General features: G+C 40.0%; 3 protein-coding genes, 1 long non-coding RNA gene and 1 other non-coding gene across 9 annotated transcripts; 2 read left to right on the forward strand and 3 right to left on the reverse strand.

The window, feature by feature from the left end:
- Positions 1-5847: 5847 nt before the first annotated feature.
- On the reverse strand, positions 5848-34682 carry MTMR12 (myotubularin related protein 12). Of its 2 annotated transcripts, none has more exons than XM_015848319.2 (16): positions 34530-34682; positions 28617-28671; positions 27534-27673; positions 25946-26018; positions 24613-24743; positions 23875-23968; positions 21900-22023; positions 20733-20808; positions 19257-19363; positions 17408-17532; positions 14666-14744; positions 12968-13038; positions 11607-11779; positions 10758-10925; positions 9938-10099; positions 5848-8911 (listed from the first exon to the last, which is right to left on the reverse strand). In XM_015848319.2, exons 1-16 carry the CDS (start codon positions 34587-34589, stop codon positions 8336-8338), a joined length of 2214 nt encoding a protein of 737 aa, XP_015703805.1. In that variant the 5' UTR covers positions 34590-34682; the 3' UTR covers positions 5848-8335. The 2 variants fall into 2 exon arrangements, with proteins under 2 accessions (XP_015703805.1, XP_015703806.1); XM_015848320.2 differs by lacking the exon at positions 34530-34682 and adding an exon at positions 34047-34161.
- Positions 34683-40282: 5600 nt separating this feature from the next.
- ZFR (zinc finger RNA binding protein) lies at positions 40283-75611 on the reverse strand. 4 transcript variants are annotated; one of them, XM_015848315.1, is made up of 20 exons: positions 75476-75611; positions 75141-75225; positions 65853-66135; positions 64678-64822; positions 63826-64044; positions 62055-62302; positions 60926-61117; positions 58485-58773; positions 57358-57551; positions 56757-56876; positions 55616-55761; positions 55111-55273; positions 53991-54196; positions 53592-53742; positions 52087-52228; positions 47150-47247; positions 46231-46326; positions 43219-43330; positions 43006-43103; positions 40283-42667 (listed from the first exon to the last, which is right to left on the reverse strand). In XM_015848315.1, the coding sequence occupies exons 1-20, from the start codon at positions 75510-75512 to the stop codon at positions 42488-42490; spliced, it is 3204 nt and encodes a 1067-aa protein (XP_015703801.1). In that variant the 5' UTR covers positions 75513-75611; the 3' UTR covers positions 40283-42487. The 4 variants fall into 4 exon arrangements, with proteins under 4 accessions (XP_015703801.1, XP_015703800.1, XP_015703802.1 ...); XM_015848314.1 differs by having other exon boundaries at positions 58473-58773; XM_015848316.2 differs by lacking the exon at positions 75141-75225 and having other exon boundaries at positions 58473-58773; positions 75476-75581.
- On the reverse strand, positions 68435-68572 carry LOC116652569. Its single transcript, XR_004305729.1, has one exon. It is a non-coding gene; the product is annotated as a small nucleolar RNA SNORA66 (small nucleolar RNA).
- A 2199-nt stretch (positions 75612-77810) lies between the features above and the next one.
- On the forward strand, positions 77811-82475 carry LOC107305762. The gene is made up of 2 exons (XR_001551887.2): positions 77811-78047; positions 78723-82475. It is a non-coding gene; the product is annotated as an uncharacterized LOC107305762 (long non-coding RNA).
- Positions 82476-83365: 890 nt separating this feature from the next.
- Positions 83366-96949, forward strand: SUB1 (SUB1 regulator of transcription). The gene is made up of 5 exons (XM_015848395.2): positions 83366-83462; positions 85228-85300; positions 86790-86909; positions 91818-91926; positions 93496-96949. Exons 2-5 carry the CDS (start codon positions 85229-85231, stop codon positions 93573-93575), a joined length of 381 nt encoding a protein of 126 aa, XP_015703881.1. The 5' UTR covers positions 83366-83462; position 85228; the 3' UTR covers positions 93576-96949.
- The last annotated feature ends 47230 nt before the right edge of the window (positions 96950-144179 follow it).

Genomic DNA, 144179 nt, shown 5'->3' on the forward strand with positions numbered 1-144179 from the left:
ACTGGGGGAGGAGCGCAGCAGCACAGCCCCCCGCCAGGCACTGACAGCTTTTACCATTTTGACCTGAATTTCAAGTGCCTCCATTGACAGCAAAGGAGAAGGCTGAGAAAATCACCCGCAAATGTTTTCCCACAGGGTTAACGTGAGCCAAGTGTGGATTGATTTTCTGTGGGTAAATCCTGCGCTGGACTACGTCTGTGCAACACCATCTATCTTCAGTGTCATAAAATAGCATCATCGCTGGATCATTGCAGTGGCTTTTAAAACGAGCTTCTCACCAGCTAACACTTTACCATCAATGCGAACACTTATTAATGTATTTGATGCTGAAGAGCTGCTGTCCGAACAAATCTCTTCGTAGGGGATTTGCAAGAAGTTTTTGAATGAAATCAAAATCTACAGACCACATCTTTAGCTTAAACTAAATCATTCAGACTGGTGGGACAGAGACAACTGTACTGTGCTGCTCCCTGCACAATAGTGATTGAAGAGCATTTGAGTGCAAAACACGACACAGTCTCTTATGCTAGCTTTATTTAAGCTAGGCCATGGGAGAGCATGCTGCTGTCCAGTCTAATAAATGGGTTTCTATAACTCCTGACTGCGTTGTTATGGGCTCATTAATGACCAGCAGATGCATCAGAACTTCTGCTGTGCACTTGTGCAGCACTGGGCACAAGGCAACCTGCACGAGGCTAAATAAGATGATGTATAATATTCAAGTATGAGTCATGAGAGAGTGTGATTACAATGTCTCCCTTTTTTTTTCAATACTAGTATTTCTAGCAGTCACCATGGATTCAAACAGAGCAGAAACTTGACTAAGTAATCAGGAGCCCAGATGGCAAAGCAATTATGTTACAGTCAGCCTTGTAATTCCTGCTCACGCTTCTGCCTTCTAGTGGATTTTTATATTTTCTTGTAATTGAGAACTAGATTGGGAAAGAAGAGGGAGGATTTGGGGCTTCATTCTTGAAGACAAACAGAGCTGGAACAGCACCAGAAATAACTGATATAGCTGGAAAGATGGGAGTGGCATTTGTTTTATTCCTAAGGATCCTATATCCAGTTTTTAGGGACACCTAGAAGACGTGTGTAAAACACGCTTCACTCACTTGTTTAGTGAATGCTCCCCCTTGAGTCTGTTGGCTGCTGAGCCTCAGACTGGCTCTAATGCTCCCAGGGGTCACCAAAGACAGGATGAGACAGACAGTCGAGACTCCAGTGACTTCCATGGGGAGGAGAGAGAAGAAGAAATTAGCATCTGAATTATTGCTCTTCACAATTTTTAGTTAGAAACATGGGTTCAGTGGAGAAACTCAGCCAATGACTGGAAAAACGAAATACATCCAGCAGTGTGAGGTAGTGGCCAGGGTCCTCTTGACAGCACCAGTGCATCTGCGTGGCTGTACAGGGAATGAGACACGCTGCACAGCACATCGGTGCTTTCACCTGCACGGAGATTTAGCTGAGATCACACCTGGTTTGTAAGTCATCTTCGAAAGATAAATTTCTTTTTGCTCTTGCTGAGAGATGACGTATGAGCTTTCCATATTTAACACAGAATATGTCGAACTGATGAGTCAGCCATCCTGATCAAGGTGTCCTACTTTGCCAAGTGAGATCTTTTCTTACTAAGTGTTTTCACTGATGTTTTCTTAGGCAGCTGCTTAATTCTCTGCGCCAAAGGATAAAGCAATGATTTAACAGCTATTTACTACACACTGAGCCCTTCAGAGAGAAATTAAAACAACCTTTAAAAATCCCCCAAGACCAAAATTACTCTCGCTGTTCATATTTTAACACACAGCAGCAAATGCAACCCTTGTGTTCCTGCAGAACAAACACACAAGAAGAAAACACTCAGGCCTTTGCTGAATGCACTTGTGGCTGCCATCCAGTGAGGAGATGGCTCATACCCCAAAGAGCAGAAAACATTCCCAGTCCTGGAAGCATGGTCCCACTCTGAAGACCGGCTCTAAAAGAGAACTTTAAGAGGTTCCCACTGTTTTGTCTCAAATGGACTCTGTTTTCCTAACTGCAAACTCAACGTGGATCTAGGGAACTGAGCTGGCATTTCATCACTGGCCATAAATGTCCTGAGGCCAAAATAAAAGCACAGCTTGAATCTGCACGACCCCAGAACATGATGTGCCTTCAGATATGGACATCATCTTTGAACATACAGCAGTGCATGAAAATCTAGGATTAATATGAAGTGCTAAAGCATTCCTAGCATCCTGTTCTCCGACAGGAGCTATATCTGAAGTGTGATATGAACACACTGCTCTTGGGTACGTGATTGCAGTTGAGCCACACACCTCAGCAAATGCCTTTTACGAAGGTGTTCTCAGAGCTCTTCTCCCTTCTCTGGAGTGCTGACAGTAGCAGGGACTTAGTTTTGACACTGACATCAATAAACAGGGCATGGAAATGAGGGAGGACCACGATTGTTGGAGTGAGAAGATTCTGTTGCACACAAATGGTGTGTTCAGATTTGAAAACACATAGATAAGAACTTCAAAGAGGGCTGTTCTTTACTGTGTCTCTTCAGCACATCTGACACAAAAATTGAAAAGCTATATCAAAATTCCTGATTATGCTCCCTCCAATGACTTTCCTTTTGCAGGAAGAGATCTTTCTTGGTCTGGGCAGCTGTCCAGCTCAGAGCCCTGCAGGTTACTCCAGTTAGGAATAAAGCACCTTTCATACCATGTGGTTTATTTGCAAAAACACACAGCCCTGCTTCTTCAAGCACGGCTTAAATCAAACATCTGGAGGCAGCTTCTTTAAACACTGCTCCTTCAGCCAAAAGCATGACCTCAAAGCCCTTCTGTGAGGCTTCTCCCTCCGGTTCTGCAGGCAGTGATGCATCTCGTGCTCTTCGTCGCTATCACACACACCTCAGAGTCTGACCTGACACACCAAAGCTGCCCATGTGCACTTAATTGCCCACCTCAACACAGATGTGATCTCATAGTTCAGCACCGAGGATTTGGTGATGACTGGGTGGAGATGACTTGCTTATAAATGCACAGCAAACCTCCCTACAGCTGACCCAAGCAGATATCCAGGAGAGACAAGAAATCAGCATCAGTGTGTGACTGAGAATGAGAGGTAACACACTCAACCTGCACCTGGGCAGCCTGAGCTGGTGGGGGCAACCAGCCCATGTCAGGAGGATGGAAATGAGTGATTTTTGAGGCCCCTTCCAACCAAAACCACACTTTGATTCTAGGAATATAAACCTTCAAAGTAAATTTCTTGGTGGCAAGAGCAGCTGTACACGTTATTCTGACAAATGTAAAGGCATCAATCAGCACACGTTTCAGCTGGAGAATCATTTGCTTTGTGAGGGAAGTCCTGGCTGTCTTCAAAAGGGGAAGGACGTCTGCCAGTCTGGACAGAATAATAATGTTAGCAGCCAGCACCAAGAGGGGCACTAATGCTTTAATGAGGTACAAAGACTATGAAGAATCATTTATATTCAATCATTTCCTGTTGCCCGAGTCCAGGCCCCTGGTAATTATATTTCAGCTCTTTCTAGCATCCTCCGTTACCTGCAGAGGCTTTGTGTATTCATGGAGCTTCCACTTAATACCAATACATTAAATAATGATTTTACTATTAATGCACTTCATTTCAGTAAGTAGCCCTTTTTATCATCATCTCTATCAGACAGCTATTCAGCTGCCATCTGAATCATAAGAATGGGCCACTACCTTTGGAACAGCACTGTGTGGACGAATAGCCTTGGAAAATTAGGGCCTTAGTCAGAAGGGAGAGACTTCCATGCTGCTCCTGGGATGGACAATGGGCTGCATGTGGACAAAGCACATCAAACACATTAAAACTAACAAGAGATGAGATGTGAGTGCATAAAACATGCTGGGGGGAATAAAGAGTAACCCCTTAGTTATGTGTAACAGACAGTGAGAAAAGCAGAAATGTATCAGGAATCCAAAGTCGCCTTTGGAGAGATGATTGTTTTCACATTACAAGTCAAAACATGAATTTTGCTTTTCAGCGGTCACAATCGCTGCTAAATCACAGCCCAGGCAGAATGAACGATGGTATTTAAATTGTGCCCCAGTCCAAACCAAAGCACAGCCTGAGGAACGTGCCCAGTGATGCCCAGTGACTGTGGATCAGGCTGGCTTATTCTGCCTATCGTAGCTTCTTCCTATAACAACCAGCTCACATCCAATGCTCTCAGTTATGCTCTGGTCATCCTGGAAGGCTTTTTTCAGGCAATCTCAAACCAAAGCTTCTTTTGTTTGGTTGGTGGTTTATTTTGCCTGTTTTTGGTAATGGTTTTGCATGTCGTGTGTTTTCTTCTCAGAAGTGTTAAACAGCTGGGATTAGCCCTGCACATCCTTTATATCCTTTCACATAAATGCACGTTAGGTCTGGCTCCCAAAATTTCTCTTTTTCAGCAACACAGCAGCTCCGGAGCCGTCTTTGCTGTGGTTGTGATTCCACCTTCCTCTCCTGCTCTAATTGGCAGTTGCCTATTGAGAAAGTCATCCTCAAGCAACCTGCTGCAGGTGTTTCCCTTGCACAACCACGGGGTGATTTGCATCAACAGGCTGATGTAATAGAAAACTAATCCACAACAGCAAAATCAGTATTTCCATACAATCACCTGGCAGTCAAACTAACAGCTGGGCAGCAGAAGCATACTGCTGGGTCAGTGCTCAGCAAGAGTCCTCCAGCAGCAGCCTGCAGATGCCCCACATCAGATGCAAACTAAACCTAATCAGGACTCCTGTAGGCAGGCAGCAGCCCAGCAAAGTACTGACTTCATCATCTTAACAGGAATAGATCTCAGAAGCTCCTAGATACTAAGAAGCAGGCTGCAGACCACCTGGCCTGGCCAAGGCACCACGAGCCCATTTGTTTTGTTCCCCAGGAACAGTTGCTAAACTTGGCTTTTCAGCAGGTTATTAGCAATGACAGACTTCAAATGGCCCCATCCAAGGATCTTACACCTCACACCCTTCCAGCCACTGAACTCACCCTGGAAGAGCCCAAGCAGCTTTCAATATGAAATGCTTTTTAAGATTCAAAATATTTCATTACTCCACCTCCACTGTGTCATAGAAAAAGAAACAGACCTCAGGTAATTTATAAACCAAGTTTCATGCAAAACACGAATACCAGGCAGTAAGCACCGTATACGGGGTTTCCAGCTCAAGAACTGATGAAAGGGAATCTCTGTGTGACAAATAACCCATTGGTAAGACACTCAGCACACAGGGTGTCATACCACCTCCTTAGAGTTTTGCTCATACGCTCTGAACGTGAACGGGAAAAGGTTTAATGGCAGGGAGAGATCAGGAGGACGAGCCGGCTGTAAGCAGCTTTATAAAGCACTCACATCCCAGCACAGCACACGGCAATAGCAGAGCACATTCACTGCAGTGTATGCTGTCTCAAGGCCAAGTGGCCAAAGTACACACAGGGGTGTGAGATGTGGGTGAGGCTCTGGCACACCTTGTGTTACAGCGCAACCCAGCACCCCACTGCAGTTCCTGTTCCAACAGCAAATCCTTCTTCAACCTCACAGCAATTTCATACGCTCCCTTCAGGAAATGACTTCTGAGCCATTTGTGCTCGTGTTAGATTTTGGGGCAGGAACGAGTAATTTGTCATCTCTGGAAAAAAACAAACTGCATGTTTTTCATTTGTAGCTTACCGTGACCAGCAGCCAACCTGGGCTCAGAACACGCTCAGTTTGAGGAATAGTCTGCCACTGTAATTTCAAGAGGATGCTGTGCTAACACGGTAAGAAGGCGGCTGCCTCTCCGGATGGGGAAAGCACTGAATGAAACACAAGCACACCACTGTGAATGAAAAGTTTTAATAGATCCCCAAAACAGTTAAGATTGCAATATTTTATAAGATCCCCAAAAAATGCCGTTTGGCAGACATGTTCCACATCAACTCAGCAGCTCCCCATAGCCATCCTATGGCACTGCACCCAGTTGTGATCTGTCCTGAACTGATACACTCATCCTATATCACAGACAGGTCAAAACTGTACAGCGTCCTCTCCGTCAGCCTTCAAACACCCTGTGTACAACTCAGAAACAACTCAGTCACTGCGGATTGTCGAGTCCACTACAATTTAAAGTGTCATTTCGCAAAACAGAGATTAAACATACGTTGTCATTTCAAGGTAAATATGACACAGTATATTTTACTGACACTCTCTACACTGCCCACCAAAGAGGAAAAAAGAGTTCATTTATTTTTTAAAGCCAACTATAGAATTTCTAGTTTGCTTTCAGTGTAAAAACTCAGAGGTATAAACAGAAGTCGAGTGAAAATATTAAGTACATTTCCAATCCTGCAGTGCAGAAAATCAATAACAATGGTATCAACTCAACATCAGAAGTGTCCATATATTCAATTCCACATATATGTTTCTCATCTATATAAACTTTTGATAACTTATGTACAAATCAGATGTCCAACATCTGCTCTTTAATATAAATACGTAACCTTCAGGACTGAAACATAGCAATAGTTTGATCAAAAGTACATAAAAATTCATGTAATGGTTTCTTTTTCCAATGACAGTGTTTAAAAAACCCCTGAACCCAAATGACCTTAGAATGATGGATATTTTTCCTCTACAAAAATGCATTGCTCAAACACGCAAAAAAATCATTGGATAAATGGACTACTTGAGCTACTATAAAGTCTGGATGACATGTGCTGGACAGCCCATTCCAGTAAATGCTAGCTGTATGAACAACGAGATATGTATCAAAGCAGAAAGGATATGTAAGTATTAGCATATTTTTAAACACACTGCTACAAAGTTGGGCTAAGATTAAGGCAATCAGGAGTTGAGAAGCTTCAGTTTGGCATAGAATTGCAGCAAGATCTCTCCCTTCCCCCACTTACACATTTCTTCTAACATCACTGTATTTAAAGAGCTGCAGATGATCTTTTGTCACACGTATGAAGTGCAATTCACTGCGAAGTGACTGATCTGTAACTTAGTTTAAAAACCCTGATTACACTGAGCTGATCAAATTTTAAAGTGTTAGTTTCTCTGTTTAGATTTTCCAGCGTGGATTTATAAATCACAGAAGAATACAGAGAACATTCAACTTCCACCATCTCAAATTAACCAATGCTATGATTTGCATCCATTCTTGGGGTACTCTACCATTTAAGGGTTCAAAATAGACTTGACAGTCAAATAACACTCAACTCTACAAAGGACAGTTATCTGCAGCAAAAATACTTTTTATATAAACATACACACAGTAGATCAAAAAGTCAACAGGCATTTCTTTATGGCTTTTCTCACTGAGGTACTGTTAGAACATCCAGAAACAGGATGCAAATGTTTGTAGGGTATGAAAGCCACATTCATAAGCTGTACCACTAACTCATGTCAAGTGGCAACAAGCTGCAAATTCAAGACTGTCTTCCCTTCCATGTGGAGGTCTCAGTGCAAGCTTCAGAAAGCCTCAAAGGCAAATGGCATATGCAGGGAAATTAGAGTAAAAATCTCCTCATCTACATGAGAGGAAAAGAATATCCATAACAAACTAGAATCTCTGTCAGGCCATTTCCTACAATCAACAGCAAACATTTGGGACTTAATTTTCCAAGGCAGCAAAGGGAGTATGACAGCAGACACAACAGGTCCTGAAATGTTTAGTTTAGCTTAAAGATCAGGTGCAAGAGCTATGTGCAAGCAGAGTCTCAGAAAAGCCAAGCTGCTATTATACCACTACACAAGGTCAAGTTCTGCAAGCCAATCATGTACACCGCTAGAAAGGATGAGGCTGACAAGCACATGACTTCATTTGATGCCACATCAGACAGAAATCCCCAGGTTTTGTCCTCAGTTGTAAAAACTTATGCTTGAAAGCACATTTAGTTTCACCTTCCCCTCTTCGTTTCACATGGTAAACAACTGCAGATGTATTAATAGGTCCTATTAGTTTTTAGCACAAAAGGAAGAAGGTTTGATGTTCAGCAAGTCTGCAGATTCCTCATAACTGTTGCTGCACACATTTAAGTATTCTACCTTTGAATCAGAAAATGTTTTCACATAAAGCAGCCTCATGGCTGCATTTCATGGCAGCCTAGATCTGTATTTTTAAAAAACCTATTCTATAGATGCGTTTCTGCAATAAATACTGTTAGAGTAAAATCAAAGTTCAAAATATACTCAGCCAAGTTTCCTATACCCTACAAACCCACTCAGCAGGCTGTAGGTACTCGAGTTCTTTAGATCAGGATACAGCAAAACATCTTAAACTCAGAGCTTAACCACATAGAATACGTACATAAATTTATACAGACTTTATAACATATCACTACTTAGATCAACAAATTCATCATCTCTCTTGACCAAGTCATCCTCATCTTCCAAGTCTTTCCAGGTGCTCGTGGGTAAAGCGGGTTTGACAGACTGTCTCTGAAGTAAAGCAAAAGGAAACAAAGATGACAAACGAGCAGAATTCCTCAGCACTGGAACAGCGTGTATGTCTCCAGAAACAGCCTGACTATGTTCTTCATCCATTTTCACTTGCAAGTTTTGCACTTCCTCCATCAAGTCCAAAATCTTGGCGGCTGTGGCGATTGTACCACCGCCATGAAGCTGCGCTTCAGGAATCCATCGTAAATAGCGCTGAGCCCAGACTTTGATTTCAGGTCCATCGATGCGAGGCAACAGAAGACCATGATAATCAACAGGTTTACTATGCCAGCTATCATAAAACTCCCTGAAGCTGTTCGGAGGTTCATCTGAAGAATTAATGAACTTGCCAATTCTTTTACCTAGAATGTTTTTAATTAGATGATCTGTTTCCTCCCTGAAAAATCCCCTCTTTGGCGAAGACTTTGTTTGTGTCAGTGGCAAAGAAAGCTGCCGTTGATGCTTTAAGGGGAAAAAGAAAATAAAAATATACTGAGATAAATATTGATGACACTTTAAGAATCTTCAGTAAGAAAAACATTGAAACCGTATTCAGAAATACAGTTATACCTCACTAAATACCTAAAAGCAATGAAGTGACTTAAACACAGCCTGGCCTTTGCTATAGTGTCTGCCACTCTTGATGGCTAACGTATCAAATAACTCACACAGTATTCTGTATTTGCATCTACTTCGCCTGCAACTACAGCAGCAAAGTAACACTGAACAAAGCATTCCTTGAAACACGAAAATGCCCTTCATACAAGTACACAGATTTCCAAGTTTAATTTAAGATGGCCATACAAATCAAAGCGCATTTGACTTAGAAGTTTTTAATTCTACATTTCCTCATTACTTGCCACTTTATAGAAGCAAATTACACTGTGTGTCATAACAGTGTCACACCTGAGAATGCTTTAGTACAAAACAGACTTTAGACAACAGGGAAAGTTCAGAACAGCTACCCCAAATAAGTTCCTTTTTTTGAATTTATGTTATTTGCCAGTAATGAGGTGATCCACTCAATACTCTGAACCCTTGATGTTGTTTGATTCTGGGTTTGTTTTGTTTCTTAACGCATGCACAGACTCCCATTACACTCAAGGCAAAAATCAGGGAGGCAATTACAAGCTTGCTATGCAATTCAATTAAGTACTTTTGGAACAAAACAATAAAATAACTTAAAATCATTACAACTCACCTGAACGTTAAGTTCCAGGAAGAAGTTAGTAGCTGTATGCAAGTGCAGTAGTAAGAAAAGCTGTGCTGTGCACAGAAACCATGGAAGACTGATTGAAAAGCTGAGAGAGATGCAAGCAGCACTCAAGACCTAGATGAGTCTGAGCTGTACACGTTTTGTCAATTGATAGTTGACGGTAATACCGCTACTGTAAGCATGTTAGAAGTATAACCAAGTTGTGCTACTTTTTCTTATTTTTGAGCTATAGAAATAACAGGTTAAGCAAAAAATACATATATATATCTTACTTTGAATCGTGCTGTTTTCCGTTGGCTTTTTTCTGGTTTTGGTTTCTCTGCATAAAGAGGGTTGTTCAGAAAAGCCTGGGCCTTGAGATCAAACTGCACAGACCAGTCCCACACAGTGAGGAATCTGAAAGGACTGCTTTGTGTCTTCTGGCTTTCACCGGTCTGCCAAAACAAACAGGTCACAACTAAGACAGTTAGAAAGGATTACTGACCAAGTCAAGGTGAACTTAAGAAACATTCTGAAAGCTGGGTGGGAAATGGATAATTGAACTCCAACACAGAGGGCATGTCAGGATTATGGAATAAACCTCTCTATTTCACTGCAGTCATGCAGTGATGCCAATTTAAATGTTATGCTCAGCACTTCGTATGCTAAACAGTGATCTTTAATTTCTTAGGCTCCTTACCGCCTACTTCCACCTGCTTAAGCTAAGGAAAAGCATTAATCAAATATAAATCAACAGCCAAAAACCACTGATTTTAGAACAAAGAGTATGTGACAGAAGAATTTTGTAGGTAACTTCTGCAGGACAGCCTGGGTTAAGCAGCTCAGTTTTCCACTGATAAGTAATGAATGTGGAACTACTGCCCCACACCAGAAGTAACAGATTTGAGTTATTTTCATCTTGTCATCATACACTCAGAGGTACTGGACATGACTCTCTAGATCCAAAGTTGCACTGATTCACCTCCAAAGCACCATTCTTCAATTAAATAGGAAAAAACACGCTACTAGTGATTTTATTCTTTTTCTGAGTATTCCTTGCCTATTGGTCAAACTTGTTATCCAACAGACTGCATTCACAAAACAAACCCTTACCATAGTAGTGTCTTTTTGATGTTGTGAGTTGAAGAAGAAAGTGCTGAATATAGGCACATAGAGGCTGTCAGACAAGACAGTTAAGTAAGTTTCTGTGAACTCAAATGCTGCAGGATACTGTTGTACCAGCTGCCAGACACAGTTCAGCAAGAGCAGAAACACAGGAGCCTGAAAGAAAACATCTCATCAATTTCACACACACAAAAAAGTACATTCTATCATGCAGACCATTTATTTTACAGTATTTAGCATCTACAAACTCAAATCAAAGAACACAACCTGGGGAATTATGGAATTGCTGTATACAGCTTGGGCTGAACTCTGCAGTATCATCTGAGTGACCCCAAGCCAGCTGTTAACAGAAGAGAGCAACACTTTCTAAGCTGAATTTTACACATTAGCTCACTATACAAGGCTGCAGAGGAGCCACTTTCTAAGTTGCAAAACTAGCTCATAACAACTGTTAATTAGAATTGAACAGTTTGCATCAATGATTGCAATTCCTTACAGCAATCTGATTCATGCCCAAAATACAAACATGGAGCTGTGACAAAAAACGCATAATTCACGTTAAGTTGTTTCTATGGATGTTAACTATTTCACAGTTTAAAAGGACACAAGATGCAAGTCTTTTTTGAAAGGCTCACAGACTGAATTGAAATTTCATGTCTATTCTTTAGTTGTAAAGGCATTGATGAACTCTATATAGCAGAAACACTAATACTATATCAAATATTCACCCATGAAGCAGAAAGAAAAACAAAGGAGCTTCTGGATGGACAGCTAAGCCCCTCTTTAAACTAGATAAAATTTTAGATAACAGGTAAGGAAAATTAAAGAAAAATATACCTCTTCTTTGTCACTTTTATGTAAATGGTTACAACGATCCAAGAAGCCATGTCCTCCAATTACCCACTCCTTCTGAATAAGGCTCTGAAATCCCAGCTTTGTTCTGCTGTATGAATCCATCATCACTTGAACCAGACTGGAGATTACACAGCACATATCAGTGGCACTCTCTTCTACAGAAGAGAAGAAAAAGCTGCATTGTCTAAACCATTCCTTAAAATTTGGGTAACAAAGCAAAGAATTACTAACTGCATGTTACAAATCAAAACTGTATTTTAAAACACAGAAGCACACAATTCCTCACAAGTTATATCAGAGAAACATTAAATCTGTATTTCTAATACTGTTTTTTAAAATTATTATTTTTTTTTTTTCTGAAAACAAAGGTTTTTGGACATATATGCTAGACAAAATACAAAGCAAACTTTCAATACTCTGATTTTGATCCCTATGCCTTTCAGTCTCCCACAGGGCACATACTGCCCCCTCCTGCCTTAAGTTATTATACCAGCTACTCAATCCTCTCCCTATTGTTCTGCATGCACCTTTGCACAAGGTGTGGCTGTGATTTTAAGTATTCCTAAATGCACACAAGAGACATAATGTAAGGAGTGTACAACAGTGCTGAAATTGCTCCCTTGTGCAATATCCATCTTCTGTCATTCACGTGCCTTTGAGAAATGTCTTCCAGAGCTAGGTTTCTCAAATGGTAACGTGGTCAAAAAATCCCTCAAGTGTTGATAGAAAAAAAGGGTGTTGGTTAACATTAAGTTTGGTTTTCTATGCGATTACTTTCATCAGTCTGGGCAGACACACTGCTTAAGATGTATACAGTAAGCATACACTTTTTAGTAAAGTGATTATATATGTTAGTGTGCATCTAGAGCAAAAATAACACTTTAAAAAGCTCTTATTCTCTATGCTCTGTGTGAAGCTCATCCTCTCTCTTCAGCCTCAAAACAGAGCAAAAGACCTTAAAAATAAGTTAGGAAATGAGAATGAATAAGAGACAGTACAATTTGCATAAAAGTTTATAAGCAGCTTTCTCCTTCATAATCTATTCCTCTTAGCTCTGAGCCATGCTTACTGAATGTTTCCTTATGTTTTTTTCCTGTTTGTTTGTCCTGTTGGTAGTCTTGTTTTTAAGCTACAGTAAGTATTTCCAAGAACATGTGATCTTAGCACACTTAAAGTAGCAGACACTTATCAATTGTACCAGTTTCTACCATATTTTTTATGAACCGAGAGCTTAAGCTACATTTTTAAAACTTCAAAAGAAAAATCAGAATTATTTCTACAAATAGGGTAATATATTGAAATTTGAAATAATATAAAATAGGATAATCTCATTAATTTCTTACCAATAAGGAGAACATTTGTATGCTGCCTTTCCAGACACTCAACAACTTCTATAGCTTTCTTCAAGACTCGCCTATTGTGGTACAGGAAGAGATTAGTTTAACCATTAAGATGTTAGCCAGTTAGCTATTAAAATGTTTTTTATTAAGAAAAAAAGATGCTCCCTAAAAAGGAGTTAAAATGCACTACTGAGACTTGCTGATTCTTTTAATATAAAACTTCACTCATCTTCTACAGATGAAGAAGCACTTCATTTCAACATCAAGCTTCCAGGAGGTATCCTTATTTAGCAATCAATCACACATTTCCAGTTGTTAGCTCTGTACATTCATCATACAGTACTTGATTCTGAATCAGTACAAATCATTACAAAGACGAAGCGTTACTATTGCTGAGATCCAGATCTTTTTCTTAGTACATAGCCTCACTTATTTTCCAACCTGCTACATGGTGTATTTCTCCCACAATCTGTTTTTGAGCAAGAGAGGGGAAGATCAGCAATCAGATGTTGTAAGCATGCAGACAATGCTTATTCAGAGATTATCATTACACAAGGATGACTGAGTGGAGTTAAAGACCATGTAAAAACAGACTTACACTGCTGGTTTCTAGCCCTAACCCTTGATGAAGTTGGCACTTAGTGAAAATGTTTGCATGCAAATGATGATTCTTACAGCTGATCAGGCCACTGACAGATGTGAACGGTTTAGTCTCCAATTGTAAAGCTGTTGGATTCTTTAGTGTGGTTGAGAGGGCATTCCTACTGACTCCAAGAGCCAAGAATATACTGATTCAGAAAGTAACTGCATACAAGTATGGAATGACCAGTCTCAAAGCAACCTAAGGATAGGAGTTTGGGCTGGTATGTACTTTAGTTAATCGTAATAAATGAGTTATGTCAATGGACTTCCCAACATATGACCTTCACAAGAACCTCTCATTCAATCAACGTCAGTATTTGTTGACTATTACTCCACACAGAATGAACTTAAGCTGACTGCAAAAAACTGAAGAAGTACTTCATAGTAACAAGCTGATCACAGAATAAGCCAACAGATAATTCAGACAGCACAAAGTAACACTGAAAACAAAGAAAAGAACCTCAACATTCCACTACAACAAGCCTTATGCCAGCCAACACCATTCCAAGACTTACTCACTGTGGATTGCTGAGAGAAGAAAAAGAACTTGAGGAACAATCAGGAGAGGAAGGGGACAAAACTGAGAACAACTGTCATTTTATTAATCTGTGGTGGGCTAACATCTTGAATACTGCAGTTCATCCCATCCTAAAGGATATTATAGAAGTAGAGAGTACAAAGAATGGCAAGGCTAGTCAGACATGGAACAGGTTTCATGCAAGAAAGAAAGAAAGAATACTTCAGTTTGGAAAGAAGCTGACTAAGTACAGGAAGGAAATTCACAGACCCATAGTTTTAAGAGATTTCCTAAAAGAACTGTCATTAGAATGATCTGTTGCTTCTCCCAATCTTTTAAAAGTGGGGTGCTTAACACAGTTCTGCACTGTAGAAATGGTGAACTATGTTGTAGAAGAAAGATAAATAGGACCATAATATTGTCTTAGTTTCTTGAAATACAAGGATGTCCTTCACCTTTCCAGTAGGAAAGAAAATTCTTGAAAACTCTCTAGAAATTCAACTAGCAACAATCTGAAAACAAGAGTTATAGGTATAGCAAACCTGATGATCTCTAGCCAGTTTGTGCTCTCCAACAACGAAAACCACTTCACATCAGTTGCCCAGAAGTCCGTACTGTTATCTGAACAAAACAAAAAAAGCAGTTTACTCACATGTACCACCAAGTGATGGCCATCCATTATATTAGCTCTCAATTACAAAGTGTGGCATGCATTCCAAGCTGCAGAGTTTTTGCCAGTGCATAAAAGATTCAGCGATAGATTTGGCAGTGCGTCCAGTTGTTGATAATCACTTTGTGGTTTTATGACTTTTGTAACTGATATTCTATATCGTAACATCATGTAGTACACTGGGAGTTTAATAGTTAGGCCACCAAGTCTGTGGATTGTCAGTAGTTCTGGGTATACCTTTCTTAGAAGAGAAAAAATAGAAATCCCATAAGACTTAACTATTCCATTTCCATTTTCCATTCAGAGGGAAAGATGAAACTGCTCTCAAGTCATGAGACTGCCCTTTCTTTTACTGCTCATCTCTGCACCGTGTGCTCCCTGACCACCTTGCCTTCAGCATTACAGTAGGGCCTTTGGTTTTGGACACTCTCTAATCTCACTTTATTTATTAGCTTCAATTCCAATTGTATTGTGTCACCTTGCATCCTGCTATCACATTTAGCAAATTAGTCTTCTCCCTTAGCTCACTGCCACTGTTTTATTTTTAGGCTCACCTCCCAATATTTTCTCTATCCCCTCTCCTAAGGCATGGGTTTGTGGGTCCCTCCACCCCATCAGTTATGGAACCAGGCCAGAGCTTTGACACTGCATAGCACTGGAGAACATCCAAAGAAAACAGCAAAGTTAATTGCTTTGTACCAGAACAAAGAAAAGCCGATGTTATTTGGCTTGCTCAAGAGTAGTAATGCCACAGAAATGAACAGTCTTGGGAACTGACAGACTGTACTAAAGCTTCAGAACATACATTATCAGATCAGAAGTTTGATGCCAAGTACATGAAAATTTGAGTACGAGTTTGCAAAGCTGTGGCAGGAGAATACTCATATCCTGTGACTCTGGAAACTAAGCGTTTATGTTCAATTTGCACAGCACTTCATCTCTTCTGAACTTGAGAGTTGAAGATTCTGATGTTGAATATTGAACCTACTGAAGGCAAATGCAAGAAGCAAAAAAGGACAGTGGTGCATCACCTCCAAAGAAGACATCTGTTAGTGCAAAGTCCTCAACAACGGGCAGGAGAGATTATTTTACTGGTGAACCACATGCACTACCAGGAGACAGTGCTATGAGGCAGTAGCTACCAGGCAGCATTACTTTGAGGTGAGAGCCCAGATGGAAGCAGAGCATATTTTATAAGGCAAACTTAAAGGCACCATTATATACTTCCAGAATCAGGTTCACTCAACCATTATCACCAACCATCACAGTCGGGTGTAGTGGTCTTACAGTTAAGTACTTGTATGCTAGTGCAGGACGCATGGAGAACACTCCAGAAGAGTAAAAATGGGATCAGAAGATCAACTAGCAGCCTAAACAGTGTTGCCCAATGATATTTATTAAATTGTGGAATGATTCTTTTTCTGTGCAGCTGTTACACATAGAAGCTTGTGGGCTCAATTGAAAAGTGATTAATTCAGATTTGAAAACTAGACAGATAGACCAGAAGCTGCAGCTAAATACTGCTTAAAATTGCACTTATGTATTGTTATAGAATTGAATATTAATTTTATGCATTTTTTTTTCTTTGAAGAATATAACAAACTAACACTTTTCTCTCAGCTCTCCCAGAAAGAACTGGCTACACTGTTTATTACTACTGAGCTTCCCATTCAAATCTGAGATAACAAACATATTTCAAAAGAACACTGTTTTATTTAAAAGATGATAGGCTAGCTATGAAGTTTGTAAGAGCAATCTGTGCTATTTTCTTGATTAAAAAAAAAAGAAACAACCTTCTAATTTCCATAAGTAATTAATTTAAGTATCACATATTTAGAGTATGAGTTCAGCTCTTGTTTATCGCAAATCACAAAAAACATAAGAATGCAGAGGCACTTAAAAGCATTGCTCTGGCCTCCATGCAGACTCAGTATGATATGTCAACTGTTTAGCTAGAACGTCTTTCAGGTAAGAGTTTGAGATAAAAAAAATCTAGTACTTTTAAAGCATACAGCACAGTACTGCTCTCAGAAGTAATTTACTTCGGGGTTGCTCTTGGTTTTCTAGTTTTGTGGCTTGATGCTGCTTGGATTCTGATAACTAGTAATTCACTCAATCAAAGTATTCATCAGACAAGAATGAGAGCTCATTCTGGTCTGCAGGTAACAAGGCTGCAGTGCCGTCAAGTCTGAGATCAAGAGTGCAAAAACTTTAAACACAGAGAAGGGGAGCTATTGCTTTGTTCAGCTTCTTTCGAGTCCACATTTTTCTGATTAAAAGATATACAGTATTTCCTGATACGTGTCTTAAACGTAAGCTGGTCTTTTTCTCGTAGGAGTATAAGGCAGGAGTAACTATACTGAAATTATAACCCATTCCTTTTAGCTCTTTAGTAGGAAGGATTTGCTGCAATTTTGACAGCATATTCCAGAAAAAAGAAATCTCCACTCTGAATTCTGGTGAGTTATCTCATATCCTGCCTTTCTCTTCAGTATCAAAAACAGCATCAGAAAATAAGGTACAAAGAGAATGAATACCTTTATTAGACAAAGAACAACACTATCATTCTTTTACAGATTTCAGAGACTGAGGATTACTCTTAAGTTCAACTTACCTATCAAAAACAGCTGCTTAAACCTTGTGTACGCAGTCTGGATTTCTTGCAGAGATGGAAGGCTGCTTGACAAGTCATCTGTCTTCAGGAGCTCATAGGGAGGTTTTCTAATTGTCCTATAGATTCTGTATCAAATCACCAAGAGATTAAAGTCTTCTGCTTCACCAGTCAAATAATGCACCAACTAAATACAAAGTTAATATGCATAAGCTTGGGAAATCACAGTAAGACTAAGAGACACAGATCCCCAAAAGCTAATGGACTCCATGAAATTCTACGTACTGGTTGAAAGCTTGCCTACAAGCTTACTAAAAGTTTTGCTGCTCTTACCTCTCACACTAAGCATCAACTTTGTAAATAGCTATTGTTACATTGACTTTTTGTTGTAAGGTTTTGGCAAAAGCTACTGCAGCTTGTAATTCAAAAGTTGCAGGCACTTTGTCAGCATGGGACAGTACTTTGTTTCCTAGTTGTTGTAAAACAGAAGTCTGCTTTAAGTAAGAATTACAGCACTACACTTGAGAAATGTAGGTCATCAGATCTACTAGAGAATGCATCAGACCAGAAGAGCATCAAGCAAAAGCAATTACTTATCAATTATGACACTTCTTCCAAACTGAAATAAACAATTTGCGGCAGGAAATTTGGCTCTAAAACCCTTTCAGATTTTTAACTGTTGCTCTTAATTGTATGCATCTTCTGTGTGACTTAGTTAAGATTCCCATGGCACTTTAATGCATCCCTGTGGACATCCTTTGTATGTATTTTGAAATATTAGTTGTAAACTATCAGTACTCCATTCCATAGCAAAAATACATTCACACCAATACTGCCCACAAATTCAGAAGTCCACAGATAAGGATCAGGATATCAGCTGATACTTTACTACTGCTTACTGTTAGTTTTACTTCTGCATTATGAAGCAGCATTAAGAAGAGCCACAAGACATGAACTTCCACATTCCAGAAGGAAATGGTTGAGAATCTGTAGGAAGGGTCAAAAGCTTCTCCCACAGAAATAGAATTAAGAACCTCTTGTTTTTGAAAATAAAGAGTCAAATTAAGTTATGATCTGTTCTCTGATTAACAGGCTTTCATCTACGGCAAACAAGTTGCTAGTGGTGCAGCAGTACAGACAGTATATACTGACTTGACTTCACCTCTTAGGTGCAAATTATTAGGTAGTTCTGTCCAGGATGCCAAACAGGTTAAAAAAAAAAAAAAGCTAGGTGTAGGGAAACAACAAGTCATCAACAGGCATCTGTGTTCTTCTCTTTATCTTAGTTTTCACATCTTTCAAACTGCTGAGCTGGATCAACTCACTAATTCAGCTTAAAAAAAAAAAAGCCTCACTGACACATCTGTAGTGAACTACCAAAAACCAGCTGAGAAGAAAGCTGATTTTACAAAGATTTACCTCAACTAAAAAGAATTCATGTTTAGAGATGAAGAGTTGAGACTCATTCACTTGCAAGCAGCTGAGCCCATCAATTAATGATAGTGATCATTGATGATGAATGACCACTGCAGTTACAAATTACAGAGTTGGCACTGCTTTATGACAGAATCACAGAAGGGAACACCAGAGATTATTGAGTCCAACCTTACTTAAGTTTGTACAGAGATTAGTCTGGTATACATATGTATTTCTGAAAGTAAGTCTTCAATGACGCTACAGTCCTGCACAACTGACCAGGGATACTATTACACCAAGGGCTTAAACTTCACTACAGTAAACTACTTTTAGCTCTAGCCTGATGCGTGCAAGCTTAAAGATATAGCATATATGGAAAAAGAGAAGCAAGGTCCATACCAAGCAAAGTGTTGTGGACAGAATAGCTATTACTGACCCATCCAAGAAGGCTTTTTGCGTTTGCGAAGTGCTGTCATCCTGTTCTTTGGGAAACGCAGACATTTTGAGAAGAGCAGCACCATTATGGCAAGACCAACACCAAATCTGCAGAAAGACATTTACCGTGATAAAAGCTGATAAACACTTTCATACGAAGTAGTTGACTGAGTCATTACAAGGAATTCCTTTATGCTGTGCTTTGTTGAATGTTTTATGTATACAGTGATTCAGTAATAGCAAACTTCACTATTTGCATCCCAACTACATGGCTGAGTATGCTATTTACATTGTAAGATTTGCTAAAGATGGCTCTTGTAAATAACTCAACAGTCATCATTTTCTCTACAGAAGTAGCAGTATTTTTCTAGTAGTTAAGCCACAAAATAACTCACAATAGATACACCCTCATATGTTTCAACATGAACTATATGTGAAGAGTCACTGAGTCTGTGAAACATTAAACATGAGCTCCACAGCTACATAGGTCGCTAGAAAAGTAATGCCTATTTATTTCCACAGAAGTTGCAACAGTTACAAAGAGCACAATAACACTAATAGAACAAATTTTCAGGTACAAACACTATTTTTCTATGTAGACACCACCATTTAATTTGCCTGTCTTCATTCAACCAGACAGTATAAAAAAGAAGCTTCTTTATATTGTCTGGTTGAACGAAGACAGGTAAATTAAATTCTTTTGAATTTCACTATTGGAAATTAAAGATTAGACATGACAGTATGGAACTATCTTCATGAACTGGTTAAGAGCATGAAGTATACATCTTTTTAACTGGCAAATTCGATAGACACTCAGCAACTCAGGTTAAATGCCCTAAGTGAGGTTGCTCTGCTTCTTGCTTGTATTCCATCTTACCAGTTCTTCAAGAGTGGTGCAAAGTCAGGAAACCAAATCCAGCTACAGGTAGTAGAATATATTTAATTTCATTTCCTGCTGAGACTGGTAGAATTACTTGATTCCTCTTTTCCCCTACTGGCTTTCTATAAATGCTGTACTGTTACAGACTATTTACAGTACTTAAGCTGGCTATCTGGTGCTGTTCTACAGCATCTGCACATGCAGGTCCTCACCTCAATATCAATGCAATACAGAATGCACTTCCAGACCCACATCCAGCTCCAGCTAGATAACAGCGCTCATTCTCATCAAACACAGGCTGATGGAAACTCAAAGGAATAGTATGTGCAGAGTATAGGATGTTAGATATTTAATATAAGTAAACAGGTCTGTGAATCAGTAGATTACATACTTCGCTTTACTCGATTCAAGGGAATAAAGAACGCTTTGTGCACCTCAATTTCCAAAACCTATTTCCTTTACTATAGGCTATGTAATCTAAATGTGAACCATTAGAAATGTGTTTTGAAGCGGAATGCAGTAACATCTAGGGCACTATTTTAATTTTATCATCTCAATACAATTATTGGGCTCAGTCACACACGCATATATACTTACAGGAATGCCTCTGCCTTCATACTTCAAAATACTCTCTTCAGAAACACATATGGGAACAACAAAATACAAAGGCAACCTAAGATAACAAAAAAAGTTTCATGCACTTGGGAACAGAAAAAAGAACAATCTCCAAGCTCCTTTAATGATGGCATGTGCTTTAGCCCACATGCTAATTATGTATTCACTCTTAGAGCTACAAAAATCTTTACAACTAGCTAATTTTGTCCTCAAGATTTTCAGGTTGTTAACATTTTCTTCCAATCCTAAGCTGTTCATTTTCATTGCAACACTACTTTGACTTTTTAAGGCTGCAATTAAGTCCCAAATCCAATTGTAATTAAGACAGTCTTTGTTCTCACACTACTAGCTGCTTCAACTATCCTTATAATATAACTATTCAATTTCTGCATCTTGTAAGCCACGCGAGTCACAATTCAAGGATGTCATTTAATATATCATGAGTTTCCCGTATCAGATACCACTTAGGTTTAAGGCCCACACAAACCATGATAAGTATTTAATGTTGAGTCTCAACACAGATCCAGAATGAGTAATAAGATTTAACTCTACTTTGAAAATTTGGATGATCTTTCCAAGGTCTGTGGAACCTTCCAGTACTTGACTGTTGAACAGCAGTACACAATGTACTCTACAGATCTCAAATAGATACTCAGATACTCTTTAGCTCAACTGGAAGGTGTATACATCTCTAACCTTCCACTACTGGAGAGATAATTTCCACCAGCACATTTGCTGACATACATTAAACCAGTTACTTCTTTTTTTCTCCCAAATTAAAAAAGAAAAAGTCTTAACTGCGTGCAATTTGAACTTTTAACAAGGTAAGTATCATCCAGGCTGGTTAAATGTGACAAAGCACAGATACTAGACGCACAAATTTCAGTTCCACTTTAATGTGGTATTCTTCCTCCTTGGAGATAATCAGAACTATTCTGATTAAGCTTGACCTAAATTTGAAGTTAATTTTGCTTGAGCAAGTATTGCATAAAACAACCTCCCAAATCAAAGCATACTATCACATTAAAAGTAAAACAGATGCTAAAAATCAGGCATAATGCCACCTAATGATGGCAACCATTATGGTTTTTTTGGCAGGAATTAATGAGATGTATATCTAAATTTCGTTATTACACACAGCAAGCTTACTTTTCAGAGACTTTGTATCCTTCATTGGTAGATACTGCTTTGTATTGCACATTCCCCTTTGTTCGCTCCAACTCATCGCGCCAGTCTTCAAGAGTATCAAACATTACAGTTTGGTTTCTTCCATCTATCAGACAAGTTATGTTAATTCAGATTTTGCATTTCATTTAATGCCCATTCTTTCATCACAAACAGGAGTTTTACACTGAATATAGAATCCAAGGAATTTAGTAAGAATGGAAAATTGACTACAGTAGTTGGCCACAATCATTTCAACTAAGATTTTCCCCAAACTTCCACTTAGACATCTCAGCAACAGTTACAAGAGCAGACTGATTTGTCCACAACTCCAATTCAACAGACACAGAATTTAGGGAGTATTGTCAGTTGTTCTGTATGCTGGTCATAATTAAACATCCTGCAAAACTGAAATGATAAGCAGTGCTAGAACTTCCATGGAAGATACAACTGCAATGCCTAATAAAGACTAGTTTCTAGTTTACTTAGTTTCTACCTGAAAAATGCCCTCCTTTTCTGATGTTTGTAGTTGAAACTGAATGGTAGTTACAGCTAAATTACCTAAGCTGGCAATGTGCCCTTGCAGCAAAGAAAGCCAATGTATTTTTTATCTGTATTAGGAAAACCACTTCCCTCAGATCTTATGAGCTGATCATTCCTCTCAGCTCAGAACTGGTGAGGCCATTGCTGGAACAATGTCACCAGCACTAGGGCCCCCAGTACAGGACAGGTGCAGCACAAATCCAGTGAAGATCCACTCAGGGCTTGTTGAAACGAGAGGTAAGAACCTAAATAATGGCATTATTCAGCTTGGAGAATAGAATAACCCACAGGCTTTCAACACACAAACTCCTGATGGGGTAGATGTGGGAAGAAGGGAATAAAGAATTTGTAGCTGGACTCTCATATATTATCTCAGTGAGATGATATATGGCAGCATGCACATGTTGAAATGCAGAAAATTCCATTTAAACATAAGAACAACAACGAGGGCAGTCAAATAATGAAATAGGTTGCCCCAGAATTGTGGATTCTGTCCTTAAACTCAAAACTCAACTGGATGCAACTCTGTGGAACTTGCTGTAGTTGAGACTACTCTGAGTGGGGCAGGGCAGAGTGGAGGAGATGGAAAGGCACATGACTGGTTGATGTCCAAAGGTTTCACCTGACCCAATGATTTTTTAATTGCATGAAATACTTTGATAAGTATTTAACAGCTCCGTTTATAACGGAGTGTCCGTTTAACAAGGAAAACTTTCTTCTGGAAAAGAAACACGTGTTTTTGGTGCATTAAGAACCACACTAGCTTAAAACAACACTACAGCTTCAATTGAAGACAAAGCCACTGAATACCAGAAAGTGCATTCTTTTTATCTTAAGTTTTGAATATTACTATATCATTCAGCCAAGTTAGATTAAATGGAAAGTTATGTAAAAAAATCAGCAAAAAGGAAGTCAAATAATTACTGGAACCGCACTATATTAACGTATGGGATTTCTCTGTAGTTGCCTGGGAAAAGTAGATTGCTTGCAAATAAGAGAGAAAAGGGAAATCCTCTGTCAGTGGCCATTGAAACTGTAATAATTTAGAAGTTAAGAGCAGGAAGTCTGGTTTGCTGCAATGCTACACAAAACAGTAATAAAATAAGCAAAATGTCTTCCAGATGAGAGCAGCCTGGGGAGATGCTTACAAAAAGTATTTACAAATACCGATAACAGTTTTCAGTACAAAAATTCTTGCAAAAATTCTGTACAACTTCACTGACATTCACAAGGATCAACTGTAGATGTAGAGATTTTTAGGACAAAATACAACAGTGCATGACAAACAAATCTTCAGAGGCAGACTGCTAATCAGCTAATCATAAACTAAGTACAGACTCAGCTACTAAGCATCCCGGATTGCTTTAGGAACTAACAGCATGCAACAGATACAATCTAAAAATGCAAGAACATTTACCTGTGTTGTTTGGGGCAGCTGATGCATAAGAAAACAAAAACAAGCGTTTAAGCAGCTTAGGAGTCTGGCTATGATGAATTATGCCACTGACAATCTAGGAAAGGACCAAAAATTAACACCCAGGCTAATTAAACAGTCAGTGTAAACAACATCACTTTTCAATCCCCCCTCCCAGCTTTAAAACAAAACTCCTCTATGGGTTTTATCTACAGCAACTGAAGAGTAACTTATGGAAGGCCTTTTCCCTTGTGCTCAAGGCAATGTACTTACTTGACTCCATAAGAAGCATTCTATGTGTTCAACTTATAGACTGACTCATTTAAATAAAGCTAGTAAGAGTTCCAGTTTTGCATCAAAAGAACTCAAATTACCAGGAAACTAACTGCTTTTCTATTAGCAAGACTGAGATGCACAATGTTGTAAAACAGCATCACATAAGCACAGAACAGCTTCACAAGTTCACTGGATCTGAAGCTAATTATACATATTACTCCCAAGCTCCACCTTTCCTCATGTGCAACCACATTTTGTCTTTCTAAATGCTGTATGTAAAAATGTTTAATGAATAAGGCTGGCTTAAAGAAATCTCTCTCTCTCAATTGGAAATACTTAAAAAACACTTCAATTTAAATGGATCTCTTAGAATTAAGTTCACCCTTCCCTCATCCCCAACAAAGAAATTAATACCCAAAACCAGGCTTAAAAACAACAAAACACAAATGAATTTCATATACTTACTCTTTTTACTTCCTCTTCTTTTGTATATCTGAGGCAGAAGTTAAATACTCTAAGGTCCTTGCAGTAGATAATTAGCTTCTCTGGGTATTTTCTCAGTTGTCCAGTTAGAAGTTTCTTTTTCTCGTCATAAACTGCAAAATCAACAGCATTAAAATATATATATATATCAAAAAGAACAGTACTATCAATTGATAAAATTAACCCCATTTGCCCATTCAAAATTTGAGAAACTAATACAATCCCATGTTTAAGCAACCTGAAACAAGAATGCTACAACAATACTGCAAGCTGTGGGTTGATGCACTTATCAACTTTAACATAAACCCACTCATGTTATTTGCTGCAAGGTAGGAACTGGTCTTACAGCCAAACCATCTGCTCAGTTTACTTTTGTTCATTATGACAGAATAATAAGTTCAGTTTTGAAACACATGAAGAACAATTTAGTAGCTTTGCCTGAGAGTCAGACAACCACTGACCTTTACAAATTATTTATTTTAAACCATTACAAATCCCTCGAGACAGGCCTTTGTTCACTTCCTTTTGAGAATATGTCTTTTTGCATCTTCAAGTATTATCAGCTAGGCCACTGGAAACAAAACCAAACTATCTCATAACAATGCTCCAATATTCTCCCTCACCTACTCCTTCACCAGTTCACACCACCATTCACAAATACTCTGAGCACTAATCCAAAGTCAGGCTGCTCAATAAAGTCTTTCTTACTGTTTACGAACTATTAATCCCATGCCTGCTTTTTTTTTTTTCTTTTTTTAAAGCAACATAGGCATACATATATGCTCTGCCGCAAAACACCATTTTGTTTGGCTTCTAAAGAAAAAGCTTGCTTCCTACCACCTTTGGTTTTTTGAAGAAATCAATAGTCTCATCAAACAAAGTTCCCTTAGACACAAACAGAAGGCATTCAGGAATTACTCACTTGCACTACTCTACAATGCAATTGCTTAAATGCAGTTTCTTACTTCATATTTATGGGAAATAGTTGACACATATTAGGATAAGATATCTGTACAATCTTAATCAGAGACTTTGTACAGTACATTTTTTTTTCCCACCATGAATAAATGCATTTTGAAGAAATTGATCAATCTACATTTTGTTTAGGGCAGACAAGCGTGAGGGATGAAACTGGATTCTTGCAGACCTTTTATCTGTCATTTCATCATTAAAATAACCACAGTTGCCCTCCCCAGGTTACCCAGCCTGGTCTTGAAAGCAGGAACTCTATTCATTTTCCAAAAAGGATATGTACAGAACAAGAATTAGAAGGCATTTAGAAGTATGACACGCATTAAACCAAGAGCTGACCTACCTCCATAGATCTGATCTACACATTGCAGGGTTATGTCATTTTCTCCTATGATCTTATTCTTAAATTGTGTTTCCTAGAACACAGGAAAAAAAAAAAAAAAACAGAAATCTTTCACTACAAGGAACTAGTACCTTCTCACAAGTCAAGTCTGTACTTGGTACATACTGCAATACCAGTTTTACTCTTGTTTTTGTAAGCTGTGTAAGATAAAACACGAAACAACTCTTAAATCATAGACATAGGTTACACAGGTATGATATATCAACGTAAGATTGAGTTCAGAGTTTCTACTGCATCCACAACCATTCTTACTTTTCAAGTAACTTTCAAGCATGCATTTCTACTGAAGGTCATATTTTAAACTACAGTCAGTTCAGTAAACAGGAAATACAGTAACTTCATGTCATCCAAGCCCTTTTATGAAAAGTTTCCTTGCTGTGGGAAACTGGCAGGAAACAGAAAGTGTCTTAAAAGAATGCATACCCCAAGTGTTCTCAAGACACTTATTCCAACATAAAAATTGCATTTATCATTAGGCAAAATAAGGTCACACAAGCCAATTCTATCAGGTTCCCTTTACCTTCAATGAATTCAGAGGATTAAAAAAGGAGTTGAGAGATGCCACAATTAAACACGTATTCTAAATACTAATGCCACTATATGAGCAAATAACATATAGTTGTGAACAAAGTCAGACTCTTTCAAACTATTTCTAGGCCTGCGCTACTCTGAAATAGGTGACTAACAGTGAACTTACACTGAGAAATGCTTGCTGACTCAGCTTGCTATAAGCCCCGTATTTAACAAGCTGAAGACAGAACAGAACAGAAATTAGCAAGGTCACTACCATGTTTAGAATACATCTCATGGGATCTGTGGGAAGGGCTGTGCAGCTTGGCTTCCTTTCAGAAGGTTTGAAAAACCCCGTATTTTGCTGTAGAAGCCTTAGTTTTCAATATTAAATTCCCTGAAACTTTGTCCCCCAAATATCTGACTGTAATCAACGCATCTCACTCGCTTTCAAGTTTATCTTGCACTCCTAAGTGCCATATACTAGTTCTTCCTATACTTGCAACACCTAAATGGACCAGGTTCACATGCTCCAGCACTCCTGGAAAAGTGTGGTATTAACACTACTCTTTGAGGATTGAATTTGAATACCAAACAAAAGAAAACTCAATAACTTATTTCTAAGAACTGGGAACATTTTAGCTTTTAAAACATTGGTCAGCTTGAAATCTTTGGAGTTAACACTTATCCCTAGAAGAACACAGAGCTTTTCTTTAACTTAAGAACTCAAGCTTAAACATAATTACTGATTCACAAGGTAAATAGAAACTTATAAGCTATATCTAGTTATAAATATCCATCTTCAGACTTCAAATATTTTCACTGAAATAATCTGAGGTTGTGGCAGGACATGTACGGATCAAACAGATGCAGACTGATTAACACAAGTCTAGTACCATTAAAAATTTCTATAAATATATGATCATTCTTATATAAAGGAAAGGTAAATTTATTTAGTCAAAGACACTGTACTTCTTTAGAGTCTGTTTGGTCATAATAATAAGATTTGTCTTCCTACATTTTCATCTGAAGTAGAATCATCATCGAGGAAAGCAATCTTGAAGTTTGTGCAGATGAGTTTTCCATAAGTGCCACGATTTGACCCATCTTCCTGTATGTACTTATATACTGTACTTGCCTCACAAAGCAGCTGTTCACCTGTATAAAACAAACATTAACTTGTAACACAACTGATGTGTACAATTATTTCAATACATCTTAAAAATTAGCATTTACTTCCTTTACTGCTTCTTGTAACTGTATGCCTGAAGATATTTAAGTACTTATAGAAAGAATAAGAGGCAGCTCTTGAAATCAGTACCCGAAGAGCCTCTCAGATTTCTAACACCACTAAAGATGAACTAAACACTGTTCAGCTGAACACAACAATGTTATTTTGTAATCAGAACCATGGCCCAGTAACTGGAGAATAACTGAATATTAAAGACCCACCACGCATACGTATATTTGAAAAACAAAACCCAAACCCCCATAGAGAGCAGTTAATACAGTCAATGAACAAACTGAAAACTTTTCCGGCTTTCCACACCACTAAACTGTTAATAATGCTGAAACATCTGAGTTAATTATTACAAGGTCCTCACAGTTAGTTTTCCATAGCCTTAACTGGAGATCTTTATTTTACACATCCCAAACCATTTTAAAGTTCTCAAACAAGTTACATAAATGTTTAGTGAAATTTTAATCTCCAGAGTAGCAAGATGCTCAACTAAAAGTTTATTATAAAAACAGGTTTTACCAAGTACAGACACTCAGACTACTAGTTCAGAGTCTTCAGTCTGAAGGCAAAACAAAGAAATCTAAACAACCTTAAAGAAGCAGAACAAACTGGAAACTTGGACCATTTTCCACATGCATCTTAGCTTAAGACACTGTTCTCTACAAAATACACATCAACTTTTTATAACTTCTCCATTATCCATGCAGACAGATACTTAAAATATTCAGCCTGCATGGAGGTGATCCACAAACAAGTATTTTCCATCCTTGACATGGGCGTAACTTGGGTGTTTATAGTACACAAATAAGACTATGCATAATATACATAATTCTCTTATTGTTTAATTCCAAGCACAGTTACCTGGTAGTAAATGAGGATTTACTTCCTTTTCAGTGGGTTCCTTTATATGTATTTCCTAGAGAGAAGAACAGTAATTACTTCTTTGCAGAAATCATATCCTTAATACATACTGTACATGACTGCACACACATTATAGCTAATGGGAAAATTAAAGTTAGGGAGAGTACTTCCTCTCCTAAGGTAAAGTTAGCAGTAAACTCCTTCTGCTTAAGGCCAGATAGATCAGTTAGTTTCACACTGCTGAAAACCTGAAATTCATTGCTTTCATAAGGAACAGACAAAAAATAAGCGCTACTAATAGCATTCACGGGTTTATTTCAGTAAAAATAAATGGGTAAGTGTAAACCTAGTGTTACAGTACCTCCCAGAGCTCACTGGAAGCTCTTCCCCGTAATTCATATTTGTTTATAATGCACACTTAGTAGTTTTTAGTTCCTCATCCTTTGTTGCCTGTTTCCACTTTTCTTACATGTACTTTTGCAATTAATTTACATAAATCACTTCAACAGCACTAAGATTATAGTGAAAGAGACTTCAGAATCTCAGAGCAAGGAGGGAACACAAATCAGAAGATGTCTGGACTCAACCCGCACAAAACAAACCTCATCAACCCCCAGTATCACTTATTCTAGCCTTGAGGTGCTGACGGTTGGGCTAAAAACCTCCAGCTGAAGGAGTATTAAACAGGAGATCACACTACACCCTTCTGCTTGGCCGGATCAGACTTCCTCCTGCAGTCAGAGTCACTTTGCATGCTCTCAAGTTTTTGTGGAAAACTATTAGTTAACTGGAAACCACCCCCAGGGCCACAGCAGTAAGTGAACTAATTTTAGCTTCTGACAGCATCCAAAGTCAGATTTTTCAAATCTAGACGAGCAATCAAAAGGAGACATAAGCAACAGGAAAAAAACAAAAGGCTCTGAGAGCATAAAAATAATCCCCATTTACCATTCATAAAAACACGAGCTCTCAAAGCTCAGAAGAGTTTTACAGCTGCATCGAAAAACTAAAAATACCAGGAAACTGTGAGGAGAGGAGCAGACTTTCAAGGCGGGCTGAGAGAGGTAAAGGTTCTAAAACAGCAGTGGTGTTATGAAGGAAAGTCTGTAACTACAGCTGGCGCAGAGAACAGAACACGGTTTGCTGCCTTGGAATTACAAGACTGGCTCTTTGCACGAGTAAATGTAATAAAAGTTGATGTTTGTTGGTTAAACAAGTTACCATACGAATACAGCCCAGGCCAAACACTGCTGCATTCAGAGAAGAAACGTGGGTTCCTAATGTTGGGTCCTTGCTATTGGCAGCTCTGCACTGAACACTGTTTTCCAGCACCTTTACAATCATGCCTCCTATATCACTGCGTGCCCCCAGGTGCAGCACTGTTCACTTACAAGCCATGCACCAACAATCACTGCTATAGAACAGTAAAGAAGCACATTGACTTGGCATTCTCCTATTAGCCTTGAGGAGATAACAAAGAATGTAATAACTACTGCGCATATACATAAATTGCTTAAGATTCACACTAAATCTACCTTCTTTTTTTTTTTTCAGTATTGCCAGAAAATGACAAAAAAACAAAACAAGACAACAAAGCAACAACCCAGGAATTCCTTTGAGTTAACATCTACCTGTTAAAGTGCAACAAAGCTTTTTATAACAGGTTCAAAATGAACTGTCCCCATGACACGAGTGGTTAAAGGGTAAACTAGTTGACTTCTGAAAGCAGCAGGAATTTTTACACAGACAGCACCACAGCAAATCAGAGACTTGAGTCAAACATATACTAGAGATCAGCTGTTAAAACTGCAACTCCACCACTGGTTAACAGGTATCAAAATGATGTACTAACTACAAGTAGAGTTTCTACATAACAGCTTACAACTGTGACCCCACAAACAAGGGATCTATTTGAGAGTCAACACTTACATTCCCTAACAAAAGCACAAGTCCTGCAAAGATGGTTTTCACTCATATGCACTTGAGATGGATAGAATGCAAGCAATGAACAGCACCACCAAAGAACCCATTCTGCTGCACTTATTTCCCAAGGAAGGACACTAATTGAATTCTATTAATGTCAGTTCATACCCGTTCTTTCTAAGAGATAAGGCAAAGATCTGAGTTAGCTGTTAACTAACCACAAGTCAATAACAGCTGTACTGAACTCAGTTTAGCTACTCCTTCTTTATCAGCTTGAAGCTTCTAGCGGGTTCTAGTTTGGGACAATAAGATCCCAGGACTTCAATGCCTATAGCCATTACAAGACACACACCTTAACACCTGTTTAATCACAGCTATGCAGTTTATGATCTTTTATACCCAGGTCTGCATGACTGCATAGCGAGGTAATTCACAGTTCATAAGACCAGATAAGAAGACTCTGCATGTGCTTGGTTTTATTGTGACCGCCTAGCGATAACAGAACCAGCTCATGAACAGGACAGATGAGCACAGAACCAAAAGGAAGGGAAGAAGAAGTAGGTTTATTCCTTTCAACAGGTTATAAAACCTGCTCAGACCACAGAAAGCTTCACCATTTCACCACCTGTTGAAGCTAAGCATGCAAGCACCTTATGCATATGACCACTGAAAGCTAACCACGTCTGTGCTGATGCTTCTTCACCTGCGGCGTCCTCATTGCCCTCATTCTGAGCACCTGAAGCAGCATCTCACTCAAGGTACAACACAGAAAATCCTACTAGCAATGATATATCAGAGACATCTAGAGGACACCATGCAGTCTGGATTGCCTTTGAAAGGAGGGAAACAAAGACCGACACTTTACTGAACATCATACAGACTTCCCCCACCTGTGTGTGCATCCCACACTCCGCATGCCTTCTTCCAGGTTATCTGAGTAAACAGTGAGAGGCAACACACCCACATTTTATGTTGTTTTAATTGGTAGCTTCAGAGTACATAAAATCACGCCAAAACTGCAGGCTGACATGGCACATCACATAACAATTTGTTATTCTGTATCATCCAAGCCAACCTCAGCTGACAGCACCGTGACCACCCTGAAGACACCACGCTCCTCGTGGATCCTTGGCTTCAATAGCAAGGTGTTGCCTAATGTTGTTCAGTGGCTTTCTCAAACAGCCTGCAGAAAATGCTCCATGTCATACTGAAGGGTGCTGTGAACTTCCTTTTTTTTTAAAATTAATTTAGCTGTACTTCACTCTTCTCTTAAAGACTATTTTCTGATCAAACAAGCCTAATCCCATCCTGTATTCCAAACAAAACAGAAAAGATACTCACCACATTTTAATTAAAACAACAGTACTGAAAATAATCTCTAAATGCCTGTTTTCCTTCCTTTCACAGCTCCATTATCCCAGAACCCATTAGATCACTGCACATGTTTTCCACATTTGTTTCATCCTTCATCCTTTCCTCTTTCCTCCCATTGTTCTGTCCATCTCCTCTGACTTCAGCGCCCGGTTTCCCCCACGTCAGCTTGCAGCCCAGCTGCCCACTTGGGGGACTTTGAATCCTTACACCACCCATCACTCCCACCACTCTAATCAGTACAGAACACACAGCGAGATATCAACATCTACCAGGAACAAGCGTTTGTAATAGTTACGGGCTGCTTGACTTCCACAGGGCATAACACTCTGCACCTAGTGAACGACCAGCAGTCACCCTCTCTTTCTGATCTTGTTTTGACTCTGTGCTCCCGCAGAGCTCTGATGGGGCAAAGGAACAACCAGGCACCAATACTGCTGCTCTGAAACTGCATGGAACAGAATGACATTATTTCCCATTGATATTTACGTATGTTAGAAAAAGAAGATAGCAGGGGTTAATACAAGAACTAACCTCTAAGAACTATCACGAAAATTTTAACTTCAAAGCACATACAGCAAAATAAAGAGTAAGATTCTGATCAGGTTTGTCACCACAATTTTTATTCAAACTGAGGCTTTATAGAAAACATTGTTTGGCATGTTAATATCGTGTTAAGTTTTAAAGTTAGGGAACATGAAGTAATTCACTGCTTCTGTTTTCTGTGTCCCTACAGACAAATATTCCTAGCCTCTGACCAGGCATGTCTAAACATTGACTTTTACACCCTGGTGTTCACCCCATTTCCTGCAGGGTAGCCAAGTCTGTCCTGAGGGGAAGTGTGTCATTAATATCAACATCCTATGGGCTCGCTCTTAACAGACCACTGATTGATCTGTGGCTCCATACAGCACAGCATAACGAGGTTATATTTAGCCACATGTCAGAAACTCCACTTTTCCAGACATTCTGTGTAATGCAACGGAAGCCACTTCCATTCCTTAACAAACAGCATCTTCTGTTCACACCTTACTCCTACCATGCCATAGAGCATTACCGTGCATAGAATGCTCACATGAGGTGGACACTATGATTGTCACCTACATGCTTTCCCAGGCAACTGCCAACAAAAGCAACAGCCCACCCTAGTATAGCAATCACGTTACCTTGATGAAATGCGTGTTTCCAGCTCACCAAATTACGTTCCACAGTTAAGGGACTGGAATATTTCCACTGTTTTACCAGCATAGCCCCATTCTCAAAACTCAGCTTACATGTAAGTTAACGTGTACAGAAAATCTGTGTCCTGAAGGCTGTCATTTCCACATACACAGAGTGCAGTTCCTTGACAGATACTCACTTCTGCTTATTTTCAGTCTATCTAACACAGTTTTCTAGATCCCCAGACAATCTCACAGGTTTCATTAGATACCTAGGGTTATACTTTTAATACTACTAAAAACCATGCGACTCTTTCAGCTTCCTGCGCAGTCACGTCATGGGGCAATTACAGGTTGTCAGTAAGACAGCAACACTTGACAAAGCAAAGAGTTAAACTTGCTTTACTTGCTTCCACCTTCTGACCTCTCTTTCACGGAGCTTTTGAAGCCGCAGAAAGCCGGCAGCTTTGTGGCAGAAATCAGCCTCTACGTATTTCAAAGCTTTGGCTGTAAGGGCCCCGTGAAATCTAAGTACATCAGGAAGAATGTTAAAAACAGCACGAACAAATGAAAAACAAATGGCTGAGCTCTGGTACGTTGGGATATTTAATTAAGAACTTCATCTTTCAATGCCAAGAGCTCTCGTTATCCTTCCTGCAGCCATCAAGAGCTGCGGTGTTACACAGCAGTAGTTCTAACCAGGTTAACTACACTTCATTGCTTGGTGGCTTGCTGCGCTGCATGTGTATGTGATTTATACCTTCTCCCCCTGCAAAGTGTAATCACCCAGCTTATATATATAAAAAGTATAATCACCCAGCATGCAGGTTTCAAGGGTGAACTACCTTTCTGAGAGCCCAACATGAGAAGCTCCTACCTCGATGCCAAGAGCTTTATTTGTAGAATGGAAACTCTTTCCTAAGGTGAAAGACTGACTTCATGTGGATGTATCTGCAGACCCTTAAAGTCTCGGTACCTGCTGTTTGTATCCTTTCATTGCGGAGCATAAGGAAGCTTTTGAAGCGCCAAAACTACACGTCACCAGGGCTGAAAAACCTACAAAAACAGAGCTGCTGCCACAAATAAGGAAATAGGCTTTGAACAGCACAGTTGACTTAAAGAGGCCACAGTAACTCCGCGCTGGTATTTCAGACACAGCGACAAGCCAAACAGCGCGTTCTCCAAGGTCCTATCAGCAATACGCTCAGTACTAATTAACAAGATAACATATTTTCCCACAGAAGCCATCACGAGGACAGAAGATAAAGCATTATTTTCACACAGATGACGGGGAATCACGAAGGAAACACAACAAACACAAAGGACTCGTTGAACCTTCCCGGAACTCAGTGGGTCGGTAACACGATCGATCTGAAGGGCACGGAACCAGCACCGTGCACCTCCGCCGCCCCACCAGCCCTTCCTTCCCCCCGGCCTCGCCCACCCCCCGGCCCCGCACCTCCGGGCTGATGTAGGAGACGAAGGATGGTTTGGCCGCCTTGGCCCCGCTGCCCAACATGGCCCCGGCCGCCTCCCTCGCCGTCCGCCCGTCACACAGCGGCACCAACGCCGCTCCTCACACAGGCCGCGGCATCCAGACCGCCCCGCCTCCCCTCCGTGCTCATTGGGCAGAGCGGCTGTCCGTCATGAGAGCGTCCCTTTCTATTGGCTGGCGGCCGCGGGGCGGGATGCTGAGGGAGCGCTGTGTCAGTGCCTCGCTGTGAGGGAGCAGTGAGCGCTGGTCGTTAATCCACACAGCAACAGCAGCGCTTATAGCACACACATGGGGTGTGTTTGTGAGGTTTTAATGTCCTTATAGTCCCAACCCCTGCCATGGGCTGGTTGTCCCCACCGGCTCTGGCTGCCCAGGGCCCATCCAGCCCGGCACTGAGCACCTCCAGGGATGGGGCAGCACCTCACTGCGCTGAGTGAGGAGTTTCCTCCTAACACTTGACCTAACTCGTTTAGTTTAAAGCGATTTTCCCCTTGTCCTGTCACCCAGGACACCCTATGGGATATGGGGGGTTTATATAGGGGATATGGGGTGTTAAGGGGGATATGGGGGGTTTATATAGGGGATATGGGGTGTTAATGGGATATGGGGGGTGTTATATGGGATATGGGGGGTCCTATATGGGATATGGGAGGTCTTATATGGGATATGGGGGGTGTTATATGGGATATGGGGGGATACAGTGCTGGATTTGGATCCCCGCGTCATCGATCAGGGTCTGCGTGTTTTTAGAATGGAAGAAACGAAGTATAAACGTCATATTCTAGCACTGTTATGGTGGATGAAGAACAATCAGCATTCACAGCCTCTACTTTATCATGGGCTTAAAATAAAAGCCTACTCCTGATATTCTGCATTCCTTCTACAAATGTAACCATGGCATTTACCCCTATAACTGCCTGCAGGAGGGCAATGCACAGACCAGCTCTGCCCTTCTTGTGAACAGAGACTGCTTTGTTTAATAAACTTACATGCCGTGAATTTGAGTAATTCCTTTGGCCAAATTCTCAGCTGTGCCCAGTGCTCAGTGGAGCAGCTGATGGAGGGAAGCCACAAATTTGCAGCCTTACTTTCTGTTCTCTTTCAGGGATCTTCTGAACTACAAGCAATGTTCCCTCCTGTTTCCCTTTGGGACAGTCATCCCTCCTCATCAGGGTTATGTGATTCTGTGAAGTAAGGGTCAGCAAATCGGTCTGCCCGTGAACAACCAGCTGTATCTCTGCTGTAAACAGGTTAAGACCATTTCTCATTAAAAGTCTTAGCTTTGTCTGCATTGAGACAATCCCATAAAAAACAAGCAGCAGATGAAATAGACTGTGCTTTTAGTGCTGTCACGAAGGCTCAGGCATCAATTGGCAGTTCCTTCAGCCCTAGTGATGTAAGCAGTGGCAGGTTTGTGCCCATACTCTAATTACTGAATGCCTTTGTTTTACAAAGACTTTCCAGAGCTAGTGAGGCTTTTAAGCCCTGGTGAAGCAGTAACCCAGATATTGAAAAGCAGTAGAGATGCCATGAGGGCATCCCACCAACCGCCTGCCAAAACATGACTGCAAGACTTTATTAGTGACAACACAAAGAAGAGCAAGATGGAGGCATTAGCTGCTGAGAACACACACAGGAGATGGGCATTTAGTTCAGCAACAGAGATGTACTTGGGAATTACGTATATTAAAGGTGAGAATGGAAAACAGAGTATTGCAAGGAAAGCTGTGAAAATTGAGGGAAGAAGGCACATAACAACTAATAGCAAAACCACCATACTTCCTTTCATTGCTTGAAGTGGAAGAAGAAGGAATAACTCATCTCTCTAGTCACCTGAGGAAGCACAGAAATAAAAAAGAACACAGCAGCTAGGGAAGTTCCCCATCTTTTTTTAGCCCTTTTGAAAGCAGACAATTATTTATGCATGGGTGCACAGTGTTCTTTGTTGTGTGTTATACCTCTTTGTGTTATTCTCCAAAGGTTCTGAATCCAAATTACCTCAGACTGAGGACTTCTCCTCACTCATACCCGAAGGATGAGCCAAAGCCTGCCCACATCAGCACTTAGGCCCGTGCCAGAGCTGAGTGTGAGGCAGAGTAACATCAGGGCTTGCCTCCCAGCCTCAGTTCTTCTCAACCTGCAGTCAAATGCTGAGCATCATGAGCTCTCAGAAAACTAAGAAGAATAAATGTACATATCGCTTGAACTGATTCTTCTGCCTTGGAAAGAATCTCAGGTAAAGACAGATTCAGCTTCCAGTTTGGATGCCTATCCCTGTGCTAGATGGCGGAGAAAGCTGCTAAGGAGTTCTTGCTAGAATTACCAGGCAGCCCAGATTCCTTCTCCAATGTGGACCAGAAGTCCCCAGGGAAGATTTCTAGCTCTCCATCACCAGCTGAGAATGCAGTCCATCTAGGTAATTGCTGTTTCTTGTTGGACTCTTCCTGCTGGCTGAGTGGTCCTGCTCTGGGAGAAGCCAGACAGAACCACCCAGCATCTGAGTCAGATTGGGCAGGGCAGGCAGTGTGCCATTGGGGCAACCTGCCTCAGCTCTCAGCAGCAGCCTCTTCTCTTTGTAACGCATGAACAGACTCAGCTTTTGCTAGCAATACCACACATCATCTGTTTTCTCCTTTAGCAGTGAAAATAGTATCTAGCACATGCCTTAAGTAAAATGTTTGTTTCAATTTGTGTACCAGGCCCTTGTCATACTCTCTGCTAATGAAAAATGCACCCGTGGCTCACAGTGATCACCTACCTTAGGTACTGACAGAAGCCACCCAGTTCAGCGCTTCTTTTGTCATCCTCCGTTCCCATTCAGTTGCTGTAACTGAAAATCCTGGCCTAGATAGCTTAACAGCCATTAATTTGGCTGTTATGAAAAGCTATGTGGTCTTCAGTAGAGGCTAATGGTGAAACACAAATGGGACTCTAGAGGCTGGCTCCAGCTCCCTATTTTTGTCCCTGAATCAAAAAAGACTTTAGTCTGAGCAAGGCAAACTATCATTTCAATAAGGCAAATGGATATTTGGAGGAGCAAGTCTTGTAAAAGCAGATCTTGAACAGATCTGCTGAAACCATGTATCCTGTATTAGCAATTGTCTGCCATTTGCTAAAACAATATTCACTAGAATTGCTGTGGTTTTCTAAGCACGTGGAAAAAGTTTTTTCAACCACACTTTCTAGACTTTAAACACATTCATGGTGATTTGTGCAATGGGTTTAGTTCACCTGAATGTCAGATGTGTGTTTGGGAATCAGCTTGTCTGTCCTTGGAACTCCAGCACTCACCTGTGCTGCCAGAAATACAGAACATTGTTTTCCAGGGAAATTAGTTATTTTAAATCTTATTTTCCTTCCTGAAGTGTGCGTGACATCTGTGGAGGAACCATCCCTCAAGGAGAATGTATAAGGAGAACAGCAGAGGATGGGATGTTGTTCCAAGCCCTTGGCATTCATGTTGCTTTTCTTTCACTTTGCTTCGTTGCTCCTTGGGAAACGATTTTGCTTTGGCATGTCCTGTAATGCAAGCTCTGAATTGGTCATGCATCTTGTACAGCGGCATGCCTTTGAGTACGCTGGAGAACATGCTGGGGACATTAGTCAAAGCATCCAGAATCCCTGCTTATGAATTACCACTGCCATGCGAGGAACGCTTATCCTGAATCCATTACCCTGAAATCACCCCTGACAGCATGAGATGCAGACAGAACAGCTGCAAGACATTTCTTAAGGAACGGAAGCAAGAATGCCAAAATAGGCTGTCCCTTCATACAGGAATTACATCTGAAATGTCTCTCCTCTCGTTCCCAATGATTTGCAAGACAGATTCCTCTGACACATATTTTCTCAAGTCCTCCTTTATAATCTCCTTCTTCAGCTGCATTCCTCAGTACAAATCTTCACCTGAGAAAACTTCAGCTCTTCTCTGCAGCCCACATCGCTTCTGAATGTACTGAATCTCTTCTACTTCTCTTCTAAGAGTTCCAGTACTTGAAGGCAGCGTACAAACAGGAGGAAGAATGGGTTGATAATAATAGGACAAGGGAGAATGGCTTTAAACTGAGACAGGGGAGGTTTAGGTGAGATATGAGGGGGAATTTTTTCACACAGAGGGTGGTGATGTACTGCAACAGGTTGCCTGAGGAGGCTGTGGTTGCCCTGCAGGCATTCAAGGCCAGGCTGGACGTGGCTCTGGGCAGCCTGGTCTGGTGGTTGGTGACCCTGCATGTAGCAGGGGGTTGAAACAAGATGATGTTACATGTCCTTGTTAATCCAGGCCATTCTATGATTCTCTGATTATCATGTTGGCTTCTAACCACTGCTTTCAAGTTATGCACCAGCACTGATTTTATACTGGGTTTTGCTGTAATGGCAACTCTTCTGCATCAGAAGATTTGTATTTATTTATTCCTCAGTGTGCCTTTGGCAATAAACAGCTGGAACACCACAGTTTTTGCTTTGTGCTCATCACTGTGATGTATTACCTCAGCCTTTCTGAGCAGCAGCAGCTGCTGCTGATGGAGCGCTCTCTGCTGCTCAGAGCACACGGACATCTTTCAAATACCATCCCAGCTAATATGGCTGATTTCCTGCATAAAACCACACCTTTTTCTTTTTGCCTGTGCAGCATTTTGATTTCCAATTATTTTGCATGTTGCACACAGAGTCACTATTCATTCAAACGTAACAGCAAGGCACAAATGCCAGATGCACAGCTTTACTTGGCAAGTAAGACAGACACACTAAAGGTCAGTTCCTTCTCTCTGTCTTCCCCATTCCCTCCAGCACACACAGTATCTCTTAACACTTCCTCATTAGCACCCCAGCTTGACTAGCCTAACCCCTGTCAGACTTGACCTCCTAAACCAGCTGGCGCTTCTGTTTTCTTCTATTTCAGTGGAGCACTGCAATTGCTCCTTGGATGGCAAATCACACACTGCACCAGCTCTTCTCTGCATAAAACAGCTCTTTTCTTATTGCTCCTGAGCTATTTGTTTTTCCCACATGGCTCTTTTACTATGGAACATATTCTAAGTAGTAGTAAACCACTTCCAAGTAGTGAAAAAAGTCTCAAGATAGAAGCAAGTGAACACATCATGTTAATAGTTCTATAGAATTAGCAGTTCATACAGAATTTCACAATACGGCAAGAAATTGACGGACAGTATCCAACAGATTTCATTTCTAGCAATGCCTCAACAAACCAACCATTTGAAACCATGCTGCTCAGTAGGATCCTACCATGGATGTGCTTATATGTGGATAGGACACTGCTGAAAACTAGGCAGACAAGTCAAAGTCTGAATGTTTCAAAACAGGAGCTTTCATTCTCACAAATTGTTCCTCAAAGGTAGACACTGATGGGGGGACATTTCCTGCTGTGTTCATTTCTGTTCACTGTATTATCATGGCATAGAGCATTTTGAGATTTCATGCAGCACTGATGAATAAAAAAAAGGCAAATTCTGCTTATTTGTAAGCAGCTAGGACTATCAAAACACTTAAAAGTAATTACTTGTTTATGAAATGATTACATGGTCTTCCCAAGCACACAGTTTAATATTTGAACTGTCTCTGTAGTTTTTAAACCTTGCTTTTCCATCCTTCATAGCTTTGCCAGAGTAAAAAGTTAACTAGGTTAAAACAAGCCTATTAAAATGGGCAGGAAAAAAGGCAACAAAGTGTAATTGACTCTTCACCACACAAGGTAAAAATCGTAGTCACAGCTTCATATTTAATGTGGAATCGCTTTAAGTATACAATATTTCAAAAGATTAAGAAACTAGTTAAAAAAGGAAAGCCAGCAGAACAAAAACACAGGAAATCCAAAATACATCTTTGACCTTACAAAGCCTGAAGTTTAGGGTCACATGTCTGAGGAGACAAGTTTTTAGCTTTATGTGGAAATAAACTTTGGTATTGAGTTGAACTTGCCACATGAATAGCACCTGTAGCTTTCAAAATTAACAGTAATGGCTACCTGGATGCCATAGCAGCAAGATATCCCCCTTCAAAAAACAAAAAAAGGACCAAGAACAAGCACATGCTTGGAAGCTACACCTCAAAGCTGGACTATAGAAACAAGCCTAATCTTTTCTTAAAGCAATCTTAAAGCACATGCTAATTATTGTTTTCCTGATACTGAGATTATTTAAAAGATGTTTCCTACCATGAGAAAGCTTTCCTTGTTTACTAACCACTCACACACAGTCCTCTTAAACTTATACTCTGATGTTTTAAGAACACTGCATTTCATTTTTTCTTCAAGAGTCTGTCTACTTCCTATGATCTCTTACTCCTATTCCTCAGATTCACCCTGTCAGCAGCAATTGCTGTGAAAAAGAAGTACTGTCCTACTCCAAGATTTATTTACTTAAAAAGGTCAAAGATTAATTCAACCACAAGCTGCAACAGAAGGCTTTCTTAATGAACATCATCAGAAATGACGAGTTATCTTTGTGACACCTGATACTCTCATCAGCCACTGATAAAGCAGTTACCAGCATGTTAGTCCGTGGTAATCTGTGTTTCATGGGTTTGCAAAACAACTGTAATAAACATTGAACAGAGTAAGTGAAACTTCAGTTTCCAGTGTGTAATTAATTTTAGTCATTTAATAAATCTTAGCTTTTATTTGCGTATTTCCACTGTAGTGCTGTGACAACAAATCACACCTGTGTATCAGAGCATACGTCAATGGTATGATGTGACTTACACCACTGCTATATTTTAGCCTTTTAAAAGAGACATAAGCATACACTATGGTCACACCAAATAATTTTCTGGGTATTTTCTTTGATAACGTCCACTTATCAATACTTCAGTTTTAAAGTTTGAATTATGGGGGGGAAAAAAAAAAGCCACAGAAGTTTTATACAGAAATAGCTTATAAGGAATAACCTCACAGGCACCAATATGACAAACATTTATTTTTTAAGGACTGAGAGGCATTAATACCATGTTGCCAAAAGTTGATGGAAAAGAATGATTAACTCTGTCCAAATGGAAAATGCCTGCTTCTGCTTATATGTTCGGAAAAGAAAGTCAGAAAGTTATTTTTTGGCCTTGCTATGTCACAAAGTCAATCATACAAAGAACTACGCATTTAACCTAAAATAATAGTCTTTAAAGCCCTTCTATTAAAAACAAACATCATGCAAAACTTTAATCAGTTATGCGGCTGCTTTAAAACTGTTGCAAGATCATACTGTATATATTAGCTTTTATACTGCTAATGCACAACTAACAGCAAATTTGCTTAGATTAACACAAATTTGTCTTAATTACAATGTTATATCACACTAAGACAAATGCCACAAGATTGGCAAAAAACAATTAACTCAAACGGCAGGCTAATTGCGTTGGAACCCCTTCACATTTAGAAAAAAAACCATAATCCTGCAGTCTCACTTTACAAAAAAAATTTGTAAAATATTAATTGGGAGGGGAACAGTTTATCCTATTGAACACAAAGTAACTTACACAACTAGTGTCAAGAGCAAACAAAAAACCTTCTAAATAAAATGTCAAAATACACATCGCAACAAAAGCACAAATGCTGTGTTAAATACAGTCAAGACAACGCACTTGTTCATTAAAAAAAAAAAGACAAAAAAAATAACGAGTTACTGAAGTTAGCAATACTTCTAAAGAAAACGCTATGAGGGAAAAAAGAACCCAGAACTATTCTTTTTCCTACGATAGTTTCCATTTGTAGTCTTTCCATTCATAATTTGTCTGATACAGCACATCCATCACAATGTTCAGAATCTCACAGCAGAGCTAGATGACCCTCATCCAAATCTAATTTCTGCATTGGTTTTGGATGTTTTAAACAGACATTATTATGCATGGAGTAAAAACAAGGCAACAAATGGATAGTTTATCACCTTCAATCTCATCAAAAAAGACGAAGCTTTTTAAAAGTTATCATAATCCTTTTTGTCTTTTTTTCCTTCTGCTTCAAATCCATCAACCCCATCACTGTCCCTTCTCCTTTTACGATTGTTATGGATGTTGAAGCGTTGATTCATCTGTGGTAACGGATCCATTCCTAAAACTTTGTGAATCTGACGGAATGCAAGGAGTCTCAGTGCAAACTACAAAAAGGGGAGAAAGAAGATATTTCAGTCAGAAACCAACATCGATTTTAAATACTTTGTCAAGCAATGGAGAAGCGCTGTAAGATACTTTCACTCTCAGCTTCTGCTATCCATGTTCTTCCTTCCCACAAAGGTAACATAATATGTGCATGTCACATTTGCTGCATCGTGCAGCAGCTAAAACACATTATGTTCAAGCTGGGAATGTGAACTTCGTACAGCAAATGTTACATGCACATATGACTGTGCTGACTTTATTTCTGGAAAGAAGGTGCACAGTGACAGCTATCAATGTCATCCAAATTTATTTACTTTCAAAATATACTTTGCCTTACCTGTGCACTTGAAGTAATATCCTCCCGTTGCTGATCTGTCATTACAGCAAGTGTATCAAAAGGATCTTTTTCACAAGGGTCCAGAAGGCCAGGACCACCTAGAATGGTTAGGCTAATTAGCAGCACATCTTTACTTTATTTTGACTGAGATTAGAAATTTTTATATTCTATACTTCATCTTAAGTATACACATGATGATCAAATTCAACTTGCCTTTAAGAATGATCCCTGAAGATATACACTCAAAAACTCTTCTAAGTGCATCCCCAGGGCTTTGTGGTCCAGTAGCACTGCTGATTGCTTTTTCCACAAGCAACTCCATAGCCTGTAATAATAATAAAACCCAGTCAATTTAGAAGACTGCCTGAAACAGAAGAATGATGCTACTGTTGTCCAGTTCAGAGCTTCTGATATAGGAATTTTGAAGAACTTTGTACAGCACAGAAACATTTCAGTTAAACAAACAAAAAAAACCACTTGATTTTATAAAGGCAAATAAAAAGGAAGCTGGATATCAGTCTTGATATCACTCTGACAGGCAGCCCAAAAGCTTTTTATAAGTTTATACAGTGCTATCCCACTCATTAAGTTAGCCAACCTGTCCAACATCTTCTTGAATATGCATGAAAAAACATGAGCTGAGTCTGGCAGATGTATGAACAAACAACGCACAGTATGTATACTTAACAAGATCAACAGAATATGTCCACATTTTTTGCTATAAGAGCGCAAACCCAAACAATCAAAAACATCATATTTTGAAATTTAATCTAAATGGTTACTCGGTCCTTAGTTCAACAAAACTGAAGTTTACTGCAGATGTTTTTCCTGGATTTAAGATCATAATAACTCAGATGTTCAACAAGTGTGACAAAAAAACAAAACAACACATTTAATGATTAACAGGCTTTCAAAAATTAACAAATCTGAAATGGTTTAAATGACAAGCAGCATCTTAAATTCTATTTTTTTCCATCTGAGACTATTTTTTAATTTTATTTTTATTTTCTTGCTTTTCTTTGATTCTATTTAAAAAGAAACAGAACAAAACAGTAAGGAACAGCTTTCCTGAGTTTTTTCAGCATTAAATGGATGTTTCAATACTATTTCCTCTTTTTTTTTTGCCCCCCCATCTTAGTTTACCGTTTTTCAAATGTTACCTTTTACTTTTCAGGAATAAATTCATGCAAGTTACTTTAGGCAACGTTAACTACAGTTCTTCATTAAGGATGCTCATTCCTTTCTATTTTTGGCTTGATCTAATGGTTGGACTAGATGATCTTCTAGGTCTTTTCCAACGTTGATAATTTTGATAAATTTGATTCTGTGATCACATTACCATGGTCCCACCATATTTCTCTGGACCAAGCCTCTCACTTCTATCAACAGTAAAAGTTGTTCTCAAGCATGAAGCAAAACACAGCAGTAAAGAAAGAAAAGAAATAACGTTTTTCCACTTATTCAAATCCAGTTCTTCCAGATTCAAAACAGGACAATGTAAATTACAATTACAATATACATTGTCTGTGCACATTAGAGGCTAGATTACACAACTAGAAAATTAACCATGAATAATCTGGAATGACTTGTAGGAAACTGACAAAAATCTTCAAGTTTAGTCTATATTTTTAGGTATGTAAGGAGGCTATTAATAATTTCCGTGTTTAACCTTCTGAAGATTTTCTATTATTAAAAATAGTTGGGCTGTTTTTGAAAAGCCCCATCACTTGTTTCAGGCTAGTAGCATACATGTCAGGTGAAGTTCTGTATCCAGATCCATAAAATTCCAGCTGTGACTTGCAGAAATTACATAAGTTTAAAAATCACCATTTGTTACTCTGTTGTTGCTTTTGTCAGTATGACTTTGAGAATAGTCCAGAAGAATAGCTGACTACACAGATCTCAGTGTTGGTCCATGTCACTCACCAACACAGCCTGTTCTGTCATTCTATGCCAGAAGCAAATCAGGGAGCCTTCTTGCAGAGAACACAGCTATGCCTGATACAAATTTCTCTTGCCTTCCGGATGTGCATCAGAACAATGGGGCAAAGAGGGAACAACATCCCTTGTTCTCCACACATATGCCTTCTGTGTGCTATGATACTTACAAGGATGCTTTTTTACAAGTATGCTGGGGTTATTTTTTGGCAGTTCAGTATTGTGCTGATAATAAAGAGGTCGGTTAAATACTTCTCTAGCTTCTTTTAAGCTATATTTGTATGGCCTAACTTTCAGAAATGTAGCACAGTAACCAGGAGGATATTTTCATACTACTATCAAAACTTAAACATAACCTTTTTTATATTCCTCCAGAAGCAACCAATATTATCAGAAGAATTTTAATAGAATTATCTCCAAGCATAACACAGCTTAAAACATTGTTCATTAAAATAGTAACAACCATTTAAACTGCCTTGGCAATGTTAGCTCTCTTTCTACCAAAAGTGAAGAGTTTACAGTGGGAAGCAACACACTGCAACAGAATCTGGTCTGTGACACAAACCAGTGGGTTTACCTGCATAACACACATATGTTTGAGAGTTTATATTTCAGGCTAATTTGTTCTGATCAACAAATTGTAAAACAGAATGCATTCCTGGAGAGCATCTCTTAAAATAGTCAATGCAAAAGGAATTCTCCAAGAATATCCAGCTGGAGAAGCTATGAGAAGTAAATGAGTTCAGCCTAGAAACCTGTTCTTGAGTGACACTGACCAAGATGCGAATTTTGATACATCCACTGATTAGTACTGACATATTTCACCTTGCAGAAGGGTTGTATTAACAACCGCGGGAATTACTGTGATTTCTTCATTTGTTCTTTTAAAGTAACCTTGCCGTTATCAGTGTTACCTAGGCACATATAACTGTTAGATCTCATTTAATTAAGTTCGGACAATTTCTAACAAACCACCAGTAGGTGGCCAGAAAAGACAGATTTCTTTATACACGGTTAAAACAAACAAGAAACACCTAATATCTAGAATACGGATTCTACCAATAAAAAACTCATATGAACAAGAAATTCCTTAGGAAAAAAGTATTCCATCTCCAAATGACTAAATCTCAGAAAATTAAGTTTCTAGAGGGACTACATACATTCCCTCTAAGTACACGAACAACTAAAAACACTACTGCTTGAAAAAGTCTACATTTAATGTCAGTAACCTCCTCCAGCATCTGTATGCACACTTCAAAAAGACTCATTCAAAAGAACATTACTCACCCAGCTTGGAAAATCAGACCAAGTTGGAACACGCTGACAGAGGTCACGAAGAATACGAATGATAATCACACAGGACTGCAGACCATTAGCTCTAGCCTTGAGAGCAATACAAAATCAAATTAATCAATCCCAGCACCAACAGCAAATATGACTTGTTGAAAGCCTAAAACACCACTGTTCAATGGAAGCTCAGATCCAAGACTGAAACAAATCATATTACAAGTTTACTCCATGAGCTGCCATTTACAGCAGTATTTTATACAGGGTTAGTAATTTAAAGTGGTAGAAGTCAAAGTGCCCAGGTTATACAAGAATAACATTTCTTGATCCCCTGTACACTTTGACCCGTGTTCACTTGTAACAATAAATACAGTATCTTTCTATATTAGAAATAAAAAGGATAAAGTAAAGGTCTAAGAAGTAGGTATAGAGACTGAAAGGTCAAGGGAATCTGTTTGGTTTCTTTATCGTGCCTTTGCCAGAACGCAAAGTCACTAAACCAAACAGTTGCTTCTCACCTTTCATTCCCTACACTCAATGCACTTAAAGAAATAGGAAAAAAAAGTCTTAAATCTAAACACAAAGCTTTAAACACATATTCCATTATTTAAAGCAAAGTTACTCTGCAGCCTTATGGAATATATAACAAATATACAATATATGATCACCCCAAGCGAGTCAAACTTTCAACATCGCCTTCTCAAAGACCAGAAAAAAAAAATCATGTCAAATGAGCCATAACTGCATAAAGCAGTTCCTCCATACTCAACCTTCTACATTTAAATTTAGTGACCAGAAAAATATCAAGTATTATTAGCATGAACAACGCTGAGTGTTTTCAGACAATTAAACACTTATAATGCAACTGAACTTAATCTCTCATAAGGCTACAAGAAGAAAGTAAAATGATGTTCCGAACCTGGAACCACTTAGCGTGGCGTAGAGCAGCCAGAGCGTCAAGGCATTTTTGCCTGTCCAAGACGTCCGGTGGGTCTTTCACCATACCCGAGGTTACATCTAAAATGGATTGAATTGGCAAAATGCAGTGAGGAATGGGTGTTTGACCAGGTGAGCAAGACACTTCCTTAAAGTAGCTTCAATGTCACACATGCCATTTGAAATTTAAACCCTTGAATGAGTGTAAATGTTCCATGAAAGGTATTCAATTAAGATTAGGGCATCAACCCAACATGAAGATCAAGAGTGAATATACTGTATGTTTTTGGTTACTTCCAAATGCATTGCACGTTATGCAATGCCTAGTGCTTCTTTGTTTAAGCTAACACTAGAAAAATACGTATCCCCTAAAATTAACTACTGAAGGAGGGATGGTTGGACACAGTGCACCAGCACAGAGAACACAAGACAGAAGGAACACAAAAATCCACTTTAACTAAGTAAAAACATTCAGACTTAAGTTTCTTGTATATTTTAACTGTAATCTGTTTTTTGGGACTTAGATCTCAAAAGTATTTTAAAAATCTCAGAAAAATCTAGATGTTTTATAATGATATTATTGTTATTATACCTCATGAGAACATAATGATTCTGCTTTAAAAGCTGACTAAAAGAACTGGAAATGCTCTTCAACATTTCCACTGCTTTCCTCTCTTATTCAGACAAATTAGTATCTCAATCCATGACATATATGCTCCAAAATGCCCTAGTATGCAAAGAAAGGGGACTCCTCAAGACTTAGCAAAAAAAAGCAAAGCAAGGAATAGTTTAAAAAACAAAGCAGAATGTCTGAAAGATAAAGACAATACAGAAGATCCCATCTGTTAAATACTAAGAAAATTAAGTGAGAAGCTGACTGAGCTGACTGCTTTTTTATCTAAACGGAAGAGACCACAATGCCATTTTGGAAGTGGTTTAATTAATGAAACGGGAACTACTGAATAAAGTGAAATTGTATCTTCAGATTACTTACAGTTGTCAGGCTACGCTGTAGTCATCAGCTCTAAAAATTAGTTTATTATTTATAAAATTGGCTACAGTGACTAGCAATATTGGTAGCATAATTAGTAATGTAACATAGGAAGAAACAAAACAACCTCTCTCAACAGCATGCATTTCACAGGAAGTGACTATATGAAACAATACAGTTTATGGCAGTGAGACATAAATTTACCCAAGTCACTTGTAGCGATGCTGCAGAAAGACAGCTCTAAAGCTGCCACTTATTTTACTAGAACAGCAGAATAAATAACTGGATACTTCCCTGATGACAAGAAGCTGTAAACAAGCACAGCACTACAGATTTCCAATATTATAGTTAAATTTAAGCTGAATTACTGCATTTAGATTTAGGCATTTTCATATGATAGCCTTATTTCTCGGAGCAGAATTAAACAGAAAAGTATTTCAAAGTAAGAACCGGGTTGAGAAGAATATTGTTATCTTCTCACAAAAATACTCAAACTTAGGGACCATGTGTTAAAGTGGAAAGAAGGAACTAAAAAAAGCATTTACAGAGTAAATGAACACATTTAAAGTGGTATTTAAAACAAAACAAAAAAAATAACCAAACACAAACAAAACAAAGAGAAACCGAACCCCAAACCTAAGCAACAGAGGTGCCAGGTAAGATAACTGATGAAACGAGCACAACTTGGATAATAGAGACAAGAGGTACACCAAGAGAAAACCTACAGAAGATAAGAGTGGCAAAGTAAAGCTAAGAAATTTAAAGCAGAAGCATGGTTTTGGTGGGCCTCGTTTTTTATTATTTCCGTTCTTCTAAAACTAATACGCAGTGAGGTGACACTGCAAATTTCCAGCACAACTCACTGCATTATTTTAAACTCTATTTACTTCTAGCTCTCAAAATCTCCCAAGTTGGAAAACAGTTTTAAAAAAAAGTATCACACTACCAAGTGTGCAGAAGAGAATCTTCTCAATGCTAGGAATGTAGATCTAAAATGTGCTACCAATATAAAAAGAACATACGGATACCCTTGAAACTTAAAGACTGTGAAAGTCAGAAGTTGCCAAGGCACCTCTCACACTGAGCAAATACTGACTGAAAAAAAAAGGAAACTCTTGTAATATTTAATCTGTGGATTTTTGCATCTGTTTCACATTATAGGATTAACCCCTTAATGACTATTTAACTAAATTCAGACCCCCAACCTACCACCCTATTACACTAAGGCGCAGAGTTGAGTTAATTTACAAAACTCAATCATGAATTCTCACCCTAGGTGACGTATTTGTAACTAGTCTAAGTATAAGGGGTTAATCTTCAGTTAGACATGCCGTGTCCACACTACTTCTTCATTAAAAGTTAACAGGTATATCAATTTCGTGGCATTATTATGCGAAATACATATTACCCAGTCAACTGTTTCAAAACTAGTGTGAACACTGCTTAATTCTAGGAGAGAGACAAGGACGAAAAGAAAAACAAAACAAACAAAAAATAAACACAAAGTAACAGTAGATGCTAGGACGATGCATCCAAACCCCCTTTCTTTGTAAAGCATGGCAGGTGTGACAGTGAGCTTTTGAAAACCTTGGTCAAAAATCCTTCCGATGTCTTGGCAGCAACCCCTGACAGGAATCAAGTCTCTCTGCTAGAAGGCTTTGGACCGGGGCTGTTAGCTAAGGATAAAGAAACCACGCGCACACACGTATGCTTCATAGGTATGGACACTTTGCTTGCTGAAGGAAAGATTCCACAGCAGGGGTTAGAACACTTCAATTATATCAGATTTGGGAAACTGTCAAACGCAGAACACTGTAAAGTACAGTAGCTATGCGGTTAACAATTTTCTTTCACACCGTATTGTTTTATTATGTAATAGGATTATTACACATCAAACATAATTCTTCTTCATGTGCAAGTCTCAGTCTCATCTTTACTCAAACTGGTTCTTCCGGTAAAGCCTTCCTTATCACCTGAACTAGCTCCCCAAGCGAGCTAAAAAAAAGAAAACTCGTAATCGTTGTTAAGACACAGAGCATGAGAAGCTGCAGTAAGAAAAAGAACACAAAACACGCACTGTTATAACTCTGCAGCAAGTAAGCAGCAGTCTTCATAATAAGGCCTTCTTTGCTGCAACAATTTGCAATTCAGTCTTCTGTTTTCTCTTGTTTCAAGAGTGAACTTTACTGAACATCTATTTCATACTGCTCAGTGTCTTGGAGAGAAATCTAGCTTGATTTTGCTTGCCCAGAGGCAGTACTGCATTCAGCAGTGAATAAACTCACAGTGATCATTTTAAGTCAAGAGTGGGTCAGACAAAAATACAAATTTGTTTCCTTTTGGAGGCATAAGTTGAGGAATTAATTGTAAGCATCTTACTTTTACTTTTAGTTTGTATATTGTTATTTTAGACCACAAGCAGTTTAATTGCAATTGAGTACTGTGGCAAAATCAATACTGCACTTTTTGCGTAGTACATTAACATGGAGTTTAAGGTTAAATTCTTTTAACTATTATCTGACTTAATAATCAAAGCCATTAAGTGAAAGTACTCTTTATAACCTTAAGCAATATGCAAAGTCAGATTGAACACAGACCAACCGAGAGTCATGTTGCACTTAAGATTGCCAAATCCCGAGTAGTATTGACTGGTTGTGACAGTCTACATATAAAGCATTTATAGGTAGGTATGACAGGTGCAGCTTAGAAATCATGTACAGAGCATTCTTAACTACTCTCCAGAAGTCATCCGAAATACAGGAGACATCTGGAATTTTCTCTTATTACACAGGATGACTTTGTTAACTCAGTTTGCTTATGACACACTAGTCACAGCTACAGAACTTAACTAATGCAGGATAAGAACCTCAAATATTTTAGAGGACATATAATAATGAGATAAAATAAAAGAACAACTGTAGCTTATATAAACACGTATATGCACAGGCACATTTATACATAAACATGGACAATTTTTTTCAACCTGCATGAGAAGCATTAAAATAACCTCAGACTTCCTATCTGAAGGTTCACTGTCCAGAACCCTGTTTGCCATGATGCCTTTCAACAACGAAAGTACAGGATTAAAAGGAAACAAACTTTAATTTTATCTGACCCATAGACAAAAAGAACCAATGTACTGCAGACATTAATCATGCTTGTTGGCTTAAAAGCTTTTGGAGCTTTGAAAGTGTTACAGAATAGACCCTAAAGCAACACTGCTGGCACCAGAGAAACTGTGGACTTCAGAAACGTAAATTGATTTAAGAACACCACCACCTTCTTCAGCTCAATGACAAGCTGTTTCTTACTGTACTAGTCTGGGTTTGCCAGTTGGATATAAGACTTATTATAATACCAGAAGCCTAAAATGTACTCAAAAAGCACTACAGACCAAAAAAACAACCTCAGAGAGCTGGAAAAAATTGCACTGTCTTTTAAAGTCAGAAGGGATATTACCATCAAAGTATTACACAAGTGCATTTTAAGTGCCAATGCTAATTGGAATGTGTAAGTGATGGTAATACTGTTCCAGTTTAAATCCAAACCCACATGATTTAGTTTTCTAAAATGATACAATCTTTCTCTTAAGGCAAGACTGCTCTAGAATGCAGTTCATAGCCACTTGCTATAGAACGCTTTGTTTTTCACTTAATCAAAATGAAGAAAGGAAAAAAATTGTCAAGTTTGTACCTTTTCCAGAAAGCTGAGGTTGGACATAAAGTTAGAATTTAAAAAAATTAAATAAATGCATCAGTAAGTATTTATTTTAACCAACTGTTGTCTACCAAGACTGGTTGTTGAAAAACAAGGTTTCAATCAGTGTTGTGCCAGCATGTTACCTTCCAGGACCTTAATGCCATCTTAAGCAGAATAGATAAACATATCAAAATACATAGGAGAGGTAATATCTTTAACAACTTCCCAACCTCCTTCCCTCATGTTCTCCTCCCGAATGACTGGAGATGTCAGTGTGATAGTAACTTGCATTTTGGGTTCCACACATGAATTTAAAATTATTGCTGCTTCTGGGACTGCACACTTGATATCGTATTTCTCAGGACTTATTACCTAAATATTGGGAAACAGAGATTTCTATTAGCAGATGACCAAGGCAAGTATGGAGGAGAAACTGGACTTCAATATATGTCTTTTTAACAGAAAGACAGAAACACAGTAATAATTATACAATGCAGATACACATATATTCAAAGGAGTCACAGTATATCCAATTAAAAAGAAATTTATAAACATAGATATCTATACAGATATGGACTTACACTGTTGCCAAATCACTAATGAAAATACACAGCAGTCAACAAACACACAAAAGAAAAGGCACTACTCATAAAGGGAATTCACAGGCAAAGTACACTACATAGCATGAATCTTAAAAGCATTTAGAAGGAATTCTCACAGCCACTTGAAATGTGAACTGGGTATGTCTCCCGTTTGAACACAGCAGCCACAAAGCTACAGCGGCTCCTCTCCTTCCAGCTCTCACTTTTACAGGCTGAGTACTGCTAGGGAGATTCTTTACTTAGCTGTCATTGCATCCTCAGATAGGAACAAAGGGCCAGACACCCAGGGTAAATGTTACAGGAACAAAATGGTTATTCTAAATTGCTTCTTGCTATTAGATTTAATAGTTCTACTTCAAGAAGCAACAGGCATATCAGTCACAGCATTCCACAACCTTGAGGTGACTTCTTCACATAGACAGACCAAGATGTACAAATTTTTATTCTTCTTGTTTTGCTACTTTGAATAGGACCCAATATTATTTCCTAATTAATCTGATCCTGATGACACTTTTACTACGCTACTGATTGTGCCATCCAATTCACTGCATTGTACTGACACACTGATGCTATGGCAGACTTGGTTTCAGTAGGGATCAGTGGAGCTAAAGAGTTCATTTCTTACAGAAATATTGCAAATATTTTATATGAATTCCACTGAACAGTCCAAAACTGAACGTTTGATTTGGAAATTTTTTTGTAACTAAAAAGTTACAAGACTTCTTTTCTTAACTTACTTGTGGAACCTCAAAGCACACACTCTGAAAAGAGACAGGCATTAATTCAGAACTTTGACCTTCACGTAGCAAGCTTCCTATAACATTGCAGTAACAGGAATTCTTTCCCTGCTTCTTTTTAACTGACAACTAAATACAATCTATTAAATGACAACTGATACTACATCACTAGCATTAACATCTAGAAACTTGTAAATTCACTATATGCAAAAAGTAAAACATACAGTTTGGTCATTGAATTCATATTGAAACACAGAAAATCAAAAGAAACTATGAGCTATGAAATGCAGCAAACAGCTTGAAGAATATGACTTATTCCATGAACAGATATATGGTTTGTTTCTTAGTTGTATTATCACATAAAAATCAAATTAAAAAAATCTCAGTTCTACTTACTGCGAGTTGTTTGGGAAGACTTTCAGCAATACGACAGAGTAATGTCTTTGAAGGCTTCTCAGCACATAACAAAACAAGATTGACGTTTCTGTCTCCACGGAGCAGCAAGCCTTTAGCCAAAACACCTACCCGCAAAACTCCTTTCAAAGCTCTGTGAAGTAAATTATAGTTAAAAGCTGCATTCAAAGTAGAATTAAGGCTTTAAAATTAATCCTGAAGATAGAAAAATGAAATAAAACAGGAATGTCCCTTATACATTTGAAGACATGGCCATTATCAAAATTTGCTACATCAAAACCTTACAAGAACAGGATCCCTGGAACCACTGAGAACAGTCTGTGGAAAAATATAAAATGACTTCTAGAAACAAAAGATGAATTTCTCAAAAAATAAAAATACCTGTCTTTACTGCCATCCTTTTTGTCCTCTCCCTCTTTGCTCTTATTTTTCTCATTGTCAGTCATGTTGTCAGAAACAAGTTTCAAAGCACGCTCAGTAATAGAAACGATTTTTTGGACTGCCTGAAGTTCCTCCTCCGTTGGATATATTGCTGCGTGCTTGGTCATCACATAGCGGTCATCTGAGGAGTCAGGGCGACGCAGAGGCTAAACAGATGGGAAAGTGTATTTCAGAAATATTTCAAAGTTCACAGAATATTCAAACCTCAAATCATTAAATGTAATAAAACACAAACTATGTCCTTAACAACTAACACTCCTCACAAACAAGCTGTGGTCTTGCTGAGCATGAACTCACTCCATAACTTTCAGATGACTGATAAAGCACTAACATGACAAATCTCAAGATAAACTAATATAGTGGGTTTACTAATCTCAAGGCAGAGAAGGACCCACCACTAAAGGAGCTCAAAAATAGGAGGAAGACCAACTTATTACATGGTCTGATAGTGATAGGACAAGAGGAAATGACTTTAAACTAAAGAGGGGATGTTTAGATTACATATTAGGAGGATTTTTTTCTACACAAGAGTGGTGAGGCACTGGCACAGGCATTCAAGGACAGGTTGGATGGAGATCTGGGCAGCTTGATCTGGTGGGCGGGAACCCTGCCCACAGAATTTGTGTTGGAACTGGATGGGCTTTAACATCCATTCCAATCCAAAACACTCTATAATTCTACGATGATTCTAACCATCCACTGGAACTGATGCTCCAGCCACTTCTTACACATCTATCCACATTCATAAAATGTTTTGGGTTGGAAATGATCTTTAGAGATGAAGAAAATTATGTTATGTTAATGCATTTAAATAGAAAGTAAAACTCAAATCCGTAACAACACGTGTTTCGTAAGAATCAATATTTGTCTTTGAGATAAACCTTCTTCTTATAAGGACTTATGTTGGAAGACAGATTCACATAGAAGGTTTTGTTCACTATTCAAATACTTTAGTAGGAAATACTGGAGACAATGCAGCACTGTGTAACTTACAGTTTTTAACTGTGCCTCTTGGTAAGTATGGTTTCATTTTTTTCCCCTCTTAACTTAAGAAACTCACAGCTGGCCCTTGGGGCTGAGGAGGCATTCCTGGTCTAACTCCCAGCAGGCCAAGAGGTCCTGGAGGACCATGAGGATATCCTCCATCTGGTATTCTACGACGGTCATCCCAATGATGCTGCTCTTCCTCCATTCTCCTCCAGTACATGTCCTCTTCATATCGCCTGAAGTGCATCAAACAAAGCATTCTCTTTACATAACCATAAGCACTTCCAAACACTGGATGTCCTCTCTAACTCATTTCTAGTAGTCATCTGCAAATAGCAGGAAGCTCCAGAAGGTAAATAAAAATGAATGGCTTTTTGTAAGTCAGACTCTTTATAGCAAAGTAATTCTAGTATGTCTACATTTCTCAGAAGGACTAAACACTAACAAACAAAAAACCCCAGAGGGTCAGCAACTATTTAATTCAAGACAGAACAGAGCTCCCATAACATCCAAAAGCACCAGCTCCAGAGGCACCAACTAGTTTTAGATTTATTTCACTGCAGCTTTGTCTCATTTACCTCATTTCCATCCTCCAGCGTTCTTCCTCTTCTCGCCTTCTCCAGTATTCTTCTTTCTGCATCTGTTTCCTCATCTTTTCTTCCTGAATTTTTCTTGCTCGAATGCTGGGCTTCACTTCTACTTGCAGATCTGGGTTTACTTTTTTCTAGTTTAAAAAAAAAAAAGAAAAAAGAAAAAAAGGAAACGTTGGTTTTCCTCTCATCATCTCATTGTTAAAACTTTTTGTGGAATGTTTAACACACATTACTTGTGTACAATAACATCAGGAGGAATAAAACAGTTTTATTACATCGAGTAGTTAAAAAAAAAAAAAAGATGTTTCCACTACTCTGAAGAACTAATGTATTATGAACAGCATGAATTCCTTATTTGCTTGCCTCACAAACCAAGCAACTGAAGATGAAAATGCTTCATGTAATACCTAATAATTTGCTGTTCATTCTGTAGCTGGATGACTACTCCATAGCCAGAAAAAAACACACTTCCTCCCTACTACTGTGTGCTTCATAATACCCTGTTCCTGAAAGAACATATACACCAATTACTGAAAACATTTTTCTAGTAATTCTTTTGTCCTTTCCAAGATTACTCAGGCCCATTAAATCTCCAATAGCCACAGCAGATTCTTCTTACGTAATTTTATAATGACCAAAATGCATACTGTACGTCAGTCTCTCCCAAATCGTGACTGAAAAAAAAGGCCTATGTTTGTTTCTCATGTCTCTGCAAAAGGCTTATGTTGTCTACCCTAACAAAACTATTTTACACTCTTTTACAGTGTTTGAAATTAATGGTAAGCAACATTGAAGAACCTTCATGTTGTTTGCATATGTTGTACCATATTTTGACATTGCAAAAGTTCCCAAATACAGTATTCAAAATGTTAAAAAATAAAAATGCATTTTCAGTCTGCTTTAACTTATTTAAAATCTATAAGGAAAAATCAATGCATTTTCAGTCTGCTTTAACTTATTTAAAATCTATAAGGAAAAATCAACTAGAAGGTGAGTGCATTTCTCTACCTTTTCATGTGCTGTTTACTCAGAACGCTTGATTTGGTAATCCTAAGTTTAAGACCATGCAATTAGTCAGCAGACATCTGGTACATTTTTAGATAGAAGCATAATCATTTCTACTAACCTTATACTGGAGTCTGTGCCTCCTTCCTTTTAAGTGCATCTCCTTGGCATTAGGGTCATTAAAACTGCATTCACAAAGTTTGCAGTGAAAGCGGATCACCTTTCCTTCATCGTTTCTTACCTGGGAAATAAAATTTTAACATGTCTTTTTGGGGATTTTGATTTTTAAACCCCAAACTGATGCAAAAATGAATTTCATTCAGTGATATTGGACACTGTCCGATTTCAACACACATTAAAATGTTTGTTTAAACACTAACTGAAAAAAGATGAACTAGATCTTTCAGTTCTGCCAGAGACAGTGCTGTGCTTGGTTATGAAAAGTGTTCTTCCATTCAAAAGAATAGGCAGATTCAAAGCTGAACATGGACATACTGAGTTGAAGTCAGTAATTGCAAATCTGCAAAATATAACATCAGATTCTGATCCTATACACTTCATCCCACCAACACTGAATAGTGTCACACTAAACTCAAAAACACAACATACAAAAATGTAAGCACATAAACAAGCCTTTTCAAGTTCAATGCTTGGTATCATTCTGAACAATTTTTTTTTTACCAAAATAGCTAAAAAGCCGTCACAAATTGTCATATTAATACCTCCTCCACATAGTCATGTCCCACTGGCTGGACATCACTTTGCAAGGCAGCAAGAGTTGTAGGAGTCACTGGTTCAGCTGCTGTGTCTGGTTTCACTTCCTGTGTTTGTACCGTGGCAGTAGGAGTTGTTTTAACACTTTCAGCTGATTTCATTTCTTCCAGTTTACTTCCTGTTGTCTGAAGCTTATTGCCACCTAGAAATCAAAACATTTCAATTTTTAGCTTTCATCAAACAAGAGTATGATTACATGTGATATGCAGACTGGAGACTTTATTTGCAAGAATCAATGTCCTGGGCAAAGCATCAGAAGTCTTAAAACTAATTAAAATATTAATATGCTTAAATTACAATTAAAGAGGGTTCTGTTATGAATAAATATATTTAAAAATATCTAAGTTACTTGAACACTTAATATTACGTTTTATTTTAGCATGAAAAACTTTTCTGTATAAGTGCAGCTTATGTAACAGAAGTTACATAAGAAACTGCAATTTTCATCATTTTCATGCTTTCTCAAAAGTGACAGGAATTAAAGAAGAGCTTAGCAAAGATACCGTAATGGTATCATTTCATCATCAGATATTTTTGGAAATGGATGAAAAAAGTAATTAAAACCATATGTTTGTGTAAGTAAAGGTATTATGCTCTCACTGTTGCAACTGCATAGAGTCTTTCTTTCAAGAGCAGGATAAGCTTATTTTGGAACAACTGCTTCTCATTTCTGAATGTCTGTCATGCTCATTACAAAAGTTTCCGAGCTACATTTCCACTACTACAAGGATGTTCCAGTTGCCCAGTTACCAACTACCAATGTGCTTTAATAGCCCAGGCTATAAAATGAAATTAGGTCCAGATGGACTATAAACTGTTGTACTCCAGAAGCTACTACACTCTTACGAAGTAGAAAGAAGCTTCCAGGAAAGACAGAGACAACAGGACAGAAAATATCATGAACTGTGAAGCAAAACTTTTCTATACATTTTTATTTTCACCTATCAGTAATTCTCTTGAATACAACAGAGTTATTCATGCATAGTTAACTAAATACATTTGTATTTGCTAAAGTAAGATCTTAAAATTATGGAATAGGTTAGGTTTCAAAATAAAGACTGACTTCTGTACTTGCCAACAAAGTTTATTTTCGGTGTTGATATTTTCTTTACTGCTATATTAGCAGCAGTTGAAGATGTTTTGTTGTTGGACGCTGTGTTAAGTGGTGTGTTTGCCGTGGGAGTAAGAATTTTCACCGCAGAGGATGCAACAGAGGAGTTCACAGTACTGCTGCTAGTTGCTATGCTTGAAGCAGAGGCAGCTGGTTTGGAAGCAGATGTGGATGTTGAGGAAGTAGCCTGCGTAACCACGTTTGGTTCAGTTGAAGGAATGGGTTTGCCAAGTTTTGTGTGCAATTTTACTACCTGTAAGAATAAAAATAAATTCATATCACCTACCTGGAAAAATTAGAAAAAACAAACATAAAGCTTATGGAAGCTGTAATAAAAACATAAACGTAACACCAAAGAAAAGAAATAAATCAGTAACTAGAAAGTTAGCTACTGCTTCTTAACAAAAAGTGATCTTGGTACAAAAAGAATGGAGATGTAAGAGCTTTTCTCATCTGAAACAAGGTAATACTTAACCATCATTTCAGATCGCTTATTTTCATCACAAATCTATATACTTACTTCAAAAGCTATGTGTATGAGAACAGAAAGCCAATAAACTGAGAAGACAGTAAAACAGCAGGAAGTATTTTGCTCAAACTGTTTCTATGTCACAGCTTTGCTGCCTGGTTGCTTTTTTTCCTCTTCAAAACATGTGGTAAATTAAGCTTTTTTTGGTTCCAAATATTATCTATAAATAAAAGTTATTTAATTCAAATTCAGGAGCATTGCCTCTTTTGCTCACTATCTTTTAAGAATATTGATAGAACTGCCAAACTACCTAACAAATTTGAAGAGATTCATTAGGGAAAGGTTGTTTCTTTTTAATTTCTGGTTTTTGTTGCTGTTGATTTTAATACAGATCTGCAGAGACAATTAAGGAGGACATGTGAGGAGTATTTCAGTGCTCCCTTAAAGTTCATGGAAAGCAAAGGGGCAGGTGATCACCACCTGAGAAACGAATGTAGGGGGTTCCTAAGAACCAAATTCACAGAATGAAAGCTAAAGACTAAGGAAGATTTGAAAACAGCAAGAAAAGTCTGCTTTTATCTACACCTGTATACGATGATAATATGTATACAATAGCATACACACACTTTTCCTCTTTGTTCTTATTTTTTTTTAAGTAAATCCTATTCCCCATCAGAACATATCAGAACATAGGTAATAGTGGAAGTTAAAGCAGCTCTTAAATGACTTTCTGTAGTAGAACAGACAAGATTCTTCACAGTGTACAAAATTAATAGATTTAATTTCAGATGAAATCCTAAATAAGTATTGGCTAGTGACTACCTGCAGGGAAGAGAAAGCTACATCCAAATGTATGGAGACAATAAGTACCGCATTTCACGTACTTCTGCGACTATTGAGCACAACCCAAAAACTTAGCATCTCAATGCATTTATAAAAAAAACACTAGACAAATCAATTTAAGTTGTACTAACAACTAGACTAACAAAAAATTATTTAGAAAACTTTTAAATCATAGAAACACAGAAGCATAAAATAGCTTAGGTTGCAATGGGCCTTAAAGCTTCAACCCCTCTGCTACAGCAGAGTTATCACCCACAAGATCAGGCAGCCCAGGGACCCACACAACCTTTCCATGGACATTTCCAGGGATGGGGCACTCACAGCTTCTCAGGGCAGGCTGACCCAGTGCCTCATCATTCTCTGAATACAAAGTTTCTTGCCAAGCTTTAATCTAAATCTCCTCTCATTCACTTTTAAACCATTCCTCCTCATCCCTCTATCATCAAATTGTGTAAAAAGTAGGTCTCCCTCCTGTTTATAAACTGACTCCCTTCTCTGGGAGGAACAAACCCAACTCAGTCAGCCTTTCCTTGTAGGAGAAATGCTTCAGCACTCTGCGAACCTCGGTGGCCTCCTCTGGACCCACTCCAACATTCCATCCACTACTGCATGGCCAAATTCAAACACAGGTCACAAGGGTTCACAGTGCAGTACTCCAGAATTCCTACCTTAGTGAACACTTACTAATTTTTTTTCCAAATGCTCATTATAAAGTCTATAACAGGGCACTGTTCTTGCTCTTATATTTTTCTTTACAAGAAATACCAAGGAACAATGAGCAAGACAGCTACATAAAAAAAAGTCTTGGAAAGTGTTAGGAAGGACATGCCCTTGCTCAGTCTCATCCCTACCTTAGTCAAAATCTTCATCCTATGATTTTCAAACATTCCAAAACATCCTTTTCCCACTGATGCAGGGGTAATATTTTTTCCCCACTTCTCCCAACAATGCCTTTCTGATAGTGAGGTGAAAGGCAGGTTTGAAACAAAATGCAAAACAAAATATTTTTAAACAGAATTATTCCTGCTAATTTCCTCCCCCCTGAGATGAGGGGTAAAATATAAAAATGACAAGAACAAGAGAAAGTTCTTACTTTCTGATGCTTGGCTCCACGGATATGGGCAGCATATGCATCTGCTCCTGTACAAGACACATCACAAAGCTCACAGCGCAACTGATTCTGAGTTCCTCGAGCAGAAGTGCTACTGCTATTGGTGTTCTGGGATGCTTTTAATGCCGCTTCTTTCTTCTTGTGTTTCTGACCTTCTAAGTGTTCTTTGTAAGTCTGTTTAAACAAATAATACAGACACAGTGAGCTGACTTTATATTGTTTGTCCCTCATTTGTGTAAACACATATGGTATGGAACATAGCATAAAATACATGCTTTATGTAAGAAACAGTTGGCATGCTGAGCATTTATTTCATACAACAAGCTCTTAGGCATAAGCAACCACTTGTAAGACTAAGACATTTTCTTCTCTTCCAATACAAGTCCACTTTTACATGTAATACTATTCAAGCATTCTTCTCCTCAATTCCTCAGTGTTCAAAATATACTGTGATTGAAAACTTGATACAATCACAGAAGTTTATCTCAGCTGCAGTTTCCTGCATTGCACAGAGTAATTCTAAGTTTCAAATTTTTCATCAACTTGTATGAAGACAGTGTATTCTAAGAACTAAAAAATCAGATTCAAATAAAGGTAGCACAGAAAGCTGAGCTGAAAATGAAATGCAGAAGTTGAGATGTGCTCCTGTACTGACACTGGCAACCTAGGCAATAATAGGAGATTCACTTAAATATCTGTATAGCCTATCACATGCAAACACAGCATTATTTGTTATCTACTTCTTACATACTTGCATTCGCTGTGAAACTAAACTAGGATGATGGAATACAACAAAGAATACATTTTCAGATTTACCATTCACAACATTTATATGATTCAGGAGTTCTGACGAAAGTATTTTCTAAGAAATTTACTATGCTAAAAAAGCAAATTAAATTCAAAGGTCAGAATACTTCTCAGTCTGACACATAGCTGCCACTTCTCTGTACAAGCTAACAGAATGCACCTTTCTGATTTCTCATGGTAATTCTGTAACATTTTGATTATTTATTACTTATTATATTTAACAAATATTCTTGAAGGAGTTATTCTTTTTAGCTGCAGAAATTTTGACAAAAACGTATAGCAGAGTATTACATAATACAGGTACCTGTGGTCCAGCACAGCTGATCTTACAAACATCACAGTAGTGGATCTGGGGTGGTTTGGGGGGTTGTTTTGGTTTCAGTTGCTTATTTTGGAATGGTGCCTTTTTAGTAAAGGTGGTCCCTGTCCAAGCGGCTGTTGCTGCAGCAGCAGCAGCTGCTGCCGCTGCCTGTTTCTGTTGCTGCTGCTGCTGCTGATAATAGGATGATGCAGCTGAATACACTGCAGCCTCATAGCCAGAGTAAGAGGTACCTCAAAGATCAAAATAAAATAAAAATTACATCACTGAACATAATGTATCTATTACACAACACACAAATTACAAGCATGCATTGTAATAAACACTGAGGAAGCAGGGTAGAATATAAACAATGTACTGAGATCTTGTTAAGCAGTCAAGGTTTTTCTTAATGTCTCTCAGTACACAAATACATAACATACAACCTTTTCAGAAACATAATTGACTTTTGGCACATCTATGCAACACACAGTTATGTTGCTGGGTATAACTAGCATCCCTAAAGACTATGTGAAAATTCCTGGTATATCCTGTAGGTCTCATTATGATGTAACAAGAATAAAATATTTCTCAAAGGACAATGAAGTAAACAGTCTTCCTGAACCAGATTTACAGTTCAAGATTCAAGATGAAAAGGAAGGCAGAGATCATGTAGAGGAAAAAGGAAAAAATTTGGATACAATAAATATAACACCTTCTGTTACCATGTTCTACTTCAGTGATTTAAATTGTTTTAGTACAAAGTTGCTGGCCTGCTAAGACTTCTGCAGCACACACCTTGACTGCTACCACTGAAGTTGAGTAATTCAAGGAAAGTGGGCTTTTATATATATCTTCGAGCCAGTTTTCCCATAAAGTTTCTACATGCACTGGTGCAGTGGAATTTCAAGGTCACAGCCTGAACCAATGGGTGTGCTACATGAGTGCACAGGTGCCTGGAGTGAGGCTGGGGTCTGAAGACACCCCTTCTGTCTCCACAACACTTCCTACACAATCTGAGTCTGTGCAGGTCCCCCTTTGCTCTGCTCTCCTCCCTGGTGGTGCAATGGTATGAATGGAGGAGGGCCATATTCCTCAGCTCATCCCTTTCTCCAGACTTTTACTGATGGGTGAGTTAATTTCTTTTTGATATCCTTTTTGATATTTTGACAATTTTCCTATAGTGCCTATTTCTCAAATAAAGGCTCTGTCATTGCCTTCATTAGTTCTACAACTGGTTCAAGTATTTTAATCCTCTGATCAGATTCTGCTTTGAGAAAATCCCTTTAAAATCCCGATTATAAATGGGAAAGAAACAAAATAAAAATGTTCAAACTAGCTATAATATGCCAGATTGCCAATTACTGAAAGAAAGATAATTGGTATTTTTCCCTGGTTTTGTTTGTTTGCTTTTCCTCCAAAGCACCAATCAGCCTTCTGCTTTGGTTCATAACAACCCAGACTGGTAAGATTTATAATGGATCATTCCTCCCTGCCACTACAACTGTCACTCCCTGCCACTAAATCTTATGGCAAGTCTCAACACACAGTCAGTATCCTGTATATTTTTACGTGAGACAAAGTAGGTATATTTAAGCATCCAATCTCTTTTAAAGATAGATCATTATATTAGCAAAATATTTTTATGTAAGTAGTTGATACTTCTCAACAGACTGATGTAACTAAACAAAAAAGGCTAAAATTCTGAGCATTTAAATCCTGTAGCCTTCTGTAATGACTGCAAAGATCTCAGTAGCATAATAAGTAAAATTCTTACCAGAGTAAGTAACCGCTGTTGTACTGTATGTTGCACTTTGAGTATAGGATGGAACAACAGTAGCTGCAGCTGCTACTGGCTGCACAGTAGAGGATACAGGATATATAGAAAACGTAGTTGTCGCTGGACTTGGGGTTGCAGGTTTTATAGCTGTTACTTGTCGTGTTTGCTGGGCTTGAGTGTATTGAGTTGCTCCTTGGCTATATCCTGCCTTCGGAGCTAATTAGGATAGAAAATAAGCGTACAAACATAGACAGGCTTTAGTTGAATGAAGTGTCAACCATATTATGTAATAATAAATGATATTTAATGATATTCTAGGGAAAAAAATCTAACAAGTGGAGGTAGCTTTTTTGGATCCTTTTGCTATTTTTTAAATTTATTTATTATTGAAGTCTAGTTATACACTGTATAATCGTATAACTCACCACTGCATGATGATACCTCAAGGTTCTATTAGCAAGAATCAGTTGCCATCTTTTTATTTGTTTGTTTTAAAACGCAGCTGCCAAACTAACCTTCTCATTCAAGAGTTTTACCGGAGTATGCAAAACTGAAGTACATCTAAATTTTCACATCACTTCTCACTAATGTAAAAAACTAATTATGTTTTGTATCAGTCACGATACTAAACTTTAAAGAACTACACATATTAAATAACTAAAGAATTACAAATACGTCAAACCAAATTATCACCTGAACCTACCCCTGACATGCTGACCTAGATCAGCAAACTTCCAAGACAAATAAGCAAAAAGTTTGCCTACAATTATGTTCTGGGTTTACATATTTTAAGGTATTATAGCAATACCTACATTGTATAATGACAGGAGTTTGGAGCATGCAACCCACCTGTCTGGTAATATGACTCTGCCACTGAAGGTTGAGGCTGGGCAGCTGCAGCCACAGCTGCAGCAGTTGCTGTTGGCTGTTGATAATATTGCTTGCTGTCATATGCTACAGCCGGGGCAGTAGATCGAACGTAAGAATAGGAATCCTAAACATTTAAAAAGGAAAAAACAGTGAATTTATGCTTAAAATATGCATCTGGAGAAATAAAGGTTATTGGCAGAGGAAAAAAATCCAGTAACATTTCCTTCTAATTTACACTGAGAACATTTTTTTGGAAAAAATATTCACGGGGCATTGTATATCGATAAACACATTAAATAAACAGTTTGTTTACAAGTACCTTATACTTGAAGAAAACCCAGACACACCTTGCCAGATTTAATAAAAGAATCAACCAAATACTTTTAAATTACTCTCCTTCACAAATTATTTTTGTAACTAAAAAAGCAACCACTATCAGTTGCTTTTCATAGTGACTGCAACATGATCCTCTAATACACATAGGAAAAAAAAAGCACATCTTGACAAAATATGAAGTCACAAGTAAACAAACATCAACAGATTTGCTGAGGCTGGAAAAGACCTTACAGATCAAGTCCAACCACAATCTAACCATACTGCCCTCACTCTAACAGCCCTCTGCTAGATCACTGTCCCTGAGAACCACATCCAAAGGGTTTTAAACACATCCAAGGATGGTGACTCAACCATCTTCCCAGGGAGCCTATTCCAGTGCTTAACAACCCTTTCTGTTAAGAAGTGTTTCCTGATATCCAACCTAAACTTACCCTGGTGAACTTGAGGGCATTTCCCCTCATCCTGTCACCTGTCACCAGTGAGAAGAGACACCAGCACCGCTCTCGCTGTGAGCACCTTTCAGGTATTGGAAGAGAGCGATAAGGTTTCCCCTCAGCCTTCTTTCACCCAAACTAAACAGCCCCAATTCCCTCAGCCTCTCCTCATAAAACATATTCTCCAAGCCCTTCACAAGCCTTGTTGCCCTTCTTTGGACCGACTCCAGCACCTCCATGTCCTCTCTATAACTGAGGTACCCAAAACTGAACACAGTGCTTGAGGTGGGGCCTAACCATCATCCTACAGTGGCCTTAAAAACTCCAACACAGATGGATCACAGTAATTCAGCAGTAATTTTTTTTTTTGTCTGTTTAACACACCTGGTAATTCTGCGTAGTGACAGGAGGTGGTGGTGGCGGAGCTTCTTGTTGCCTCTGTGTATAGCCATAATCTGTAGCTGTGTGCGCTGTAGGATAGCCTCCATATGCCGCAGCAGTTGCAGCAGCTGCAACTGCTACTGGAGCAGGCCTGGCTACTGCAACCGTAGCTGCTGCTGGAGCGTAGGCTGCAGTAACTGTGTGAGCAGCAACTGGTGCCTGGTGGACAGTGTAGCTAGCCACTGTAGTTGGATGGGAATATGCTACACCCGAAGCTGGCTGCTGGCTATATGGGAAAAAGACAGTAAGTAAATAATCAGATTAATTCAACATACTAAGCTAATGCTTAGACATTTCAAAAACCTGGATTTGATTAATACTTGTCTGTTCTAGAAGTCACCTAAGAACAGCTATCTATTTATAAATACATTTAAATGGCTTCTATTACCTCTCTTCCTCCTCTGTGAAAAAATTCTGTATCATTTTGAACTTTCCATGAATACAGAAAATTGAGTGGCTGATAACTTTATCTTAGAGAGGATTTGCAGGTTGGTTTTGTGGTTATTTTTACCTGTTGCAGTAGAACTCTTCATTCAAAGAAGTCTTTCATTCAAAACAATATGTAAGTCTTAAACAACTATCTTTCCACGTCTGACAAAATTTTAAGTGCTTCATTAGTTCTTCAATAAAACTACCTCCTGAATTAAGATAAATGCTACTTTTCTGTGACAGCTCATTATTGAACTGCGCTTCCATGATGTTTTCCATTAAATTGCATTGAAGTTACAAGCTTTATTGACTTCCATGAACTCTTGAAGTTAAGACAGGGACACTTAAAAACACACCTCTAGTACCATTTTGCCACAAAAATTTGGAATTATACAATACTGGCCCCGCCTGTATAGCAGTCCACAGCCTCATAACATGAATGGTATGAATCATCAACAAAGGACAGTCAGATCAAGCAAGAAGCCACCAGAGCTGTGGCAACCTTCCAAGCACATGCTGAGCCTAATCTGCCTCTCTAAAATTTGCAGGCAGGACATTAATATGTGCCTATTTACAAAGAATGAGTAAGTACAACCTGTCTGAACAGAAAGTCTTGCCCTCTGAAGTTCAATTATTTGAAGAAAAAGAATGATATTGCTGTCCTATTTCAATCTGTATCCATGCAATACAACTAAATCCTAGAATAGTTATTTTGATTTTTAAACAAATACAGCAAACTGGGCAAAAAAACACTGTCTGGAACAATTACATGAAATGGAGATTCGGTGATTACTCTGATTTTTACTCTCACATTTCCTGCACTGTTGTTCAACCATATTTTAGAATCACTGTAAGATTTCAGATCTCCACAGCACTATTAAAAGATAATGAAAACCCCATTTCATGTCTATCAAGAGACAGTACCTCCTACTTCAAAGAAAACAGAATTATGTTATCTCACTTAGAACGTGCTCAGAAAATGGGAACTGCAGTGCAGTTCCACTCAAAACCAAAAGGAACAAAATGCCACAGCATCTATTCCAGAAGCCCACAGTATTCTTCCTAACATAACTAACAGAAATAAAGCACCTTTTTGCTGTAAATATAGATTTTGCTATAGACATTTCCTTAACTCCCTTGAATTTAGTAATTAAAAAGAAGTAAAACTGTAATCTAATTACAGCAGAGCAAATTAACATATTAGGAAGCCATTCTTATGGCAGAAACACACAGAAAAAAATTTATTACTATTGGACTTCCCTATCTGGACTCTACCTTCTTTCCACTGCCGGCCCCTGATATTTCATTGCTTGACTCACTTGCCCACTTTGGTGTAGCTCCTAACACTGCTTTCAGCAATTCCTCCTGCTTGACATACACAGGTAGTGTCTTTGTTTCAGGTAGTGTCTTTGTTTCATCAGTTCAGGTTCAAAAATCAGACTCCACCAGAAACCTCAGGAAGACTATTTTATGATAGTAAAAGTGGATGATAATCTAACATACAGCATTGAGAGCGCAGACATTCTTTAACTAGTACAGCACCTGAACTCTTCATCAATCCAACGCTGCCAACAAGGAAACATCTTGCTTCATCCTATCCTCAATCCCTGCCCTGCCATTCTATTCCATCCCTTGTGTTAGTTCTGCCACTTGTCAAGCCACTGATTTATTGCATTCATCTTGCAGAATGCTACCAGATTATTTTTTTTTCTGGACTCATTTCTTAACACAGAAGAACTGTCAGAAACATTGGAGCTCAGAGAACAGTATGCCTGCCAGAACACATGAGGTATATACATGGATTCAAGGAAAAAAATGGGAAGAAGGGAAAGAAGAGAAGCCTCTCCCAAAAGTATTAACTACTTAAGATTCATGCACAGTTTACTATTACAAAATACATTAAGGTGTTTACAACACACTGTTATGTAACATTATCAGACAGCTTATAAAAAAATGCTTATTTTCCTCAGAAAGTATATTATTAAAGCTTCCCTGAGTTTCTAGTATCCAACATGGTGAAGGGATTGTGATTGCTCTAAATAGAAGCATTAACATTCTGCCCAGTTCCACCTCTTCGTTATTGTTGTAACAAGTTTCCTTATCATGGTATAGAATTAACAGCCCCAATAATTTGATTTCTAAGGCTAATAACAGTTCTATTACCATGTTTACTTTAGCAAACCTGTTCCCCTCGCTTCTGCAACATCATGCAGAGCTAGTGATCGAGTTTGCAAGACTGGAAGAAAAAAACACTCTTTCTTTAAAAGAACCACTCATTGCAGTACATGGCATCATCTTTTCCAAATTCATGAGGTTTCTTTTTCACTCGGAGTTCTCACTACGAATCTTTTAACATTAAGATGATCAGACACTTCTACATAATTAATTTCTGCCAAATGATTTTTGTGCTGTTTGACCTTCAGCTCAGCAGAGGCTTTTATCCCTGCTCAGTGACAAATGTGTCATTGCACTTGCTGAGAGCAACCCACTTCCTCACAGACTTTTCTGCCAGATCCCATACTCCAAGATTGGAGATTGCAAGGCTACTCTAAGCAATCTGTTACATAGTCTGAGCACCCTCGGTGTGAAGACCATTGTCCTTAGTTTATAAATTTTCAGTTTAAAAAGCAGAAGAGTTCAACACCTACTTAAAGTAAACCCACCTTGTGACCACTCAATCCAAAGTAACTTCATACTACAGCTCTTACAATTTTATAATTTACTATCAGAACAAAATCAGAATAAACACCACTCTGTGACTTAAGTTACAAGGGAAGGACTTGGTAGCTTCAAATTATACTTTTGCTGTATTACCCTAATAACTCCTCTACCAAAGATTTCAATTCGGAAGCTATACATTTGGATCTACTTTGATCTATTCCACCAAGCTCACTTCAGTTTCTCTTTTTCAGGAACACACATTCTCTAACTAGATTTTGATTTCACTGTATTTTCACTATCCCATTCATGTCCAGTTCATAGTTTAAATGTTGCACTGATATATTCTACCCAATGTTCTGTATACATTTCAGTCAATTAAAGTTCATTTTCAGCATCTTAACTAATTTACTCTTTCCCTACCTGCCCTAAACTGCCACCACACATATTTCTATTTCCTTATTGGGGAAGCTATTCCAGTTTTATTCAGAATATGGGTGTCCAGTATCTTCGCTTGCCTGGGCTACACTTAAGCGTGGAGGAATTATCTTGAGCCACATATAAAATAAATAACATAGTTCATCTGTATAAGAAACAATTTTTGTTAACATAAAAGAAAAAAAAAAAAAAGAGAGAGCAACAAAACCAGAATGGAATATTTGACCTTCTTTTTGCAAAAGTAATGCATCAGTGTCTGGTTTGATGGCAGTGCCTGCAAGTCTTAGTAAGCTCTCAAGGTGCTCTGAGATTTTTTGATGGAATATTACTCTTCTGATTCTTCATCCTTAAAAACAGTTGGTCGTAAACATATGTACTGCCAAAAACTGATTACATTTATTAGGGGGCAACTGTGAAGCAAAGGGTATTTTTCTGTGTTAAGAACGGCCTTAAAAGAGTTTGGTTAAAAGACATGATCGGATTTTTCTTAAATTTGAATGTCTGATTACAATTCCTTGCATTTTGACTGAAAATATGGAAGTAATGTATTCGCGCCAACTAAAAATGAGATTGCAAATATTAAAAAAAAAAAAATTTTTTTTCTTGAAATCTTGGAACCTATTCTCAAACTCATTTATCAAACAGAAAGTGTGTATACTTTTTAGTGCTGACAGAAGCGTGTTTAGCCAATGTACCAAAATGCATAAAACTAGCACCCACATGTGCATACCAGTTGGTTGGAACACGTGCTGTGGGCACGAGATGGAGTCAGCACTGCACTCTCCACTCCACAGTTCTGTTGCCACCTACTCAGTTCACATTGAAATTGTGTGCAATCAATTCATGAAAAATATTGCTAAAAAAATCACAGTAATGGTAGAAGTTTACTGAATACTCTTCTTACAGAAAGGACATCCCTCCATTTTCAGTTTTAGCCTTCTAAAGAGCAGCATGCCGATACAGATTTAAGGCCAGGGCTAAAACCAATTTTGTCTCTTCTCAAATTATAAGCTTTCTCAGAAATGTCAATTTCTAAACTATATTTCTAGGAAACTTATTTTTTCATATAAAGAATACATTTTTCAGGATAGCTTCATGTAACAGTTACACTACTCATAAATTTTAATCTAGAAATATATTGAAACAAAACAGCCTTCTTTCTTGAATTCTAGCTTCCATGAATGTTTGAGAATTAGGGAACTCACTTATTGAGATTCAACTGAAGACTTTCTCAAGGTTCGACTGACTACTGCATTACTAGCAGAATAGCAAAGCTCTGTCTAAAAATACAGTTCTGCTTTTTTTTTTTCAGAGACTGTTAAGATTGAAATAAATATGACCTAAATCTACAAAAACTGAAATATGCATTACAACCTACTGCTTCTTCACAGAAACAGATAAGGAGAGACTACTAAGTAACTGGTCAGATGAAGCTGCAGATCTGTGAATGAAATTTGGGCTGAAATAATAATAACACTTGTAATAGTAATAAGATTCTTTTCTCCTGAACGCACTTAATAATAAACATCATAATATGGTGAAATAAAATGTACCAGTATTTTGCATTTTGTGAGGTTCTACCACTGAATATAAGCATACAAGTTTGATGAAGTCTGAATAAAATTATTTAGAACATTAATAGAAAATATTACTTCCTATTATAATTCCGAGAACAGAATATTGATTGTAATGCAATTCACTATGAACCCAAAGGAAGGCCTTTAACTATGCACATACACAGTGCTCTTGAATCCCATTGAATTTTCGCAGCTCTTGGTAGTGCATTCTACAGTCTAATTACACCTTGTCTGAAAAGTACAGTTCCTTAAAGCAACTGTTATTTTCCCTCCCTCTTCCTTGTTTCTAAAATCATTCTTGTATTATTCCACCACATTCCAAAAGTAACGACTGCTACTAGTAGCTAAATAATAGACTATCAATAACTCATCTCAAAGACCCTCATTTTTTCATCACTCTTCCTGTTTAATTAATCGTCACATTTATTCTTGCTACTTGTTTTAAAACAAATCAAATCTGGCAGCTCTCCTCACATCACACCATAACTGCTGTGTCTAAACCAGTGATGCAATACATGCTCTGTGTCTACCACCCTGTTCTCCATTGCACACAATGTACTGCTCATTGCCGACAGAGTCTTCCATTATCGAAACATTGTGGCTATTCGACAGCCTTCTTAAAGCCATATTCACCATGATAGTACAAAACAGAAAGAACGAGATACAACATCTGCCTGAAAAACTAGTAATGACTAACATCTTCCCTGTCATTAAAAAAAAAAGGCTAAAACAGGCAAGTAGTGTTTTAGGGGAAAGAAACTTCAACAGCATGGAAAACTGTATTCCATTCTTCAGACATCCTTTATTTCCTGACTTCAGCCACTGCTTTGTTCTTTTTAAGTACCAACAATGTAACCACACTATTCTTGTATTTAACCAGCAGACAAAATTTCACTTATCATGTAACATTCCAGAGTTAAGCCTAAACCATCAAACCATTCTGAGGCTACAACTAAAAAGGACTTAACCATACCAATAACAGAAAGCTTTCCCCAAGAGTTTGGTTCTTACACACACGATCCTGATGCAAATTTAAACAAGTTGGCAGACTTCCCTTTCAGAAACAACAAAGGCTCCTCTGATTACAGAGGCACCTTGCCCACCCCCATCTACCAGCACCTCAGACTCCCTGTCACTACCATTATATGGCCTGCACTACCAAACCCAGAGCTTCTTTAGTGCCTTCCTGTTGTTGGCATATCTCATCTGAGAGCAGCATGTCACGGGTCTGCATAAGCACCAGTACCTTATTAGAGGTTTATCATGCATATTTCATAAGCTAAAACAACATCTTTAGAATGGCACTTAAGACTGGCATAGACTGAGCAAAGGAGTAACAGTAACCATGCAGGTTGATCATACCAAGAAGTCACTTTTACTTAAAATAAATAAATAAATAAATAAAAAACACATTCTTTTCAAGATGTGACACAACTCAAAGCAGAGTCACAGAAAGCAGAGTTGGGAGTTTTTACTCTGTGATGTACGTACATTCATCATGAGACAAAATTACATAAATTGTTCCAAATGGAATACTTCCTATTTATTTCCTCAGAAACTGTAGCAGATACAAGTAGCACAGCATTGCAATCTTAGCATTATGGCTAACTATACTGAATTGATAACACTTGCGGGCAACTTAATGTAAATAAATCACTCCTAATTACCCAAGGATTTCCTACCCTAGGACCTGTCTCTTTAGTGCAGGGACATCACTAAATGAAACTTGAAGAGTTACTTTTCTTAACAGAAACCAAAAATGTGAACACAAAACTCATTAGATAGGGCCACTGCAATTGCAAGGAAAGAAAAGCCCACTTCTCTACCTAAATTCTCAATGCCCTGATCTTCCCATCAATATCCCATCAATCAGCCGACTTCAAAATGAAAGCACAACAACACACTGAATATTTCTTACGTGTGGAATGCAAGTCAGTATTAAGACCTTCATCTCAAACTGAATAGACTCAGTGGCTCAAATGAACTACAGTGTGCACATATTCACACAAAAGAGGTCTGGTGTAGCCAAATTACACATTTATTTCAAACCTGTAAATAAATGGAATACTGCTGTTGAAATAAGTAGCAGATGAATTTTGCACTGCACACAGGTTTGTAACTTTAGAGCCTAATACAGCAGAAAGTATAAACTGTAATACTCAGATTAATTTCCGGGATCAGTATTTGCATACTTTAATTATTCTCTCATTAAGTCATGATATTATTACTGGCTAGTTCACACAATTCTGAATGAAGTGAGCAGCAGGAAATTTTATGCAGTTACAATATTGAAAGGAACAGGAATGCTTCTAATCCATTATTTATAGGTTTAAAGAGCAGTTAGCTCTTTTGCTGCCTTTGATTAAATATAAAGTGAGGTAAGATTTCAAGCATTCTTTATGAAAACCAGGGTTTGTGAACAACAAAAGACATCTTAGAGAGCTTGCTGCAGTATTAAGTCTTCCAATTACCTTTCCCTACCACCACCATCTTCCGCTGCAATACACTAGAAAGGAATCTACATTTTGTAGCACTCAGTAAACCAGCTATTAATGATCTGCTTTGTGATAATTAATTCCCCTTGCAGATCTTTTAAGCACCTCCTGTGTTTTCTGCTCAAAATATTAAATCCTTATGAAGGGACTGCCCTAACACTGACCGCTGTCTCCCTTAACTTTCAAGATGGTATGGATCTCAGAGTTCATTGTTCACTTACAGACCATTTGTTTTCTTATCCAAAAAGATCCTCTATGCTATTTAAAAACCCCTTCACATTTCATGTGGACTCAGTTTCAAGTTTCACTATAACTGTCAAGTAGCACATAAACACATTGCAAGCACCCCATCTTAGAAGAACAAGAAGATACGCTGAATTTAATCCCCTTCCTTTAAATATTCAATATTGTAAGTAAATAAAAATGAAAGTATGCTATGTCTGCTTCCAGGAAAGAATAGCTGTATGGCCTTAAGAGTCACTGCAAGACCTCCATAAAACTCTACTCTCCTGAAAGCTCATCAGCTTCTTACCAGCAACACGTACTTGCATTTGTTTCTAGTAACTTCTCATGCATTTGCTTAATTCTTATGTTTTTTGAGAGTTTTTTTTTTTTTTTTTTTAATTTTTATTTTTTATTTCCCTTCATTAACCAAGACTTAAGAGTCAAGGCAAGTCTTCATTTATGAAACAGCTAATAACTTACATTGCAGCATACCATTCTATTTTAAAAGCTTTTTTTTTTTTTTTAATTTTTATTTTTTATTTCCCTTCATTAACCAAGACTTAAGAGTCAAGGCAAGTCTTCATTTATGAAACAGCTAACATGGATTTAAACACAGGCTTTAGGTTGCTACTTCAATACAAGTCAAAAACATAAATGCTTCCGCTTATATCCGCTTTTCCTTCCCCCCTCAAATCAAATAAGCTGATATCAGAAATAGAGATGATAGATGCTACCGATTACTACTTTGTTTTTTACACTCTGATACGTAATCTCTGATGAACAAAAATACCAACGTTTATGGGAGTGCCTCTGAACAAGAGGTACAGTTTCAAGTCCCTGAGCTCCACTGTAAAACCTCTCCTGGTCTTAGATAAAGCCAAGAAAGGTAATCTTTTTGAAAGATGATAAGCCCTGAAGGTACCTTCTCCATTTTTTTAGACAGAACGTTCTTTATAACAGAATACTATAGGAAAATGAGACCCCACCCCCACCCCCTCCGTATTTTCTGTCGTTCCAGCTACTCCCTCATCCACCCACTCTCCCACAGGTTGGGCTGGCGTAATTTTAACCTACATTAACGAGGACTGCAGCCTCCCACGCTGACAGAGCTGGTGGGGAAAGACCTGGGGCTCGAGCCCTACCCTCCGTGGGGCTGAAGGAAGAGAAGGGCCCGGGCTGCAGGCGCAACACGCCGGTGCCGGCTTAAAGTGGCCATTTTAATTGAAGGCCCCGGGACGTGATGCTGCTCCCCCCGCCCTCGGGGCCCAGCCCGACCTCCCGTGTCCACACTCGGGTCCCGGGTGGGTGTGGGGGCAGGTGAGGAGCCGGGCACGCAGCCCCAGGGGGCGGGGAGGTCCAGAACTCGGGCTGCGGGCCCGGGCGGAGCGGGGCGGGGTCGCGGCGGTTACCTATATTGAGCAGCAGCACCGCTATGGGTGAATCCAAAGTAGTTGCCGGTGGCCATTTTGGCATCTTCTCCCAGCCGGCTGGGCACTGCGGCGGCGGTAACGAAGAGGAGGCGGCGGTCGGGGCCATGACAGGAGGCCCGGCAGGAGGAGGGAGGGAGGGAGGCGGGGGTTGGAAAGAAGGGGACGCGGACACACAGACAGGGGACACACAGACAGCGCCAGGTCAGACGGGCGCCTCCAGACCGCCATCCCCCACAGCTCCCAGCCCTCCTCCCCCCCACAACAACCCACCGCCCCACAGCCGCCCCCTGCCCGCCCGGAGCGCAGTTACTCACCATAGGTGAACGAAACTACCGGGCATATGGGAATCATGAGTCCGAGCTGGCGGCAGCGACGGCGGCGGCTGAACTCTCAACTCTCACCCCCCCCCTCCCACCACCTCCTCCTCCTCCTCCTCCTCAACCGCCGCGCTCTCTCCCTTCCCCCCCCTCCCACCCACCTACGGCGACAACGGCGGAGTTGCGGGCGCGAGCCGGCGCCGTGGCGCACGGCGCGAGATGTGCGCGGTGCCGCTGGGAGTTGTAGTCCCGCACCGCGCTCACGCCTCCTCCCTCTGCCAGCCGCAGAGTGCTAGAGCTGCCGCCATGATGCGGTGCGAGTGCGCACGCGCGGGATGTGCAATGCCTCCTGGGAGCCGTAGTCCTCCATCTTGAGGCCGAGGCCTCCACCGCCGCGTTCCTGCCTTCATTATTCGCCCTTTGTGCTTATAACACTGCGGGCCTCACACACGTAATTACAGTTAGAAAAATAAAACCTAATCCTGAACATAAGCACAAGTGTACTTCAGGAGAGGTCTCCATACAGCTGTTCATAGAAGACCTTACAGGACATGAATTCTAGAATTAGATTCTGAACAGGCTTAGGACTCAGAACTGAGATATATTTATTGTATTAAAAAAATGTTCATAATTGGGCCACCATTTTGTGTTACTTAGACAAAAAGAAAAACAATTGTCTTGTTCCACTGCTTTTCAAGTTTTGTCAGCTACAAACCTTTCAGAAAAAAACTCAGTATTCAAGACACAATTAATTAAAACTATAAATGTTTATATGCACACTTAGTACATTTGCACGTTGCCATTTAACAAATTGTATCCTTCCCTTCCCTCTCCTCTCCTGTCCTTCTAGTTCCTTCCTTGCCCTTGCCTGCCTTTCCGTCCTTCCTTCCTTCCTTCCTTCCTTCCTTTCCTTCCTTCCTTCCTTCCTTCCGGGGCCTGCCGTTCCCGTTCCTTTACCCTTCGCTTCCTTCCCTATCCTTCCTTCTTCCTTCCTTCCCTTCCTTCCTTCCCTATCGTTCCCTTCCTTCCCTTCCATTCCTGGTCCGTTCCTTCCTTCCTTCCTTCCTTTCCTTCCTTCCTTCCTTCCTTCCTATCCTGCCTTCGCTTACACTTCCTTGCCCCTTCCTCCTCCCATGCGTTGCGCTCATACCTTCTTCCTTCGCTTCTTCCTTCCTTCCTTCCTTCCTTCCTTCGCTTCCTTCCTTCCTTCCTTCCTTCCTTCCTTCCTTCCTTGCCTTCCTCCCATCCCATCCTCGCCTCCTCCCTCCCCTCGCCCTCCCTCCCTCCCTCCCTCGCCTCCCTCCCCTCCCTCACCTCCCTCCCTCCCTCATCTGATGAAATTAATTTGGAATATTTAATCTCTTACAAACATTCAGTTTCAAGAGCTGAGGAGCAGCACAGTGTATTTATCCATAATGCAGATTTCTATTTCAGGTTTCATAGCTTCTTTTGTCTAAGTTATTTGTAAGACTCTAATTCAAATATTCCATCTTTTTTTCTTAAGCCATCTGTATGTTGTGCATCAAATTTCATTTGGCAGCTGGATTCAGTTGCAATTTCACCAGAAGTGACAGATTTTCAGACCAATTTTACTCATTGAATCTTTAGTGCATATATCACTTTTAAAAGATTATAATATAATATAACACTTCATGAGAAGTGACACTTGGAGCAACAGAAAAAAAACATTCAAGATTTTCTGTATTCTTGAAAACACACACACACACACACAGAAAAAAACAGTGTTATTGCGGAAGTTTTTCTCTAAGCAGTTTCCTAATAAGAACCTGATGCTTCTTGGTGACTTTGTGAGCCATTACATAACATCTATTTATGTTACTACTGGCTCACAGGATCAGATTCATAGCCTGCACTTAAAAAACCTCAGTGAGTTATAAAACAAGATTGCATCTGTCTGTGATGTATATCACATTTGCAGCAAGATGAAACAGTAATACATTTAGAATGCCTCCTTTAGGGCATTCTGAACCCTACCTATTTCTGCATTCTCAGCTGGAAGAAAAATAAATGGAGTGATAAAACGCAAATCATGTGGCAGAAGAAGAAAGGGTAATAAGCTCTAGTAAAACATTATATATAATATATATAATATATATGTACATATATATGTATATATATTGAACAACCAGTGTCATGAATCCTGCTTTAAGATGCTTCCACCACCGGACTGAAAGAAAGAAAAAGCTCTATATCTTCTGTATCTTCTCTTAAACAAAATAAAAGAAAACAGAGGATATATGTTTGGTGGTGGTTGTGGTGGTAGTAGATTGAGGTAAGATTTCTCAGTGGCAGCCTTCCAGTTCATTCAAAACCGAGACCTTTAGCTGGTAGTGTGACCGCCAGAGGGCGGGGCAGATGTAACAGAGGATAAAAGCTTTTCTGTACAGCGTTTAAGGAACATGATAACAAAAGCTGCACTTTCATTTCTTGAAAAGATTATCTGGTATCTAGAGAACGCGCTGTAAATGCCCAAAATCTAAGGAGTTTTTGGTATTGGCATAAGGAGTCCCATTCTCACCTGGGAATTATTTAGGATAGCTACACAGAGGTAAGACATTTCATCATCTCAACTAGTTACTTTTAAAATGAAAATATGCTTTTTAAGCGGTGCAGACAAATAGCAAATGTTTCCACCAATTTTGTTAAACGATTAAAGTAAAATTTAAAAAAATCTATTAATGACAGGGTTTAGAAGCTGAACAGTGGCAAGATTAACATACATGGCAGTAAAATAGATTTCTTAAATAATGCATGAAAGTCAGTGGTGTTTATAATACCAATTTCCAGTAGAAAGTAAGTTTTAACAGTGAGTCATAATACAAAGTCGTTCAAATGTTAATGCACACTGAGCCTACATAGGAAATGAGCTATTTACAGTACAGGTGCAAAAATAACAAATTGCCTAATAAATCCCTTCACTTTCTCTTTCCTGACATTTAAAAAAACATGTCTGTGCTTTAAACTAACCATCCCCATCCATTTTTTTTTCCACCTATTTTTTATACTATTTAGTACTTAATACTAAATGAGCTGTATGTCATACTGCCTCCCCAAAACTTGTTTCTTACCAACTCTATTATTTGTAACTAGTGGAGTGAACAATCACAGTTAATTGACATGAGATCAGAAGTATAACCTTCTATTTTTCAGCATTCTTTTTTCAAATCTGCATTCTAAAAATCCTATCTGAAGAAAAAGCTAATGCTTACAACATTCTTTTCAGCCAAAGAAATGTGTGATATGAAATGAAGCAATCGGACAGTCACTAGAAGAATTTAAGCCCTTTTAAGGCAGCTACCAAAGAAAAGTGTCTGATGAAGGAACAAGGAGATTTAAAAAAAAAAAAAAAGATAAAAGCACTGAAAGGGAACTATACCCATTGGGTGGATAGATGACTCACTTTGAAGGTAATAGGAGGAATTTACCTTGGAAAACTTAGGATTTTTCACTGATGAAATATAGAAAGGGTAATTTACTAAAAAGTGCAAATGGCCACTGAACTTAACACCAGGGTAATTCTCAAACAAACTTGTAATTACAGAAGAGCATAACATGAAATCTCTAGTTACAGCAAACACTCCATCCTCATCACTAAGCTATTGTTTGAGAATTCAGCTATAGAAATAAATTTGGTCCTAACTTCAGAGGAAACGAAAGAGGTGGGAGATGTTAACTCATTCAGATCCAGGTGAAAAAAAATCTCTTCCTGTTAAGTCATTTTGATGTATGTCAGTGCTGAGGGAGTTGATTAAAAATGCATAAGAAATTGTTAATTTGAATGTGATGCTCCTAAAACCTCTGCATTCTTTGTGTTCCAGGTGCTGATTGTGTATAAGAACACAATGCAGATAGGAATTACAAAGACCTGAACTGCTATTTCTACTCTAATATGAAAGTTGGTACAGGCCTTGAGACTATGTCATAGTCAGAGAATACTTTTTTTACATAAATATTACAAATACAGAGTCCATCTCATGTTGAATTTCTTTACTGTTACTATTAACTATTAAATGATCATCTGTTCATCTTCCAAGATTAAATGGCTTGACAGTTTAGATATTTGCACTGTTTACATGCATATGAAATAAATGTGCTTCACTTGTGTTTGAACACACATTTTATATACCAAAGGCCTGTATGGAGAACTGCATATTTTTTCTTTTTATTTTCCAAGATATACAATAGCATTATGAAACAGAGAATTTACAAGAATTAGTTACAAGAGCATACCTCTAATTTTTGCTATTAACTTCCTGCTTTTCTGTTAATAAAGTCAAAAGCCTTATTGAGACCCTATTTATGCTAATTCAGAGTGAAAACTATGCATGCCCCATGAGCCTCTTTCAGCAGCCTCATCCCCCAACCTACTTTTTCTTGAGTATTTAGAAGGATTGTTTAGGACTTTGGACATTATCCTCAGTTGGAACATCCTATAGACCCTGTCTGATGAACAGAAGTCTTTGGAATTTATAGAACCCAACACTTTTGATTTAAGATTTTATTAAGAGGTAACTGCTCTTGAAACCACAGAGGATGCTCACCTACATACAACCTCTGAACCCACATTGGCTTTACCTGGGAAATACATTCATGCTCCAACAGCACACATCATGCGTATCTATAGCTCACAGGATGTGTGTGGCCCAGGACAGACAGTAATGCATCCCAGAGCTTTCAACATAAAACTTTTAACATTATTGTGAGATTTTTAGCAACATTTTCCTGGAATCAGTTGTGCTTAGCTTGAGCAGGGGCTGCATTGGTGACAACAGAGCATTGCAGAGTGAAGTGTGCAGTGCTCCACAACTCAGGCCTGCCATGAACACTCAGTGGAATCAAGATCCATGAGTTGCATGTGTCATGTGTGACACCCGGCGATGATCTACATGAGACTGATGAAACAGAGTGGATGTGCACCTCACGACTACATGCCTCCAGTAATATATCAAGTGGGCTACTGCAGGCCTACCAGTTACCAAAAACAAACCAGGCTGTCACGGGGTTATCTCTAGATATAAGTCCATGATAGGGGGGCACAGGCCCCTCTCTTCTTCTCTGCACCCCTCAGAATTTAGATCTGGGTACCCATAGGACAAAATGTAATTGGAAGGTGCAGGTAGGGCCTAAATGTTGTGGCCTACTTGCACCTTGGGCTTTCTAGTCCCTCTGGTAATAGGTACATGGCCTACTGATATTGTGGTCAACACTCCAGTCTTCATTGCTAAAGGGACCCCCATCATGTCCCTATGGCAGATCAGGACACCCCCTTTGGTGCCTGATATAGTTATGCAGCTGCAGACATCTGGCCAGAAGGTGTGGTACAGGCAGCTGGGGCATGCCCCAGTACAAGCTGAAGTGTTGACCCAAGATAGAAATACAGCGTGTATCTTGCCCTGGAGGGTAGGCCTTCCTGGTACCTTTGAATCATTTGCATTACTCCCCGTGAGTCATTGAGCCTCTGGGACCACCGGAAGAAACAAAATGTCCTCAAAGCATTCCAGTGCTGCTGTCAGATCATGTGCAGCATCTGGTGATGGTCTGCATGGGACTGATGGAGCATAGGATGGACCTGCACCTCACAACTACATGCCTCCAGTAACATCATCAAGCACTGGCCCATGGAAGAACATGAACTTCCACCATTCATCACTTGTCTTAAATTGTGTCAACACATATCAGGACAGGACATTGTGTAAGTGTCACAATGTGTCGGATTTCTGTATTAGGAAAGACTCACCCTTTAGTTAACTCAATCATTGGTTCACACCATGAAGGGGTGGAGTGTATGGGAACTGTTGAATCACAGCCTGAACCTCTGATTGATCACCTGAGGTGAGCACTGAGTCAGCTGCGGGAGCACAGGTGAAGGCAATTCATCTGTGTGTCCGGAAGAGGTGGAGCCTGGATACAGCCCTCCTAGACCTCATCTAAGTGCTGACTGCAACCAAGAAAGGATCTCTCCTCATGGAGTTTCTTGCAAGCCTACACACTGGTGAGCACTTCTCATTTATCTCTGATAATCTCTTCCAGTTTGATTGTCTTACCAGTCTAACTTCTCTATTATTGTCTACTTATTGACCATACATCTCTCTATATGTAATTGTGTGTAAAATATGGTGATTGCCAATATTTCAGCCTACCTATGCGTGTGTGTACCTGTGAAGATGCATGTTTTTTGTTATGAAAGAAATTTGCAAGTTTTATGATTTTAATTATTAATTAAATGTGTATTTCACCTACATTTATTCACTTTTCCTCAGAACTTGTAAATTTACCATAATACACATTTAGCAGCCGCTTTTTTTCTTCATGGAAGTAACGTAAGTTAGATATTTTGTGATAAAATCTAAAACACAGATGAAATAAAAATGCAAGAAAAAAAAAGTATATATTCCGAAATAAGACAGAATTTGAAAACTTTCTCAGCTCACCTCCAATTCATAGTTGGGAAAGGGGCAGCAAATGTAAAATTGCTATAAAATAACGAACCAATGTAACTTCTGAATGTGGTAACATCTACTACTGGCAAATGGAACACAGGGTGTGCAGTGTGGGGATTTTTAACTGTAATTCTTGTTAGGGTAACTGCAGTATCTGCTGTGTCCTCACCTTGGCACAAAGAAATACAGAGTGACAATCAGACATTCTACTCAAAACCATTTGTGTTACCTCAGCAGACTTCTATGGCCTCTCTTAACAGAGAAAAATAGACCTTGCTTCTGCATCGCCCCTTATTCACATCATCAGCTATTGGGAGCCTGTATATTTGTGAACAACTATCTCAAGGATAAAGCCCAGGAAGAGTAAAACTTCATGACAACCTCCTTGAGAGCTCACTGAGAATGGCAACCATGGCCATCAAAGCACGCTGTTGTATCAGTTGTGCATAAATGAGGTCACATATTCCTGAACGTGGTTTTGTTGCCCTTGTTATGTTTTAATTAGAAAAAAATATATAAAAGTTTTGTTACTTCTATATGTAAACTATATTTTATGTGTGGTTCAGGACAATCCCTCTTCACTCAATATTGTCTATGCAAGCCAAGAGGTTGGACATCTAGTAAAGGTGTATGTTTGGTGGCCCTGCCAGGCAGGGGGGTTGGAACTACATGATCCTTGAGGTCCCTTCCAACCCGGGTCATTCTGTGATTCTGTGACAGCTGTGGCACAGCTGCAAGGCCAGCAGGAGCCTTCTTTCCCTTGTCACCTTCTCCTCACTCCCTTCCTCCAAAACTAGTGCTGTTTTGGCTTTTCTAAGGAGCACTTTGGAGACACCGAGCCTCCTCGTATCCAAATCACCTCGCAGCTGCCATCAGCACCAAACTCCGGGTGCAGCATGCTCTGGGGTGAACCTGCAACAGCTCTGGGAGCTGGCTCTGTTAGCTGTGTTATCTGCAGATTATAGTACCAGAATAACTCCCTGTTAGGGAGCAACAGCTGCCCTGTCAGGGATGTTTAAAGTCACGTTTCATTTGCTTGATTTATTTCACCACGTGGAAGCCAGGCGGACTTCTCATCAGCCACATTTCCACTTCGCTCCCTGTCCCTGGAGAGGCAGCAAAGCGGGTAATGAGGAAGCGGGCAAGGAGAAAGGGGGGAAGGAAGGAGGAAGCGGCCTCAGGTGTCTCCGGGCCTGCGGTCTCGGCATGCAAAGCAGCGGCCGTGCCCCCGCTGCGCTTCCTCCTCCACCCCCGAGCTCGAGGAACTGAGAGCGGCTGTTCACGTAGCTGGGGGCCCGTTCTGGCGCTGGTTGCCATCCTGTGCTCTCTGTGTCCCGCAGCTCACTGTAAGTACCGCTTCCCATCCCGCACCTCCATTGCAGGGAAGCGGGACTGAGCAACAAAGGGCCGCGCGCCCTTTAAGCACTCCTCCCCGTCACGTGGCACGGCGCGGGGGCGGGGGCTCGGCGCTGCGTCACTTCCGCTGGTCTCGTGGTGCAGCGGGGCAGCGAGCGGAGCACGACGTGAGTCTCGGGGTCCCCCCCGTACCCCCGCCATTCCCCTCGGCCCCTCCGTCATCCCGAGGCCGCCCGCTGGGGTTCGGCATGTCCCGGCCGGTGTCGGGGATAAGCCGTGCTGTGCCGGCTTTCCTCCTTTCCTTGAGTGTCCGCTGTGCCCCGCGGGGGGGATGCCCCGCTGTGCGGTGGGCCTGGGGCGGGGAGCAGCCGCTGCCATGTTGGGGGGCGAAGAGGATTTGAGGGAGGGAAGGAGAAAATGGCGTCAGGGAACCGCCCGGCTCTGCTTCAGACCCTTAAAGCAGACGACCCCAGACCCTTTTTTTTCCCCCTCTTTCTCCCTCTTTGTTCGGCTTTTCCTGCCTCCCTGCAGCGCTGAGACACGGCCCTTCGCTGCGGCGCTACACGCGGGACCCGGTGCCACGTTCTGGGCCCTGCGCGGACCCCCGCCCCTGTTTCCCGGGGGGCAGCGGGAGCTGTGGAAAGGAGGGGAGGAAAATGGCGGCTTGGATCCGCCTACGGCTGTTCCCGGCCTGTCTTTCTCCTCTTCCTTGCCTCGTCTTCGCGTGGCCCGTCTCACTCCGCCCTCACTCCCCCCCGGTGCTTCGGCATCTCCTCACGCTGCCTGCCTGCCTCTCCCCAGCAGATCATTCCGCTCACACTTTCTCCCTTTGGCAGTTTCCTCCCCCGCCTTCCCCCCATGCCGCCATCCTGAGGCAGACTTAAGGGCTTGTGCCCCCCCGGTCCCCTCTTATCAACCTTATTCTGCACCCCATCTTCACGTCCTTGCTGTGCTTGTCCCCTTCTAGATCCATTCTGCCGCCGTCCTGCTGTGTGCTTCCCCATACCCTGTTTCATTTTCAGTGCTGCAGTTTCCAGCATTGTACTCTGAGCTGTGACGACAGAACTTGTCCCACTTTTCAACTACATCGCGCTTCTAGCATTATTCAAACTCATACTCTGTAAATTCACCACTCATGCTCTGTAAATTCACCACCGACTTAAAAAAGATACCGTTCCTTTTCCTCGGATGAGACATGCTTTTCTTAGTCTTATCATTGTTTTCTCTGTCATGCTTGTAATTAGGGAAGAACAAATGGGCTATTTATTTATCACAAAGAGTTTCTAGTAGCAGGCTAGATGTTCTGCTGCTATATCTAACCACATGTTTGCATAGTGGAGAGATGCAGAAGTACATCTGGCAGCATGCATTCAAGGAAAGTTGAATGTCCACTTGTCTGGCAAATGAATAGACTCTAGTGACTGATCTGTTAAGGCTGCAGTTGAAATAATTACAGTACTGTAATTCATTGTAACTAAGATGTTTTTTCAGATATTGTATTATTGATGGGGTAGCTTAGCTTCTTATTAGATTATTATATAGATTTTGCTTGCAAATTCAACTAGGCAAAATGCCTGTGTAAGAATATGGATAATGCTGTGGCCTTTGTAGATTAAATTAATGTAATATTGGGAATTCAAGCTGAGGATAGTCATGTACTTATTTCCTTAATGGAACTAGCAGAAAAATTGTCCCTTTCTGAACTGTTTGGAAACTGAAATGCCACACTTAAGGCAGTTGCAGCAAAAAAGGGAAAAGCTATGAAAAGAAATTGTATATAAGATTGCATCCTTAATGTGCCTTAAAGCTTGTGTGAAAAGCTTTCCCAAAGCAGGAAAGCCTTTGGGAGAATAAACAGTATCAAGATTGCCTTCTAGATGTAACGTGATTAATTTCTTGCACAGTGTTCTCATATTATCTTTCTCATCCTAGAATGCCTAAATCAAAGGAACTCGTGTCTTCAAGCTCATCTGCAAGCGATTCAGATAGTGAAGTTGACAAAAAGGTGAAAATTATGTGTGGTTAAATGTTGTTGTATTAACATTTGTGTATCAAATGCCTGCCATTGCATTTCATTTATCAGACACTTGGAAAAATTAGTATTAGGGTTTGTGTAAAAAAAATATACTTTTAGCTTTCCAGTGAACTTTTTTCTTAGGTTGTATTTTGCTTTATTTATTTTTTTTTCCCCATATATTATTTCTAGCCTCAATCTTCCTGGAATTCTTTCTTGCTTTGTGTCAAGATTTTGGTATCTGCTGCCCCTTGTGGCAAGAATTTGGATTAATTTTAAGACTACCCCAGGCTCCCCCTTTGTTTTGTCTGGACAACTTGCTAGTTCTAAGGGAAAACCTCCACCTGCCTGTTCATCCTTATGCCTCTTGCTTATTTTGTTTATATATTTTTTCTTCTGTTTCAGATTCTGACTTTTAGTGTGATCTGTTTACTCTGTCTGTTTCTCACTGAAATGCTCAGCTGAGTCGAATGTCTTTCAGCTGATTAATTTTAACATGTTAGCTATTTCTAAATGTGTAAATTGGGTGTTCCCAGCTATTTTTAGTAATTATTTAGTTTGTAAGTTTCTGCTAGTATACTAGTGTTAATGCAGACTTATATTTGGTACTTTCAAAAACGCAGTCTGCTCTACTGCGTTGATTCAACTGTGACTTAGTTGCCCTAAACAAATTGGACATTCTGTCAAATCTTAATAGAGAACATGGTCAGGTATGTATTTCTAAGAAGATCCACTTGAGCAGTCTGCTTTGGTGGGTTTTCTTGTCACAACTGCCTACATCTTTTGCAGTCATTCCTCTTTAAAATAAATTATCCACAATATGATTCCAACAGTTGAGAATAATTTTTGGTATCTCTGTGTCACTTTTTTGAAGTAGAGGATGAAGATGGGCTGTAAGGGCATATGATTACTGTATAAATATTGGTAAAAATAGGAACTTAATATCTGCAAGTAATGTGATATGAACGTTTTACAAACATGTTTAATTTATCTTGCTATGGACAAAGATTGGACTCTAATTAAGAAAAATAATGAAAAAGTGCTTCCCTGATAGAGGTGACTCCCAGATCCTTCCTTCATTATCTCATCTCTTATTTTGTCTTTTTTTCAGAAGTGTTGTTAGCTGTCTTGCATTTTTGTTGCTTTCACTGGAAAGGAATGTGAAACTTCCACCAGATTTTATTTTCTTAATTAAAACTAATGAACCAACAGCATTGTGCAAAAAGAGCAGGCTCTTAAAAATAATAAATGGAAATAATATGATTTTTTAAAGCTGAAGTATTCTGGTAAGCTTCACAATGAAGAGAATTAGGCTCATTTGGAGATATAATTTTGAAATTGTATGGTATTGCAGTCCTGCCTTCACAAAAGGGAAGTGATAGTGTGTGTTGCATGGTAGTAGTTTGTGCCCTCTAATAATTTTTCTATAACTTATAAGAATGAGTTGTGGTTCACGCATCTGTTTTATTCTTGCTCCAAGGCAAAGCGGAAAAAGCAAGCAGCTCCAGAAAAGCCTGTAAAGAAGCAAAAAACGGGTGAGAGTTCAAAAGGTGCCGCTTCTTCAAAGCAAAGCAGCAACAGAGACGAGAATATGTTTCAGGTAAAAATTAATGAGTGCTTTTGAGGCAGCCTGTTACGTCATGTTCAGTATAAATTTCAAGTTGACATGAACATCTTGGTTGTGTGGTGCCTAGTCTCCTGAAGTGTCCTTTGGGGATGTACAGTGAATGATACAATGCAGGTGAGGGACTCAAAAACAATCATCAGGCTTTAGTAAAATAGAAGAAACTGAGTTATGGCACTTGATCCAGCCCTCATGTATTTTGCACATCATATCTCTCTGGGTAGTCATTTTGTCTGTAAATACAGCACTTATCATAAGTGCACTGCAGATATTAAATAAGGACAGTCTGTGCATAAATGCTTTTAATCAGAGCTTTTGAAAGAAATGTTCCTGGAATGCAAAAGGGTCTCTGAATTCTTATTTAACTAGGCCAAGGACACCTTGACTTCTGTTTTATAAGGCAGTGCATTGGAGTAAGTTTTGCTTGTTTCTTTGTTTTTGATGCAGTTTTTTCTCAGTAAACATCCAGAAGGTTTGCAGTTTTGATATTCTTGTTTTAGATGGAGTGAATGTAGATTTTTTCCATAGCACAAAGTATTTGTGAACTTAGAGAGTGGTAGACTAACTTTTAGGGTTAGTTGGGGCAGTAGGAATGTGTACTGCAAGCTGTGCAAGAATGTATGTAGCCTGGAGTTAGTAAATGTCTGTGACTAGCTGTAGTGGTAAAGGCAGGGTATAGAGGAGAATCTTAGGGAGACTCTTAAGCTTGTGAAAGAGTCTGGGTGGGGGTGGTGTGTGTGTTTAATAGAATGATCCCATTTCTGGGTAAGGCAACAAAAATCACGTTGGGCTGTTGCTGTACAAAATAATATAGTAAAAAAAAGTGTGTTCCAGACAGAAGGCCTGCATAACTGATTGTGTAATACAGGTCTGATACTATTAGCAATCAGTTCTTACTTATGCATAATTGGAGGGAGGGCTTCAGCTAAATATGACTTAAGCTGTTTGAAATCAGGATGTGAATTATTGATAAGATACTCAGTTTTGTGATGTCTGTGTTTTGTGTGGGAGTGGCAACAAATGATGTGAAACACAGAGACTTAAGGTTCTAAATGCTCAGGCTGTGTTCTGAAAGAATTGCAGCTTCCTTTTAATGTAGAGCTCATCCCTTATGACATCATTTTTTGCAGGATCCACATTTTAATTTTTTCATTTAAAGTGAATGTTAGTACCTGAAACTCATAAATAATAGAATTATTGTTAGTAGGAAATTGTTTTAGTATGTACCCATGTGTATTTTATTTATTTATGTGTCTTGGGCTCTTTAGACTTAAAAGGTAGCTTTGTATACTTTGGAATTTGGCGAAGGGATTTGGGCACAACTGAGATGCAGAAAATTAACTCACTCCTAGTATGATGTGTTACTAGCAGTCCTAAGGTCAAGCATTATTTATGTGGAAGGTTTTATTGTTCTTGTATTAGATTCCGATCTATGGCTTCAGCTCATATGTGCTCTGGGTAGTTTGACAAGTCCTGTCTTCTGCCCATGTCTAATTTGGGTAACGTTTGTTAATGCTGTCAGGACACACTATTAGTGACTGTCCAGAATGGAGCCAGGACATTTCACAAAATGTGTTACTTCTTTTTGTTGGAAAAGATACCCGCCCCAATAACTCCCCACTCACCCCCCCCCCCTTTCTGAGAGTTAAGTTGTACATGCTTTTTTGACTCGTCAGAAATATGTTCATCAGTTTCACAGTGCAATGTCTTTACCTATCATAAGATCCTAAAAATAGATAAATACATGTTTGCAGTGATCTGCAAGGGAGTTTGATTGTGAGATAATGTTGCACGAGTATCAGTTTCAGAATTAGTGTTCTAAACCAATTTGTTGTGATGCAGACCGCAGCTGTTTACAGGACCCTGCATTCTTTTTATATCATATTATCTTATATCTGTGTTTATATTATCTTATTGCACTCCCCATACTGTAGAAAGAAGGCTGCTTTTTTGTAGTTTCTACTTTCAGTGTGTGTGCTTAAAGGAAACTGGCAATTGGAACGAAAATGTAGATATAAGCTGAAACTCATACAGGAAGTCAGTTGCATAGCTGTGAAAGGAACCTAGATGCAGTTCAACGCATTGTATTCTAAGAAATGAAAACCTGGAAATAGTATCTTCTGATGTACTTAATTTAGTAGAGTGGTATGCCTAAAAAGCTGTGGTATTTTATAAAAAGCACATGAACTTGTGTATGAAAGTTGAGCATCATTAACTACTCTGCTGTAAATCATACTCTTTTGGAACACCACTGTGATTGTAGTGACAACAAAGTGCTTCAGCCCAGGGGAGTTATTCTAGTACTATGATCTGCTACATGAAGAAATTGTTCAGAAATGACTTAATGCCAGAACAGTAGATATTTGAACTCAAAAGAAAAAGAGGAAAAAAAAAATCAATTTACTTGGCTAAATCTATATTTTGAGAATTTTAGTGATTTTAGTTGCTCATAAGATCTACTTCAGAAAATAGCATTAAAACTTCTTGCAATGACAACTGTTTTCATAACATTCAGCTTAACAGTTAAATTTAATGTGAACATTCAGATGATGTTTGGACAGAAGCTTAATTTCAGCATTTGCTGAAATGGTCTGGTGGTTGTCAACCCTGCAGGTGGCAAGGGGTTTGAAACTAGATGATCATCATGGTCCTTTTCAACCCAGGCCATTCTATGATTCAGTTATTTTCATATGGAACAATTTCCAGTTAATTTAGACTTACTGGCTAAGTGATGTCAGCTTTATGTTTTTCTTCTCCCCTCACCTTATTGTATTTGAATTAATATAGGTACTCTCATTTTCAATATTCAGACACTAAGTCTTTCTACTGTATTTGCATCTTTAATCTGATGTGTTTTATCAGATTTTATTTCTTAGGCAAATCTGGAATTATTTGGTAATGAATTAATAGTTAATTGATGTATATTCCAGAGTACTGCTGCTTTAAGTATTAAATTGAAATTGGTGAGGTTCAGTGAAAAACAATGAAATGTTTTTTATACAGGCTATTTATGATATTCTTTGCCAACAGTGCTGACAGATTTGGCCAATCCTACAGGCTATACCAAGTTAAGTCTGAAAGAACTCAGCTCATCTGACATCATACCTTATTTTTGTCTGCTGTGTTTGAAGTGCTGTGGAAGTATTTAATAAATCAATTACAAAATAAAATGAACTGAAATTTATCATTCACTTAAAAGGATACTCTAACGTAAGAAAAACATGTTTTAGGTTTAAAGTATCTAAGAATGCTTTAAAATTAATTTTGGAGTTAATTCAACATAGTCTGCATAAGAAGGAAAGTGGCTTTAACTGAACTTAAAGCATACTGTTTTATGTACGTGATCCTCTGTTTAGTTGTCAGTGGAGGATGCACATTAGTTTTATTGGAAAGGAATCAAGCAGAGAACCACTAAAGTTGGAAAAGATCGTCAAGGTCATCCAGTCCAACTGTCTACCGGTCACCAGTATTCTTCCACTAAACCACATTCCTCAGTACAGCATCTCAGTGTTTCTTGAACACCTGCGGGGATGGCGACTCCACCACCTCCCTGGACAGCCCATTCCAGTGCCTGACCTCTTCTAGAGAAGTTCTTCCTAACAAACAACTTGAACCTCACCTAGTGCAACCTGAGGCCATTCCCTCAAGTGCTATTGCTAGTTACACAGGAGAAGCAGCTGACCCCCCCCCACACCCCCACTGCATCCTCCTTTTAGGGAGTTCCAGAGAGCGATAAGATAACCCTAAGCCTCCTCTTCTGCACACTGAACAATCCCATTTCCCTCAGCTACTCCTTGTAAGCCCTGTGCTCCAAACCCCTCACAGCTTTGTTGCCTTTCTCTGAACACACTCCAGGGCCTTGATGTCTGTCTTGCAGTGAGAAGCTTAAAATTGAACACAAAGTTGTTTTCTTAGGACTGAGTTCTTTCTTTGTAAACTCTATCCAGGAAATGCATACAAAATGCTAACCATTTCTTAAACTAATTGTCTTTGTGTGTTTTGATTACTTCATTTCTGATTTTCAAATTCCCAATCTAGTTTGATTTGTTGTGAACAAATGCTTCATTAAATGTGAGAAAACCTTTAGAAAACCTAAATACAGAATGCAATCCAAAGTGTGATTCAAATTGCTGTTGTTCCTCCCGTTGTTCCCCATCTTCTCAAAAGTAAAAATTAAAGGCCTCATAATTCAATTAAGCTGCTGTGCAGAAATGATGGAATTCCAGAAGTGTCACATTAACAAAACCAGTTTCATGCCGTGGTACATGTTGGTGAACTTTCAAAGTTTTTTGTGTTTTTTACCCACTGTTCCAATTAAATATACCAGCAGGACATGGAGCAAGCATGGGACAGCTAGTGCCTTCCTTTCATTTTCATCTGTTTTGTTGTGTTTATTAAAAAAACAGCAACCAAATAACACTAAGACCTGTCTAGAAATTGTATGCAACTGGTGTGTGTATCTAATCTTGTTTTTTATTTGTCAAAAGAGATGGTACTAAAATTTACGTTTTAGAGTACTCTCTTTTCCTCTGTGTTTACAACAGCTGCTAACAAAGGTTATTATGATAGAGACAGCAAACAAATAGGAAAAGCCAAATACTTTGCTAAGAATGCCACTTGCTAGGAATATAGGGATTTTTACTTCAGTAGTGTGAGATTTGCAAAAAAAAAGTGTTGAATGCTCAACTGGTTTTAAGTCTTTCTTCCATTTTTGTTATCCTTATCTACTAGCCTACTCTGGATTAAGCTTTTGATCTGGTTGTTTCTCTGGTGTCTAAAATAAGCTGCAGTGGGTCATGTCATGTGTCTGAGACTAATACTGTTTGGAAAAGTGAACACGGTAATATATAAAATATGTAAAATGTCTTATGTGTGTTTTAACAGATTGGCAAAATGAGGTATGTCAGCGTTCGTGACTTCAAAGGGAAAGTTTTAATTGATATTAGAGAATATTGGATGGACCAAGAAGGTGAAATGAAGCCTGGCAGAAAAGGTACTGTTCTGCTTCACATTGTTTTGTATTAAAACACTGCTTACAATTTACTGGAAAATTTTATGTCAGGTTTATATAGTTTACTGCATGATATTCTTGGGATATTTTTTTTTATTTTAAAAAAGATTAGTTTTGCATGTTTCTTACCTTTATTCCAATAGGATTTTTATTTCTAAATCGACTGAAAAGGTTTAGTTTTGGTTGGAATGAGGTATCAAGTTCTTTAAAACAATTATGTTTTTCAATTTTTATTTAGTTTCAGATTAAAATAATAGGAACATTTCATACAGCATTCTTCTGTGTCTGTCTAATCTGCAGCATAGCGCATAAACCTTAAATCTTTAGTTGCCACTGCAATGCCTAATTTTTATCGCATCCTTTTAATTGACCATTTTCAGAACTTTCACCATCTGAGAGATAAAAGGATGGGCTAACAATTACAGTAGTGTAGTGCTTTATTTAATGGCTTGTTGCTTATTTAGAAGCATATTATTTTTCATGTTGTACCAGTGAAAGAGGTAAGTGTGAGTTGTTCTGTTCTGAAGATTAAAGGCATTTAATTTACAATTAGCATGAGGTTTACTGTATTTTCCTGATGTGTCCAGGAGCAATACAGTGAACAAACACTTAAAAAGCTTGAGAATTGTTTTCAATATATCTTAAATAACTGCAGTGGGTTTATGTGAACAGGTTGTACAAGGAGGTCTTTGTTGAACATGTTACTACAACATGGCAAATTTGATTACTCCAAGCTTGAAGGACTAAATTGTGTCTGGAGGTAGAAGTGAAAAGAAGATCAATCAGAAGCATGAGTGGGAAACCACAGTGATACTTGATGGGCAGCCAAATTCATAAAAATTATGCAATATAGGTGAAAATGTTTGTAGGTGTCCCGAACAACTCTGGATTTTATTAGGATAAAATTACTATTCAGATATAGCATCTGAGCCTAATATTCTGGTGATACTCTTAAGGGCTGCTCCATGTAGCTAACCTAAAAGGGATACAATTGTAATTTTGTAATTGAAGTCAAAAAAGAAATCTCAGTTAGAAATCGGGGCAACGTTATGTTTTTTTATCCTAATAGTGTCTGGCCAACTTATCAGAATCTTTCACAGTGCTTTAAGAAAAAAGGAGAAAAAAATAACCAACTGGAATCATGTCGTAAATACATGAAGTTCCATCCACAGAGGTTGACTTTGAGCAGCAGGCAAACTAGTTGGTTTCCTACCTCTCAAGCGGGTCTTTTGTGCTGCCTCCTATCAGAGCCAGAGCTCTGTTTCCCTTCCTTTGCCTTCCTGTGTGTATAAAACATACATGAATGAATGTATATTGTGACTGTTTTCTTTGTAAGGTAAACTTGTCTAGAGATAGGCAAGTTCTATACTGGAGTATTCCAAGTGAATAGTTTAACCGTGGATCTGAGTCTGTTACTGAATTTGATGTAGCTCGAGCATTAAGAGTTGTGATGTAGGCTTTGTGTATGAAATCACTCTTGATTGTAAGAATGCAACATACTGAATTGTGGTTTTCTTTTTTGTACTAAATATTGTTTTTAATGCATTTCAGGTATTTCTTTAAATCCAGAGCAGTGGAACCAGCTGAAGGAACAGATTTCTGATATTGATGATGCAGTAAGAAAACTGTAAAGACAGAGCCATACAGAAATCTTTATCACTTTAGTTGTTTCAAGCAGTCTTTTTACATTGGCTTTTGTTTTCTAAAATATTGTTTTCCAAGCTATTGTATATTTGGATTGCAAAACGATTTGTAAAATGAATAATTTTTTAATGTGCATTAAACATGTATTCTGAGTGAGGCTATTTGTGTATACTTTACTAAAGGAAGTGTGTTGCTTTCACCTCATGGTGTAAAATAAACAAGTCAAGTAATATGTAAAGCTGTTTGTGTTTGTGGCCTTTTGTTTAAAGATCTTTGCTGACAAGGCCACCAACTAGTTGTAGGCTTTTTAAATTTAGTTAATAGTTACTGATACTAAGGGGATTTAAAAAATGTCTGTTTAAATTCTTTGTTTTGTTTCATATCCTTTGCTGTTGCCCTCAGCTTTCAGCTTTAAAACTTGATACAAACAGTGGATACCTGGTAAAACACATTTTTTGTAGATAATTTTAAATACTGTATTTGCTAATTTACCCTATTTATTCAGTTGTAAACAGTCCTGAGTATGTAGACTTTCTTGCATATTTGCATGAAGTGTTATGCTGAACAGTAACACTGGAACACCATCCACACATCATCTGTTATAATTTTTGTAGAGCTTGCTTGACTTAGGAAATACGGTTAGGTTTTATTCAAGGACTCTAGATCTTAGAATGTGATGCATAAAACTTTTACAGTAATAGACATATACCTCAGAGTAAGACAGTATTTAAAAAGCTTCTGACTTGGTTATTACTTTAGGTACCCTTTTCAAACTTTGCATTAAATTTATTCTTGAACACATTCTGATCAGTTATTCTATAGAAAACGAGATTTAATATCTCTTTGTAGGGCTTCTGATTGTTTGAGAGCATTGTGTAAACAACGCTGCTTAAACTGGGCTGTAACACAGGTTAAACAGTCACACAGGGTTAAAGTATCTTCAGCCAAAACATCAGGCTATCATCATGCCTTTGCCCTGTCCTCACTGGCTGACCAAATCATTTAACTTGGCTTGCCTTGTGCAGCTAACACGTGCACAACTGTTATCTTTTTTAGAGAAGGTATTCAGTGCTTAAATTGGAGCACTGGTACATAGTGAATCCATGACTAGCGAACTTCAATCATTCACCAGTGTACTATTCTGATAGAGAAGCTTCTGTCCATTGGGGATTCTGCTAGACTAGGTGTTGTTTCAAATTAAGGAAATCTTTAAAGGTGTTGTGGCTATAGAATGAAAAAGGGAGAACATGATGTTTATGTCAAGCTTGGAGAGATAATGGGCACTCCAGCAGAGAAATTAACATTGAGGGATCAAAGTTAGCGGACTTAGAAAAAATACAGTGAAGAACCTTTCTGTTAGCAGAAGTAGAAGGGAGTTCATTTTTTGGCTGACTTCAGTTAACAGAAAGAAGATGATGAACCAACTTCATGAGAATTGACATTTCAAGAGTATGTAATGAATGTACAATTTTTTTGTTCCACCCATGATTTTCCCATTTGACGGCAAACTTAAAAGTGTTTTTAAACTTTATATAGATAAACAGGATTTGCTACTTAATTCTGGACTAACTTAATGCAATTGTTTATAATGAAGACATGCATGGACATCCTGTTCTGCTAAGTACCCTATGCAGACTGTTCTTGTGCTGCAGAGTTTGTAATTCAATACGCGTAGTAAATGAAGGGTGAGAGAAAGTGACTTACTGATATTAAATATGTATTATTTAATTTAAATATTATGTAAGGTACTTCATTCTGCTTTTTAAATTACTGAAATATGAATTTAAGAACTACAGTGAGGTTGGATAAAAGGTGAAAGGATTTCTTAGGGTAGCTGCATCATTTTTGGGCACAACTTTCTGCAACTGCTAATGATGAGCAGAGACATCTGGACCAAATGAAAATGAAATAGCTGTTAACATCAATGCACGAAATAAATTCCTTTAGGGCTCTGAGAAGTTCTAGGTCTTTTATTTTTATTTTTTTTAATTATTATCATTTTTTTTTTACAGTATGTATTTACAGTTTTTGTTCCTTTAAATACGAAGTTCTGTGACCAGATTTTGTCTTCTAACCTCAGAACCTTCATTTGGCTACCTTGATGTGCATGGTTATCAGAACGGATGGAACATTGTCTTCAGTTAGGTTACTGTGGTAATAAGTAATTGGATGACAGTTGTATATCAGAGTATGAGATAATTATGTTCAGGAAGGTGAAGAATTAAATTCATTCATTTGGAGAGAGTAAGTGAAAAAGTATTGGTATTGTGATTAGTTCTCTCGTGGAAACTAGTGATAGAGATGTTCAAATAAATACTCCTAGTTCTTACAGACAACACTGTTACTGTATTTGTGGGGATATTTACCAGAGCTGCTTAGCCTATTTTACTAGATAAAATTTGAGGCACTTTGATTTTGCTTAGCTTGTGTGTTGAAAAATAGCTTTCCAATCTGCCAGTTATATTTCTGCCTGTAACATGGATTAAAATATATATTTTTTACTTGAGCTGGTGTTAACATCTGCATGAATGTCCTACCAAACAGGGTAGCTAAATTAAACCCTCAGTTTCTCAGTTGACCTCAAAACTGAAAATGAATTGAGGGGGAATACTTTCCATCTCAGATGACTGATGGCTAATTAGTTGACGTGTATTTTAAACATTCAGTGTTACTTTGAAATTAATAGTTGGTTGTGATTTGTCGTGTGTTGTCTTCATCTGTACTACTTCTTACTTGAGAACTCCAGTTTTTGGGTACAGATTATTTTCTTGCAGATGAAATAGTACTTGGGGGTACACGTAGAAGAAAATTATGCATGTATGAAAAGGCTAATGTGGGGTAAAAATAAACAGTATTCACTTTCCCACTGGCATTGCAACAGATATGTCTGCTGCGTGATACTGATGTAGGGCATATTAGCAACATGTTATATAAATTTAATTACAATGGCTCAGAGGAGGAAAAATACATCAGTTAGGCCAGCCAAAGTACCACGTGTTTACTAAATCAGTGTCATGTATGATGTTGCTCTTATGTAGAAATGTTCATATTGAAATTAAAGAAATGCAGCACAAAGTTTGATATTTCTGTTAAAGGAAATGCCCCATTTGCGTACTTCTTATGTGGTCTGTTGGAAAACAAAAAATTGGTAATTGTAATTCTGGTAATTGAAATGTCATATTGTTAACCATGTAGAATGTTTTTCTGGTGGTCTCTACTGCAGAGAAATCTGCAAAATCAAATCTGGAAATCTGAGCCCTCCAATTGTAACTTTCATGTTCAAATAAAAAAAGTTAAATGGCAAACGTGTAATAAGAATTTGAACTCTTGGAAATAAATGAAGACTTCTGTTGAAATAGCATTATTTCGAATGGAAATGTAACTGCTCTGTTTTTTCCTTCTGTTGTGAAAACTGCTGTTTGTTTCTTGCAAGTGTTGTAATTTGAGAATAAGAATACTTAATCATTTTGTATTTGGTCTGTGTTTATGGAGGGGGGTTTGGTTCTGCAGCCCAGAAGGATATAAGTTTTTCCTTTTTGAACAGAGCAATTATCTTGTTAATATGGAAGCAGCAGATAGGAACACATTTTCATGCCCTGAGGTGAAGGGCTTTCCAGTGGAGTTTTATTTGACTATAAACGTCCCTGTAGGCTGGGTATAAGACAGCTATTCACCCACTGTTTTCAATCACTTATTAGGTTAGCATAGGCTTTAGGAATTATGTTTGTTTCTTCATGCACTGGCTGTGACTGATCTGTAGGGAATTATCTGATTCTGTGATTGAACCAAACAGATTTTTTAAAGTAATTTTGATTAGTTCAGCATTTCACAGCCACAGAAGGAGAAAAGAGTGGCTCAAAGGGATGAAACACCATCTGGGGTTGGTAGAGGGTCCTTGTTCTACTTGTTTCTCATTGCTGCCTTCTCCTTATTGACAGGATCCATCTTTGGCCATAGCTCTGGTGACTGTGTGCGCAAAACTGAGTCAGCTGACATACCAAAGGAAACTTTCCTCATTCTATCTTTTGCTTTTCCCTGCAGACAGGTATTAACAACTTGAAATAATGCAGTGAGGAGACAGTTCTGGGTAAAAATGAATCATCACCTGGCTATTGGTTTGTTGCCAAAAGGAGGACATTTGTAACTGTGGATGGGTAATGGGAGGCAAGCACAGTTGCTTTTGTAGCCTGAGAGACATTCCTAAGCTGTGTGTGAAGATTTACCCTCTTATCCCATGCATGCATACACCCTCATTCTTTTTTTCTTTTTTTCATTTAATCTGTGTTGGTTTTGTCTGGCTTTCATTTATTTATTTATTTAAAGAGATTTGTTGGTTTCTGTTGCATAGCCCTCCAAGGCGTACTTAGCTTTCCAATGCTGGTTTGTATCTAGCTAACATTTCTGCTGGAGTCAGATTGCTGGTGTACAACCGTAGGCATAATCTGTAGGGTATTTAGAATGGGAGTTGTTAGGGTAGTGCCAAACAGTCATTCTCTCTTGAGGTATTTCTGAATGTAAATACTTTCACTACTTTACTTGGAATTTAAGGGTTAAATCCTTCCCTGTCTTACAGAGGGCTCTGTTGTGAAAACCATGACGTCTGAAGCTGGCTTAGGGGTTGTGATGGCAGATGAATTTTGAATAGATCTTGTTTGAGTGTTCTGTACTGCTGGCTGCCAACTGTACAGGCAGCTGCAGCGTTTGGAAACTGAATGTTTGTAGGAGTCCTTTTTACTGCTTGACACGCAAAGCTGTGGTCAGTGCTTTGTCTTTGGTAGAACAAGGATTTGAGTCATCATCTAAGTAATGAGAGTTGAAGTTAGAAGCACTGTCTCAAATAACTTCCTGTTACTATGTTAATGACGGGATTGCAAGTACTAGGAGCAGTTGTCTTCAGCCCTCAGGAAAAACGTTCCTGTGTCAGTTCCATTTGATGACTTAATTGACCAAAGTTTTACAGGTACATTTTTGTCTTGATATAAATACTTGGAGCAATATGTTCAAACATGACAACGTTCATTGTTCAGGATACTTAAGAGTGTTTTCAGTTGCTAAGAATTGTGTTTCAGCATGTAAGAATGCTGTCTGAGCAATATGAAAAGCCACAGATCATGCTGGCCACAATAGCACTGTCTGTTGCCTTGCAACTTCATTGTTTCAGGCACTGCTGAGCTTTCACTGCTGTGGAATAAATGGAAATTTGAAGGCTCCTTTGGAATATGTGTAAGGATGGGTTGTTATAAAGAAAGCTTCTTGGCTTGTACTTTGGCAGTGTGTGAGTTCTACTTGTAACTGTTCTTCTGATACTGTAGTAAGCTGTTTTTTATGACATGAAGCATTAATTCACCTCTTTACTACAAACAGTTTTTTCCTTAGTGGTCGGTAATCTTATTAAGGCCCTGCCAATGTAATTCTCCCTTGAGTATATTACACCCAGCAGCTTCTCAGTTATGGATGGGCGTTCCTCCTGGAGTGCTGGCACTGTACCTGCTATCTGCTTTGGCACATGTTACTCTGGTATCCAGCACTCTGACACCTGAAGGAGGAGCAGTTTCCTTCCTCCAAAGCTGTGCTCTGAAATGGGGTGAGGTACTTGTGGCAAAGCACAGCAGTAGCCTCTTTGGGCTCCTTTTGGTAGGGAGAATAAAAGGAAGGAAATTGTGTATCTAGCCCAGTAATATGTTACCAGGATGGATGTGCTGTTTCTGTCTTTAAAATGGCCAGACTCAGTTTCTCTAAGTAAGGTTGAGTTGCTTGCTTCTGGAGTATTTTATACTTGCAGCTGGTATGCTGCAGGATAAGTTGTCTTCTGTTTATGAATGCTCTTTTAACCCCATTTTGAGGGAATTTCAGACTAGTGTGCTTAACTCTGAGACAAAGCCATCTTGCATTTCAGTGATCATATGAATATATGCCTAGCTTTTCTGATCTTTGAAGGCCTCATGTTTAGGTTACACTGGAAAATGGACACAGGTCACCCTGAAAGTAGTGCCTCCTATTTATTGCAATGGGAATTACAATAGCTACAGAGAACGTAATGATATTATCTGATAGAGCCAATTATCAGCTACAAGACACTGTTCTTCAACATACTCACCAGCATTAGCTATGCATTCTTTACTCAGCACTGGTGAGGTTGCTTCTTGAGAACTGGGTTCAACTTTGAGCTCCTCACTTCAGGAAAGAGGCCCTTGAGTGTGCCCAGAAATGGGCAACAAAGCTGCAAAGGGTCTGGAGCAAAAGTCTTGTGGGGGCAGCTGAGGGAACTGGGACTGTTGAGTCTGGAGAAGAGGCGGCTCGGGGGAGACCTTATTGCTCTCTACAACTACCTGGAAGGAGGCTGTGGTGAGATGGGTTTGGGCACTTCTCCCTGGTAACAGTGATAGGATGTGAGATGATGGCCTCAAGTTGTGCTGGGGAAATTCAGATTGGTTATAAGGAAAAATTTCATCTCGGAAAGTGGTGAGGTATTGAAACTGGCTGCCCAGGGAAGTAGTGAAGTTACCGTCCATGGAGGTGTTAAGAAACATGAAGATGTGGCTCCAAAGGACATGGCTAGTGGGCATGATGGGGATGGATTGATGGCTGGGCTAGATGTCTTAGATCTATTCTGTGCAACTGGAATACGTTTTAACTGAGCAGGAGACTACAAGGAGGGGTGGTCACCCTGCCAGGTGGAGCCTCTTCACTGAAGGGTAAGAAATGAATCTAGATGTACGCAGCAGTAACGTGAAAAATACATGTGTGAGTGGATGCAGCCACTAGATGTCAGCATTATTTTAAATATCAACTGCAGAAGTACTTGTTCATTCCTGTTCAAGCTGTACTGGAGTAAAGCTGACTTTTGACTGAGTAGGAGCTGTGTTGTATGCTTAGGGTCAGAGCCAGTAGGTGTTTTTGTGGGTTCATTCTGCTAAAATGGGCAATGCTTAATATGGGACTCGGTAACTAGTGCAATAGGATACTGGCTGTTGTGTCTGTGAGATGCTCACTGAAATCCCTGCTGCTAGCAGTGTTCCAGGGTGATGCAGACTGCTCTAACGGCTCTCTGCCAGTGAAATGCTTCTGTACCACACAGCTCTTCAGCTTTGATGAGCACAACTATGGGTTGCATCTTAGGGAGAGTGCTGCCTAACCAGATGTGATAGCTCACTGATACTGAAAAGATGGTCCTCTCAGCGCTGCTAATTTAGCAGATCGAGTAACAGAGCAGGAACAAGTGAGGAGTTTTATTCTGAGAAGACAACTGCTCTCTGGTCAGTCTAGTGTCCAAACCAGCACCAAGAGTGAAAGTGTGCAGTCAGAGTGCAAGGGAAGGAAGGCAGAGAGGAAATGTTGACAGATGTAGTGATGTACTTTGCTGTTGTGTTCACCCTGTGAGGGTGGCAGAGTGCTGGAACGGGCTGCCCAGGGAGGTGGTGGGGTCTCTTCTGGAGATATTCAAGTCCTGCCCTGATGCTTTTCTGTGTAACCTGTAGTAGAGAACCTGCTTTAGCAGGGAGTGAACTAGATGATCTCCATGCAACCCTTCCATCCTCTACAGTTTTGTGATTCCTCATTTTTGTGTGCTTCTGGACTGCAAGCACACACTGCTGTCTTGTGTTCAGCTTCTCATATACCAGGATCGCCAAGTCTTTCTCCAAAGGGCTGCTCTCAAGGCATTATTTGCCCAATCTGTATTATCACCTGGGATTGCCCTGACCCAAGTGCAGCACCCAGTACTTGGCCTTATTGAACATCATTAGGTTTTCATGGGCCCGTTTCTCCAGCACGTCCAGGTCCCTCTGGATGGCTTCCCTTCCTTCCAATGCATCGACTGCACTGCTCAGCTTGATGTCATCTGCAAACTTGCTGAGGGTGCACTCAATGCCATCGTCTGTCATTGATAAAGATGTAGAAGGGCATGAGTCCCAAGACCGACCCCTGAGGGACACCACTTGTGACCACCTTGTGACCACCCTGACACAGAACCATTGATCACAGCCCTGTGGTTGTGTCCAGCCAGCCGATTCCTAATCCACCAAACAGTCCATCCTTCAAATCTACACCTCTCCAATTTAGAGAGAAGGATGTGGTGAAGGACCATGTGGTTTGTGGTGGTGGATTTCTTTATCCATCTTGACATTTGGAGTTTGAGAGGTTTTATAAGCTGGCTTGAGCAAGTGGCAGAAAGCCTGCAGCTTTAAGCCTCAAAGGACAAGGGCTTTCTGCTGAGGAGGACACTTAGCTTTGTGTCAGTGTTGAAGTACTTCTGCTGTCTTGCAAAGGATTAATTTCTGGTGCTGTGTTATAGTTCCTGTGCAGCACAGATGCTACACAGTTTGTTTTAAGTGATTTATAATATTTTATATTCTTTGTGGGCTTTTGAACGCCTCTCCTCCACAAACCTTTTTCTGAACTCCTATTTTATCTATTAACATTATTCACTTGGGGTGAATCCCCTCTTGCTTTTCCGGAGGAAGGAAAGAGTTTACCCCTTACTGTGGTTTGTGGATCCCTTTGTCTCAAGAGTATCTGAGATTAAGAGGTTTTGAAGTGTTATTGAATTCTATACTCCCCAAAGCCCTTATATGTTTTTCAAAATTGTTATGTTTGGTAGAATCCAGTAAATACCAGACATATACTTTATTTTGAGTTGGGAATTTCATATCCTTCTGGAACAAAATACTTTTTCCCACATGTTTTGACTACATTATGTTGGCGCCGTTCATGTCACTCCACTTAATATTGTGTCAGCATTCTCGTTATATGCTGTTTTCAGAGGTTATAACTTGGACATAGAAATTTGCTCTCACTTGGAAACTTGGTCTGAGACCAGAAGTAATTACAAAAAATAAATAGATTTTTTCCCCCCCCCATAAATGTGTTGTTGCTTTGGAACAAGAAGGGAGAACAAAAAATTAGCACTGGCAAAATGTGTGTTATAATTTGTTCTACTTTGCCCAGTTATATGATGGAGAAAAGTCATAAGATAGGGTGTGTGTAATTCTTACACTTGTGGGTCTGCAGATTAGAAACCCCTTCAGCTGTTTTTCAAATGCATTGTGCATGCTAAAAATCTTCATGCTACTCTGAAGTTTACACCATGATAATTTGAAAGCACTTCTGTCTACTGAATGTGCCACACCTTCTAGTGGATATGGATCACCATTTACATTGCCATTACTTCTTTCTGGGTTGCAGGAAGATATTGCAGGGCTGAGGTACAGTGTAGGGAGGTGGGTCCATTTTTTGTTGTAGGTGTGCATGGACACTGTGTGTAACAGGAGCAGACGGACAGAAGACTTTGGGGTGCCCCAGCTGAGGCTTTCCTCCAGGCGGGTTGTTGTCAGGGGATGCTCCTTGTAGGGCGTCAAAGCACAACCATTCTGTTCATGATAACTGTTTTACTGACGTTGCAGTGATTCTTCAGTTTTGTGGGATGGAAGACAGCTCAAAAAAGCCAAAAGATTATCTTGTTTGGATTTCTTGTAAGAGTCCATCTAAATGAATGTAATTCTACTCCTGTATACTTATATAAATCCTCAGGAAACATGCTGGTTGTAAAACACTGTGGGGAAGCCACAATGACTATTCCCTCCAATAGAAGTTCTTCTGCAATGAATCTGTTACAAAACCTCTTTACTGTGAGAGGGAAATCTAGAAGCAAGATCTAACAACTCAATAAGTTACTCAGAATTATGTCCAAAATGCACTTAATGCATTTCAGCAGGCAAGTGTTCCATGTAGTTAAGAATTCCAGCAGTAGTAATTGCAGAAAATACCTGGGCTAATAGCTTTACTGATCAGCAGAGATTTTAAGCCAAGGAAAGGTGACTAACTAGTCACAGTGAAATGTGAAAACCAAAGCAGCCTGTCTTCATGCTTACAAATGCAAGACTGTAGTGTTCTATGCTTTCCAGTCTGTACAGAGTTCAGAGAGATAAAGGGAGACAGCGCATCCAGTGTAAATTACTAAATAATACTGGATCTGACTCTCCAGTTTTCTAAACCATGAATATCTTCTAAAATGGCTGTTCTGAAAAAAAGATCCCTATTAAAAAAATAATAATAAAAAAAAAAGCACAACGAAACACAAAGTTAAGCCTTATCCTGAAGGAAATGCTGCTGATGTCTGTGAAAACAAAAAGCTGCAAGTCCAACAATGAAAGCAATGTGAATGGACCCGAGGAAAACAGTGTGGAAATGTGTTTAACTTCCTGTTCTGGATTTGATGTGCATGCTTATGCTATTCACACTCGGGTGTTGCATTATGCTAGTATATTTTCTCTGGATTGAAACAAGGTCTGGAATTAACTGGTAAAATGGTAAACACCTCGTGTGTACCCCAGTCTAGTAAATATGTTCAGTGAAGATGGCAGAGGGACTGGAACATTTGTCCTGTCGGAAATGACTGAGAATTGGTTTGGTTCACCTTAGAAAAGGGAGAGCTTTGGTTGGAGTTATTAGCGTGTTTATTATCCCTGGTGAGGTGAAGTGTAAAAACAACAGAACCAGGCTCTTTTTAATGAGAGTAGAAGAGGCAGTGAGTGCAAGCTCAAAATACATAGAAGTCTATTCAAACGTAAGAAAACTATTTTTTTGTTCCAAGGATGATCCAAAGTTACAATAGGTTCTCCAGAGAGCTGGTGGAGTCTCCAACCTTGGGGATATTCAGAGCTCACAAGGGTATGACTCTGGATCACCTGCTGTAATTGCCCCCTTTGGGGAGGCAGTTTGACCATCTCAGGGGTCCCTTCCAACCTCATCCTCTCTGTGAAATGTGTGCTCAGTAGCATGCACAGAGATCTGGGACGAGACAAACCCTTTACAGAAGATGTAAGAAATCTTAATTTCTACTAAGTATTTAGGACAAATAACAGCTTTGGGTTCAGCCCAAACCACCTGATTCTTACCTTTGCAACGACAAAGGGAGTGAAGACTTGGCTCAAGCATCATGGAGTCAAGGATCCTCAGTGTTATTTCTTCAGTTGCTTTGCAAGTTTGGCCTTGAAATAAAATCTTCAAAATGAAAACTGTTACACCATGCTTATTTTGCTGGTTCACTGCAAATATTTTTGTTTAGAAATGCATTTTACATAACTTAGTGCAAACAAGCTTTTTAAGTAAAAAAAAAAATAAAAAAAAATCCTTAGGAAGTTTCTTTTAGAACAGATTTTGACAGGGATACACATCTGCCAAGAGACAAATTCTTGCTTGGGGAATCAAATAGAATCATTTGAGCTGGAGCGGACCCTTAAAGGTCATCTGGTCCAACTCTCCTGCAGTGAGCAGGGACACTCACCGTTACATCAGCTGTTCAGAGTCTGATCCAGTCTGGTCTTGAATGTCTCCTGGGGCTGGCAGCACCTCTCTGGACAACCTGCTCTGACACATTTTGACTATAAAAAACTTTGCTATATCCAATCTAAATCTTCCCTCTGTTAGTTTGAAACCATTTCCCCTTGTCCTGTAACCACAGACCCTGCTGAAAAGCCTGTCCCTGTCTTTCTTACAGGCCCCCTTTAGCTCCATGCTGGCTGCTCTCAGCTCTCCTGCAGCCTTCCCTTCTCCAGGCTGCACAGCCCCAGCTCTCTCAGCCTGTCCTCGCAGGGAGCTGCTCCATCCCTGATCATTTCTGTGTCCCTCCTCTGGACACACTCCAACAAGCCCATGTCTCTCCTGTGCTGAGGCTACGTTCTCTTTCACAAAAATACGGGCTATTTTCCAACTTCATTCATGAGTCAGGGTTATGAGGAGCTGAGCCTGAGAGTCTGGAGCTTTTAGCAGGGGTAAAACTGAAAAAAAAAAGGGAATTAAAATTTCTGTCTGCTGTGTAAGAAATGAGGAACATGGAAATCCAAAGTGCAGAGCTGTGAAGTGTGGGATGAGAGTCTTGACTGAGTGAGCTGAAAGGGAAGTGTCTCGTAGGGGGAGAAATGACTATGGCCCAGCTGCACCAAGGAGAGGAGACAGAAGAAAATGCTCTCAAATGCAGTCTCTTAGGCTTTTATTTGTAAACTGATTTGACCGAACTTTTACACTCACACAAAGCCCTACTGTAGATAATGGGAGTTTGTGCAGGGTTGCGTGCATCATCTTGCAGGAAGGGAACTCTGAGTCCTCAGGAAGAGTTTACACCTAGTATAAGTAATGTAAGAAATAGTTGGAAAAGGTACATCTCAGTGGTTCGTGGTTTTGAACCAGAAGCAAACCAGCAGTTGAGAGAGAGAGCATCCAGGAAGATAGTGTTGCAGTTATGATGTTGTGCTGTCAGTGCTTCCATTAAAAACCCTGGTGGAATTTAACATTTGGTATTGCATCCCCTACTCCCAAATACCTTTCAGACTACAACTTGGCAGACGAATGTTCAGCTTGGGAGGCTGATGTTTTCTGAAATGTGAGCACAATTGGTTTAGACACAAGGCTTTGCAGGGAGTCTGAAAGAAAAATAGGATCAGCTGGTTTCCCATTTGTTTTACAGAATAATATTTTATACTTGAAAAGCTGGTTGTTGTGGAAAATACCATTAAGTTTTGTAATTAAGCTAAGCTAGACTTTTATTCCTGCCAAGATACTTGTGATATATTTTAGAAATGTTGACTCGATTGCTTTGCAACCCCTGTGCTCTATATTTGAGTATCTGAAGATTTCCAACCAGGTGATTTCATTTAAGGACTTCTATATGTTATGTCTTACTGTGATTGCTTCACCTAGCAGAGACTGGCTGTTCTGAATGCCTCGTTGTGCCCCACTGCAAAGGGTCAATGAGACAGCATGAAGCCTGAGATACTTGTTCCAGCACCTCACCACTCTCTCAGTACATCTACTTCCCCCAGACATCGAATCTAAATCTCCTAACTTTTAGTTTAAGAAGCGTGTAGATGTGTCACCGAGGGACATAATTAGTGGGCAGGGTGGGGATGGGCTGATGTTGGACTCTTTGATCTTAGAGGTCTGCTCCAACCTCTTAATGATTCTATGATTTCTGACAGCACAGCTCAGCTTCAGATGCACAGTCTAATCCCAGCAGGTCTGAGCAGAGTTGGATATTCCCAGCAGCTGCTTGTAATCACAGGTTTTCTGGACTTCTGTCGAGCTTAGTCAAATATTGTGTTTAAGGTACTTTTTGGTATAAACCCATAATTCCATGAGGTGTTTTTTTTTTTTTTTTTCCCCCGTCCTATTATTAAAATATATATTAAATAAATAAATAAATAAACAAATAAATAAGCAATGAGTTCTAAAATTCACCTTTATGCTTAACTATTCTTCATCCTGATTTCATCTTGAACTGTTGTTAACTATAATGAATTGCAATTCCTGCCCTTTTCTCCTGGCCACAAATAAAGAATTTACTATAAAGCACAGGCAGGCACTGGGCTGATCTCGACTCGTATCTTCACTCATCAACAATGCAGAGAGATGAGGTCCCCGTCTATAAGTACTGATGGACTGGACCTATGCAGTAAGTTTCTCTCTGAGCGTCTGTGAAAGCAAATGTGTCTGCAGAGATACAGATAGCAGCAGCAATTTGGCTCATTGTGTTCATTTCTAGTTTTGTAAGATGCAGATATATGTCTGGCAATGCTGATGCAGACCTTTCCAAACACAATTCTGTTTTCGTCAGTGCAATGGAAACAGAGATTAATTTGGCTCTTTGTATCTTTTCTTAGCTTATTGAAATATAATTCTAAAATATTTTCTTTCAGCTTTTAATAATATTTTCCTTATTTTTGGAAGATCTGCAACTTAAGCAACATATGACAGATTGCATATAAGCCTACTTTTGTTAGAGAGCACTGCTTCAGTGCATTCTTAGAAAAAATGTTATCAAACAAGCTCAGAATCTATTCTAAATGCATAGAAGGAAGAACATCTAAATGTATATTTTCATTTCTGTGACTTCTTTTCATGCCAGATTCACGGTGGATTCCTTTTCATTTGACTGTCTTGGCTCTTTTCTTCCTGCTCCAAACTGATCCACAGATCTAATGGAATTGGATCACTGCGAATTTGTGTGATTTTTCTTCAAAGTTTTCTCTACATATTTTAGCTTTGTAATAATCTGATCCATATGGATCTTTTGTGTCCATTTTTAATATTGAGCACAGAACAACAGTACCACTTCACATCCGTAAGGTTCCTAACAAAAAGCTTGGCTTCTCAAGCACCTCAGTAAACAGCAGTAGGGATTTAAGCAGAAAGTTGTTTCTACAACCTTTTATGATTTTTGTGGTTCAGCCCGTAATCCCACAGATGACATCTGCATTGCTCTTAATGCAACTTGCTGATGCAATCAGGAAAACAAAGATTTTTCTGGAGAAGTGGAATAAAGGAAAGGAATGCTTTTTGGGGTATAATGGGATTCCATGGTCCCTTGAGACAGCTTGATCTATAAATCCATCTTATAAATGTGTTCACATTTACAGAAGTCCCCATATTTCTTGTTGCACTGAAATTGGTGGATGTGGAAATGTTCACCAGCTATGTCATGACCAGCAAATCTGCTGTGGGGCAGTAATGAAAAATCCCTGCTTTTGGAGCACCCTACAGCAGGCAGCTTTCTGGGGACGAAGATGTCCCATGTTGCCTCCATCAGAAAGGTGTTTTAAGCAGCTGCTTTTGGAGACAAGGCATTGAACTGGTGATCATAAGGCTGTCCTGTTTTTTGGCACCAGAAACTAATACCAACTGTAAGCCTGTCCAGACTGAAAAGAAGGCAAAGAGTTATGTGGTTAGAAGGAAATACTACGTTTCATGTGATTCCTGAGTATTTGCATTAGTAAAAGTGATAAGCAGGCACTGTGATACCTTTAAAAGTGTTCAGTGTTGTTCCAGGCAATGGCACAGCCAATTCTCCCCTTCCAGATTTGTATGTTGCTGAGCAGAGAGTATATGACCTTTCATCACAACTTCACATAGCACAAGCGTGACAGAGTACAAAGCTGCCCATAGGGGAAATAAACTCACAAAATAATTTCTCTTCCAAGACGTAACCAAGGTCCCTTTTTGATCTTTTCAACCCGTGTAACAACTAATCTGCTTCTTCTTTTTCCCATAGGAGGTACAATTTGCCAATGTCTTTCACTCCTCATCTTGCTGTGTAAGAGATGTGCTCCTTTCTTTCCTTCTTTCTTTTTCTTTTTTTCTTTTTTTCTTTTTTTTTTTTTTTTTCCTATGAATTTACTTTTCCCAAATAGTAACCTTTAAGGGAAAAAGAAAAATAATTTAGTCTGAACAGAAATATCCTATTGTCTTTTAACAGAGAAGATAGCTTTCTCTTCTTCACTGAAATCAACCAACCTGCAGATAAAGCTCTTCTTCCAGCACTGTTTGTTTATATTCCCCTGTTATTGCCTGTTTGGAAGCACTGGTCCCAAAGCACTATATCTGCAGTGGGGCTCCCAGGTAACATAGGTGACACAGAGAAGAGGATGATGGATTATGATCTTCTGGTTATTGAAGTTTGGCACCTGAAAAACTTGTTTTTTTTTCTGTGTGTGAAATCACCTGAAATTGAGCTGGTTGTCCTATGTAGATGTGGGAGCTTTGGGAGCTGAACTTGGGAGGAAGGAACAGGAATGTGGACCTGAAAATAAGTGGAGAGAGGGATCCTTTGGGTAATGATGTGAGCATAGTTCAGCTCTTGTCTGTATGTGAAACCATATCCTGAGGTTTGAACAATTTAAAGAATAGGAAGGAAAGGTGAAGGCCAGCTTTGTCATCATGTGTTTTGAAGAGCTGGAGAGGGAAAGTCCTTTAGGAGAAAAATGGTAATGTAAGCACTGTCTTTTCACTTTGAAGTTCTGTTGTCCCAACAGAAATGTGCATCTGGACACCTCAGAATGTGAAATATGAAAAGGCAGAGCAATAGCGTCTCTTCACTCCCTCTTCTGCACAGTTGGTAACTGACCTCCAGCACTCCTTAGGTGTGTGGGAACTTGCTTGTGGATTCAGGTGGTGGTGAGAAAGACAACAACCGTTCTTTGAGTCCGAGTGTAACACCAGACACATAACGCTGGCTACTTTTTCAAGGATGGCCTTAGTTCAAGGAGATAATTCACAGGCTTAAGATGCTCACCTGCATCTCTCTTGTTCCATGACTTGAACTTTTTGTGTCCAAACCCCAGTGTCCAAACTCAGTGGGAACTAGCACCCACTTCCTTGGTTGTTTGGGATACAACAACTATCATTTGCTACCACATGTGATAAAAACTTATGACCACTTTTGTTTTTCAGCCTGCAAAGTGCATTACATACCCCTGATTTCATTGTAAATGTCAGGAATAATCCTTGGCAGCTGTCTAATCATATCTACAATCTGTAGCCCAATGAAAGGATTTACCTTTCTACCCATTGCTCTGCAGAGAAAATAAATATTTTTGCTTATTTTTTTTTCCCCTAAATTAAAAGTTGATGGGTTCTCTAAGAACCATTGCCTGATTTCCTGTTGATGTAGGTAGTACCATTACTTCAAGCAAAGCAGCAAACTCAGCATACAGAACTTCTGCATAGAATTCACATTTAAATCCCACCACTCATACCTGATACTCACCAGCTGGGTTACTGCATAATGCATTGCTGCAGCAGCTCCTCAGTGATCAGAGCTGTTTGTTCATCTTCTGGCAACAAGTCTGATGTTACTTTGAAAATAGATCCTATTGCACCTGATTATTTTACATAAAAAAAAAGAAACCAAAAGTATGTTTCAGTTCCATGCTGGGAGGCCAAAGCAGGTGTCTGATCAGCTATTTCAATCAAATGTCTTGAAAGGAGATCTTATTTTCTCAGTGACAGCATTTTTAGGCTTTAAACTTTCTGAGATTCAGAAGTTAGTGACTGATGGTGTCTCCTGTGGGTTGTCATTTGATTTTCTCTGACATCAGTTCTGCTTTGGGAGCAGTAAACCAGACTCTTCAATAAGATATCTGCAAGGGTACAGAGTTGTCTGAAAAACTATTTGACTGGATTTCAGCTTTCCTTAGCCAAGGTTACACTGAGCTTTATGTTCAGACTCAAGATGGATTTTTATTTTGGAATCTGAAAGATAATCAGGGGTTAGATTTATTCAAACACCTTTTTTCATGTTTGAATGTTCATGTTTGTATGATAAAATACAATGCTTTCTGAAATAATGTCCATATTCTGCACCTATCTTCGATGCAAGCCTTGTTGCTTAGAGAACAACTGTGCCAGACAATAACACTACAACACTTCTCTGATGTGGGGCAAGTCCTGAGAGATATTTTCATCATTTGAAACTTTATTTACTCTACCAAGCTACCTTCAGAACATGCTTTTATTCCATTATCTCTGCACAGTGAGAGACACTGTGGTTGCTCTAAAGTTTGAGCCCAAGATCCACACTGTGTGACCAAAAAGAAGATGTTCCAGACAGATCTTTGTCTCAGTGACCAAGAAACCAAACACTTGTTATATACTGGAATTCAGCCTCCAACCCCCATTCCTGCATAGGTTGTCAGTTGTAGAGATGCAGGAGAGCAATGCCAACAACAGATACAAGTATGCAGAGTGATTTTAACAGATTGTTGAGTTCTGCACAGCTACCCAATTCTCCCCTTTCATTTATTCTTGAAGAGGCACGCACTGAGGTGTATTGACAAGTAGCTGAGAATTTATTATATTTTAGTGCCCTCCTTAAATTTGATGTTAACATGGACTCCTCCGTGCATGAAATATAGCAGGAGCAGAGCCAGTACCAGTGCACAGGTAAGTGTAAGTGGGGAACAGCAGGGTGTGCTGCTGTTGCACTTGAAGCAGTGACACCATGCCCTTTGCAAGGACTGCTTTCCTGTGGTGGTGGCTATGATCCCAAGGCAAACAGAGTTGTACTCAGACCAGTGGCCTTGACATTTGAACTCACACAGGCAGCACTGAAATCTCCAAACACCTCTAAAACATGTAATTTTCACACTTAGAATTGACTATACGCTGTGTTCCCTTCCCTCCCCTCTTTTCCCTTTTCCCTTTTCCCTTTTTCCTTTCTCCTTTTCCTTTTTACCCTTTCCATTTTCTCCTTTCCCCTTTTCCTCTTCTGATTTCCTATTTTTCCTTCCCTTTTCCCTTCTCCCTTCTCCCTTCTCCCTTTTCCCCTTATCCTTTCCCTTTCCCTTTCTCTTTCCCTTTCCCTTTCCCTTTCCCTTTCCCTTTCCCCCCCTACCCTTCCCTACAATAGTGAGGCAGGGTAGGTCCTTCTGGGCAGTTGAAGAAACATCTTTTTTTTTTTTTGTGGGGTGCCTTCCTTTAGGAAGGGTCAGGAAGTTCAACAGCTCTCCCACTGTCTCCTGCTGTCATTCCTCCTTAGGTGCTTCCTGCCTGCAAGGAGGAGGAAGGAGGGAGTGCAGAAGAAAGAATGTGGTTTGGGAGGAGAATTTAGGGAAGTTTTCCTAGAAATGTGCTGCTTTAATCTCCCCTCTGCCCTCTATTCTGTGGCACCAGGCAGCTTTCACCATGTACCCTGTCTGTAGGCAGCTGAAAGGCTTTTGACACTTGAAAGAGGAGATGTAGCCTGGCTGGAGTCACGTTAGGGAAAGTGAGTTTCAGGGGTGGGGTGAGACATCTGCTTCTCCCCCAGATTTATGGCTCCAGTGGATGCTCCTGTCATCCCTCACTCTGCACCTGCACCTTCAGTCACTGCTTCACTGTTGTTATTTCCAAGCGATAATGGATTTCATCTGTCTCCTGGTGAGTCTGGGGCTCCTCCAGGTGCACGCTCCGGCTCACGAGATGTCCTCTGGCCAAGTATGGCCCTCTGCCTGCAGTCTGGACTTGTTTGTTTAAGAAGGTCCTGCCAAGAATATATATCATTTTGTATTTTTTTTTAAAAAATGTTGTAGATAGCAGTAGATAGCATATGCAGTGTTTTTATTAGTGCTGCAAAGGAGGACAAACAGATGGAGAGCCAAGGCCTGAATCCTGGCTACTGGAGAGGTTGCTGAGGGGAAGGGATTCTTAGCAAACTAGTAGGATGGCAGTCCTACAGGTGGGTCTCTTGTCCTCACATCTTCCAAATTCTGATGGAATGTGAATTCTACTGTAACTAAGGGTTTGCACCAGCATGACTTGTATGTACCTGGATACAGTTTGGGGTAAATGTAGTACTTGTTCCTGGTGAGGGTTGCAAGGCTGTTCTGGAAATTGCTGGTTAAAGCAGATGAAGTTGGAGTGAAATCCAGCCTACAGTGAAGCCTTTCACTTGTTTGGTCAGCCTTGTGTCACAGGTCAGCCTTCAGCATGCACCCAGATAAAGCCACAGTGTCCCCAGAGGGATGATTTATCACCCTAGCAATCCTGTGACAGAGCACTTGCTACTCATTTCTGTGATGAGTGGAAGGGCAATAGATCCTAGGTACTCTGATAAATCTGCCACACTCTACACAGTCTTTCTAACTCGTATTATATTTTACTTTTTAAAACTATTTCAATTTGTTCGCTGCTTGATATGAGGCATTTCTTCCACTCCCCATTAAAAGGTTTAGCCTCAGCACTCCAGGAAATCCAGGTGCAGAGCAGGTTGGAGGTAAGCATACATCTGAATAGCTCAGAATCATTATGATTGGAAAAGACCACTAAGATCATCCAGTCCAACCTCTAACATACCCTGCCATGCCCACTAACTGTGTCATTCAGTGCCACATCTCCATGGTTCTCGGACACCTCCGGGGTGACTCCACCCTGTGCCAGTGCCTTATCACAGCTTTGGAGGAAAAGTGTTTTCTAATATCCAATCTGAACATCCCAGGGAGCAACTTGTGGGCATTACATCTCACCCTTCCATCCTACCTTCATCATGCGTGCCTCTTCAAGAACAGTTTTATATTTTATGAGTGTGTTTGGATACTATCACAAGTGCAGACTTGTACTTGAACCAACTGCGGCAGAGAAGATGGGAACGAACTATACAGCCAGGGGTGCAATGCTGTGACCTGCTGATTCTCTGTTGCTGGGCTGGAGGATGATGGACCCACTATGCTCATTGGTTTTCCCTCTGGATGCATACTGTCTGACCCAAGCAGTGCTATCAGCTGCTGGAAGAGTTCTCTTTATAGCAGCATTGCGTGATACTCCTTTTTCTGTCCTTTCTCACCTGCAAGATGGGGCATTTCAGATGGAATTCCTATGCATAGTGAAGGACAAAATATTTTTTCCCATTGTTTTGGAATTCATCAGGAGCAGGGAAACTGTACTTTGGGTATGAAAAAAGGGAAATAGCAAGATAGGGCCATCTGCAGTGCAGCAAGGGAAACAAAACACACCAGGAGAGGCATCCTGACGCATACTTCCTGCATGTACTGAATGCTTTTAAACACGACGCTTTTCCTTTCAAAAACATTGAACCCACTGGCATCACAATCCCTTATTTTTTTGGGTTGAGTGATACATTCCTGTCTTCGTAGGACACTTTGCTGCAGCTGAGATGGCGTTCAGTTGTGGTTACTATCACAAACAGAGAAGAACTGGCATGTGGTGGGTTTGGATGAATATGCAATCAAGTTCTGTGAGAAAAAATATCTTTAAAAATGAATCAGATACTGCCTTGCTATCTATTGCATGATCAGTGGTCCATGGTACTGAAAATAAACAATGTTTATAAACATTTTATGGGTCAATATAAAAACACACTGTGCTTGACTTTGTAATTTCATAGGATGTTTTTCAGCATGTGTTCCTTTACAAAAGAAAAAAGAAAAAAAAAGAAAAGAAACCTCTATTGATTATTTATTTTCTTTTCATGTGGAAAATGTTTTCAGACTCACCAAAGATGAGAACATAATGTAATATTCGACTAAAATTCTTTATTATTGTATCTTGTTTCTCCAAGAGGAAGAATGTACTGTTATTCCCAGAACTTCGTTAGAACAGCTAACCCGTCTCCACAGGATGACCCTGCGGAAAGCATCTTCTTTCACATGCCCAGCCATTGGTCAACAGGAGGGGAGTAAAACAGGACACACAGTGGGGCACACGGCATTAAAGAGGATTCTAAGGACAAATCGTTATTCTATTATTCTTAGTGGTAATATTTTTGTTTCTTCCTCAGGAGGCCTCAAGCTGGATGGTGGGCTGAGGGCACAGTAGGCACATTCCTCGCATGAAATTAAATAGACTCTCTGTCTGAAGAACTGTTACCAAATGAGAAAACATGCAGGGAAGAAGAGCTGAAGATACATGGAAAGACACAGAATTATGAAGCAGATTGACCGTGTGTACCTAGTGTCAAAGTTCAAATCCCTTAAAGATTTTGCAGTACTTGTTTGACTCTTAAAAGTGCCTTAAATTATCAGGCACTGGCATACTTCTGAGAGTCTGATAGTAATAGAACAAGGGGAAATGGCTTTAAACGAATAGTGGGGGATTTAAATTAGACGTTAGTGGGAAATTCTTGACTCAGAGAGCTGCCCAGAGGACTGTGCTGCCCCATCCCTGAAGGTGCTCAAAGCTCGGTTGGATGGGCCCTGGGCAACCTGAGCTGGGGGGGGGCAACCAGCCCATGGCAGGGGCTGGAACTGGGTGAGCTTTCAGCTCCCTTCCAATCTAAGCCATTTTATGATTCTATGATACGTGACTTGGAAACATCTTCTGATACTTGGTGTGGGTTCAGCAAGGAAAGCATCCTCCTTTTGCCCCTTTCTCAGCCAAATCTGTTGCTGGGAGTGTGTACTCAGACATTTGCACTCTGTGGAATGTCAGGCATCTGTCCACCCCGTACACACTACTGACCCGCAGGGCTAAATGTTGTCAGCAAAATCAGAAAGGATGTGATGAGAATCCACAGATAGTAAAGGAAATGTGCTGTAACCCTCTGCTTATTTTTTCTCAGTTTCTTCACAGAGATGTTCTCCAAGGAGGGAGACATGAGTATTAGTTTGCCAGTCCCTGCCATAGCTGCATTCTCAGGACCAAAGGCATGTATATGGGTGTCTCACACCATAACTAATAAACAGTCAGAGAAGCATAGAATATCCCATGTTGGAAGGGACCCACAGAGGTCAATGAGGCCAACTCCTGGCTGCACAAAAGACCATCCAAAATCCAAACCCTATGTCTGAGAACAGTGTCCAAACGTCCCTTGAGCTCCAGCATCTTGGGTCCGTGCCCATTGCCCTGGGCAGAATGTTCCATATCCACTGCCCTCTGGCACAGAGCCTTTCCCTGATATCCAGTCTGAACCTCCCCTGAATGGCAAGACCTTGTACAAACTGGGACCCAGGTGTTTGAGAACAACGCTTTAGTGATGAAGCTGATGTCTGCTCAGACTTTGTGCATGTGAGTTGGGTGGCATTTGTAATGCGTTTCTAGCTTGGGTTGTAATCAAAGCAATCTAAAATTCAGTGAGTCTACCTACCAGAAGAGGAAGGATGGATGTTTTCAATCATCTTGCTGTTTGCAACTTTTAGTAAATTGTTTCTGCATTATAAGTTGTTTTTATTTGTGTATCTTCTGTAAAATTACCTCTGAAACTTTCGGTGATGAAGAAGAGATCTGGCTTTCAGCAGAAACTTCCATTGCCATTTGATACCAAAGACTGATGCTCTTTTTGTGAGCAATTAGGTTTGAACTGCAGCAGTGCAACCATTGGTCAGATTGTGCAGCCCAGCATGTTAGAGAAGGAACAAAGCTCCTTACCAATGGTTTAGTATCACATGGAATGTCTCCTTCTAGTGACTGAGTAATTACAGAAGCAAAATTAGTCTCATTCTGTGTTATCCATTTGTGTTCTTATGGAAGCATAAGCAGCCTGTCACTGCTGTAGTTGATATCTGGAATGATGGAAAAGTGGCCATTACTATGTAAATGAAGACTATGAAAGTGGAAAAAGAAGGAACAGAAAAGGAGAGGAAAGCATCCCTGGAAAAATATGTGAAGTACTGCAGCAGTCAGGGGAAGAAAATCAACTGCTGAAACAAGCCTCAAGGAGAAATCTAGGGAAAAAAACAACTAGAGACAGTGAATAGAATGAAGATCCAATGAGTACTTTGAGTTCGTGAATTTAAGAGTAGAACCTGCAGTTTTCAGCTTCCTGAAACCTGCCCGGGGCATGGGGCTATGAATCACTGCCTGGTTTTGTACAGATGTCTGCATCCATAGCAGCTGGCTCACTGCAAGTTCTGCTTTTCTCCTGGATGTTTCTCTGTTGTACCTGCCTGTACTCAGCACCTTTGCAGTGCCCATATTTGGGCTCCCTGGACCAGGAGTCTTGAAATATTGCCAGGGTGCTGTCTGAAATAAGTGCTGCTCAAAAACAGATGTAGTAATAGTGAACAGGTGATACTCCTGTAAAACCTAGATATAATCCCAGCCTTAAATCAGGATTTAGAATCATAGAATTGTAGAATCATGGAATCATTTGAGTTGGAAGATCATTAAAGGACACATAGTCCAACTCCTCTGCAGTGAATAGGGATAGCCACAGCTTCATCAGGTTGTTCAGAGCCTGATCCACCTTGACCTTGGGAGTCTCCAGGGATGGAGCATCCACAACATCTCTGGGCAGCCTGGTACTGGTGCTTCACCACCCTGATTGTAAAAAAAATTTTCTTCTGTGTATCCAATCTAAATCTCCCCTCTGTTAGTTTGAAACTATTTTCACTTGTCCTGTCACAACAGACCCTGCTGAAGAGCCTGTCCCCTTCTTTCTTACAGCCCCCCCTTAGATCCATACAGACTGCTCTCAGGTCTCCCTCACAGCTCATGACTGAAGAGGTGGATCTTGGAGTCTGGAAACAGAGGGGAGACTTTTGGACTGCAGCCAGTTTGGGATGGCTTCACATCCCATACATGCAAGAGGAATGGACCAGTAATAGAAAAAGTAAACGGCTGGTTTTTTGGGTTTTGTTTTGTAAACCTGGCAGTTAAGAACATCTTCTAAAAATGAACACAGTCTTTGTGTTGCTGGGTGTGCTATCAGGATACAGCTTTACTCTCCTCTATGAGATAATTCATCTTATCTAACCTAAACTAAGCATTAATTGAACTTGTAAATACAGATAAATATGTTTTGGAGGCTCTTGTCCACAGACCTTCTCTAATAGAAACAGAATGTCTTACGTGAAACAGTGGCCTTATGTGAGTCACTGACTTATCCCCACCCTAAGAAAAAATATATTTTGGATGTCTCTCTTTTAACCTGACTCTAATTTTCATGAAAACACATCTGATAGATTTGGAGACAATAATGATATGTTCTGTACAGAACTTTTAATAGCTTTTCTTTTTTTTTCCTTTGGCATCCACTTGAAAGAATTGTTAGAAGATGATGCCTTCTGGAAACATTCATCCGTTTCATGTTAAGAATGTGAGTAATTGTGCAGTGTATGTCATGCATATTAAATGTTTCACTATGAAAACAAATTTTAGTCATTATTGTTTCTTATGGCATTCCAATACGTTCACTTAGAATGCACTTTGCTTTCTGCCATCTGCCCAGTTCTAGAATTAGGATGAGGGACTGATCCAAAACTCTGTATAAATCTCTATGGTTTTAATATTAGACTTGGTAAGAATGCATAACAGTATCTCTCCAGCCTGGAATCAACAACAAAATAAGTGTGGGGTGTCAGGAAGGAACACGGCTTGTTGTGAGCTCCACATCACACTATCCAGTGATGGAGTATTGGAAAGATTATTTACTGGCAGATGGGTTTTCAGAGTAAGGCGCAGGTTACCCAAAGGCACTTCATCTTGGCACTGGACTGATGGTTCTAGCAATTTTTATAGGTCTCTCTCTCTTTTTTTTTTCATTGAAATTGTAGATATTTTAGACCTTATTTTGAGGATGACCAAGCTCTCTGAAGACAGCAGAAAGGCTGTACGAAGATACAATTCAAAAGCCACACAAAGCTGTAATTCAGAGCTCTCAAACACAAAATGAGAGGCAGGAAAACCCTGCAGCAATTATGCTATGCAAGGATGGGGGGAACCATGGTGGAAGGACTTGTGAAGGTCAAATGTGGGGGAAGGAGAAGCTAATTGACTGCCATTTACATTGTTTCTCCACTCCCTCTCCCTTTCTGAGCAGGATGGAATTTAATTGGGAAACTGATTTATTTTACGTATGTGAACTGACTACCACTAAAATAATCAAAGCTGATGATCGAGGTTAAAAATCACCAATAATGGACAGTTCCCTTATGTTGGTATTCTGCTGTTGACAAAGTAGCCCAAGTCAAAACCACAGAAGCCCTAAAATAAAGTCTTTGGGAGAGACAGCAGTTTTCTCTCTACTGTACTCCGTCTATAAAGAACGGATGAAGTTTTCTTCTGCTGCTGGCAAACACTGGTGGAGCTTGAAAATGTAACATTAGTCCGGCTGGTAATACTTGGCAGGTTTAGTTGGTCTGTGAGAATTTTTTGTTCAAACTGTCATGGTCCTTCTTTGTATTTCAATATTGTTCTCAAAGCATTAATTTATTTCCTCGAACACAGGAACAGCAGGTCCTTGCAAGCCAGAAAGCACTACCTAATGTCCAACAGGTAAACAGACTGTTGGATTATGTTGCCTTAAACTGAAGAAATCCAAAAGTGGTCAAGAATCTTTGATTGCCCTAACTTCTCTGACCCTAAATCTTGCTCCTGTTTTTTTTTTGTTTTTGTTTATTTTATTTTATTTTTTAATTTTTTTATTTTTTCCTTCAGTTAAGTGGTACAAATTTAATTGCCTGTGGGCTAAAGAGCCCATCTCTCTGAAACAACAGAAGTTTTAGGAGGCTGAAAGTTGGGTATTCCAGGAACCTGTGCTGCAGGATCCTGAGGTAAAAGCACATAGAGGCAGACCATCCCAGCACCCTGGGAGGTAAGTCCATCAGTGCTATGGCAGATCTCTGAACCAGGCCACTGAGAGCAGGGATTGCAGTGCATGCTGTGCCTTCTGACTTTATTGCCATTTCACACTTCATTTCCTGGCAGCTGAGATCCATAACAGTTCTCAATGCAGTATTTTTTAGCAGTTCTTTGTTGTAAACTAAGTCAGTGAGTGAGTCTTTGTGGAAAAAAAAAAACAAACACAAAGAAAAGGGAAGATAAATTAGAGGCTTTTAAATAAAGTTTTGATTTGTTATGATCTTTTGTAAGCAATAGAGAATATACTTACAGTTTGCTACTGTAGTACATGACATCCTCACTTGTTGTGTGCAGCTTGTAGTGCATTGGAAGTGTTGGGATACTTCTTGACAGATCTTAGGGATGGACAGAGATATGTCCGTCTTATGTTCCATGAAGATTCTCCTGGGAAAGTGTCCATTTGGGTCCTGTGGGATAATAACATGCAAGGCACAAGGACAATACAACGAGCCTGGATGACAGGGTGGTAGAGTAAGTGAAATCTGAAGGAAGATGTGTCAGCTGGGCTTCAGTTTGGCTGACGACCAAGCACTTGACCAGCAGTGAAGTGCTGCTTTTAGAATCCTGTGCTACCTTATACAGCTAGATGTAAGAAAACAGATGAAGAAACTAGGCCATTTTATGGCTTCTGGGAAAGCTGAGGTCCAGGAATGGGTGCCAAGTGTGACACTGTCAATGTAAAATATGATGTGATTGCCCTCAAGTAACCTGTAGAAGTCAAGATTGAACAGGAGCATTTTTTGCAGCCTACTTCATTCCTTCATGTATTTCAAAGATGTGCTGCTAGGTGTGAAATGTCTGACTTGCCACTTGTATTTTTCCTCATATGCTTTTGTATTGTATTAGTTTTATAACACAACTGTTTCAACAAAGCATGGTCAATGGATCATGATGATCATGGGTCATGATGAGCAGTGGATGTAGTCTACCTTGGCATCAGTAAGGCATCTCATACTGTCTCCCATGACATCCTGATAACAAAGCTGAGAAAGTGTGGGATAGATGAAAGGACGGTGAGGTGGGTTGAGGTGGTATGACTGGCCCAGCTCAGAGGGTGGTGATCGGTGGTTCAGAATCTGTGGACACTTGTGACTAGTGGTGTTCCGCAGGGGTGTGTGCTGGCCAGGGGGTTGGACTCAATGTTCTCAAGAGGTCATTTCCAATAACCCCTACAATTCTGTGATTCTGTGATCAGTAAGAATCTAAAAAGTGAATGTGAGATGAAAAAGCAAGATAGGTTTGTCAGCTGTTGCTGAAAAATAGTAACCCTGTAAGTCAGTGGTACAACAAATCAACAATACATAGAGTCATCTGGTTTCAAATACCACTCCCTCATCCTTCAGCCATGTGAGAAAAACTCCAGTTCCATCTCATTGTAGACCTTCAGCTCAGTGGAGCTGAACTTACTGGTATGAATGTGCAACCTTGGCTCTGTGCCTTCTGATTTCAACAAGAGCCTGGCAAATGTTGATTTTGGAAAGGGCTGAAGTTGAAATGATATCTCTGTTTAAGTGCCTATGAATTAGTAATAGCTGTCAGTGCCGATGCTTACTGCTCGGGATTGTTCCTTGTAATAACCTACTTCAGGGTAATAATTGTCAAAAGACGTAGAGGTTTTATCCTTCTCTTACAGTGCTTTTCACTGAGTGTTAAGCTTATTCCTTCGTCAATCCTTTGCCAAAATCCTGTTTAGTGTCCAACAGAAACAAGTAGCTTTAAAGGCTTATGAAAAGGGTCATAAACATGATTTCCACTTGTGGAATTACTTCTTGTTAGAAGCAAAACAAAAAGCCTCCAATGTCCCATGCCCAGCTGGCCCTGGGAGTATAACTCTGCACTCTTCCAATCATCACCCACCTATTGGTAAATTCTTCTGTAAATCTTTGTTTTCTTAATGAAGTCATTCATGGATTTTGCATCCTGTCTACATACAAAAATAGCAAGAACCTTACCTGACCATATAATGCAAATAATATTTATTTCTCTAGTTCTAGAGTTGATAATGGCAGATCTGGGATTGTACACAAGTAGTGAGGAAAGTGAGCAAGTACCATTAATCCATGCTGGTCAAAATGCGAGTATTAAGTCAACTATATAAGTTCTTATTCCCACTAATCTAATTTTCTCCTGAGTTGGGGTGTGGAGATTGTCATGTTTATTAAATGTCAGCTTCTTCCATTCCATGGTGTAAACGGCTGTTTTGCATCCATTCAACAAGAGCAGATACACTGTCCCTACTCTTCTTTCTAAGTATGATGTTAAAGTTATAATTCATCCTGCTGATATTAACCACACCTACTAAAGATATACTTTTGTATTCCTCTTCCCGTGCCCTGTTTGCATTCTTGCTCGGGTGATTTGTTCAAGTGCTCAGATTGCTGTTCCAACCCCTGCTTGGTACCAATGAGCTCCACAAGGACCACCAGACCCACTATATTTGGTCCTCACCCTCACCGAATATCTGGCTAAACCCATTCTTTGCTGTTCACCCACATGGCTACCACGAGTGGAGCAGAGAGGATGGAGAGGTGATATTTCATTATAGTCATAGCATGTAGGTTTTTTTTCTGCAGTGCCCATACACCCTTCTTTGTAGGCCACAAACTGCATGGAGCAGTTTCTCCTTGGACTTATGGTAGAGGGAATAACACTGAATCTCCAGAAAAGAAATCTCCAAGGCTCCAAGTCTCCAACTTGAAATCCTGTGGAGCGTGATATTCTTTCTCCATCACATCAAGCCTTGGCTCTCTCCATATTCTGAGTGCATCTGATCTGTATCCCAAGTCTGTGAGGTCAATATGAATATTTCTTTCTTGCACCAACCTCAGGGAAAACATTTGGATGAATGTTATTAATCCCCTCGGTGCCCTGCACGTCTAGGAGATGTCTACAAAACAGCATGCATGCAGTGCTTGGAATGAACATAATGAGGCAGGTCTGATCCAAATAACAACGGAAGCCTGTCACACACCTAAATAAACAGGCAAGCATGCCAATGAACACAGTCGGTTGCAGGGTGATGTTAGTGGTAGGAGCTGCATGTTGTTGCCTGAATATTCAGGCTGGAGGCTCTTTAACACGAAAATGAGATGACTTATTCTGCTGGACTCAGCTCTGTTTTGTCCAGAGCTACACGGAAGAGCTGTGGCATTGCTGTTGATGCTTCCCAGCCTTGGGCAAACACTAACTTTCGTCCCCTCCACAGGGGTTCTTTCAGTAGAGCAGAACAAACAAACAACCCTTCTCCACAATGGGTGTTGTGAGAAAGGAGCTGACTCCTAGCTTTGCAGAAACACAGAGTCACACAATGGCTAAGACTTGCAGGACCTCTGAGTCCATGTGTCCCAAGCAGAGTCACCCAGAGAAGGGTGCCCAGTACCACATCCAGGTGAATTTGGAGATCTCCAAGGAGAAGACTCCACAGACTCTAGGCAACCTGTGCCAGCATTCTGTCACTTGCACAGCACAGAAGTTCTTCCTGATGTTTAGATGGAATCTTGATGTTCTCTTTTGTGTTCCTTGCCTGTTGTCCTAGCACTGAGAACCACTGAAAGGAGCCTGGCTCTGTCTTTGTATCCTTTGCGCTCACTGAGTAACACGCCTGGTAATTTCCACTGCCTGGTTCCATCGGAAGATAAAACAAAGGCTGTGGAAGTTTGGTGATGGACTTTGAGCTTCCTTTGGGAGGGTGTTTTGGATGACAAGCAATTGCATTTGATGAATAAGACAAGAGGTGATGGCTTTAAGTTGCTCAAGGGGAAATTCAGGTTGGATATTAGGAAAAATTTCTTCTTAGAAAGCGTGGTGACGCACTGGACTAGGCTGCTTGGGGAGGTGCTGAAGTCACTGTTCCTGTTGGTGTTCAAGACCTGTGGAGATGTGGCACTGATGGACCTGATTTAGTGGGGTGGTGGTGATGGGTTCATTGTTGGACTAGATGATCTTAGTGGCCTTTCACTACCTTAATGATTCTATGATTCTATGATCTTTACTAGTAAAGGAGCCAACTAGAGTTACATGGATCTGGGAAAGCTGTAATGTGGGATTACCAGCATGAGGACCCTTAAAGCATATTCCAAATTGATCAAATTAAACTGTTACTTTAAATGTAGAAGTGCAGCATGTTTGGTATAATCTCAAAAGCACGTCTTGTCTGCAGCTGTACACTGAATTAAGCATGCTGTCTATAATAACTCAATCTATGTCCCTGGTCAGTCAGATGCGGCACCTGCATTTTAAACATGTATTTCCTGCTGTGGGATTTTGCTTCCAGCCCTATTGTCCCAGTTATCTCTTCTGGATTATATTTGATAGTTGCTTGGTGCAAATACTGGAATAGCCTGAACAGAGGATTGCTGTGAAGAAGCTGCAATCATGGAAATGATTATGGAAATCTAATTACAAAATCAAGAGGCCAGGACTGGTACCTTGATGCCATCTCCAGACCTTCTCTGGGCAGCCTTACGTTTGTGACCTTTGAGACTCCCACTGTTGATTAGACAAGGCAACCTGGCACAGGAGCTGCGCTCTAAAAGCACCCTAACTGCTTGGCCTAAGTCCTTAGTATGGTTTATGAGTGTTTTGTCACAATTTAAATCAAACTAAGCCTCTCAGTTCCTGCTTCATTCACGCTACTGGGAAAATAACTTTGTTTACCTAGCTCTTAATAACTTTTGCAGTGACCGTGAAATCAGGAATTTATGCAATTTTTGTGCTCCTTCAGCACCTTCCTTCTGAGGATCAGTGTGTCTCCTGGCGTGGTTAAGGAAACATCCTGTATTACTTGCATTTAATTCAATTACTCGCTCTGCTCGTGCAAGCAGAACAGGAGTCCCTGTCCCTGGGCTCACATGAGATTCAGCAGTTTCTCAAAGTTTCCCAGAGCGGCTTCATTCAGAAACTTGGATGAAATATTCCTCTAATTAGTTTGACGTTAAGCTTCCATATGATATTATAACAGCTTGGAATGAGTCATCAGTCCTCTTTTCTCTGCTGCATATGCTGTGTAACATCACTACCCCTATCCCTGGGCACTCAGCACCATGATACCTTAAACACTGGTTCTCTTCCTGCTCACTTTCTAATAGGAAAGCAGCAGAGGAGCAGCCTAATGCCCTCTCTCTCATGTTGGCCTTTCCATAGGGCTCCTTCTGCCTGCATGAGGCCCCTGTGCATCCTGCACCAACCCAGTGCAGCGAGCAATCCTTGTGAGCTTCAGGCAGTCCGGATTTCCTGCTGCTGGCTGCAGTGCTTGGTGTGAGAATAGGGGAAACTGATGACTTCTAAGGGATAAATTATTGCTTTTTGTTTACTTTGGCTTTTGTTTGCAGGCCACGCAATGTACTGCGTGGTTTGTTAACTCTTACTGGGCATTGCGTGACGTGCTCACATCTCCTGAACTGACCATCCTGGTGTGATGCTGCCCTCATTGCAACCCACGCTCTACTCCAAGCCCATGAATAACTGAAATCCCACGTGAACCCTGAACTTTTTTATTTTTTCCCTCTCACTGAAAATCTCTTATCTGTATAAACACTTCCTGGACTGCCTGAGTTCTCATGCAGCCTAAGGACTCCAACACAATTCGGCCGAGCACACTGCTGAACCGGGAGATTTACGATTTCTGTGAGTGAGGCTGCAGGTTGTTTTTGTTCCGATTAAACAATGGAAATAAGGAAAAACAAATGGTGCTGTTAAAATAATCACAGAATCCATGTGATCTGGGGGGAAAGAAGTGAAGTTCACTGCTGCTTCCCACGTATGCGCATGCTCTGCTTCCACATATATAGATATGGTACCTTCAGCAAAAAATTAATTGTATTGCTTAATTATCAGATACCACTGGTTTTACTACTTGGGTAGACCCTAATCCGAGTTCTGAGTATTGAAATCATCCAAAAATATACCAGCCTTTCATTTTGCTCTGTTATGTTATCTTATATATCTATATGTGGAGCATGAATCATGTAATCATAGAATCATTAAGGTTGGAGAAGACCCCCAAGATCATCCAGTCCAACCCCAACCCATTCCCACCATGCTTGCAAACCACGTCCCTCAGTGCCACATCTCCATGGCTCCTGAACACCTCCAAGGATAGTGACTCCACCACATCCCTGGGCAGCCTGTGCCACTGCATCACCACTTCTTTAGAGAAGACATTTTTCCTAATATCCAACTAGAACTAGTGAAAACTGAGGCCATTAACTGTTGTTCTAACACTAGTTACCTAGTTACCTGTGCCTACATCTACAAAGTCTTTCTTTCACGATTACTTTTGACATAACTCTCTTGTCCAAAATTTCTGCTGCCTGAACATGTGTAGAAGGAAACTTTCATGGTTCCTTTTATGAAAAATTTAAAAGTTTTAAACTGTAGAATTTTCTCAGCTTCCAAGAGACAACTAGAAAATTCAAAGCCACCTTGTGCTGTATAGCAACAATTGCTTTTATTTGCAATCAAATGAAAGTTGGTCTGAGATTTGACTGTTCACACAGTATTTGTATTGGCTGCCTTGTCTGTGTGTAAATGTGTGTGCTGTGGGACTTCCCTGACTGCTTTGGCCACTTCCTAATGTCTTATGGACTGCTGGGTGCAGACAGCTCAAGCTTGGAAAAGGTGGGATAGGTCATTTGTAGGGAGACCTTTTATTGTCTGGGGCCTTGTTTTGCCTGTCCCTAACAAAGTTTCACAGAATCACAGCTTGGTTTGCTTGGTTGGACAGGGGTAATAAAGGAATCTGATTTTTTGGCAAAGCTGTACAAGAAGCAGAAACAGACCCAGCAGAAGGGGCTGTGTGGCTTTTCACAAGGTTATACCTGTTTATAATTCACCTGTTATACATGGGAAATAAAGTAAGGGACATACAAAAATCTCTTCAAATATATGCCCCATTTTGTAATTAATTGAGAAAATAAAGTTTTTGAACTTCCATGAATGGTTGTCAAAGAAACAACGACTTTCAAAACTTACTGCCTTACCTTTAGAGCGGTTCAGACAGGGGTATTAGGATCCAGATTCATTTTGCATAGCACTAGGAATCTGAGGAACTGGTGTGTACAGGATGAATGGAGGAAGATAATTCTTGGCAGAGCCTTTCTGAGGTTCTTTTCTCTCTCTAATAACTGTGCAGGGAGCTGAATTTCTCCCAGGTTAAGAGGGATGAAGCTGATCCTTTAGGATGTGTAGGAAGTTCATCAAGTGGCTGTCCCACTTCAGACCAAGTTCTCTTCCAGCTTCACTTCCTGCTTCTGAAAAGGCTGTAAGTAATAGGGAAGAGCAAATCCAGGAAAAGCAAATAGGATGTTTCTCTGAAGCAGTCTTCTAACCTCTGTCTTCAGCCCAGGTACTTGTTAAGCTTGTTGTGTTTTCTATGTAACTGTCAGTGGATTTCTCTTCACTGTACTTGCCTGGTGTCCCCTTGAGATGAACTGTATTTCCTGTGTGTCACAGTAGCTTCTGGCAGTGAGATCTATGGTGACACCAAGCACCACCTATAGTTGGAGTTTCTAAGTCTCACTGACAGAAGCTTTTTCTGAGGCCTTTAAATATCTTAAAGAGATAGTAAGCACAGTTAATCCTTTTCTGTCCTTCCTATTCCAGGAAGAAACTGGAAAGGCATGGTGTTCTGTATGTCATCCATGCCTTGTGTGCACCAAGGTGTTCTACAGCCGTTTCCAGTATCTACTTGTGCTTGGATGCTTGAGCTCATGGCCAGAAAATGGGCAACTGGATCTGGTTGCCTTCTTGGTTTGGCCTTGGCCCTGTCTTATAACCTTGGAACTGTCTGGCGATCCCTGGGCTGGATCTGGTTATTCCCTCTGGTCTTATGCAATGGGACTGCTGGTATTGTCACTTCCCTGATGATCTTTTTGTCACCTTCAGCTCTACCTTGCCATCATGTGCAAAATATACACCTCTTTCTGCTCCCTGGTGTGCTTTCAGGTCTCAGCTTATGCATTTTCAGCTCATCAAACCATTCTAGATTGATAAATGAACACTGTAGAAATGTCCCGCTTTCCACTTCCCATCTGTACAGCATGCACAAGACCTACTGCTATGTCTAGGAAGACAGCTACAATCTTAAAACCCACTTCTTGCTTCCATCTCGCTGTCTTCTCTCCATGAATGACAGAACATGACTCATATGGCTTGGCTGTAGGTGAGTCTGAGTAACTTCATTCAAATAAAGAATGCTTTTGAGAAGCAGTTCTTTTAGTTTAAGCATAACAGAGACATGAAGAGAATTACGGTCACTATGAAGAAATGAGAGAAAATAGCCCAGATTACAAATCTGTTAATGTTTACAGTAACATGATCACATTTTTATTGCTTTATTTCTCACTATGGAAATTAAATCATGGTAGGGCAGTAATCTTATGTCTGCATAGAAAGATATAAGTATTCGGTAAAGCTTCCATTATTTTGGAGAGACTCAAGTTGTTAACTGTTCTCCAAATAATTTTGAAATACTGTTGAAAGATGTATTTCCTTATAGACCTAACAAAATTGTAAGTAAATGAGTTTATTTTCTTATTATCCTCTTACAAGTTCTTGGCTAAGCTGAAGGGCAATGAAAACACGAGACCTGTTTACTAGCTTGAAATGCTCTGTCCTAACAGCTCCCTGTTACAAATCCGCTGGCCCCGTTATGGGTTGCTAGGCAGAAGGGAAATAATGTCATTTGTTAAACAAAGCAGACAATGTATTTCTTTGTAGACTTCGCACATTCTGTCAGTGGTGTGAAATCCATGTTAATAATCACCTCACAGTGAAAAGGTCTGAGTTAAACATTAACATGTAAAAAGAAGCTTGCCAGCCATTTGAGGGCACTAAAATGATATTTCTCAAAAATTCACCTGGATCCTTAAAGCAATCAGTCTGTTCCCGAGGTGTTCTGACCAGGAGGAGAAGCATTTGTGCAGGCAAGGAGGATGCAAGACAGTTGTTTGACAAGGAGGATACATAGGCATACCCTTACACTGGTCTGATTTCTTCCCCACCCCTCTGTTTGAGTCTTGCAGGTCTTTATTTGGGTATTCTACATTTCCCCCCCCCCCCCCCCCCACAATATAGCTTTCTTAAGGAGAAGTACACCCTGTGACGGTGTACCTATGCCTCCTGAATTCCTCTTACTGCTGAGTGCCCCTGTGATCCCAGCAGGAATGATGGGCTACTTGCTTTGTTGAAAGTGCTTTGAGCTCTAATGGAGAGGGAAACCGCAGAAAATACCAGTTATGAAGTTTCCTATATCTACACAACTCTTTGAAGCTCAGAGTGAGAAAAAAGTTTCTACTGTATTCTTCCCCTCCCCTTTATTTTTTTCCCTTACACTTCTGCTTTTTTGACTTGTCTTTCCTAGCTTAAACTTTGCCTTTTCTCTGCCCAGAATTCTTTGGAGGGAAGCAGTTCCTTCTCTTTGAAAGAAGTCTTTGCAGGAGAGACGTACATATTTAAAGCGCTTGCATCTCAATTTTTGGAAGGGTAAGAGTGCAGCTCTTTCACTGGGACTTCTCCATGCCCACATATATCTGACCTGAGGCTCTGTTGTGGCCAGCAAATATTTGCTCAGTGCTGGCATTTTTTACAAATGACAACACCATGTGCAGCAGATGTTGCATCTCTCTAACAGCCTGAGTCATACCAGAATGTGACAGCAGAAAGGAATTTGAATACAGCTTTGGCATCTACCTGTGTCCTTAACACCTACAAGGAAGAGTAATCGCCCTGAATTTCAAATATATTGCTTCAGAATTGAGCATTAGATTATGTCTGTAGGTTCCATAGACTGGTCTGGCTGTTTTACAGCAGAGATGTATATTTTTCACCAAATGGTTCCCCAGATTTTTTTTTATAGACACTTTCATCTTCTTCCTGTTGGCACAAGACTTCAAAGCTGATCTCACTAGTACAAGTCGGCATAATTTTATTGATATAAATTATTTATTGAAACAACGGAGATGGCATCACTGGCCTCATTTTTACACTAGCGGGGATCTGCCCAGTGACTTAAGAAAGCTTCCTGCATTACTTTCAAGCACTACTTGCTGGAAGAGCCCTGTTATTTATGTACTCATATGCATATATGTATACACATATATGTATATATCTCTGTGGCCTTGGAAAGGAAAACTTGGTGTACAAGTGTGAGAGCAGAATTAAGCACATGTCAACTAGCTCACCACCACATCTTATCTATCATCACTTTTCCTGAGGGCTGCACCATCTTTTTGAATCTCAGCATGTCACTCCTCAGTGTGCTGTTCTGCTGCATTGATTGTAAGGCATGGTTGAGTGTGGTCTACACTCTCACCTACATCCAGCACTAGTGTCCTCATTGGCAAAACAGACAAAGCTGCTGTAGATGGGCTGCAGATCACCTACAGTGCTGCTGCACCATTATACCCTATGGCATACACTGAAATGAATGTTGAACTTACTCTCACATGTTTGATGCTGGGAGGTTCTCCTCTCAAATTCCTCAATCTCTGCAAGTTTTAAGACAGAGCAGTATTTTGAGAATTAAAATCTGTAGTTCAGAGCCGTATATTCAAGCAGCTTTCAAACATTAACTTCTGTGGGGTTAGTAGCTGCTGCTTCTCATCATGGCAATGCTGCAGTTTATCTGTGATGTATAAATGCTGTCCAGGCCTGGCCAGAGCTCGCTTTTTCTCTGAACTAGTCACAGACACTGTGTTTTATCCTTTGCAGTTGACTTTGGCTTTTCTTGGAGCATGAAAAAGCTCTGATACTCTGCTACTGCCTCTCAGAAGGGCTGTATGTACATGCACCCATGTGGTTCCTTGCAGCATGCCCAGGTGGCAACACTGGAGTAAAAGCAGCCCTGTTCTGATCACCTTTCCTAACCTCCGTCAGCAAAGAGAATGTGACAGTCTGGGTACAAAGCAGATGACTAGTGGGTTCTGACCATCTCCTGGGTCACTGAAGGGACAACTTTGTCATCAGAGTCAACTGCTGACCAGGAGAGAAACAAATGACAAAAGCAAACTGAAAAGAGGAATCCAGAGCAGGTATGAGCAGCCACTTCCTGGCCCCATCCTGTGGGTCACAGCAAGGTTGGCCTCAACCACTCTTGGCATCAACTTTTCCATGTATCCTTGGCCTTCAGAGTGGCTGTGGTCCTCCTCATAGACAGCACCTGGAAAAGCACTTCTGGGGAGAGCTTCTAAGAATTGCAAGTAACATTTGCTGTTGAAATGCTTGGTAGTGTTTGCGAAGTGAAGATGTAACAAGTGGTGGGATGCAGATGCTGTTCTGCTCATCAGCCAAACAGTGTCAGCCATGTCTCTTTCAAAGCTTTGTTGCTGGGAGGTGGCATTTTGGTTCCTGACATATTCCAGGCTGCAGAGATAAATCCTGCTCAGCTGTGAGCACAGTAAAAAGGCTACCCTAGTGGGTGTGAATGCTGGAGACCTGACCTATGTGCTTGAAAGAGCAGACAGACAACCAGCCTCATAGGAAAACCTTTAAGACGGAGAGCTTCAAGGTAGCCGACTACACCCTTAACCTCAAAAACAAAGGGTGGCCTTTGAAACCTGGGATGCACGACTGGAATGAGGATCAGGCACACCAGTGCTTTCATCTCATTTTTGATGGAGTAGCTTTGAGCTGATGTGGAAGTCATTTGATCTGCCTGACCTTTTGAAGGATAATTTCTGGCATAGAATTTACAAGTTCTTAATAATTTATTTCAAGAGAAGGTGCTGCAGCAGGAAAGCAATGCTGGAGCAAGGGGAGGGTTGTGCTTGAAATGGGAAATACATCTGCCAAGGGTAGAGTTTCTCTGAATGCCACTGATGAAGAGTGAATTGCATTAAGGAGGGCAAAATTAAAAGGAGTCATCCTCCTCAACCTCCAACCAATTTTTACAGGCCACTTCACTTTTAATCTATATAGGATCTGTGTGATCCATTCTAAAATCAAAATAAATTATTTTGATTTCCAACCTGATCTCATGGTATTTTCTAGTCAGTAGAGGAAATACTGAAAATCCTGCAAGAGATCCTGTTCTCATAAAATGCTCAGCCCAATTTTGTAAATTTAGGAGGTTTTGGCTGGGCCAGATAAGCTTTGGAGAAGCGTCTGAATATTCACTCAAGCTGAACCCACACTCCAGACTGTGGTGTGAGCAGTTTCCTGCGCTTCTGAGCTTCTGCTGCATTGAAAAATTTTACTGACTGGAAGAATGAGGATATGGAGAAGAAAAGAACCTGTTGCTCCTCTGTAGTTAGGTGTCTGGATAAAGAGAAGCACAGATAGTTGTTCCAAAGGGGATGAATAAAATAAATTCTGGAAGGTTAATGGCCCTTTCCCAGTGACATGCAAATAAGTATCTCTGAAAGCCTCCTCAGACCTCTTGGGAAGTAATAGTTACAAAGGGTGCTTTGGTGGTGGTGGCTGAAGCTAAAATTGACTAATTACTGCAACTCTTGAATATTCACATGTCTCTCATGAGAGAAAAAAAGTGTCACCTCTTCAGCCTCATTGCTTTAGTTCCCATCACACTAATATTTGAGCATCTCCCACACACTCAAAAATAACCCAAAAATAAACATAAGAAAAAGGTGTTGCTTCCTCAAGCTGGTAAGAATGCAACAGTCTTCCAGGCTGACCTCATGCCAGCATGACTGCAAGCAGGACATTGTACTTCCCTGCATTTCCACATCACAGATCTGAATGCAGTTTGCTGACCTGCCAGTGGGATCTCTGGTGTCTGAGCTGGTAAGGGATCCACGTTGAGCTACCTGGTATTGCTCAAAATCTCCTCTGCTTATTTTGGACCAACTCAATGCAGAGCAGCATTTCCCATCTGGAAACCATAAGCATATGCTAAGCAGTACTTCACATATGCTGAAGATGTCAGAAGGTTTTCAAAGAAATCTTAGGTGACTGAAACATATAGAATAGCTGCACAGGAACTCCTGAGCCAGCCTGTAGGTATAGGCAAGAGACACCAAGCTGGATGCCTTGAATGGTGCCTGGTGGATTTGTAGAGGCACCTGTTTGCACTGGGAAAGTCTGTAAGGGTGGAAAGCAATGGTATTCAAAGAAGCTGGCTCTGGCTCTGGCCATCAGCCAGGCTTGTGATGTAGGAAGGGCAGGCAGATAGTAGGGTGTGAAGGAGGTCGCTTCTCAAAGCAAAGTTTCTGTGCACAGTCACTGAGATAAGACACACAGTCATCCCATCGACTGCAGAGAGTGAGAAAGTCCCCTTCCTTACACAGCCACAGCACTGAAGTACAGATCTTTTCCTTTGTTGTAAAGCTATTTACCTCCTCACCACAGAGCATTAATCGTGCCATCATCATTCTTATTTTAACAGTCTCGATCCTGTCCTTAGACCAGTGCTTCATAGATTGGAATCATAGGATTGTCTCATGGGAAGAATGTGGGTGCCCATGCAGAGCCCTATATGTGTAATAATATAATATAATGGAGTTTCAGGCAAATAGATATTGATATTTGTAACACTTCCTTGCATCTGCCCACACTTGTCCATGGGTCAGAAGTTCTTTTCAGAAAAGGCTCATCAGTATTTTCAATAACTTCTTAATTTGCAGGAGAAACTTTCCAGTTGAAATGCAAACTCCTATAAAGTGACATCAAATTAAGTGATATGGCAATGGATGTGCTTCTTTTATATAACTTTGACAACATAGCCAAGAAAAATGTTTGAAGAACAAGCTATATAGAAAAAAAAGAGTTTTCCAGGATCACACTCTTTTCCAGAGTACCTATTTCCTCCAGTTCAGAGAATATAATCTAGTTTATCTTTTATTTCTTAATGATTTGTGCTTCAGATTTTTCATCTCTAAAAAACACATGCCAACACCAGGTCCAAACTTCTATCACTATCCCCTTGGCTACTGCTTTTCTGCATTTTCATCTCAAGATAATCATAGATAAGATTGCAAGGGACTTCTACATCTCCTCTAGTCCAGCTCCTATGCAATGTGTAGGGACACCCACAGCTCTGTCATGTGCTCAGAGCCTCTCCCCCCTGACCCTGAGTTTCTCCAGAGATGGGGTATCTGCCACCTCTCTGGGCAACCTGTTCTGGTGCCTCACCATTCTGACTGTAAAAACCTTCCTCCTTATAGCCAATATAAATCTCCCCTCATCCCCATCTCTCTTACAGCCCCCCATTAGATCCATGCAGGCCACCCTCACGTCTCCTGCAGCCTTCCCTTCTCCAGGCTGCACAGCCCCAGCTCTCTCAGCCTGTTTTCACAGGGAGCTGCTCTATCCCTGATCATTTCTGTGTCCCTCCTCTGGACACACTCCAACAGGCCCACGTCTCTCCTGTGCTGAGCACTCCAGCAGTGGATGCAGTGCTCCAGGTGAAGTGTCACAGCACAGAGCAGAGGGGCAGGATCCCCTCCATTGCCCTGCTGGCTGCACAACTTTGGATGTAGCCCAGTATCCAGCTGGCTGTCTGTGGTGTGAGAAGTCCAAGTCAGCTCCTATGGGTGATGCCAGCAGTGCCAAGAAAATCAGACAAAAACAAAAAAGATAATATTTCAAGCATGAAAAACACCTGACTTTGACATCTTAACAGGAAACAGGTAAGAAAATACTGTAATTAAAGTTATCCATGCAATTTTAACTCTCTCCTCTATCATAAAAGTACTTTTGAAATTATGTCACACTATTCAAACTCTGCCTAAGCCAAGAGTTAGTGATTATCCATTGTGCTTTTTCTTCATGGCACTCAGTTTTTATGGCCAAGAGTTTAATTCATTTTTACAGCATTGTTCAGAGGTTATATTTTTAAGGAATAGCTGTTAAGATTAACGTAGAGGCTACAAATTAATTTCAGTGTATGGTCTGAGGTCATTCATTCTGCAGAAATTAGATGTGGTGTGCAGAAATGCTGACCCAGGGCTCCACGACACATTCCATGGAACAAAGTTCTCAGGTGAAGGCTCGGTTGAATGGGGCTTTGGACAACCTAATCTAGTGAGAGATGGCAGAGCGACTGGAACTAGATGATCTTTAAAGTTCCTTCCAAGCCAAGCTATTCTGTGACCCTATGATTTTCCAAACTTCCTCTTTTCTCCTGCTTCATCTCACCCAGCATCCAAAATCACCACGTTCCTCAGCCTCCTCCCACAACTTTTCTCTTTACTCCTTCCTATTGCTCCCCATTGATGTGCCATCCTTGAGTTCCTGCTCCTCATTCTTCTCTTTTAAGGAGGATTTCTGAATCTTCTCCTCCCTGATCACCACCCACGTGTCTGGCTCTTGTCCTTTCTGTTTTGGAATACAGGAATTTACTTCTTCACATTGTCTCACCCCAATGAATATCACTGGGAATGCAAAGGAGACAGACTCCTGGCACTCATTTCAGATGCTTGGCCCTGTTGTACGCTGTGGAAATCTATGGCTGAAACTGCATGGAAAGACCTGATTGAACTTAGGCTGAAACCTGCTCAGAGAGGATGAAAACTTCAGAGGTTCAGTTGGTAAAATGAAAGGAATCTCATAGTTATCTACTGAGCATGTGCAAATTCAGCTTTCCAAAGACATAAATGTAGCCAAATTTAGGCAGATTTTCAGAAGGGCAAAAGGGATGTCTCTGATGGAAGGCATCCCCCTAACAAGTTCCTGCTCCAAGGAAGAGGGGTGCCAAGGCTTTTCAAAGAAAAGGTCACAATTGTTTTTTAACTTGGACAAAACAATGAATTTTTCCTTACCTTCATTATTGGAAACGGCTGAGTTTGTGGACATTCTCCAAAAGCTTCAGCCTGAGGCAGATACCTGGCATGAAAAATTTCATTCCAAATGGTTATAGTTTGGCAACGTTGTGTGCAGTTGAAAATAGGGTCTACAGTGTGAGGGGCTGAGTTTCACTCTAACACAGAAGATGAAGCTGCCAGCCCTACCTCTGGTCACATCCCAACACCCTGTTTCATCACCTGTACTGCAAACAAAGCAGCACTGTATGTTCAGAGTAGGGCTGAATGCCTTTCTGGGGTCTGTATTCTTTCTGGAAGCAAGTTGTTAGGATCTATACTGAATAAATTAACTAAAGTGTTAATGCAGTCTTTAATGCAGAGGGTTTTCATAGTGCATAGGGGTTTCTGATATGGGGGATTTTCTGACAGTGCAGTTTACAGAGCTCCTTTCTGAGTTATGCTTGCCCACATTTATGTGCATTCATCCTTTTAAAATAAATGTGGTTTTCAGTTTACTGACAAGTGTGTTAGCAACAGCTTATCCTGCATTGTCCTGGTTTCTAACAAGCTCCAGTTGGGCTGTCATTACCATTAACTTATCCATCTATTTCCTTCTTTTATTGCACTGCTACCTTGCTGTGTTCTGGAAGGATGAATCCACAGATACAGGCTGCCCCCCAGGACAGAACTGCAGTGGCTGGGTATGGATGCTGTGCAGTGTGTGATTTTCCAGAGATCTCCTATTCTCCAACATGCCGTTCTCTGTGTGTCTCACACAGTCCCTGGCTTCTTGGCTGCATTTCATGCACCATGGCAGACACATGGGGTCATTGGCCATAATCTGCAGGATCAGACTGATTCCTGGAAAAGGCAGAGGAGTCATAAGTGGCTAATGAGCTCCAACTGAGTTGCAGATATTTCACATTGGCCGTATATGAATCAGAGCACAGTATCTCCCCCCACGGCCAAATCGTTGGCTGCTCAGAGTGCTTTGGAACAAATGAACCATGGCAGATATTCGGGCACCCTCTGCTGCTGTTGTAAGACCTATCTGAGGGTACTCTGTGTTATTTTTTTCACCACATAAGGACACCATCACCACTGGACACTGCTGCATTGGATCCCCTTGGAAAGATGTGTGTCCTTTACATGGAGACCAGCACCGTGGATGTTATGGCAGGGCACAATGCCTGTGAAATACTAGCTCTGTTTGCACAGGTGTTAGATGGCTTTAGAGCCTGGATCCATGGATGATGTGAGTGTCCAGGAGGTCTATTGTGGCTTACAGAGTCTGATGGGCAGTGAACACTTTCAAAATGAAATTCTCTTTAAAAATGCTGAAACTTTCACAAGGAACAGTCCTCATCTGCATTAAAAGATGTGCTTATTACCTAAGCTATTTCACATATTCTTTTCAATTAGTGGCAAAGAAATATCAGGTCTTGGATAGATACTCCTTTCCTAATTGTCCTGGGATATCGGAGAGGCAACGTGTGCAACTGTGATAATCCAGGGCTGACTGGATGGTCTGAGGACTGGGCCCAGTCATTTATTTCTCTAAAGGTCCTGGAAATGACTGCACAGTAGCCCATGTCTGCTTTATGAAATGAGAAGTCATGCTTTTTACTGGGCAGGTTAAAGGGAGTGAAAAAGTGGCTGGTGGGGTGCAGACATGCAGGTAGCAAGGAGCAGGAAGGGGAGAGTGTTTCCCGTGCCGGTGGAAAGAGAAGAGTGGAGGGAATAACAGCAACAGCTGATTGAAATCAGAACTGATTAAAATCCAAAGAAAGGAGGAAGGCAGAATGAATAAAACAAGGACTGATCAAAAGTATAATTAAAACACAACTGGTGCAGAAACACCAGACTTTTATCTCATGCCTCAAGTGAAAATAAGCCTGTTTTACAGCAGAAGGAATTATAACAGGTTGTCACTTCAAGAAGAGCCATGGGGGCTACAGGGCGAGTGGTGCCCATAGGCAGAGCAGCAGCTAGGTGGCATTGCTGGCTGCACTATTTTCCTTCATGTTTGCTCCGAGCAGGGCTCCATGCAAATACTTTAAGCTTGGCTTGCCCAGAGATTGTTTTTCTTCCTAAAGACTGCTGCTTTAGATTAAAAATGAAGAAGATGAATTTTAGTCAGAAGCTTCAGCAAGACTCAGAAAGTTCCAAAGTGAGCTGCTGGTACAGCCTGAGGGGTGACTGAAAGCTCATTTTTTCCCCCAATCCTGGCTGGGTAATCTCAGCCTTCTCTGGACCACAGGTGTTCTATAAGGGCTGTAAGGATTTTAAAAAGTCACTGCTACTGTGATAAAAAATCCAGCTCTGGTGCTGCAAGGACAAGAGTTTGGTTTTATCCATCCATCTGGGAGAGGTGATCTGAACCCTTCTCTTCTGTTTGCTTCTCTAACTAGCTATTACTGAATCAGTACTAGAGTATCAGCAGTAACTCACAAATGGCCTGTTCAACTGTGTTGCTTTTTAACACCACTTTCCATCCAGGCATGATTTGCATGTTTATGCACTTCAGATCTGAGGTACAGGATCATATTATTGGCCTAATCCTGGCCCTGTCTCTGATATAAGAATATATATTTTACTAGCTCTTTGACAACAAAATCAACTGCTCGTGTGAAAAGCAAATGTTAATTAAATGTTACAATCCATCTGAAAAGCACAGTTGCTTTTTACAGAGTACTTATATTGCCTTCGTTTCTCTGCAGCAGTTTCTGTCAGCTACCTTCTCTATTATTCATTCATACAGATCCACAAGCACAAGCTGAGCACCTACCTATCAGCGGTGCCATGCAGGGGATGTGCTCCCAAGCCATCCTTTGCCTCACTGTGCACAGCTTTGTGTCCTGGATGCCTCCTGCCTTTGATCCTCCAAAGCAGGGTGACAGCAAGGAGTTGGTTTTTGTCTTTGCCTTCATCCTTTGACTTCTCTCAGGGTACTCTGGGTGTCAGGGAGGCCCTCAGGGTCCTGATGCCCTTGCTGGTACCCACAAGGCCCTGACAGCTTTCTTGAGGGGTCTGATGCTGCCCACAAATCTTTACAGCAGCTCTGGGGACAAAGAGGATGATTGTTTCTCTTAGCTGTGCGACTGAAGCAGAAAGGACCCACGTGGAGCATCTTTAGCAACAACAAGCTGAACAATAAGATATTGGCTCCACATTTAGGATATATTTTGTTCAATTCTAACTTAAGCACGCCAACCCATAGTGTGAGTCTAAGCCTCATCATGGAGCTGTTTGGTGTCACCCAGCAGGACTTCTAAACAGGGGGCAAGAGGTCAATAATGGGCTGAATGCAGAACTGAAGCCAAAATGAGACCCCAATGGCCTTTGAGTCAGTGTATTAAGTATCATGAAGAATGTAGTGCTTTCCCTATCCCACAACTCCACCCCCTTGAAAAAGCCCAATGGTACATGCTACATGTACTGCATGGGATGTGCTGAGGGGTCCCATTCTACCACTTACCAGGCAATCACTGAAAATGCAAACCCACCCCTCTAAGTTAGGGCCAGAACTGTTACACAAATGGAATGAAATACAACCAAGCTCCAACAGAGGAGAAATCTGGATGCAATCTGGTCCAATACAAAACAAATAGCAATTTGTCATTTATTGAAAGATTTTCTTGGCAATAGTCATGAAATATCCTTCCTCCCTTGTGCCCCTGAACCCTTTGTGAACAGTCTCAAATTCATCTGTGCTAGGCTGCAGAAGAAAGGTCACTGCTTTGCTTGCACTGTGCCCAGAGGAGTGAAGCTCTGCTCAGGGAGCTCAGGAAGACTCCTTGCAGTGGTGCCATCCCTGGCCAAGATCCTCTTGCTTTTCCTATGGTTCCCAGGCAAAGTTTTTGCAAGTTCATGACCACTTCTGAGCTAAAAATCAAATTAAAAGGAAAAAGCAGAGCAAGCAATTCATCTCACATAGAGAAGCTAACATATCTGCAGTGGGATGTGCTCCTTAGGTTTCTGCTGTGGCTGCTCACCGCAGGAGACAGCAGCATAATCCAGGGTGTGAAATCTAAAGAGGAGGCTGTGCTTTCATGTACTTGCTGTCTCTTGGTGCTTTCTCCTGACCAGCTCTTCACCTTCACTGTTTCCTCTTAACACAACTCATTTTCCTTTGGCTCAGAAACATCTCTCCTGGCATCTCTTCCCACAGCACAGCATCCTTCCTTATAGTCTGTCCACTCTTTCAGCTGTTCTTCCTCATGAAACCCTCTTGTAAAGTTAGCTAAACCCCACTTCTAATCAAGGCTAAATTCCTTTCCTGATCCTGGCTAGAAGTAAACTCAAATCCTTGTTTCAACAAACCAAACTGCAGTGCTTCTATAAACCTGTCAGTGGTTGCAGTGCATGAGTTTCTTTGTGCTCCCTCGCAGGCTGGCTCCTGCCACAAGCCCTGCTGGGTGACACCTGCTCTCCAGGGAGCCTTGTCGATGTCCTTAACTCAGAGTGAGGTCCTGAGGTCTGAACTGGAAAGCAGAACACAGTTTCTTACCAGAAATCCTCTGTGTCATTCTCTTATTACATGCTTAAATCATAGGAAACTTTTATCACTTTCAGTTGGTGGAGGAAAAAAATGCTCATTTTAAAACCCCCAAGAGATGTGCTTTGGGCAGTTTGGCATGAGGATGTGAATAAGCACTTTTTGGAAAGATGTGAGTAGCAGCTCTTTCCTCATGCTGCACCTTGACTCGTTACTTAAAACTGCTGTTTGAAATGCCTGTTTCTGCAAACTGAGCTCTCGTAGTGTTAATCTCTTACTTGGAGATACTTAAACCGTGAACTCTTTGCTCACTTAACTAGGCTGGAGAGACGCTGTGAATGATTCCCCTTGAAGAGGGAAACTCCCTGCTGCTGGCTGCAGCTCAAGCATTTACTACAAGGGGGAAAGGGTGCACATCTGTGCTGTGGTGGGGCAGCAAGGGCCATAACCAAGGCCAATTCTGTGTGCTTGGCCCCCCAGCATTGCAGCTGTACCTCATACCAGTGACACAACACTCTGTGAGCACAGCAATGAAATGGCGCAAACTTGCCACGGCAGCCCTTAGGCGCTCTGAACTCCCAGACTCACTGTTTTTCTCCAACAATTGTTGAAATAGATCCAAATATATTATGAGAAGTGATGTTGCATCAGTTTAAACAAATTGCTTTTAGGGTAAATGCTCATTTTTGCACTTAGGCTGGTTTGCAAAACATGTTTGTGTTGGTTTTCTTTTTAAATGTAGCCCAGGGTGAAAAATAACTTTTTTGGTTATTGAATGAAAAAGTTCTTAGTAACAAGGGATAACTGCTTCCAATCTATGTTGGTCAGAGTTAACGCTGAGAGACTCTTAGCCAAGCTAGTTAATGACTATGATATGCAATGAATTTATGTTTCCAAACTAATACAAACCAAAGGTTTTCCTTACCAGCATCATAAAATGACTGTGACGTCTTCCAGGGAAGAAAAGGGATGTGTGCCTGCAGTCTTTATCAGTTAAAAATCTTTGCTTCTTATTATTTTTTTTTCTTTATGCTGTCGAACTGAATCAGAGTCTTGGAAGAAAAACAACTTTAGTCTTTGTCCTATCAGCCTCCACAGCAATTCCCTCATTTTGAAAATGTGACAACAAAATTTGGTGCTGTTATTCCTGTGTACTGACCTAAATCTTTGCCTATTGCTTTTAAACGGTGAGCACACATACTTTTTTAGTTTCCCTTGCTGAAGCAAACACAGCTCTATGGGCTGATGGGACCTTGCAGTGGGGCATCCCGTTTTGTTGTTACCTATGTTCTGTGAATGTTGGATATTTGCTCTCTCTCTCTTTGTACAATAGAAGAGAAAAGCTTGCTTAGGGGCAATAAAGGAGAGAGGATAGATTGTTGCCCAACTTTAAAAAGTAGACAGAAGGGAAATGGAAGAGCTCAGTGAAGAGTCTATTCCCTGATCCAGTAGTTGTAGATATGAACCTATTGAAATTGGAGCATGCATTGCTTTTTATTTTGTATTTTTAGAATAAATTCTATTTGAATATCAGAGTGTAGAAATATATCTATGCAATGGTTTTGAACTTCCCAGGAAGGCACTGTGGTACTTGCTTTGCTGTGTACTTTTCCACAACACATTTTGAACCTTAGAAATTTTGAACCTGAAAGGTTTGTGTGGAGGAAATCCCTGTTGCCCTTGATATCTTTGGGAGTGAAAAAGAAAAAATAAGCATATTTCTCTACCTGATGACAAGGCTGAGGAAGGAATAGGAACATGAAGGGATATTGATTATATTTCCACGGTATTTATCCACAGAGGTACTGATTATAACTCCCTTGTAAGTGTCCACTCCGTGCAGGGACTGCTCTTGTCAAGGCTTTAGTCATTTGCTGCGGAGCATTTGGAGTAGCCAGATTAGCTGACCAAGAAGCAGTATGAGCCACAGTGCATTTTATTTCCTGCTCCCAGGGAAATGAGGCTGTCCCCTGTTTTCAGCTCTTCCACCACAGAACTCTTTCACCCCATATGCAGAAGATCACTCTGCTGGGGAACACAAGTGCAGCTCAGAGCCCTTGCACACTGCCTGTGGTTGCAAGAGGAGGAAAACAGTGAAAGGGCAAAAGGATGCCTTGAAAGATTTCAGGCTGGATGGTTAAGGCAGATGTGTTGCTCATGGAGGAGTGCAATTCCTAGTAAGGCAGCTGGAAGATTTCTAGGAATTATAGCGAGATATCAAAGATCTTGCATGAGGAAATTGTGTCTGGATTGTCCCTGGAAGAGAGACATTTCCGTTCAAGTCACTAAAATATTTTGATGAAAAGAAGAATTATACAAACAGCCTGTGCATTCTATGCTAAAAAAGAGCAAACTCTCTGGGCCAGGAGGTCCTCTTTGCCTTTCTCCTCTGTTCAACTGTAACGTGACCCTTTTTGCTCTTTGAGATAGAGAAGCTCAGAGCTCCTAATTAAAACAAAGCTTGCTGTAGTGTTTGGTTTATATCACTGTATATCATGAAAACTTTCACTTTAGAACAGCAGCAGCCCAAGACTATCATCTAAACTGGCACTGGATTATTGGCAAAGGTTTATTTTATGCTCTCAGCATTTATTTTGAATGCTTAAGTTTGTGGTTTTATTTACTTTCAGTGAAACACATTTCAGCTGTTTTGCTGTTTTGCATTAGTTAAACTTCTGCCCAAAGGCTGTAGAATGTCTGCTTTTAAGGCTTGAAAATGTTTGTGAAATAAATTGGCTTCCTTTAAAGCTCTTACCTTTGTTTACCTTCCTCCTGGAAGGTTTGACCTCTTTTAAAAGATGATGTGCTTTGGGCATTGTGGGTATATAAAAAGTGTAATTGTGTAATGCTGCAGTTCCTGCCCCTTCCTTCCCCTCTGAACTTGTCATGGCACAGAAGGATCTCACTCTCATCCCATTATGTTTCAAACCACTCCTGGCAACCTGAGGTGGCCTCCTTCCGAGAGCACAAGGGTGATGTTCAGGTCTCACCCCAAAGTGTTGCCCAAAATTAAGGTCCAGGCCCCAGAAGTGGTGATCCCATTTGACTGGAAGCTGTCCCAGCTCTTCTGCATTGCACTTATTTTTGATATTTTGATTCTCTGACTTATTTTCAAAATGAAATTACCACCTACCTTCCTGTCTGCACTTAATTCCATGTGTACGACTGGTTTTAGTTGAATCACAGAAATCTGTGGCATCACTTTCCCTTTGCAATCCCTGCTTTGAAGTCACAGAAACATAGAATCCCAGAGTGTTTGTTGTGGGCAAAAGCTCTGAGTCCACCTGGTCCCACCTGTACTCAGGAAGTGATCAAGATCTTTGATTAGGAGACTTCTAATCAAACCTATCTGGCCAATCCATACCAGTGTTACCCAAGTCCACATTGATATGTTTAATTTCTGTCCTGCAAGCCACCCTGTGCAAAATGTGAACTGCTAAAAACTTGCTGCATTCTTTGAGAGCTATAGTCAGAAAGAAGGGTATATTTTGGCTGTCCACCTTCTTCTTGCTGGTGGTGGTTAATATCACTTCTAGCTCTGACTGTACTTCTGTGATTTATTTTGCATTGTATCTTCCAGTATGTTCAGAAATGAACTTCATTGTTTGCTCATGAGTGCTCCAGTCTCAGCTGGTTGACCCTGAAACCATGCCACATTTCAGAGGTTAGTAACTGAGTGGCTAGATGCCTAGATGCCTCATCCATTAGCTAAAGTTTGAACCTCAAAGGCAGTGTTTATCAGGCAAAACAGAAGAAGCCTTCTGCATGTTGTCCATATGACTAGTGCATTTGCTAAAGTAGAGGAAATCCCTGGCTTCATACACTCCTCATCTTGAGGACATGTGAATCATGGCTTCTCAGCTCTGGAGAACAACATGATCATCCTGCTGCCTTGGAAAAGAGCTGTTTATTTTCCCATCTGTTGAAAATGAATGGTTATGATGTAGGATGTAAGGGGCCAAATTTCAGGGTTTTCAGAGAATTGTGACCCTCTACCCTATGGAATACTGACAAAGTCTGAATTTTAGGCACAAATATTTTTTATTATTAAATATAACTATGAGCCTCTTGGTCTTTCATAGTGGGAGGAAATAAACAAACTTTATGAGGAATACAAAAGAGTTAATGAGGTCCCTTAGGGTCAGTCAATTACCTCCTGTCCTTAAAAGGGCAGAAAGCCCTCCTGGAATGGCTGCCCCAGAAGGACAGTGGATGGACTTACAGGGAGAGGACAACCCTGATGTGTGAAAGCCCCAGCTCCTTCACTCTACCAGATTGCTCCCTTGTAGATATACAGACAGTGGGAACTTCTATTCTCATCTATTATTATTCCCTGTATCCAGTGTCAAGGCTGTCCCAAAGACCTCCAGGCTTGCAGCTGACACAGGGCTGACCCTGCAAGGACAGCACTCATGTAGGCTGCTGTCTCTGTGGGAGAGATGTGGTTGGGGCTAGAAACTCAAAGAAGGAAGGAGGGAGCCTGGTCTGTGTTTATGGCTTGATTTCTTACCAAAGGTTTTTACTGGTGGATGCTGAGTAAGCTTCTCACTTTG

The sequence above is a fragment of the Coturnix japonica genome, chromosome Z (assembly GCF_001577835.2).
Source record: "Coturnix japonica isolate 7356 chromosome Z, Coturnix japonica 2.1, whole genome shotgun sequence".
Classification (NCBI taxonomy): domain Eukaryota; kingdom Metazoa; phylum Chordata; class Aves; order Galliformes; family Phasianidae; genus Coturnix; species Coturnix japonica.

Coding starts and splice junctions, on each gene's coding strand:
- SUB1 (XM_015848395.2), top strand. CDS start 85,229: ATGCCTAAATCAAAGGAACTCGTGTCTTCAAGCTCATCTGCAAGCGAT. Junction 85,301..86,789: donor ATAGTGAAGTTGACAAAAAG/GTGAAAATTATG, acceptor TCTTGCTCCAAG/GCAAAGCGGAAAAAGCAAGC. Junction 91,927..93,495: donor AATGAAGCCTGGCAGAAAAG/GTACTGTTCTGC, acceptor AATGCATTTCAG/GTATTTCTTTAAATCCAGAG.
- ZFR (XM_015848314.1), bottom strand. CDS start 75,512: ATGATTCCCATATGCCCGGTAGTTTCGTTCACCTATG. Junction 66,136..75,140: donor GGTGCTGCTGCTCAATATAG/GTAACCGCCGCG, acceptor TTTCCCATATAG/CCAGCAGCCAGCTTCGGGTG. Junction 52,229..53,591: donor GTCTTCCCAAACAACTCGCA/GTAAGTAGAACT, acceptor CCCAATATTTAG/GTAATAAGTCCTGAGAAATA.
- MTMR12 (XM_015848319.2), bottom strand. CDS start 34,589: ATGTTGGGCAGCGGGGCCAAGGCGGCCAAACCATCCTTCGTCTCCTAC. Junction 23,969..24,612: donor AAGAAGAGGAAGTAAAAAGA/GTAAGTATATGA, acceptor GTCCTTTCCTAG/ATTGTCAGTGGCATAATTCA. Junction 17,533..19,256: donor CAAAAAGCCTTCTTGGATGG/GTCAGTAATAGC, acceptor GATTTGATACAG/AATCTATAGGACAATTAGAA.